Source organism: Triturus cristatus, chromosome 8 (genome assembly GCF_964204655.1).
Source record: "Triturus cristatus chromosome 8, aTriCri1.1, whole genome shotgun sequence".
NCBI lineage: Eukaryota > Metazoa > Chordata > Amphibia > Caudata > Salamandridae > Triturus > Triturus cristatus.
This window is the reverse complement of record NC_140591.1, coordinates 947,662,356-947,806,534: the sequence shown is the minus strand read 5'-3', so window position 1 is coordinate 947,806,534 and position 144,179 is coordinate 947,662,356. Positions and strand designations below refer to the sequence as shown.

Below are 144,179 nucleotides of genomic sequence, written 5' to 3'. Positions count from 1 at the left end.
AGTAGGTTGTTGCCATAACAAAGGCAGACGGTAGGGGGCTATCAGGCCTCTTTTTGTTGTAGTATGCTGGCTGGGAGCTAGGGGGTGTTCAGGAGACGCACACCTAAAAGCAGTCCCTGTATATAAGAGATAGGCATGCACTGTAGGAATGTTAGATGCATTGGTCTGTCCCAGTATTTACACACATAATGTAAATACCTCTATGTTGTTTTATTTCTTTTATAGTGGTAGAGCGCTACTCATCCCAATGCAGGGTGTCAGAGTGCTTTACATCACACGTACACATTATACATTGACAATAAATCATGTGTATGTAAATCAATGTGTAGGATGTGTTACATAAGACAGTGAGGGTTACAAGGTGCAGTAGCCACATGTCCTTCACAGTTCACTGTGCTATATTTGAAGTATTACAATTTAGGAACTGCAAGTAACAAAAGGATCTTTCTGTTAAAAACAGTAACCAATTTACCCATCTACACAAATCTATCTAAACCTATAACAACCAAGTGCGCATTGTCTATATAAATAAATGTGAAAAAATACTAACGTCAACATTTGGGGTGTCGGAAGTCAGGCGTCCACAGGAAGTCAGGTAGACCAGAGAACAGCGGAGCGGGAGGGCTGGCCGGACGTGCTGTGCACGGACCGAAGCGTGTCAGAGCCCGAGTTCAAGCCCGCGACCGGGACCAAGCCGAGACCGAGCCCGAGACCGGAATCAGCAGGGCGCGTCATCCTGGGAGCTGTGCCGTGGACACGAGGAGCAGGCGAAACGGGCGGAGAGGTGAGCTAAACCGAGTCACAGCCGTTAGCAACGGTCGGAACTCCTCTCCCACCCTTCCAAACCAGACCGACTCTGATTCGACCCGCCCCCTATAGCAGCGCCTACCCAGCATTGCCAAATACCGCCAAAAACCACCAAACAACAAAACTAGTGAAAACAAACGGAGCGTAGGGAGCGCAACCACCGTTAGGGGGTGGTCGCAGAGTGTGAGCCAGAGTAGCCCGAGGAGGCGGCCCGACTAGGTGGGTGCAGCTTGTGGGCCTTGCCCTCTAAAGTGTTTAAGAGAAGAGAAACTCAACAGATGTGTGTCCGGGGAGGGCTGGAGGGCAGCGCACGGTTGACAAATAAAGAACTCTTAGGTTGTCTGCCCCCTACAGGGAGTGTCACTCTGTTACTCTGCTACACTTTAACTTCGGACCTGTCCTGACCTGGCCTGACCTCGATTTTGACTCGATTTTGGACTCGACTTTGACAACTTTGACAAAGAAATCGGTCCCTGACCTCACCCTACGACAATATTCCCTGGATACAGAGGCCAGAGGCACCTTCACTGGTGTCCCTAACGTTCTTGACAGCTGTTCACTCCAGCTCGAGGGTTGAATTAAAACCGCCATTTACCGCCATTCACCCTTCAATTTAAGCCAAACTGAGGTAACCGACCAGCTAAGGCCTAACTTACCAAGACATCAAAAAGTCTCCTACCAAAAAAGGTAAATCTCTAAAATAGCTCGATCTAGCTGCAACATCATAAAAATACAGATATATTTACAGCTAGACAGAAATGAGGTCGGGGAAAGAAAGGCGGAGCATTACCAGTGTTATTAATATTCGAAAAAAGAAAAATAAGAACCTCAAAGTACCTACCAACGTACCCACCAGAGGTCAGGAAAATACGGCAACAACTGATTAGATGGCCAACATGGAGCACGTGATGTTGGTGGAATTGAATAGCGAAATAGAAGGAGCAGCGTCACCACTTGTGAAAGCACCAAAAATGTGCTACCAACCCTAAATCTACTCTAAATTTTCTTTTGTTAAAGACGCAGGGGCAGTGCTAAACTTTGCCAACAAAACACATAGGGTACTCCCCTCCCCATTACACCCAGAAAAAACTACTCCAAAAGGAACAGGGGGAAAAATCACAACAGGTCTATCACCCAAGCTCACACATAGAAACAGTAATGGAATTGCAGCAGTGTATGGAATAAAAAATTGACGGTTGCGGTGGAGGAAAACCCAGCCACGATCAAGATCGAAAACAAGTAAACGATAACAAATATTGTAAGGCTTGCAAGGAGGACTCTACCATCAAGAGGTTTGCAAAAGGGAACAAGGAAGCCAGGCAAACCTCAGGAAACTTACTCATCACCAATTTCCTGGAGACACCGAGTTTCCCGTTGGAACCAACCATTACAATCCGGACTGCTCATCATGTAAAGAAAGAAGCAGAGGAGACAAACCCTGATGTAATAGCATTAGCTTCCACCTTTGACACACTTTTAGAATGTAAAGAGGACACTGCCACAATAGCTGAATTATTGACAAAAACCGAGAGCCAAGATGAACCACCTCCCGTCCACATTAGACCGGATACGAGAACACTGTATTGCCAGGATCAGGAAAAAGACTTAACAAACACTTTTCCCATCGTCCGGGACACGGACGGACACCAGTCAATTTCCATGGTTAAGACTTCCGACAGCAGAACAGAGAAGATCGCTGTCAAACAAGAAGAGATTCCAAGGTCTCCAAGGAAGTAATATATAATTTATCACAATGGAAGAATGGGAAAAACTGGTCACCACATACTCCTTGGGAAAAGGCGAGACGACAGGGAATGTCACAAAGGAAGAGACTGAGGATTTACCAACAGAAGAGAGCAAGTTATGGGAGTCCCTATTAAACACCATGCAACTCTCAACAAAAGCTATGGAATATCACTCTGGCAAGATGGATATCCAGTTAACTCTTCTCAATTGCTTAGCCATGCACGTCACAAGTATTGACAACAAACTCTCGGAACTGAATAATCTGATAGAGAGAGCTCAATCCGAAACGGCAATAAGCCCTCCAAGCTGTGCTTGTTATTCAATTATCGACAAACTTGCCACATTACCGGTAGTAATGGAAGATCTCCTAAATGATATAAAGAAAGCAAATAACACCAAAAATAAAGGAACGCAAAAAGCAGATGACAACAGAGAAGGAGATGGAGAAGGTAGCACACCAGAAAGAGAACCTCACAACAATCTAACAGAAGAGGCATCGAAGCACTTTAAATGAAATAAGGAAAGGAAAAATGCGAATGCATCGCCCTTCGAGGAATGAAAAGATTTGAAAATTGGCCAAGGAATCATTCATGGATCAGTACAACGAGAAAACCCTCAGGATCAAGGCAGCTTTAAGGGGTGTAAGCCCATGGGGCCTGACCAAATAGGGCTCCCTGACAAATCTCAACAAGAAGAGCAGCACCTGGACAGCCCTGCTAAGCAGTTAAGTAACCCAGATGAAGGGGTCACACTGTTCTACAAAAGGCAATCATCGATACAACAATGCAAAATGAGGAGAAAAGGGAGGAAAAAAACCACCTCCTTAAAGTCTTTCTTCCAATTAGAGAGCAAGAGCCCAATGGGTACTCTAACAGAACAAAGAGAAATCAACAATACCAACTCTGCAAGAGAAGCTGACGATTATTAACGAACCTTGCCCAAAGGGACCCGAAGATGGAGGAAAGACATCTTTGTGTGAAAGTAAGGCACCTCTGCGAGAAAGTGAGTCCGCACAGGCCAAGCATCCGATAGTATCTACCTCAAGCAAAGAGGACAAGGAAAAAATGAGGAAAACCAATTTCAACGAAGATGCAGGAAAGAAATCCTTGACAGAAAACAAAACCTTAATAATTAAAAGTCCAACAACCCAAGCTGCAGATTGCACAGAAAAGTCAAAAACCAGGAAAAATGACACCCAGGACCCCGCTGCTGTAAAAGTATTAAAAATGCCGGCAGAGGTAGCCGACATCAACCTTAAAGCGGAAATAGTAAATCAGGCGGGTAATAATCCCCAGCCTCCCTGAAATTTGCAGAGGAGGGAAACAGAGTTAAGAATAGAAACATCTCAGAACACCTCTCGACGGAAGGACTCAAAAACAATTCTATTTATCCCAGAGTTCAAATCAAAAGGTCGGGGAGATATTTTAAACAGAAGCAACATTCTCCGATTGCAAACCTCCATCAGTAACCTAGCCGGCATTGTTACTCAGGACCTGGAATCCGTAGAATTTGAATGATTTAAATACCTGTAGGAACAAGAAATAACAAAACTACTTGGACTAGAGGGGAAATAGTGGAGAAAATATTAAAGGAGGATCACCAACTAGAAGCATGGTCATCCGTATAAAACTCCATCACAATGTTGGCTATCCAGAGCCATTACTTCGATATCACCAAGAGCACAATGAAAATTTCCCAAGAAGAATAAGGTCCAGTGGGTCTACAAAATCTGTGCTAAAAGATGCCCGAAGCATCTCTGTAGAAGCCATGGTCTGTGAAACCCCAAGTGTTTGGGACAAATGTGAGAAGGATACATCAAAAGACTCGTCCTGGGTAGCAAAAGCTATTAACAATAGACCCTTAGGCTCATGACAGATAATGGAAAAAGAAAAGAAGGTTCCACAGCTAAAACTTTGCTCCTGGAACATAAACGGCCTAGGATCGAAAACCATGACTAAAGACTTACTGATGTACTTCCAGCAGTTTGACTTAATCCTACTTCAAGAAAACTGGTTGGAAAAACCGTTCCACCTACAAGGCTACAAGTCGTATCATTTTCCAGCCAGCAGAAGCTCGAAGTTTGGTCACCTGAAAGGATGCCTAACCACTTATGCCTCAATAAAAACCGTAAACTCATATGGAGGCCGCGAGGCGGCCGCATAGCGGCCGCACGCAGCGGCGCGGCGCGCCTAAGTCAAGCCCGTCTGCGCCCGTCCGCGCCTGGACCGCACCCAGCGCCAGAAACCCTGGACCCCGCACCCCACGCAACGCCAGACTGCACTACGACGCAAGCACCCTCCACGCACTCAACACCAGACGAGATCACCCCTGCTACCAGGCCACCCCGAAACGCACCCAGGGGCCTTTCACCTGCCGGAACTGCAGATTCACCAGCATCCAACCCTCCACACCACCAGCCAGAGAACCCAACCACCTCCGCTGCATCCTCCTCAACACCCGCTCCGCTCGCAAGCACGCCATCGAACTCTGGGACCTCCTAGACTCCACCGCCCCCCAACGTCGTCTTCCTGACGGAGACCTGGCTGAACGCCACCTCAGCACAAGATATCGCCATAGCCATCCCACAGGGCTACAAGATCTCCCGCAGAGACCACACCAACGGAGTGGGAGGAGGAATCACCATCATCCACAAAGACTCCATCAAAATCTCAACGAACATCGATGACACCCTCACCACCGCCGAGCACATGCACTTCCAGATCCACACCGATTCCAACACCACCCTCAGAGGAACTCTCATCTACAGACCTCCCGGACCGCACCCACAGTTCAGTGACACCATCGCCGACCTCATCAGCACCCACGCCCTCGCTTCCACGGACTACATCCTCCTCGGGGACCTGAACTTCCACCTCGAGAACAACAACGACGCCAACTCCACCGCCCTGATCGACAACCTCGCCAACCTCGGACTCAAACAGCTCGTAACAACACCTACTCACGCCGCTGGACACACGCTCGACCCCATCTTCTCCGCAAGCCCCCACGTCTCCTTCAACTACACCACCGAACCACACTGGACCGACCACAGATGCGTCCACTTCACCTTCAGAAAACCCACCACACACCACCGCACCCAACAGCTACCACGCCGCTGCTGGGGCAAGGTCACCGAGGACCAACTGACTACCGCCCTCGCCCTGAGACCACCCACTGACCCCACTGACCCAGACACCGCCGATACCAACCTCACACAGTGGATCACAGCTGCGCCAACACCCTCGCCCCTCTCAAGACCTCTACAACCAACCACACCAACAAGAAAGCCGCCTGGTTCACCGAGGACCTCCGGATCTCCCACCGCGTTCCACAGAAGGACTGGGGGGCCGGGTTGTGGGGGCGATTCCTGAGCGAAGGACGAGACACCCTCCTCGACCTAACGGCCTCTATGCAAACATCCTACAGCCACATGAAGGAGGCCCTCCTCACGAAATACGGCCTCACCCCCGAAATGTATCGGCAGCGGTTCCGGGACTGCCGAAAGATCCCAGGCACCACCTAGGTGGAATACGTAAACTTTTACAGCCGAGCGCTGGAAGGGTGGATCAAGGGCAGCAAGGTAACCACCTTCGAAGAATTGACCGACCTCATTGCCTGGGAACACTTGTCCACAAACTGTTTTGTAGAACTACGCCAGCACCTGCTCGACAGCAAGCTCGCAGACCCGAGGAAGCTGGCCGTCGAAGCAGATCGCTGGGTAAACACCCGGGTCCCCCAGAACCCCGTAGGAGACTACCCCAGCAGCCATCAAGGACCTCCCCGTCAGAGAGGGGGGGAAATCAAGGGAAACAGAGGGAGTTCCCGTCCGGGCCCCCGCGTAGCCCCCCGAGGAACCCACCCCCGGGGTTTCCAGCTCCTCCGCCAGGCAGTACCTCCACCCCAGGCAGACCAGGACCCCGGGTGAATATCACATGTTTCCGCTGTCAACGGCTAGGGCATTACGCCAGCGACCCTCAGTGCCCCATGGCCCAGAAACCCCCCACGACAGCTCCCCCAGCCCGACACATGGCCACCGTAACCCTAGGGGAGGAGTTTGAGGACCCCGAGGGATGGGAACCTGCAGCCATGGCCCTAGTCTCTCTAGGAGATAGAGATATGATTCCCGGGGCACCCCTACCCGCAAACACCAAGAAGTACCGCCAGCTCGTAAAGATTAACGGCCACCCGGTGGAGGACCTTCGTGACACCGGGGCGAGCATCACTGGTGTCCTCAGCCACTTAGTTCAGGCGGACCAGATCATCCCAAATGTCTTTTGCCCTGTGATAGCTTCTGACAACACTGAGAGTTTGTGTAAGGTGGCCTTGGTACCATTCAAATGGGGGGGGAGTAACCGGAACATTGCGGGTAGCTGTCCGAACCGCACAACCTGTAGACTGCCTCCTGGGAAACGACCTGGAAAGTTCCCCCTGGAGACAGGTCGAGCGCAAGACCCACCTCGGGATGATGGGTCTACCAGAATGGGTGTGCGCAACCACCCGATCCATGGTGGCCCGACTACCCCCCCGCGAGGGAGTCGAGGACGAAACCCCCAGCACCCCCTCCGTTGACCCAACCGGAGACGACCCTGTTGAACCTCACGCCCTATCCCCAGGAGAAGAGCCCCCCACCGATGACGGGCTCGACCAGCCCAACCACGCGCAGATCACAGAGTTAGGTGATCTGCCCGAGTTGGCCCAGTGGTGCCACGAAGGGGGCCCCTCCCGAGAGGAGTTCTGCAGAGAACAAGCGGCCTGTCCTTCCCTGGTCAGACCCCGGAAGCAGGCCACCGCCCAAGCCGCGGGCGACCAAACGGGAACCCACTTATTGTATTGGGAGAATGACCTCCTGTATAGCGAACAGCGGGCTGCCGAGCTAGGGTCAGCCCGGGTGCTGGTGGTACCCCTACGCTTTCGAGACTTCCTCCTGGGTTTGGCCCATGATGTACCCCTGGCCGGCCACTTGGGCCAGGACAAGACCTACCACCGCCTAGTAGAGGCCCACTGCAAGTCCTGCCCCACGTGCCAGGCCAGTGGTAAAAGTGGAGGGAAGTGCAAGGCTCCCCTCCAACCCTTCCCAGTCGTCAGAACCCCTTCGAGCGGGTCGGAATTGACATCGTGGGGCCCCTGGATCCCAAGACCGCCCAGGGTCACCGCTTTATCCTCGTCCTAGTGGACCATGCCACACGATACCCGGAGGCCATCCCCCTCCGCACCGTCACGCCCCCGTGGTGGGCCGGGCTTTAATGGGGATCTTCTCCCGGGTAGGGTTCCCCCGAGAGGTCGTGAGCGACCGAGGTACCAATTTTATCTCCAGATATATGAGATCCCTGTGGCAACAATGTGGAGTATCTTATAAATTCACGACCCCTTACCATCCCCAAGGCAATGGCCTAGTGGAGCGGTTTAACCGGACTCTGAAGGGAATGATCATGGGCCCCTGCGGCGTAAGTGGGACTTCCTTCTCCCCTGCCTCCTGTTCGCCTACAGGGAAGTCCCCCAGAAGTCCTTGGGGTTCAGCCCGTTTGAATTACTGTATGGGCACCCAGTCAGAGGTCCCCTGAGCCTGGTCAAAGAGGGATGGGAGACGGCACCCCGGAACCCCCCGCAGGACGTGTTCCGGTACCTGTTGACTCTCAGGAACCAGATTCGGAAGTTCCGAGAGCTGGCCGAGGCCAACCTCGAGGCGAGCCAAGAAGAAATGAAGCGCTGGTACGACCAGAACGCCACGCTGGTCGAGTTTCAGCCCGGCCAGCAGGTCTGGGTGATGGCCCCAGTGAAGCCGTGCGCCCTCCAAGACAAATGGACCGGGCCCTTCAAAGTGGTCGAACGAAAAAGTCAGGTGACATACGTGGTGGCAGTCCAGTCCCCTCGGAACGCCCTTCGGGTCCTCCACGTGAACCGCCTCAAGCCTCACTTCGTGCGGACGGAGTTGAGCTTGCTCCTGGCCACAGACGACGGGGCGGAAGAGGAAACGGAGCCTCTTCCTGACATCCTGCGGGCCAAAGAAGAGGACGGCTCCGTGGAGGGGGTGATCCTCTCCCCCTCCCTCACACCCCAACAACACGAGGACTGCCGCCGGCTCTTGGGTCAGTTCTGCGACCTGTTCTCCCTCGTCCCCAAGGTCACCGACTGGTGCGTCCACGATGTGGACACCGGAGACAGCCCACCAGTACGGCACCGAGCCTACCGCGTCCCCGACCGAGTCCGGGCCTGCATCCAGGCGGAGGTATCGAAGATGTTATCTCTAGGGGTGATCGAGCCCACAGACAGTCCTTGGGCCAGCCCAGTGGTACTAGTCCCGAAAGCAGCTGCCCCTGGTGTTGCCCCCGAACTACGGTTCTGCGTGGACTACCGGGGTCTCAATGCGGTCACCCGGGCCGACGCTCACCCTCTCCCCCGCGCAGATGAGCTCATTGACCGCCTTGGGTCTGCTCAGTTTCTCAGCACCTTCGATTTGACCTGCGGATACTGGCAAATTGCACTCACGGAGGGCGCCAAGGAGCGGTCCGCCTTCTCCACCCCGGATGGGCACTATCGCTTCAGAGTGATGCCATTCGGGATGAAAAATGCCCCGGCCACCTTTCAGAGACTGGTGAATAGAGTTCTGGCCGGGCTGGATGAGTTTAGCGCCGCCTATCTGGACGATATTGCGGTATTCAGTTCCGAATGGGGTGAGCACCTCCAGCACCTCCGGAGGGTCTTGAGGGCCCTGCACCAAGCCAGCCTCACAGTGAAAGCCAGCAAATGCCAGATTGGGCAAGGATCGGTGGTCTACCTGGGGCACCAGGTCGGCAGCGGGCAGGTCGCCCCCCTCCAACCTAAGATTGACGCCATCCTGGCCTGGGAACCACCAACCACCCAAACCGAAGTCCGCGCCTTTCTGGGCCTCACTGGTTACTACCGGAGGTTCATCCAAGGTTACGGCAGCCTCGTAGGACCCCTCACGGAGCTCACGTCCAAAAGACAACCTAAAAAGGTGCAGTGGACCCCTGCCTGCCAGAAGGCGTTTGACGCCCTGAACCTCGCCATGTGTACAGCCCCTGTGCTCCAAGCCCCCGATTACTCCAAAGAGTTTGTGGTACAAATGGATGCTTCCGAGCATGGCATTGGAGCCGTCCTATCCAGCTCAATGAGAAGGGCTTAGACCAGCCCGTGGCCTTCATTAGCCGAAGGTTACTGCCCTGAGAGCAACGATGGAGCACCATTGAACGCGAGGCGTTCGCCGTAGTCTGGGCACTAAAGAAACTGCGACCCTACCTCTTCGGAACCCACTTCCGAGTCCAGACGGATCATCGACCTTTACGGTGGCTCATGCAGATGAGGGGAGAAAACCCCAAATTGCTACGATGGTCCATCTCCCTCCAGGGGATGGACTTCACAGTAGAGCATCGCCCTGGCAACGACCACGCCAACGCTGACGGCCTCTCCAGATTCTTCCGCCTCAGCGAAGAGAACCCCCAAGAGGATGGGTAGTTCTCTCCGGCCTTCAGCTGGGGGGGACGCATGTTGGACCCGGCCTCATGGCGTGGCCCATCCCGACGCGTAGCGACACCAGACTAACCTCTACACCCCACATGACACTGACTAACGTAGCCTACCCGACCCAGAACCCGGGGTTACCCACGTCCTCCCCTCCATCTTCCCGACACCGGGCATCCTTCCCCTTCCATCGGCCTCGCGGCCTCCAGTGACCCGGCCCAGCACCCCAGATGGCCGCCCTCGACCCAAGCGCGACCCCGGCCTAGTCGCGCCATGCCGGCTGGGGGGAGAGAGAGCTCCTGGTGAGCAGGAGAGGGAGGAGGGGTTTCATTCACACCTGGCCTCCTCCCAAGAGATGGTTTCGATCGGCCCTCCGGCCACCCTGGGGGCTGGCTCCACGCCTGCTGCGTGTCTGGGATCCCTCCCGAACCCGCTTTGAAAGGATCAAAGGGCCGCGTGGCAGGAACCCCCAACAAATGACCCCCAGGCGCTAAGACCCCTGCCCGTGAGGGCTCCGGACATCAAAGAGGAGTCACCCTATAACAAGGGGAGCTCTGGGACCCTCGGCAGTTGAATCCTGGAACGAAACGAGCCATGCTGACGTGGTCGCGGCTGAAGAACATCCTCCCGAAATCCGACGGAACTCTTGGAACCTCGGTGAGCCCTGCAGACAGCGTCGCGGCTCCACCTGGCAGAGACGGACTTCTGCCTAAAACATCCGAGCCCTGCTGACGTGGTCGCGGCTCACCTTGCACCCTAGAGAACTCGGAGCCCTGCTGAGCGACTCGCGGCTCCTGGAAGATTGTCCGACCTCCGACACCCGGACTCGAGTCCTGCAGATTTGGACACCCTCAAGAGACATTCCGGTCCGGCTGGGCCCCAAAGATCATCTCGTATCCCCCGGCTCGAGGATTGAGAGCCGTGCGCCGGATACGCTCCTGCATTGACCCCGATCCTAAGACTGTCCCGCTACCCCTACCCCAACCGAGACTTTGTGAGCCCTTGCTCTACTTGTACATACGCCTCTGCGGATCATAAAGATCCTGATATTTCGAGATAAAGCATACGTACTCCAGAATCTACGGTGTGGTGTCTCTGTGTTGCCTGGTGCTAAATCAGCGTGTACGATCCTAGGTACGAGACCCAGCCCTGAGGGGGTCTCCGGCCAGTGCTCGGCTATTTCTCCCGGAAGGGTGGGGCGCAGGGTGGTCAGGTACATATTCTGTCCTTCCCTGAGGCAAGGCCTTCTAACAATATCTACATGGCCCCCCTCGCCCACGTCGCACGACAACACAACCTCAACATCATCTCCTACGCCGACGGCACCCAGCTGATCATATCCCTCACCGAAGATCCCCACACCGCCAAAGCTAACCTCCACAGAGGAATGAAGGCCGTAGCCGACTGGATGAAGGACAGTAGACTGAAGCTGAACTCAGACAAGACAGAGGTCCTCATTCTCGGACCCACCCCATCAGCCTGGGACGACTCTTGGTGGCCCACATCACTAGGCACAGCCCCGGAACCCACAGACCACGCACGCAACCTGGGGGTCATCCTCGACTCCACTCTCTCCATGACCAGGCAAGTCAACGCCGTCTCCGCGTCTTGCTTCAACACCCTCCGTATGCTCCGCAGGATCTTCAAATGGATCCCCCTCGACCCGAGAAAAACCGTTACCCAGGCCCTCATCACCAACAGACTCGACTACGGGAACGCCCTCTACTCAGGAACTACAAACAAGCTCCTGAGACGACGCCAACGCATCCAGAACGCCTCGGCCAGACTCATCCTCGACGTCCCCCGCCGCAGCCACATCACACTCCACCTGAGAGGCCTGCACTGGCTCCCCGTCAACAAAAGGATCACCTTCAAGCTCCTGATCCACGCACACAAAGCACTGCACAACACCGGACCCACCTACCTCAACAACCGACTCAGCTTCCACACCCCCACCCGAAGCCTCCGCTCAGCCAATCTCGCCCTCGCCACAGTCCCTCGCATCCAAAAAACCACCGCCGGCGGCAGATCCTTCTCCTACCTCGCTGCCAAGACCTGGAACACTCTCCCCACCATCCTACGACAGACCCAGGACCTGCTGGCCTTCAAAAGACTCCTCAAGACCTGGCTCTTCGACCAGTAGCACCCCCCCCCCTCCCCAGCGCCTTGAGACCCTCTCGGGTATGTAGCGCGCTTTACAAATGCAGTGATTGATTGATTGATTGATTTTATCAATTATGCGTCCGCCTTCAACAGCATAGACAGTGGGAAACTCTGGACCAAATTATCAGGCTGGGAAATAGATCCGAAGCTTTTGAATCAGTTAATTTCACTTCACTCTGAGACATGGATTCAAATAAAACTAGGATCAGGCAATTGTCTATCAAGGAAAATACTGACCACCAAGAAGCTGAAGCAGGGATGCGTCCTCGCCCCGACCTTGTTCAATCTCTTTTTGTCTGATCTCTCAGCAGAGCTTGACAACTGCAACCATCATGCCCCCAATTTGGGGGGCCTAACACTGTCGAATTTATTGTTTGCAGATGATTTAATGCTGATTATCCTAACCCCAGTCGTCTTGCAACATCTTATAAGCGCCACAATTAGCTTCTCAGACAAGAATGGGCTATCAATAAACTTAGAAACATCAAAAGTGATGATACCCAACCAAAAGGATAAAAAACACAAACCTCGATGGGAACTGCAGGGTCTGGAGGTGGTCAAAGAATATAAATACCTGGGCCTAATTTTTGACAGGAAGGGATCGATTGGACAACAAAAAGCAATGATCAGAACAAGAGGGATTACACTGGCCGTAGCACTAAAAAACATCAAGCAAAAAATAACGGGTCCAAATCTAACGTCTCAGCTAGAAGTGCTCCGAGCAAAACTGCTACCAACTATCACTTATGGTAGTGAATGCATGAGAGGGAGAGATGAGACAATCTTGGACAAAGTAGTGTCCAAAATAATACGAATAATATTTAACCTCCCACAGTACACCTCGCCAGCACAATTAAGGCTAGAGTTTGGCCTTCAAAAACAGCAAGTAGCACACAAGGGCGCCTACACCAAATGCTGGCACAAAATAAATGGAGCAGAGACAGGTTCCCTGAATTCATATCTATGGAAAGAGCTGGAAAGGAACAAAGACAGTCCTGCAATGGTCTACCTCCAAACGGCATTAAGCTCTCTTGCCTTACAAGACCTTTGGGAAATGAATGGTTCTCACAAAATTTTTAAACAGCTTGTAAACAAAACAGTAAAGATACTATCTTTGGAAGAAGACAAATCTACATTGACCAAGAGGGCTCATGGGTGGTTCATTATCCAGAGTTATACAAGGTCTTTGCCACAAGCTTCCTTGGGAACAGGGTTCTCAAGGACTGTGAAGGAATCTTACCTGAAATTGAGGATGGGAGTCTTACCAGTAAAACAGCACCTCCCACCATGGAAACATCTAGAAACAACAACGAACTGCAGAATCTGCAGGAATCCTATAGAGGACGTCCTGCATTTACTGTACAGTTGCAGGGGTCTAGATAAAGAGCGTAGACTATTATTAAAACCACTCTGGAATCAAAGACGGATCCAAACACGTAGACAAGCAGTAAAAGGCTCTCTTGAAGGAAGAGACATTCAGCTAGCATGCAGGCTGGTACGATTCATGAATATAGCAAAAATCATGTTAAATCTAACTGCTAATTGACGAGTCGATTACAGAAGGCCATATTCAAAATGTAGTACCAGCTGCACAACCTTTAACTGTTAAGTATTGTTCCAATTTTAAATTATACCACGATAATCTTTGCCTCCGCTGTTATAGCTGTCATGAATTTTAGGGTATAGAGCGCAGGAAATAGACTTAGTCTAACAACTGGTACTTAGAAGTTTTTAGGTCTTTTTATTGTCAAGCATGGGCGAAAGAGAAATCCGCAATTCCATTAAACCAGACGGGATTTGCAAAATCCGTTAGGACATCCACAAATATAATAACCATGGCAATGCTTCTGGATAAGGCAGAATCCACAAGAATTCCCCTTCATCTTTGTTTTATTGACTACAAGGCAGCCTTTGACTGCGTCAACCAAAATAGACTATGGTTCAATCTGCACAGTTGGGGGCTGCCACAGTCCCTATTAAATTTGCTGATAAACCTGCATACTGACACATGGATTCAGATAACGTTGGGCGATGGATCATTCTTGTCGAGACGCATACCAACGGATAAAGGGCTCAAACAAGGATGTGTTTTAGCACCTACACTCTTTAACTTGTTTATAGCTGACCTTGTTCCACAACTAAATGCTTGTAATTCACACACCCCAAAAATAGGAGACATTTTACTGCCATGTCTCCTATATGCGGATGACATAATTTTGATCAGCCAAACGAAAGTAGGCTTACAACATCTTCTAAATTCCACACAGGACACAGCCTAACGATAAACCTGGACAAAACAAGAACCATGACGGTCAGTAAAAAAAAGGGAAAAAACAGCAGCATGGTTCTGGGGGGAGACCCAAATTGAGGGCGCATTAGAATACAAGTATCTCAGTGTGAAGTTAGACAAAGGCAGTCGTTTCCTGGCACAGAGAAACAGCATTAGGCAGAAAGGCCTTGCCCTGGCAACTTCTTTGAAAGCATTAAACTCTAAACTAAATGGGCCATCAATCGTGCCTATGGTACAGGTGGTCCGTGCAAAGCTACTGCCAACAATAACCTACGGCAGTGAGGCGCAGAAGGGAAGAGATGCTAAAATAATTGACACCACAGTAACAACTACTTATAGGGTCATATTTGGGCTTCCTAAATACACTTCGACTTGTATTTAACCACAGGAGTATAACCCATAAACCACGTTGAGATTAGGGTAGGTACATGAAGACAAAATAACAATATCTCAACTGGTATCACTCTGAAGGACAATTAGACATGTATATATAAAACATTACGTGAAAAGAAAACGAGAGACTCTGGAATGATTTTAAAATGTGCACATGGCATCATATAACTGTGGACGAAAATTCAAAAATTAGAAAGATACAGTTGTATCAGCACTGTAAGCAAATAAATGCGTAAAACAACCCGAATTGGACTTGGTGCTCGAAATGTGTACGTGACACAGAAGGTGGTGACGCGATAAAGGCGCATGGTGCAGATGTGAATAATTATATACAGTGAAAGTTAAGGTTCTAAGCAATAATTTACAATTTTGAATATGAATGATTGAGAGTAATTTCAGTAGAGCCACAGAAGGAAATGCGCCTTCACTTGCGCTGAGGGGTCGACGACGTTTCGATCCTATCAATCAGGATTATCTTCAGGACTGGGTTGGGAATAATTGCGGTGCTGTACAGGGAGGCAAAGGAAATGGGTAAGGGAAGGAAGGGGAGAGAGGCGCGTGTGGACAAGGAGGGCGTGGGAGGAACCAGTATAGTGGTGGGGCGTGAGAGTGAAAGAGGATCCGAGGAAGTTGTGCATGCTGTGTTCATTAATGTGGCGCTGTTAATAAGTACAATGGCACGGGGGTGGAAGGCATCGGTAATGTATCGTAAATGGTTGGTGCAGCGTCGAAGCAGTGGCTAGGTAGACCCTCGAGGAGCTCGTAGGGAGAAATGGTAATATACAACCACAGGTATGGCAAATGGGGGAGTGACGCGTGAGAGAAGGAAAACGATCAGCGGGCATTGGGAAGTGCAGTACGGGTGATTAATAGAAGTACCTGGAAGTAAAGTTATCTGGAGGGGCACGAGTCCACAAAGGCATGTGATCGGAAGGGGCGTCAACGGTCTCAAAAGATAACTGGAGATCCTGCGGCGATAAGGGTAAAACTGAGCTAGCGGTCCTCAGCTACCGGACGCAACAAAAGAAGCGTGTGCAATCTCCAGGATTACCTGTTTGTAGAAAACTTCAGGAAATGGATAAATCCGTATGCCGTGTAAGGGAAGGCATCGGCGGGGAAACAAGTTGCGGCTCCTTGATGTCCCGTGTGAAGGGCACGGTGGCAGGAAGACCTGCGGGAGAAAGTGCGGGAGTGAAGTGTCGAAAGCTGATCGAGGACAGGAAAAGAGAACACGGGGCTTGGGCTTACCTCGAGTGGTGGACTGAATCCAGCGGTGGGGCAGTCAATCACGGACTCGCCACATTCGTGTGCAGAGTTCTTAAGGTGGGCAATGAAGTGGTGAACTTAACGTAATGCACCCGCTTCCGGGTGTACACGTCACACGGACATGTGTACGTGCTGGGAGGGAGTGTCTGTAGTGACGCGGTGTAGGGGGGGCGGGGGTAAGAAGACAGGGGAGGAAATATGCAAATACTCGTATGCCAGTAAACAGAGTATCATGGAGAAAAAATTAAGTACGTATATATAAATATGCCAATGTTCGTATGCCAGTAAACAGAGTATGTAATCCAAAAAGGGGGGACCAGGGGTTTTGTTTAAGGAGGTCCAATGTACATACCCCAAGAGACTATCACCGAAAAGAGTACAAAGTTCCTCGTGTACAGGAGGGAAGAGATAAGGAAGGCGGTGGAAGTTGGGACTCAACCAACCGCTGGTTACCAAGAGGTAACCAAGGGAAGACCAGGGAAATTCCCTTGGTGGAACTAGAGCTCTCACACACCCAGCAAGCTAGGTGTCATGCTTCATCATATGAGCACTGCCCCTCGTCAAGTCGGCGCTGCAATCCTTGACGGGCTCCCGAAACCGGGGCTCTTTATCGGGGATCTTTTGTTCCTGCCGATAGGTGTATGGGGGTGAGGGGCCTAGTGTAAGTAGAAGTAGCAGGGAGTGAAGTAAAAAGGGTCAGTTAGTCCTAATTAATGCTTTATTCAGAAGGTAAACTACCCTATTAAAATGGTGTAGAGTGGCTAGGTACTAGAAGTAAAGTGTCTAGACGTGTAGCTCTACTCTAGGAGATCAACATGTTTCATGCCGTGTATGTCTGGAGGATCTTGGCAATTCATCAGGGTCAAAAAGCACTGTCTACATTACGTGGTGAGGTGAACTCTACATAACACGTCCTTAGGTCTGTGACCTGTTGAAATAAGGCAAAATAATAAAGAATATAAACAATATAAAAACAATCTCTTTATAATGTACATAATGTGTAAAACAATGGTGTAGTCAAAATCACCGTGCTTGGAGTAGTTCAAAACGAATTAATTATAGTGGGGTACCTCAGAGGGCCGTGTGAAAGTGGAGAGATGGGATTAGGTGATGAGGGAGAGGATTATATTTAAAAACGCTAGTTAGCTGGTAATAATCTATGGAGAACACAAGGACAGACTCACCTAGTAAGGTTACTAGAATTGCTAGCAACGGTGCTGGCGGCTATTAAAAGGACACCGATTGGGTCCTGTAAAACATGGAGAGGTTCCAGAAATACAATGAATTAAATTAGTTTTAGGTCACGCTAACTGATTGAATGTAGAAGTAAGCGTATCATCAGAATACTGGGAAGAAGGTCCAGCCATCGCAAAACATAGCCCAGTCTAACATGAGAGCATACCGGCTCCGGAGCCCAGGCAAGAGGTGTGTCTGCCAAGGCGCGCGGTAGCCGATATGATCAGTCAGGGGGAGAAATGCATGGCGGGCATCAATCGCCAGCAGACAGGTGCTGCTTAACGGGCTGGGACCAGTCAGTGAATCGTGTACTCACCAGCGTGAATTCACGCTATGTCGGGAGACCTACCCAAACCGCCAGGAACCGGGGTGGTGAGCAGTGGAGGCCGGTGTGGCAAGATATACTCTGTGTGAGACTACGTGTAACGGAACACCGTGACGTCTATGGTTGCTAGGTAATGTCACGTGGTGTGTCTTTACGTTACGTTGTGACGTCTCAAGTTGCTAGACAACGAAAAGAAACAGATGCGTAGGTGTTGCTACGAGACCGTGTTGGAAGGGAATATTCATTGGGTACGTTGAGTCAGTCGTGAGTAGCGTAAAGTGACGCTGTGACGTCTTATGTTAAGACACATGATCTATCGTATCATTGAGTCTGAGTCTGGATGCAGTATGAAGGTATTGATCACTATTAATATAGTGTCGATCTCGGATTAACATGAGTAATAAAACCACATGGTGGCATAACCTGCTCGCTATCTCGGTGCGATGGGAGAGGTTATGTAGGGGTGTGTGGTATCACTATCTCAGTTTATGTCACGTGATATATAAAGGTTGGAACAGTTATCTGGATACAAATTAAAGGTATTACTCACTTATACTACAATAGTGATCACAAAGTGACAAGAAAAATAAAAATAATAAAGCCACATGTGTAGCGGAATGGGCGGGTAATCCTCTTCAATAATATCAAAAACAGAATCTAGCACTGGTGTATGGGTACTGGTGTATGCCAAAAGTCTTGCTACAGTGATGCTCTCTGAAGCAACCATTCAAGCACCGCTAGGACCAGTCTACAGAACGAGTAACCAGGAAGGGTTCAGGGGTACAAATGTAATTGTCCAGGGTGGTCATACTCAAGATCCAAGTTAAGGTAAGGTACTCCATGGGATGTCATCATTGAGACCTTCAGTGTGGCATGATAGTCTATGTACCCATCTCTGTTCAAGCCTGAATAGAGAAGATTTGGAAATCTGAACATGGGCTTCTAATATGACCCAATGTAGTGAATCCGTGAAATGTCTGTATAGTCTAGTAGTGGTGCGTTGGCACCGTATGTTGCTCCTGTGTTCAATTATGCGGATTTTAACTGGACGCATGGTCATGCCTATGTATTGTAAATCACATGGGCAGGTGATCATGTAGATACACTGTTTGGTGTTGCAGTTTGTATGTTTCTGGATATTCCATTTAGAACTGGGACGCAACGTGACTTCCTTAGTGGCTTTGGTGAATTTACAGACAGTACACATGCCGCAGGGGAAATGTCCTTTGACAGGCGGTAAACCCCAGAGAGTAGTTTGTGATGGGTTAACATGTTTTTTACGTCTGGTGTGAATCAGAATATCTCTCAGGTTACATGACTGATCATATCGGCTACCGCGCGCCTTGGCAGACACACCTCTTGCCTGGGCTCCGGAGCCGGTATGCTCTCATGTTAGACTGGGCTATGTTTTGCGATGGCTGGACCTTCTTCCCAATATTCTGATGATACGCTTACTTCTACATTCAATCAGTTAGCGTGACCTAAAACTAATTTAATTCATTGTATTTCTGGAACCTCTCCATGTTTTACAGGACCCAATCGGTGTCCTTTTAATAGCCGCCAGCACCGTTGCTAGCAATTCTAGTAACCTTACTAGGTGAGTCTGTCCTTGTGTTCTCCATAGATTATTACCAGCTAACTAGCGTTTTTAAATATAATCCTCTCCCTCACCACCTAATCCCTTCCCTCCACTTTCACACGGCCCTCTGAGGTACCCCACTATAATTAATTCGTTTTGAACTACTCCAAGCACGGTGATTTTGACTACACCATTGTTTTACACATTATGTACAGTATGAAGAGATTGTTTTTATATTGTTTATATTCTTTATTATTTTGCCTTATTTTAACAGGTCACAGACCTAAGGACGTGGTATGTAGAGTTCACCTCACCACGTAATGTAGACAGTGCTTTTTGATCCTGATGAATTGCCAAGATCCTCCAGACATACACGGCATGAAACATGTTGATCTCCTAGAGTAGAGCTACACGTCTAGACACTTTACTTCTAGTACATCGCCACTCTACACCATTTTAATAGGGTAGTTTACCTTCTGAATAAAGCATTAATTAGGACTAACTGACCCTTTTTACTTCACTCCCTGCTACTTCTACTTACACTAGGCCCCTCACCCCCATACACCTATCGGCAGGAACAAAAGATCCCCGATAAAGAGCCCCGGTTTCGGGAGCCCGTCAAGGATTGCAGCGCCGACTTGACGAGGGGCAGTGCTCATATGATGAAGCATGACACCTAGCTTGCTGGGTGTGTGAGAGCTCTAGTTCCACCAAGAGAATTTCCCTGGTCTTCCCTTGGTTACCTCTTGGTAACCAGCGGTTGGTTGAGTCCCAACTTCCACCGCCTTCCTTATCTCTTCCCTCCTGTACACGAGGAACTTTGTACCCTTTTGGGTGATAGTAAACAGAGTATATCATGGAGGAGAAATTACGTATATATATAGGCTGCAATTTGCATTAGAAACCGGCAATTAAGAGATAAACACAAGTGGAGACATGGCAAATAACCAATGCAATTTGACACAAAGTAATTAATAAAAACAGTTAATGACAAACGTACATGAGTTGAAGAGCACTAGGGGCTAATCAGAAAGAAATGACCAGCCACGTTAGGGAGTTGCCTCAAAGCAGGTACACCTGTCTGAGTGCACTTCATGGAATAAATAAGGCTAGTCGACATGGCCGGCCAAGAGATGGCAAAGTGTATGAATCAGTGAAAGGAAGAGCAGTGAGGCAGGAGTAAGGAAACTGAAAGGGTACAGTTGTAGGGAAATGGGGCATCTGAGAGAACACTGTAGTAGGAGAGGTAGGGGAGGAGTAATGAGAGGGTCAGATTGAAATGGTGCTGTTCCATTCATCAATAGTGTTCAGGCCGTTGTTGACCGAGTTACAAGTGGTAATCCATTTGCACTCACATCTGTTCAAGAGGGCTTGGATATTTCCACCTCTGGAGGGTAGGGTCGGTTGGTCTACCACCTGCCAGGTGATGTCAGACACGTCGTGATTTTTTTCAATGTAGTGTGCAACCAATGGTGCAGTGAGAACTGTGCAGTGGATTCTGCTTCTGTGTTGGATTATCCTCTGTTTCACCATTTGGGTGGTTTGGCCGATGTAGAGGAGGTTGCAGGGACAACGGATGGCGTAGATGACGTTTTGTAATCTACAGTTGGTGAGCGTCTTCAGTTTGTGGGATTTGTTGTTGATTTGGAAATCCTTGGTATTTACTGTGAGATCGCATGCGACGCAGTTTTGGCATTTGTAGTGTCCAATGACAGGGGGTAAACCCCATGCGGCGGTAATGGTGCTCTTGTCTGCAGTGTTAGTAGGCCATGTAATGGCATGCACCAGATGTGTGGCTAGATTGTTGCCACGTTGGTACGAGAAGAGAGGTGGTTCTCTGAAAGTTTCGAAAGAACGTAGTAGTGGCCAGTTGCGTTTGATGATTTTAGAAACTTTGTTGCTGCATGGGCTAAATTTAGAAACAAATGGTATCCTTATCATGGTCTTTTTGGGTTGGGGTGTAAGAAGATGTTCACGGTGGCAGTACCGAGCCCTTTTGCATGCTCTGGTAAGGAGGTGTTTGGGGTATCCTCTGTTGCTGAGTTTGTTGATGAGGATGTCGAATTCACAGAAGTAATCTTTTCGCCATTTGCAATTCCTTCGGATGCGTAAGAATTGGCCGAAGGGTAGGCCATCGCGGAGGCCTCGTGGGTGGTAACTTGAGTATTGAAGGAGTGTATTTCTTTCGGTCGGCTTACGGTAGAGGCAGGTCCCAATTTTGTCATCCTTGGCATGTATCATGACATCTAGGAATTGTAAGTCGTTTGGTTTTGAATCTGTATATAATTATGCACATCTGCACCATGCGCCTTTTTCGCTGACTTTACTATTTTCACTTGCGTCGCCACCTTCTGTGTCACGTACACATTTCGAGCACCAAGTCCACTTCGGGTTGTTTTACGCATTTATTTACTTACAGTGCTGATACAACTGTATCTTTCTAATTTTTGAATTTCCGTCCACAATTATATGATGCCATGTGCACATTTTAAAATCATTCCAGAGTCTCCCGTTTACTTTTCACGTAATGATTAATACATACATGTCTAATTGTCCTTCAGAGTGATACCAGTTGAGATATTGTTATTTTGTCTTTAAATACACTTCGCCTTCACAAATCAGACTCGAGTTTGGAATACAGAAACAATCTCTTGCAAGACAAGGGGCATAGATCATCACCTGGGATAAAGTGCGGGAAGCACCCTTGGGATCTTTAAATGAACAGCTATGGAAGGAGCTAAAACAACATCCCGCTTCACCGGCAGCGAATTATCTTAAAAGCGGCTTACTCAATATGAGACTTAATCAGCTTTGGGAAACTCCAACAACCACCATCATGTTTAAAAAACTGGTTTGGAAGACAGTGAAACATCTTTCATGGGTGGAGGACAAGGCATCCCTGTCGGAAAGGGCTCACGGATGGATGACTATGAATAATTACACAGAGCCAGCCGCACTAAATTACTTTAACTTGAGTTATGCCAAAAATATAAAAATTAGTTTCTTGAAGTACAGACTTGATCTACTACCCTGCATACAGCATCTCCCTCCCTGGCTAAAGGAGAAAGCAGGTTTCACATGTCGTCTATGCAGCTCAGCACCTGAAGATCTGCTGCACCTTCTATGCTCCTGCAAGGAACTTTTACAAGAACGGAAACAACTATTAAAACGTAAACTCAACCAGCGAGGGGTTCGGACTAGGAAGCAAGCAGTTCTGGCATGCTTTACACCTAACAACCCACAATTGAACTGCTCCTTTTTAAAGTTTCTGAGGCTTTGTGAAAAGAAAATGCCGGAAATGCAGCCACTAACCGACTTAACCATACAAACAACCTAGCTGTATGGTACATACGCAGGATTAAGAGGTGGCTTTCTGTCAAATACTAATGAACTTTTACATAAGCTATAAGCACTTCACTTGCACGTATGGAATTTTTGCTACAACCAACAAAGAAAAGCATGGATTTGAATTAAGCACTCTGACCTACACATGATACGCGCAAAGTCAGAAGCAATGTTGCTAAGAAATTGTTCCATTTATTTTTATTTTTTTCCGTTTTTAATTATAGTACAGTTTTTAGAAGTTTTACCTTAAGATATATGAAATACGGAGTTTATAATGTATATTTTAAAATGAAGTATTTTTGTATTGCAATGGTTTTAACAAACTATGCAAATAAAAATAAACTTGAAACTTGGTCTTTTTATTGTACTTTAAACCTCACACAGTATATGAGATCTTACTTATCTTACAACTATAAATCCTTTCAAATTTTAAATGATTTTAAATCAATTTCACTGTAATGAATTAAGCGGCTTTATGCGTATTTGCAAAGGTGTTTCTGAATGTAGCTTTCTATGGCAAAGATTTTAATTAATCATGCAATAAAGATAATTGAATTGAACTAGCTGCAGCGTCTTTTTTGCTTGCTATAAAAATAAATGGATACATACAGATAAAATGACCAAAGGCGTAAATATGTATAGACGGGAATGTTAAAAAAAAAAAAAAACATAAGAACAGGGAGCCCTGCTGGAGCCGGTTATGCAAAATTTTGTATACCCACCCCATTTTGCATGTAATTTTATTAATTAATTTAATTAATTAATTATAATCGTACTAATGGTTTGGAGTGATATGAAAATAACTAACCAACCTTATTAATGACCGAAATACAGGTGAGATTTGCATCTGCATGGCCTAATTAATGACATGAACTAAATTCCGTACGCATATTAATGATAGATTAATAGAATGTTGCATGATATATGTTGCTTTAGTGATGTAAATTGTGATTTGTGCTTTATAATGTGAGTATAACCTCCAAAGAGTGTTGCTTTTGCTAGATAAATACATACACATATGGGTATTAGCGAGGGAATAACATTTTAATAGTCATTTCTATGTATTAATTACGTTTTTGTGTTTCTTTGCTTAAGTTGTCCATTTTGGCCTGCCAAAAGATGTTTGACTTTGGTGCCTAACCTGACTGCCAACGCTGAACAAGGCTTGGGTGAAGTGCGCCTGCGCTGACAAGAAACACAGTGGCCTTCCTGTGACCCTAACTCGACTGTGCCCCTCAAGGACGCTCTGGGCTGCAAGCCAGATGACCTAAAAGAAACAATAAAAGATACTTTGGACCGGGAAAATTATGAACTACATCTAAAGAGACATTTAGCGCATGGGAACCCTGTTGAACAAATTTGACTGACCAATCAGAGACATTCTAAAATAATATTCGATACTTTTGGAATGTGATTTTACTATAAATTATGGTAGAATAGAGAGGTGATTAGAGTCGTCGGATCGCGCTTTTCGATTTCCTGATGATATGCTGACGGAGAGGACGGTGACAATGCAGGACAGCTGTTAGCCTAAATCTCTGACGGACTGAATTAATGCCCAAATTCCTGATGAACTTAACCTGCTAAGTTGATGGGCATAGAATTGCGAGACTACCAGATTTGACATAGAGGACGACTTTAGCCAGAATAGGTAAATATGAATGGCAACTTGATCAAATGAATGATTTAATCTGCAATATTAATATAAATATGGATTTGAACATCTACAGAAATGAGTCGGGTTGTTTATTCATTTAAATGTGTTAATGTAAAGGTTAATTAGAGAATTAGGATTTCACTAAAACTACAACTAACAGATCCGTCCCAGTTAGGAGGATAATACCAAATGTGGAATATAGGGCCTAATGAGTATTAGAAGGGTTTGTAGGTGTGTTGCTCATTAGGGTAAAGTGGTATCTTCCTCCCTCATTATTCAGCGCTTAGAAGGATAAATCGCCTCTCGCACAGACTAATGGTAAGTGAGCGTTGGTGTTATGGGCCCCACCAGCGAATGTATAGATAGTGTGTGTGTGTGAGATCTTGTAGTCCATGGCAGTAGGGAGGGATTTTGCACTCTGCGCTGGATCAGTTTTTCTGGTAGCAGTATGATGGTTTAATATTGTTTGGTTTAGTGGTTATTGCTTGTACATTGCTTATTGATTTTGGTTATTGATTGGTATTGATTTGTGTATTAACACTCTATGTTGAGTTACGTTGAGTTTAATGTTGTTTGCACGGCTTCTGGGATGTAGGAAGTCGGAAGTTTGTAACGGTTCCGTAGTAGAGCAGAGGTAAGCGCTGCTCTCGGGAAAGACGGAATTGTTGTTGCCCTGTAGGTACACAGGGGAAACGTGTGACAATTGAAGTTGCACGGCGCATTGTCTGGGTTCGATTCGGTAGCATCGTCGTGTGTTACCATTAGGGACATTTATAGTGTGAGAGAAGTGTGTATGATAGCGAAGGTTACCTGTGAAATTCTGGTCTTAGGTACCAGGGATCCAACTGGCATTCCGATAACGCTTATCACTGGAAAGGTAATAGGTACTCTCTGAGCTTGTTAGAAGGACAAAGGAGAGGTAAGCGCTGCTTTGTTAACGTATGTCATAATTCTGTAGTAGGACAGACTGTTCTCTGTTCTCGGGAAAGACAGGATTCTGTGTGAATGTACTACATTTTCTGGTGTGAACGTGTGTGAATGCAAAGGCATTTGGGTTGATTGCGAAACTCTGGGTTTATTTCTCAGGAGCATTGGGTCTCCAACTATGTGTCTTAAATACTAGAGAAACAATTAGCTAATGCTTGTTAAAATGGTGAAGTAGAGGGATGTGCTACTTTATCAACGGAAGTAATGATTCCGTAGTAGGGCAGAGGTAAGCGCTGCTCTCGGGAACGACGGAATTCTCGTGAGAAAGGTCTTTTTGCTGTTCTTTGGTTAGCGAAGCGGACAATGGAGATGTTCCTATGTTGTTACTAACAGAAGTGTAGAAAATTGAAACAAAAACGTACTGAGCAGATTTGTAAAGTAGGGGTAGACAGAAGCAGGAGCAGGAGCTGCCGCAGCGGCTGCTGACGTCAGAACGACCGGGCTGGGATTGGACAGTCGGTCAGAATGGTGAAACGCCCCGGATTGGTGCGTTAGTGTACGCCGCGCTAGGATTGGAGAAGAAACAGGGTGACGCAGACGCTCCTTATTGGTGCGTTAGTGTGAGTCGCACTAGGATTCGAGGGCAGTGACAGTGACGTGGACGCTCTGAATAGGTGCGTTAGTGTGAAGTCGCGCTGCAATTGGATAGATTAGCGGTACAGTTATAAAGAGGGACTAGCGTTGTGTGAAAGACAAGAAAATGTATTACGACCCTCCAGAGAAGGAAACGAAGACCTGGTTAGGGAGAATTAAGAAGTGGTTTAAGAAAGACAAACCAGTTAAGACTAGGGAAGGACAGTTACTTCCTCTACCGAAAACCCCTGCATCCTTTATGATTGCAAAATATGGGTATCATACTTGTATTTGGTTGGATAACTGGGTGAGATACACCAAGGATGACGGAGTATTAGCTTTTCCAGAGCATGGTTCATTTAATTTGGCTGTTTTAAGAAACTTGAGGGAAAGGATGAAGAATTTGGAACCAAGACCTAGACCGACACAGTTTGAGGCTTTGACAGAATGGGAAGATGAAATGCATGAACGAGAAAGACAAAGAAGTGGTAGAGGATATAGGAACTGGTTTGGAAGGCCAAACGCATAGTGACCGAATGAAAAGATGGCGAGATGCGAGCATGACTGAGGGTGTGTTCCCTGCAAGAACTGTAGGAGAGAATGAAGGTCGAAAGTGTGCGGAAAAGAGGCATAATTTGGAGTCGAGAGGGTATGGAGCGAATGAGTCTGAGGATGATGTTCTTGATGATATGTTCTATAAAAATCCACCACCGTATAGATCAGAACCAGAAATGTTAACTCCAAGTGCCCCAATGAGAGAAACAGTGCAAATTATAAAATCGGAACCAGAATCCCTAAGCTTGAGTAAAAACAGTGGTACCGGGGAAGTAGAAAAGAGATCAGAAGGAGGAACAGATGGAGAAAATTCTGTAGACAAAGCAAAAACAACCCTGGAATTAACTGAGAAAATAAGAGAATTGACCAAGAATCTAGAAGCAGTAACTGTTCCAGTAACAATAGGTCCAGTAATGCCCATTTTTGAAAAACAGAAGGACAGTGAGCATTGTTTGACAGTCCCTTACAGAAATAGTAACCCTTTAGAACAACCAAGAGTGAGATAGAATGAGAATCCATGGAGACAGACTATGAGTGTAATGGAACTGAATTTTACAAATAATCCATTTGTAGATCAGAATTGTGCAGAGAGACGTATGACAATGATAAAGACAGTGTCGGAAACACAAAATGATTTTGGACACGTAAGTGTAGAAAAACCAGTAGGACCATCAACAGACGAGTTAAGTGAATGGTTGAGAAGCTTGCAGAAGAAAGACAAAGAATCCCAATCAATTGATGTGGCCAAGTTACGAATGGTATTGGAAGAGTTAATCGTAGGGACTATCCCGACAGAAAAACTGAAAACCTATCAGGATGAAGAATTATTATTTTTGTGCAAAAGTGCAACCTGGAGAGCGTAAAACTTGCATGAAAGGTTAGAAGAAGTAGCTAATGAAATGGGTATTGATATGGAAAAGGTAAAAGCTTTACAGAAACCTTATCGAGTAGAATTCACTGAAAAGGACATTGAGAACATGAACACCACAGGACGAATAGGTCAAATTAAGGACATAATCATTTTGCTGAGAAAATGGGGAGACGTGGATAAATGGAGAAGCAGGTGGTATAGAAAACGCGATGATGCCTCAGATAAGACATTTTCAGCCTTTCCTGTGAGAGAAAAGGAGAAGGTAGTGACAGAGTGCCCTATGAGAGAGATTCCAGGAGGAGGATATGTACATGTTCCATGGACAAGACAGGATATTTTGTCATTTACGAATGTCTTCCCTCGACTACGCGAAAAGCCCGTCGAGTGGTACAGACAGGTAGACAGATTTGTAAAATTTTCTAAAGTACTATGGATTGATTTGAATAGTCTGTTTGACATAATAGTACCAGCAGACCTATGGTCAGAGTGCAAGTTAATGATAAACTGGCCAACCAAGGAATATCCAAGGGATCCTAAAACAGGAGCACCAGACCCCGAGGTAATGAAGAAATATGAGCAGGTTATGGTATTTTTGAAAAATAAAGTGCCCCCAAAAGAAACAGACTGGGTAAAAATTGATCGAACACACCAGGAAAGTAAAGAGTCAGTACATGCATACTATGAGAGGCTAATACAAGCTTTTAAGCAGTTTAGCGGGGACGAGAATCTGAGTGAAAAGGATTTGAGCCATTTTGTATACAGATTTGTATATGGGTTACGACCAGAAATTGGTGATATGATTAAACAGCATACTGTAGATTGGCAAAACAAGAAAATAGATGAAGTATTGAGACATGCTAAATACTTCAGTGATGAAATTGAAGCAAAACAGCGAAAGTTAAAGGAGAAGGCAATGTGGGCACAGGTACAGGTAGCGGAGAGACAGGAAGCACAATTGGCGGAACAAGCAGGGACCAAGCCAAAATTTAATAATGGGAAGCACAAAGGGAACATTGAAGAAGCTAAGAAGAAATTTCCGTGTCATAATTGCGGCAGGATAGGGCATTGGAAATCCGAGTGTAAGTTTCCTCCGAGTACTAACAATGAAAATCCATCATTGAACCCACAGGTGCAGCATGAGGTGAGTGGTCAACTGCAGCAACAGCAGCAAGTTGTTTCCCCACAGAATCAGGTGCCAAAGCCGCCTTTCCACAGAGCAGAAACACACAGAAGTATAGTAGTGAATCGGGATTCTACAATGAAGAACAGGTAAATAAACTGCCGCGCGCTACCGCTGTTTCGCAGTATTGGCTGCAACGTGATGAGAGTGACGCAGAAGAGAGCTATTGACGGTGCCAAAGGGAGGAAGAAGAGTGCGTACTTGGCGCAACTCTAGAAGTAGACCAGACAGGACCTTTTGTGGATGGGAGGGTTAATGATGAAAACATTACTTTCCTAGTGGATACTGGTGCTACTCGATCAACTGTTAGATCAGCTGATGTTAAGAATCTTCCTCTCTCGGATGAAACGATCCAAGTAGTTGGTGTGCCCAACAGGCAAATTAAGACCTATCTTACAGAACCAGTGAAAGTCAGTATAGGGAAATTTTCAGAAATGCACCGCTTTGTGGTGTGAGACACCAGTCCTGTGAATTTATTAGGTAGGGACCTGTTGTGCAAAATGAATTGCACTATATTTTGTACTCCGGATGGAATAGCTTTTGAAACACCAGATGATGATGTATTGTATAAGATGACCCTAGCTAACAGGGAAAGTGAAGTTACTGAAACATATGCTGTATTCAACACTGATGAATTACCAAAAGAACTGAGAAACTCTGTAAAAGCAGAGGTTTGGGATTTCACTGGAGAAGATGTAGGATTGATGAGAAATGTAGATCCAGTTAAAATAACTGTAAAAGAAGGAGTAACGTATCCAAATGTTCCACAGTACAGATTGACACCTGAAATAATTGAAGGTGTAACTCCTATAATAGAGAAAATGATCAGACAAGGAATCTTGAGAGAAATAATGAGTAGTCCATGTAATTCACCGATAATGGGACTGAAAAAGCCTAATGGGAAATTCAGGATAGTGCAAGATTTGAGAAAGGTGAATAAAATCGTGGTATCATGTTGTCCCATTGTACCAAATCCATCAGTGATTTTATATCAGATTCCCCATGATGCAGAATGGTACACAGTAATTGATCTGTGTCATGCTTTCTTTTCCATCCCATTGCACCATGACAGTCAGCAAATTTTTGCATTTCGTTTTGGTGAGCGTATTTTGGCATGGTGCCGAATCCCACAGGAGTATACAGAGAGCCCCTCAATATTCAATCAGTTGTTAAAGAGATCTTTGGAGAGTCTAGAAATGCCAGAAAATTCTGTACTGGTACAATATATTGACGACCTTTTGGTGGCGTCAAAAACACGTGAAGCCTGTGAGGTAGATACAATAGCCTTACTGAATCATTTGGCAGATGGAGGACTCAAAGTGTCACCTGCAAAACTACAGTTTTGTAAAAAGGAAGTGCAGTATCTGGGACACAACATTGAGAAAGGACTAAGGAAAATAACAATAGACAGAATCAGAATAATAAAAGGAATGAGAGCTCCCATGACTCACAGAGAAGTAAGAATGTTTTTGGGAATGGTAAGGTACTGCCGTCAGTGGATAGGGAACTTCTCCTTGATTGCAAAGCCTTTGGTGCGATTGACGAGAAGTGATATAAAAGATCCCCTTGAATTAAGCAGAGAAGAATTGGCCGCATTTAGACAATTGAGAGATGGTTTGTGTGAAGCACCTGCATTAGGCATGCCTGACTATGAAAAGGAATTTGAGTTGTACTGCAGTGAGAGAAATGGATGTGCACTTTCTGTGTTGACCCAGAAACATGGAAAATTGAGAAGACCAATTGCATATTTTTCATCAATGCTAGATCCAGTAGCTGTAGGTTTACCTGGATGTCTGAAAGCAGTGGCTGCAACATGTCGGAGTTTGGAGCAGAGTGAAGGAATTGTGACGGGTTATCCATTGAAAGTGTTTGTGCCCCATGATGTAGAAATTCTGTTGACAAGGAGTCGTACTCAGTATATGACACACAGTCGGCTGACTAAGTATGGAAAGGACATATTAGGAGCAACTAATGTGAGTCTTACAAGATGTGTGAATGTGAATCCCGCAACATTGTTGCCTGATAATGAGATTGTGGAGGTAAGAGATGAAGTTGATCATGATTGTTTGGATGTACTTGATTTTTGTACCAAACCACGACCAGACATAAAAGATGTACCTTTGCCAGAAAGTGATTTTGTGATGTTCGTTGATGGGTCATGTTTGAGAACAGATGAAGGAGTGCTGAGTGCAGCGTATGCAGTATGCACAGTTGCAGCAGTAATTGAAGCCTCATATTTGAAAGGGGTGAAATCAGCCCAGGTAGCTGAACTTGTGGCTTTGACTAGAGCATGCAAGATTGGGAAGAGTGTGAGAGTGACTGTGATAACTGACAGCCAGTATGGCTTCGGAGTCGTCCACGACTTCGGCCAACTATGGCTGCAAAGAGGTTTCCTGACCTCGAGTGGAACTCCCATTAAGAATGCAGAAGTGGTTGGAAAGTTGCTTGAGGCGATACAGCTGCCTAAACAATTGGCTGTTGTAAAATGTGCTGCACATAGTCAAGGTGGTGATTATATTGCCACTGGGAACAGGTACGCCAATGACATGGCGCAGTATTGTGCACGAAATCAGAATTCGGTCAATCGGGCTATAGAAAGAGAAATGTCTTCTTGCTCATTGATGTTCACTAACATTGTGGGAACTTGGGAAGAGGTAAAACAATTGCAGGATGAGGCAGGAGATGAGGAAATGAGACAGTGGGTAAAAGCAGGATGTGCCCCAAGGGAAAAGGATCATGTGTGGGTCTATAGAGATGGAAGACCAGTTATGCCTGATAGCATGATGTCTACCATGGCACGGATGTATCATGGCCAGGGACATATTGGACGGGATGCTATGATCAGGTCATTTAAACAGACCTGGTACAATGCAAAATTCAGACTTGTGGCAGAAAGTCTTTGTCAGAGATGCTTAATATGTCAGCAGTACAATCCTGGCAGGAAGACAGTAGTGAGTCTGGGAACAATAGGTCGAGAAGGAGGGCCTTTCACCAGAATGCAAGTAGATTTCATTGAGATGCCTCCCTGTAACAGATTGAGGTATGTTTGGTAGTGGTCTGCCTATTCTCCAGATTGGTGGAAGCATTCCCAACAAGAAGAAATGATGGGTTGACAGTAGCCAAGCAACTGCTGACAGAATTCATCTCCAGGTTCGGGTTCCCAGTGACAATTGAGTCAGACCGAGGAGGCCATTTCCATAATGAGATTGTAGGATTAATTTGTGAAGCATTGAATGTACAACAAAAACTACATTGTGCCTACCGACCAGAGGCTTCTGGTGTGGTTGAACAGATGAATGCTACTATCAAAAATAGAATAAGGAAAATGTGTTTGGCCACAGGTATGAAATGGCCTGATGTCTTGCCTCTTGTACTCATGACAATTAGGGCCATTCCAAACAGAACCACAGGATTAAGTCCTCATGAAATAATCATGGGACGTGCAATGAGACATGTGTTTATATCAGTCAACAAGCTGATGACAATTTCTGATGACATGGTGTTGGAATACTGTAAAGGCCTGGCTGACACAGTTCATTCTGCGTTTCATCAGGTTGGACCAGATGCCAACACACTTGAAAAGAAGCAAGCCCATGATCTGAGCCCAGGTGATTGGGTAAGGATAAAAGTCCACAGAAGTAGAAATTGTCTGGTTCCAAGGTGGGGAAAACCACGACAAGTAATTTTGACCACGACAACAGCTGTGAAGTGTGCTGGACTGAAAAACTGGATCCATGCCAGTCATACATTGAGAATTCCAAATCCAGTGGACAGCACAGGAAAAGAATACTTTGATGAATCAGAATCAAGCACTGAATCAGATGACGAAGGATCAAAGACACAAGAAAACTCTGAAAGGGGGGAAACAGAACAAAGATCAGCTTTGGTCCCCAGAAATGTCGCTCTGAGAAGAAGATTGCAGATTTCCGAATCTAGTGATTCTGGAAACGAGCAAGAAGCGCAGGGTTCCAAGAAGGAACACAGGAAGAAAAGAGGAAAGAGTACTGAAGACGCGACAAAAGAAATTCGTGAAAAAGAAGTACCAAATGAGAGACTGAGAGAAATTCCACCTGAAGTAACAAATCTAAGTGAACAAGGGACAGGTACAGAGAGAGAGGGACAGATTTCTGCGGAAGACCCCCGAGGAGGTGTAGGGAACTGCAACATCGAGTTAGGTGAAGGGATTAGTAGCCAGCAGGAAGATTGTGTGCCGGAGACCCGAGGAGGGACAGAAGTAGGGAAAACAAAACAAGTGGTGGAAGAAGAAGTTGCTGAAAAGACAAAGCAAGTTGAGACAGAGTCTGAAGAGAGTCAAAATGAAATACCTGAAGGTTGAGTTCTAAGAAAGAGAGCTTGGAGGAATGAAAAGAATGACAAAGGAAGTAAAGTAAAAAGAGTGGCAAGAGATGATGTTTGGCCCAATAAAATAAGGAAACTGAGATATCGATTGACAAGAGTGAATTCACCGAGAGCTGAACAGGTGAATGAAGTGACAAGTCAAGAAAAATCAAAAGAAGACGAATTAACTGAAGACAAAGAGAGTAGAAGAACAAGGAAACCTAACCAGAAGTATAAGTCACCAGAATGGACGTACGTGGCTCTGCCTGAACAGGGAGAAGAGGCAGATAGTCAAGGAAATCCAGAGGAGGCTGTACTGAAAGTGGTTGAGGATGAAATAGAATCGGAAATCCTGAGAGTTCTCTTGTCCGACATTGGAGAAGAAGAAACGGAAGTTCAGGAAATTCCATATTTGGAAGACGAGAGGAGAGTGAAGAACGATGAGATGCCAAACTGAATAAGTTAAGAAACTATTGATGAAAGAAAACAAGATATTAAATTAAAATAGTGACTGGCAGAACCAAATAGGTGTTAGAACCTTAGGTTAGAAAAACTAGTTGTGAAGTAAAAGAGGCTAAGTCAAAAGACACGGTCAATTTTAACAAGATGGCTAACATAGAAAGTAGTAAAGGTAGATGTACATTCATGAAAAGATGGTGTAAAATGTGTTGTTGTTGTACAGGATTATTAATGCTTTTATGGAGCATCCTTGCTCTTGTTATTTCCTTTAAGGCTACTATAGACACCTTAGAAGGACATAGTGAGAATAAAACTAATATAGGGAAGATTTCAAAAGTAGTTCCAACTAGAATAGATAAAAATTATTTGCATAAGAAAGGTCAATAACAGATTTTTCTAATAATGTGTTTCCAAAATTATTGTATGAATATGTAAAGACAATGGACGTACGGGACTGCTAAGTATGTATGCAGTTACCTGCATCTGTTTCTAAAGGAGTGACATATCATCACCTTCCAGCAACGTATGGAATAACATGTAGTGTAATAGCTAGTTTGTTTTATGAGACAGGGAAATTAGAATATTATTTTTCAGATGTAGATAAAATTTTTGCGCAAGTGCCTTCTTATAATAAATTAAACAAAGTAAAACCTGCTAAGGTATTAGGTGAATTTTTCTTAGAAACTAAGGAACTAACATTAGAGTATATTTTTAGAAACAATCTGACATGCAGTTTGAAGAAGGAGGAAAAGACATTCCTAGACATGGTTGAGAAAAGGAGATTGAAAATGCAAAAGAAAGCAGCAGAAGGGAAAGTGGAGAAAACAATCTGGGATATAGAGAAAGAAAAACATTTGAAAGGAGAAGCTAGTCCAACTATAGCTTTAGACTGGCCTCAGAAAGGGAAATTTTGCATTCGAAGGAATCAAACGGCGTATGATAATTATTTTCTAGGTAATAGTGAGTGCCATGATACATATCGAATCATGGGTTGATGGGGATTCAAAGGTGGAAGAGATCCAGTCTTTCCTGGATTATATTTTATTTGTGGGAATAGGGCATATTATCATTTGCCAGACCATTGGTATGGCACATGTTACGTAGGCCTGGTCTTTCCAAAAAATTTTCATATGGATAGAGGAGAAGATGGTGTACATAGCTTAAGTAATAATTTAGCCAGAACCAAGAGAGAATCTTGGGAAGAAATTGTAGGTGATATTTTTCAGGCATTGATACCAGCAGTGGGAATAACTCTGAATAAAAAACAAAATTAGAAAGTTGTCAACTGTAGTGGATCGCTTGTCAACAAGCACCGCTGGAGGATTTTTATTGGTTAATACTGAAATGGATGCCATGCGTGCTATGGTAATGCAAAATCGACTTGCCCTTGATATTTTATTGGCAAAAGAGGGTGGAGTCTGTGGAATGCTGAAAGTTCAACATTGTTGTACTTACATTCCTGACGAAAGCAAAGATCTGAAAACTTATATTAAGAATATTATTGAATTGCCTGATGAACTTGCACCACTGGAGGTTGAAAGTGTTTGGGATAGAATTGGAAAGAAAATAGCTGCTATTAAGAATTTCTTAGTAAAAATAGGTAGTACACTTATAGGTAAAATATTGTTTCCATTAACATGTGTAATCTGCATAGTTTTAATGATAAGATTATTTTGTATGTGCTGTAGAAACAAGAAAAATAAGAAAAGAATAAAAAGAGAAAATTCAAAAAGAAAAGATAAGAAACAAGATAGAGATTTGGAAGAGATAACATTAGAAGAATGGAAGGAGAGTATTTATAAAACTGCAAAAAGAGAAGAAATGGGTGAAACTGAATTATGATTATGAGCAAGAAAACATTTTAAAAGATTCCGTAAAGACAGAACAAAATTTTGGGTGGTGTGGTGATAAAATCACCAAAGGGGGGATTGCTGGAGCGGGTTATGCAAAATTTTGTATACCCACCCCATTTTGCATGTCATTTTATTAATTAGATTAATTAATAAATTATAAACGTACTAATGGTTTGGAGTGATATGAAAATAACTAACCAACCTTATTAATGACCGAAATACACGTGGGATTTGCATCTGCATGGCCTAATTAATGACGTGAACTAAATTCCGTACGCATATTAATGATAGATTAATAGAATGTTGCATGATATATGTTGCTTTAGTGATGTAAATTGTGATTCGTGCTTTATAATGTGAGTATAACCTGCAATGAGTGTTGCTTTTGCTAGATAAATACATACACATATGGGTATTAGCGAGGGAATAACATTTTAATAGTCATTTCTATGTATTAATTACGTTTTTGTGTTTCTTTGCTTAAGTTGTCCATTTTGGCCTGCCAAAAGATGGCTGACTTTGGTGCCTAACCCGACTGCCAACGCTGAACAAGGCTTGGGTGAAGTGCGCCTGCGCTGACAAGATACACAGTGGCCTTCCTGTGACCCTAACTCGACTGTGCCCCTCAAAGACGCTCTGGGCTGCAAGCCAGATGCCCTGAAAGAAACAATAAAAGATACTTTGGACCGGGAAAATTATGAACTACATCTAAAGAGACATTTAGCGCATGGGAACCCTGTTGAACAAATTTGACTGACCAATCAGAGACATTCTAAAATAATATTCGATACTTTTGGAATGTGATTTTACTATAAATTATGGTAGAATAGAGAGGTGATTAGAGTCGTTGGATCGCGCTTTTCGATTTCCTGATGATATGCTGACGGAGAGGACGGTGACACTGCAGGACAGCTGTTAGCCTAAATCTCTGACGGACTGAATTAATGCCCAAATTCCTGATGAACTTAATCTGCTAAATTGATGGGCATACTACCAGATTTGACATAGAGGACGATATTAGCCAGAATAGGTAAATATGAATGGCAACTTGATCAAATGAATGATTTAATCTGCAATATTAATATAAATATGGATTTGAACATCTACAGAAATTAGTCGGGTTGTTTATTCATTGAAATGTGTTAATGTAAAGGTTAATTAGAGAATTAGGATTTCACTAAAACTACAACTAACAGATCCGTCCCAGTTAGGAGGATAATACCAAATGTGGAATATAGGGCCTAATGAGTATTAGAAGGGTTTGTAGGTGTGTTGCTCATTAGGGTAAAGTGGTATCTTCCTCCCTCATTATTCAGCGCTTAGAAAGATAAATCGCCTCTCGCACGGACTAATGGTAAGTGTGCGTTGGTGTTATGGGCCCCACCAGCGAATGTATAGATAGTGTGTGTGTGTGAGATCTTGTAGTCCGTGGCAGTAGAAAGGGATTTTGCACTCTGCGCTGGATCAGCCCCATTTGTGATGCAGCTTTGATGTTGACTGACTCTACACTAGCTGCTCCTACCTACCATGTTTTCCTTGTTATGTTTATTATTTCTCAGCTTATTACATATTTGATCGGTTTGTTTTGAAAAACACAATACAAATATATTTTTAAAAACCTATCAAAGGGCGTATGCAACCTCACATCCTGTGAAATAATGTATTGGGGTAATAGGAGGTCTGATGTGAATTTTACTATCCCGGGTATTTTGGCCAATCGATGTCTGTAGCCACCAGACTGACCATATGGGACTACAGAATAGACGAATGATTAGTTGAACAATTTACTTTAAAATGATGTGGGTTTTAAACGCCCCTCTTGAAGGCCTCCTATATTTTAGTGCGTTGGTATACGTTTATTCAAAATCGGCGCTAACGCTCTCTTCTCCCCGCAGGCGGGTCTGTAAGGCAGCACGATAAGGCTGCGTCAGCCACCCTGTCACGGACCGCCTGCTTCACCCCGCCCCGGTCCCAGAAGCTCGCGGATCTCCTCCCACCTCTCCGGCGACGCTGAAAGACCGCGAGAGGCGGGACAGCAGCCAGCACTGCATTATGGAGGCGCGCAGACGTTACCCGGTGGCTTGTTCTGCCATCACCCTCTGCCTACTGCTGTTGGTCTACGGTGTCGTTGCTGAAGAGGAGAAACCGCCGCAAAGCAGGACGAACCGGGTGGACGAGGAGTGCCACTTCTATGCCGGGGGTCAGGTGTACCCAGGAGAGGCCACCCGAGTTCCAGTTTCAGATCATTCCCTGCACCTCAGCAAGGCAAAGAGTAAGTGGAACCCCCTCAGCCTCCTGTGCGTGAGGCATCTCAGGCGGTGTCCATAATGCAGTAGGGCCGATAGCAGGAAAGTCACGGGAGGAGCTCACTAAAGACTTAGGGGCGTATTTACAAGCCCCTTACGCCGCCAGTACGCTACTATTTCCCATGTTAAAAGTGACGCACCGACGGCGCATTGGGCTTGTAAATAAGCTCTTTAATGAGAAGCTCCGCTCTGACCGCTTTGGTTGGAGCTGCCGGAACTGCGTCCAGGGCTGTCCCGGCAACCCGCGACGCCTGTCATCCCTCATATAAGAGCTCGTTCTATAACGTGCTAAACGTTCTTCGGTGTTTATTGTCCAGAAGTCTTGTCCTTCACATCATAGTTTCCTCGCCTTAAATACCATAAGTTCAGTCTTCCCTAGGGTCTCACACAACGCGAGCATGAAATCCCTCTGGGCTGCCTATGTTTATGCTGGTTATTTAAATCACTGCCTCGCACTGGTTTTGAAATAACTCCTTTGTTCCCACGGCACTGTCTCCCGGGAAATGTGTATATTTGAATTGAAAAGCATATTTTTCTCTGGTTAAATGTGTTACTTGCGGTGCTTCGTTTACTGCTGGAGGGGAGAACGTTACATGACCACTTTATTAGCGTTGAGAATCCTTGTCTAGCATACACGCTCCACGCTTAAACAATTGTTTACTTTACTGAAATTAAAGTAAACAAAAGGATAGTTCAAATATAACCTCGTGTGGGTGTAGTTTTTTTTAACAGAATAATACCATAAATCTACCAAACGATGTTGCTGACCGACATGGAGCCTTCTAAAGAGGTTGCATTTGGGGGATATCCGCAGTACACTTAGTTTTTCTACTGTTGAGTCCGCTATTAGATATAGTGCAGTGAACAACCGGAGCGTTTTTTGAAAATATGATCACCAGCTCTTGAAAAGGACACGTCAGGCAAAGCTCATTGGTCTGAGGCGGGTTGTGTTTATCGCTGTAAGAGCAGCCAAACTGTTCCAGTTAGCTAATGGCTATTAAGATAATGGTACACGTGTAACAAACCCCACTCCGAATTTAAATTCTCAGCTGCAAGCGCTTTGGAGTTTCTCACCACGTGCACTGTTTTTGTTGGTAGCTGGTAGTTGTGTGTGTGTGTGTGTGGTGTTTTTTTTTTTTTTTTTTTTTTTTTTTTTTAGCAATTCTTTGTGTAGGTTTATTTGTCTTAACTTAAACGTGCATTGACAGTCTATTTAGTAAGTGACATTGCTTCCGCATTAATTGTTAAACATTTCCAAATGTGTGAATACTTGGATGAATGAGTGATTTAAATCTAGTGCTCCCTCAGTGCCCGACTGTTTCGACTGAGCCCTAGTAACAGCAAATGCACTGGCAGAGATTGCCATCATCTCTGCATGTGTCCTGAACTCCTCTTCAGACCATGCTGAAGTTTCTAAATCATTGGCCAAAAGACAGTCCACATGTAGGTCTAAGTAAACCACAGCTCTTTTAGGGACAGTTGCCCCTCCCCAGATGAGATTAACAACTGCCAAGGAATGATCAGTCCTGACATTTCTTCCATTGGTCACTTGGTAAAATTGACCAAGTATGATTTGATCAGGAGACACAAGTTTCTGTGTCACCATTGTTGTGACACTGGCCCCTGTGTATGAATGAATGTATCTTTTTATTGCATAATTACTTAAAATCGTTGCAAGTAGCGTCACAGTATAAAAATGTGGCAATTAAAATTGGACTCGCCTCTTGTAAGCAAGAATTTAACCCTAAAATATGTGGCCTAAAATTTGGCAGCACCCCTTTAATAATCAATGACTGAGCAAATAGTCTACTTGATACATCACAATGTGTCCTAGGCCCTGGTACTCAAACTTTGGGGGGGGGGGGGGGAAATCTCGCTGTTCATACCCCTCTATGCCCGCCTGCAGTTGCCAGATTATGTTCTGCGGCCTCCAGACCTCTTACTGACCCGGCTTTACCAGGCTCGACCCACGTGTCAAGTTCGGAATCTCAACAGTTTTGGCCACAAGTTTGCATCTGACTTATTTTCATTTAAGTCCCTTCGAGCCATACTCATGAATTTGGCATGATCTAAAACCTGTTCTGTCCATGGGGTCCTCCTACTGCTTTGGCACCCAGGCTTCCTCGTGTAGATTTCTGCCGTATGTGTTAGCCAGGCTTCCGCAGTAACTAAGTTTCGCCTGTCCGTATTTTCGTTTTCCATCTTAGCTATATATTCCCAGAATTGCTTCCGTTTTATGTATTTGCACAAATCCAATATCTTGATCCATTCCTTCTCAATCGTCAGGACTTTTTTTTTTTCTCCATTTTATGTGTTTATGCTTCCTATGGGCTGATTTATAGGCACTCTGCCCCCGGGGTGCCAGTTTTTTGATATGCCTGTTTCGCCTGTCTGAGAGTGCGGGTACTGTCCTAAAGTCCTTTGTTTCATTTCTGGATTTGTTCGGAGTTCCCCCGCAATCTTGTGGACTGTCTTCCTTGCCCCAGTTAACAGGACCGCATGCAGCTCTTCAATCCAGGTTGCCCAATTCTGGATAGATTAAATGGGAGACATGCTGTGTCCCGTCCGTATTGATCCCTGATTCCAAGACTCCCAATTTTTATCAGTAAATTGGTTCCATCTAATCCTCTTCAATAATTTGTACTCCTCCAACCCTCCTGTGTAGCTTATGGTTTCCAGTTCTTCTCAACGTTCACATTGAAGATTAAATTCTGTTATGAGCTCTGCGTGGTCGCTTGTATCATGTTGGTATGTCCAAAAGCCTAGGATCCCGTGTCTCATGCTTTTCCTGATGAAGGTATAAATCGATTGTTGTTTGATTGTTAAAGGGGAAAAAGTTTGACTCCCTAGGATTATGTTGCTAAGTCCAGGTCTGAGCTGAATTTAATTAGAAATAGCTGAGGAAGTTCTTAAATGCTCTTACAGCAGGTTAGTCTTATTTGTTGTCCGGACTCAGGTGGTGGATGTTGAAATCCCAGTGATAATCAAGTCCACGTGGGCGTATTCACAAAGCACTTTCTCTAAAATGGCAATGGTCTGTTTAGTAATTGCTGGTTTCGGGATGCCATTGAGATATACATTGATGATTTAAATAACATTTTTGGATTTGCCATTGAGTAGGCCTTGCACTGTACCGCATCCAGCGGTTTACTGATCTATTTATTGGAGACTTCTATTGCTGGTTGCAGGAAGGTAGGATCCGTCTGCATGTTTCCCTACTTTTTGCCTGGTACTAAGCTGTTTTTTAGCTAATCTGACTGGGATCCTACTAATCGGGACACCAGTCAGTCTGCTTTCTCCCTAAACTGTTATGTTATGTACTTGGGTACGCTCCAGATTGGATACTGGGGTACCCTTGTCAGTCCTTAGTATATGGTACCCAGGGCGTAGGTACCCCAGAGGCCTCCCTTGGGCTGAAGCATGTATTGTGCCACCCGTGAGAGGCCATGCAAAAAATGAACCTACAGGCCTGCCATTGCAGCCTGCATAAGTTGGTGCATGCACCACTTACTTAAGATATAGGTTTACTATATCTAAGGGTCACTGCACATAAAACCTATAAGTCACCCCTCTAGCAGGCCTTTACAATACTGAGGGCAGGGTACTTGGTTTTCAGTGAGAGGGTGCCACTGTATGAGCAGAACACCCCTGCAGCCTTAGGAGTCCATTCTCCTGGGTTGTCAGTGAGGTAGCCATTTGCGACATAAAGAGTGGCATTAAGCGACTGTGTGATGACCAACTCTAAAACGGCTGAAACAAACCCTATTGTGTTTGGTGTCAAACATGTTGGAATCATACCCCTACACCGGTAACCAGTGTGGGAGGTATGATTCCACCCTCAGAAGCGAGCTTCGAGGGGTCCCTGGTGATCCCGGTACCAGCCTTCTAGTCCTGGACAGCACAAAATGGTTGCTGCCGACCAGAGACACATTTCTGCCCTCCTGCTGCTGAGCCAAGCTTGAGCAGGGGAAGGCAGAACAATAGGCATCCTGTCGCCGGGAGGTGTGATCACCTCCCAGACAGGATTTAGTGCATTAGGGCTGGGTGGGTGCGCTTGCAAGCGACAAAGTCTGCGTGAGTGGCACATTTGGTGTGCCTGTGCATAGTCCAGCTCAAACCAGTCCTGGGAGCCGTTGGCTCCCTCTCTGGCGCAAAACTGGACAAAGGAAATGGGAGTAACTTCCCCACTGTCCAGACTCTCCCCTGGGAGGGTCCCCTAAATCTTGCCAACCCACTTCCGTGGGTACATAAGGGCTTACCTGGCTGTAGGACCTTCGATTCGACCTGGACACGATTCTGAACCAGAAACCACTGAACTTTGACCGTCTGGACTTCTTTTGGCCCCGACTTCGCCTCCCTCTCAGTCTGAAGCATCGTCTCTGCCCGTCCACCGTACAGGATCCGTGCAGGACCTGTGGAGCATCAAGGACAACCAAAGATATCTCCCTTGGAGTGAAGGAGTCACTCCCCTGCATTCACAGGCACTGCAACTCTGCTGTCCGGTCTGCTGACCCTGAGCTCCTATGGACTCCGAAGGCTTCAGCAACACAGGAGGTGGGTTTCTATGTCCCTCGAGTTCCAAGCTGCCCTCTCACCAAGTTTGAGGTCCGAATCCCTCGTGGGCACTGCGTTCATTTGCAAGTGCATTTCCTGAACAAGTTCATTGGGTTGCAAGTGCATTTTCTGAACAAGTTCCTTGGGCTCTGAGTAGCCCCAACCTCTGGCACCATTTCCTACCAAGAATTTCCACCTCCTTGCATCGAGTGCTATGTCCAGGACACATTGTTTGGGGTCAAGGGCAACAAGTCTTCATGATTATCTTGTCTTTGGGACAAGTAGGCCCAACCCCTTGCATCACAAACCCTTTGGCTGCCAGTTTACAGTACTGGTGTTCAAACTTGTATTTGTGGTTCATTAATGCAAAGCCTTTATTTTAAGGGTGAGCGCTCTAAGTAAATGTTGTAAGCTCTGACTGCACTACTGACAGTGGTTCCTGTATAAAAATGTGTACGCACTCTTTCAAAGTTTGGCAATATGAGGCTATGTATAATGCTCCCAGAATCCTCTCTGATTTAATGCAAATATTTGCAGAATCTTGAAAGCAAGATTCATGATTCTTTGTTTTCAAAATAAAATTTTCATAAAAAAAACTAAAGCATGAAAAAACATTTTAGCTAAACTACTGTAAAATGTCTGCTACAATTTCTTTGTAGTATCGTTAGTAACCTGTGTTGATGCATTCTAGTATTTCCCAAAAATATTCATTATGGAAAATCAGTGTAACCAGTTTCAATAAGATTATGGGAAACAAAAATAAACAAGCATTGGAAAAGCCAGTAGGTCTGAAATTGGTGGTCAGCTTTTTAGTTTTGTCAATGTGTGACTTGTTTTGGCATGTTTTTTTTACAACCTCATTGGTGTGGGAGTTGCCGGGCCTTCACTATTATAACAAACATTGGCAAAAGCAAAAATTGTTTTTGGGCTCAAAGCGCACACTGCCACAAAAGTTACTGGCACGGAACAAAACTACTTTGTGTGCCGATATGCTCCTTGTGAAAGAGCAGAATGGTGCCACTCACAGTGAAGCTAGCTGATACAGAGAGAGAGAGAGACACAGAATTTTAATAAACGCAAAAGTTCATGGTCCACGCCAGACCAAATTAGGGGCCCAATTATTAAAGAGAGTCTCAAAAGTGCACCCATGGTATATGTCCTTGCATAAAGGGAAGCTATACAGCTTTCAATAATTCCCAAGAATTTATAGAAGTAGAACTAGTATAGTACTTCTAGAAAATATTTGAACTGCATTTTAGCAGGAGCAATTATGCACGTGTAGATTAGCTCATGCGAAAATCTGTGTGTTTGCAAGATCACTTTTCCCTCATCAACTTTTTTTCCCCAACCCTGGAAGAAGGTTAACGTCTTCCATTGTCAGGAGTAAATTTCTCAGTATGGGAAAATATATTAGAGAAGAGTTGTTGAAACCTTTAAAACAATTAAGTTAGTAGGTTTGCACAGATTCAAAAGGGCATTCTAACCCTGTAACTATTGCTTACCACTTCCTTCAGCACCAGTATGTAGATCTGCGAAAACGTGCCAACATAAGGGGAGTGCAAGTATTCAAGCACTACTATGGTATGAGCCCTGGCATAATCGGAGAGGCTATATCGGAGCTCTTATATAATGAGATTGCTGCCATAATTTGTCCCCACACTACATGGCACCAAAGGGAAAAATGTATTTTGTTACAGGACAAATAGTTTTACGAAGCAACTTGCCCCATGGACAAGTAGATATTTTATTAAATTCCACACCCCTGCCTGACTTCCCTTGCTGTGGTGAGTCTCCTGGACCTTGCTGGTCCTAACCGTATCCATCCATGACCTTCTGCGTGGGTTGCTGTTGCCAAGGCTTGTTGGTGCTCTTGCCGGACACCCACCCCTCAGCACCCTTCGTGGGACAGTTCATATCTGGCTCCTGGTCGTCCTCGATGTCTCCTGGTCTCCGCAGCTACAGAGTCAAGGACTCCATCAACGCACCTGAAGCACCCGTAATCGGTGGGCATTAGTCTACTTAGCCCCTAGTCACTCCTGAGTGACCCAGACTCTGTTCCCTCTACTTTCAGGTACTCTTCGACAAGAATTCACCTTTGGATTACAACAGACACTTTTCTTTTTTCCAGCAGCGGCTCTTCTTCGAAGTCCTCCATTGGGTTCGACGGCGGTTTCCGATGCCACTTCAAACCTATGCACCTTGCTTCCCTGGAATACGTAACTTGGGTGGCTCTCCAACCTCCTATCTTCCACGGGTTTCTATGAAGTCTACTGGGAAGGTTCCTTAAACTCTAAAACTTCAACTGCTACTTCCTCATTGAATTGTACGGAGCACGCGGTCGTGTTCCCACACTGCACCCGTCCTCTGTGGGGTCCCTATCTACTTGCCTTGGGTGGTTCCTTGGAGTCCCAGCAATTCTATGACCTCTCGACACTGTCTTAACTCGAATCGTGGTTCTTATACCCCTTTCTTAGTATATGGTTTGGTTTCCCCTCCCCCGCCTCCCCTGGGGCCCTCTGTGTATTAGTGCGATTTTACTTTCATTTCTGTGCTTAAGTATTGAGTGCTTTGTGATTATCTCCGTGTCGGAGATACTGTCATACTAGAGTGTTATATCAATAAATACATCTTTTTATAATTACTGTGTGGTTCTCCTTTCATTTAAACAATACTATAAGATTTTATTCTGGTAAAACAAGCTGCTTAACATTCCTTCAAGACTAAGCCTGAAGGCTGCTCTCCACAGCTACTACTTGGATAGTTTTCTAAGTTTATCTTTGACCTCTTAAATCACCATAAAGGTTGTTTGGACTGGTGCAAGGTGCCCACTTTAATTAGTGGACAGCATATACAAGGCCAACTACTCACACGCGTCTATACCCAGGGCTCTCATTTGTCTTGAGCTCCTGCCAGTCACCACTTGAGTGGGCCTGTGGACATATTTTGGGCTCCTCCTGGCCACCACTTAGGCTGGCCTAGACTCTGTTCTGTCTGGATTTTGGACGGAGGTTTGAACCACACCCCATCTTCCTCGGAGAACGTTAATTCGTGGACTTGTGTATCCCTCGTGTGGGCCTTTTTTCTGTATTTTAAAAATTAGAAAGAGCTTTATACTGGTAAAATCTTCATTCTTGGCAATTTTCTTTTCTGTCGTGAGGTGTTGCTCCTGGCTCCTTTGTGCTTGAGTTTGCCTCGTCATTTTTTGTCTTTTCTTTAGTCGTTTCTTCTCACGTTTTGACAGAGGTTTGTTGTCCTTGCTTGTGTTGTTAGTGCTCCCAGTCCTGTGGTTCTCTTCAGTCGTACCCATCTGTCGGTGCCGGTTGGTAATATTACTGGTGTTGGTAGTGTTGGGGCTACTGATTCTATTTGCCCTGTCCATTTTTGTCTTGCATGCACTCTGTTGAATAATATCTGTTGCTTGGTCCTCAACTAAGCTTGCTTCTTTCCTTCAGCTCGTTGGTCTTGATTGCATCTCGTGTGCCTTGTTACTTACAGACGTTACCTCTATTTCAATGTTAATTTCTGGATTTGTTTTGAGTCCATTGTTTGAATTCAGATTTTTCAGATCTATACTCAATGCTGTCAAGACTTGCAGCAGAGTTGAAAACTTCTCCACGATGGCTCTACAGTGGCAGTCCATTTACGTTGGCTCATTTTTCCAGCTTGGTGCTTATGTTTGCAATGGCCAAAGCTATGGTTTGCATTGGGTCCATTTGGACCTCTGATTTATGTGGCTGCCAGTTAAGGGCATTCGTGGCTGCTGCAAGTGTGTCGTTGATCGAGAACAACAGGTTGCCTTGGTCTTTAAGCCGGTCCTGGCTTGTTTCTATACTCTCCTCCTAATGAGTTTCGGGTAACCTGTCTGTTGTATCCCTCCTGCTGGACGACCTCGGTCCTTAATGTTGATCTTAATGGTATGCCCATACCTTGAGACTGCCTCTATATGAGTCCTCCATCCCCTTAAGTGCTGGTTTGGGTAGATTCCAATACGATGTGGTCACCAGCTACATCTACTGCTTTGGCTCGTGTTTGTCGCAGGTGCCCTGTTGCCTGTCAGTTGGAAGGATCTGGAAAACGACATCTTTAAGATTGACTCGCTGAATAACACACTCCATGCAAGGCGTGGCTGTCAAACCTGAGGAAAGTTCTATCACACTGTTGTCTTCTGCGTTTATCAGTGGGCGTGGGCAAATAATAAAAACAGGACTTTTGTTGTTGTTGTCCGTATTGTGTGTATCCAGCACCGGAGCTTCAGCTCTACCTTTGTCTGCTCCCTGGCTGGCCTCTAAGACACCTATGGACATTAGGGGTGTGTCCCACCTAGCCTAGGGGTTTGTTGATGACCACCTCCCATTGGTGGACGTCAATTTCGCTGCAATTGTTCCCAAGCAAAACGTTGACCATTGCATCCACTCTCCTTTAACCCCTTCGCCGCGGCAGGAATTCCGCCGCGGCGCTGGGGGGGGGGGGGTATTTGGGGGCACGGCGGTGCCGTGCTCATGACGGAACCACTCCGTCATGAGTCACGGGCGAGCTGTGCTCATGACGGAGTGGTTCCGTCATGACTCCGCCCAAGGCGCTAATCGCCCGCACAGGCGGGGAATTAGCGCCGCGTGGGCGGAGCGGCCGCCAACGGCCGCAGCATGACGGAACCACTCCGTCATGAGCACACGGTGCCCGTGGCTCATGACGGAGTGGTTCCGTCATGAGCACGGAACGGGTTAATAATAATCATCCAAGGTTTTTGGCTGCTCTGGGGTATCCCCCCACCCCCTCCTTCCCCTGTGCTACCTTCTATTTCCCTTCTTGCCGCTCTTCTCTGCAGGAAGACTCTGTGGGCAATTTTCCAGCCTGCTGTTAAGATGCCCGTTGCTTTGGTTTCGCCGGCGATTGTCCCATTTCCTGGAACACGGAGTATAGTGCAATATATCCTTTATTTTCTATAAATTGGGATAACTGTGTATTAACCTGCTGCTCCAGCATTTTTTTCAGCTCGTCTCTGACCTCTTTGGGGATTGGCGCTTTGTTGTGGAAATGATGGTTCAGAGGCTTGGCTGTTATTAAATGGGACGCCAATAAGGCAACAATCACCCAGACACCCAGCAAGCTACCATGCCCCTGTGTGCCACAGCTTCCTGACCATTAAACAGTGGCTGCTTGTACTTGACCAAGTTAGTGGGACCTGCAAGTAAATTGGCAAAATCCATGCCACTGTAGCAGACCAGGACAGCCTGAGTGGGAGTTCTGACTAGGCCAGAAACCACTTCAGAACCCAAGGTTAACCCTACTAATCCCTTGGGGGCACTACTAGTACTTGTACTGGTGCTAGGGGCACTAGTTGCTTTAGGGGCAGAAGTAGTTGGTTCTTTGGTGTTAGTCTTGGAACAATTGGCATCCCTTGCTCTGGGTTTTCTCCTTACATAGGTAACACCAAGGTTTCCTGCCAGAGGAAGAGGAGTTTTTGGGTCCTTGTGGAGGCTCCTTTTTGTCTTTACCCTTGTCCCCGCCCTTTGCTTGCATCTTTGAAGAATCTTGCTTCTTGTGGTCATTCCACCACCATGGTTTTTCTGCTTCACCCTGGTGCAGACCCATTTGTCTGCCTTCTTCCCCAATTCTTGCGGAGAGGTCAGATCAGAGTCCACCAGATACTGGTGCAGCTTCTGATTTGGGCAGTTACGGCTGTGCTCCCTCATCAATAAATTGTACAATCCTTCTAAATCATGCACATTATTTCCACGAAGCCAGCTTTCCAGAGCCTTAATAGCACTGTCTACAAAGTCAACCCAGTCTTGGGTGTGTGCCTTCTTTGCGTCCCTAAATTTGACACTGTACTGCTCAGTGACCAAACTCATCTATGAGGTCACTCAAAGACTGTAGTTGTCAGCATCTTTCTCCTTGACAGTGAGGACTTTCTCTTTCTGCCTTTGCTACCAAAAGAGCCACAGGATAGCTACCCACTGCTTCTGGGGTACCTTCTGTACTTTTGAGGCCCTCTCTAAGGCAGCGATCCATTTATGAGTATCATTAACCTAAGCTGTGGAGAGCAGCCTTCAGGCTTAGTCCGGAAGTAGTGTTGAGTAGTTTTACCAGATCTAATTGTGTAGTGTAGGCTAAATGAAAAAGAATCATACAGTGTAGTTATAAAAAATGTATAATTATTACACTACTCACTAACACATTGGTATATCTCCTACCTGGAGATATCAAACCAAATACACTATTTCAATTGTAAACAGGTAAGTAAGCACAATACACAGTGGTCTCCTGGGGGAGACCAAACCTTATACTTCAAGTGGAATCTGAACTGCGACCAAAGTCAGGACTTGGACCAAGAGACTCAGAGCTTGGGACACAAGGTACCACCCAAGGTAAGTACCCAGGAACCCCACAGAGGTTGTGTGCAGAGTGAAAACACAGCTGCGTTCTCTATAGAAGTCAATTGGAAAGTCGTGGTTGCAGTTTTGGAGAAGAAACCCTCCGTAGACCAAAATGGAGGACTTCAGTAAAGATGCCGCTGAGAGTCTGGTGGAACCAAGGATGGATTCCTGAAGAGAAAAACCTGCAAGCAGAGGGGGCAGTCTATGCCACTCGGAGGTGACCTGGGGGCACGGAAGAGCAATGACCACCGAAGATGCAGGAGTGAAGATGGTGACCTTGTTGCTACAGGTGACTCTGAGAAAGACCAGAAACCTTGCACGAGCTGTCGGAAGTAGAGAACCAGCGTGTCAGTGGGAGCACCAACAAGCCTTGACGGCAGTAACTGATGTGGAAAACGATAAAGGAGCTACATTGGGACCAGCAAGATCAAAGGGACTCACCAAGTGCAAGAGTCCGAGCAACCACAGGAGCAAACTAAAGCAAGGGAAGACCCACAATGCCAAAGGCACAGGAGTTGCAAGAGGACCTTGAGTAGCTCACCATAGATGAAGGCCCACGGTGCAGAGGGTGTGGTGAGGACTAAGCTCTTGATAGGAAGAGATGCTGGAGCTTCATGTAGCCTAAGATCTCTGGATAGCAGAGCTAACAAGCCATGCAGTTTGACGCGGTGCACAGGGGTTTGGTCCCAGCAGTTCCGACGATGGATACTGGCCTCAAAATTGCAGAGAGGACAGGGCGGGCATTGAGTTGCAGAACTACCAGCCGTATTGCAGAGCCTTTAGAAGTCTGTGGGATGTCTGGAGTAGCAGACCGGTCAGCTTCGTTGCGGTGTGTGCAGATGCAGGGGAGTGGCTCCTTCCCTCAAAGTAAGACTGTGGAACAGTGATGTGGTTTCAGGCTTGAGTCTTGTCTCACGACGAATCTGAGGACCCGCACACAAGTAAGCTCTTTTATACCAAAATAAAGGAGTTAGGGCGACTCGGGTTCCCTCCCAGCGGAGGAGCTGGACAGAGGGGAGGATACTACCATGTCCTTTGTCCAGTTTCGTCCCAGAGCAGGAGCCAAGGGCTCCCAGAACTGGTTCTAACTAGAGTATGCAAGGAGGGCACCAAACATGCCCTTCAAATCTGGTAGCAAGCCCCCACCCCAATACACTAAGAGCCAGATGTACGACCCTTCCAATTTGTGAGTCGCAAATTGGAATTTACAACAGTGCTTCAGACACTGTATGCGATTCCTAATGGGGTTGCAAATTGCCTGCCTCATTATTATTCATGAGGCAGGCGCGCCACCCGTCCCCCCCCCCCCCCCCCCCCATGAGGAATGGCTAGCACTCCCAAGGATGGTGGCCTGCTCGGGTCAGCAGACCACCATGTCTGTGACTTATTTTTAAATAAAGATTAAATTTTTTTTTAATATATATTAATGCAGCCTGTTTTTCTTAAAGGAAAACGTGAGGCGTTTAAAAAAGAAAAATTAAACGTTAGTTTCATTTTTTTAAAGAGTAAGAAGTTGGACCACTGCCTTCTCTTAAAAATAAATAAATAATTTTGAGTGCCAGTCGCAAAGCGGAGTGGATTATCACCCATTTGAAATGGGTGGTAAACTGTGAGTGTTTAAAACAATCTTGCGTTGAACTGCGAGTCACTATTTGAAAGGGATGCCCATGGCATGCCCCTTCCTCGTAGCGAGTTGCAAAACTGGGCAGACCTGTTTTGCGGTCTCAAACAAGCAGATTTCCAGTTTGTGACCGCAAAAACAGGTCGACCATCTGGCTCCAATGTCCTGTCTGGGAGGTGGTAACACCTCCTTGTGACAGGAAACTATTCTACCTTCCCTTCTGGAGCTCAGCTCAGCAGCCAGAGGGAAGAATAGTGTCTTTATTCGGCCGCAGACTGTGATAGGCTGTTACCGGGAGTACTGGAGGCTTCCTGTAGGAGCCCCCCCCCCCCCCGTAGCAGTGTTGGGGTATGATTCCAACCTGTTTGATACCAAACATGCCCAGATGCGGCACAGCCACTATATGGTTAGCCTTCACGTAATGATGCTTGGCTACTATATGTATCAAAATGGCTGACTGCACTTAAAAAGCCTGGAGAATCGATTCTGGGGTTTGTAGGTACTGTCCTGCTCATGCAGGGGCACCCTCACGCTTATAACCCTACCTTCAGGATTGAAAGGCCTGCTTACGGGTGACTTATAGGTTTTAAGTGTAGTGACCTCCGATATAAGGAAACTTATCCGTCATAATTGGTGCTAGCACCAGCTTACACGGGCTGCAATGGCCCAGTTTGAGTGGTCTCTCAGGGGTGGCATAATACATGCTACAGTCCATGGAAGACCCCCGATGTTCCCATTCCTGGGTACCTTAGTACCATATACTAGGGACTTGCAAGGGTACACCAGTAGCCAATTGTGGGGGTACCAAAGTATTTACCATGTCAAATTTAGGGAGGAAACGGTTATTGGGGTCCTGTTTAGCAGGATCCCAGCCAGACTAGTCAAAAAGACACACTGACACCAGCAAAAAGTGGGGGTAACCATGAAAGCAGATCCTACTTTCCTGCCTTTTGTTGAAAGGTTTTCAGATTCTACTGCCCACATACTGAGAGGCTCACCTTATCTACCAAAGCCTAGATCGAGGACCAAGGGTGGTAAAGGGCCTCCGATTCCCGGGTGCAGGTCTGTGGTGGAGATTTGAGGGCATTTAACCCATTTGGGACACTCTAGATGACTCTGCCTGGGTTCCTCCTCTTACACGTCAGTCCTTCATTCTGACCTCCTCATCCAGGGCCTGTTCGGTCAGCCTCCTTGTAACAGGGTTGTTAGCATAGAAGACAGTGTCTCGGAAACATGTCCCAAAGGTATTCAAGTGAATGGAATATTTTCCATTCCTCTTCACTTTATCCTTAGGTGGTGCAGTAGCACTCTTCACCACTGCACTGTGCTACTCTGCTCTGCATCACTGTACCATATGCCACTTCAGTCTAGTCCATTCTATTCCGCTCTATGCCACTCCAATCTAAATCACTCTACGACACTTCTCTGGTCTATAACTCTACGCTACTCCCTCTTCGCCACTCCACGACAATCTGCTCCACTCTACATCTCTCTGCTCTGCACTCCTTTACTCCACTAGCGTTTAGCCATGCTGAATAGCAGCCACGCTGATGTACAACATGGGTAAAACATATTGACAAAGCCAATAGCTCTTGCATCTGCTGACCTATTGGTTTTGCCAGTGCTTGCTTGCGTTTTTTTTTTTTTCTCCTGTTTTCTGACGTTAATACATATAACCCACTGGAGATTCAGCTACATGGGGTAGTTTGAAAGACATACCTGCGCCTGAATGCTTGGGCACAAAGTAGTTGAAGGTCTAATGAAAAAGCCCTCTCGTCTGGTTCTGTTCCAATGTAGCACGGAAAAGCAGGGGTCAGAATCACCCCTAAACACTACGTGTTGTAATGTAAACGAAAAGCGCTTCTGTACTGAAAATGAAAAGAGGAATTCTTGGACTCAAAGAGAAATTGAGCTGTGCTTTGGGTTTGGTAGATCCTATGTTTTGACGTAATCAGCTGTTTGAGACATTTGGTTTTGGAGATGCACTGTCTTGTAATTTGCCCTAACTTTTAAAAGGCTGCTGAGTACTAATAAGAGACATGTATAATCCTTTCCTCTGGTTATGACATACAATTCCTCCAATACTCCATGAAATCTGTAGCTGTTACAGACTCCCTGGCGCACTAGCATGTGCACCAGTTTAAAACGTTTTTGTTTCTCCAAAGGGAAACTACATTGCAATTCCAGCATGGAATATCAACAAACCTGCTCATATTAGATTGTCTCACAAACTCCACCTTGGTAGCAGAATTTTTCATGTAACCAATTATAATGGCAAAATCCCACCATTGTACCTAAAAATCTGAAATTTGTGTCTTGATGCGCATATATATTTAAAAGTTCTCATCCCCACCCCCCCAAATCAAATTTAACCTTGCTTCTAAAAAAATGTAAGAAGGTCTCACTTCAAGATCTTTTGTGGTGGCTATTTTGCATGTCCTGTTGGACATTCTCTATGGACATTCTCTAGTATCGCTGATGTAATTTGTTGCTAATGAAATGTTACACTCTGACCACCCTAAATAATATTTTTGTTTTCAGTTTCCAAACCAGCTCCTTATTTTGAAGGAACGGCTGTGATCAGTGGAGAATTTAAGGAACTGAAACTTTCGGATTATCGAGGAAAATATTTAGTGTTCTTCTTTTACCCCCTCGACTTGTGAGTACATCCGTGATGAATGTATTTATGGATTTTGAATGCAAACTATGTATAAGGATGATAAATAAAGTGACTTTGTTTTGCTATAGATGTTAGTTTGTTAATTTTAGGTCTGCTTTTGCCAGTACGTGCTGTCTTTGGAACACTTCCTGCTTTCTTTTTTTGTGCCACGATTCTTCTCTATACCTTAAGACCCCACCTGCTCCCCAATACAGTATTACGGATTAAAAGTTTGCAGAAACTGGAAACCAAGTGAGGCAGTTTATACTACTGATAGGTGAAAGTACCTCCCACCTCCTAATATTTTTGTATCCTGGTTTCAGTTTTCTTTTCCCTTTTGCATGTCAGCCGGATTATTTAGCAATGCCAGCTAGTTACACTTGCAAGGGCACCCAGATATATCTCGGACATGAAGCGGGGCTGCAGGGCACATCTCTCAATTGGATCCTCTCTTACTGGAGAGACCACTATCAGTCGATCTGACTAATCCCCTTCAGTTCATCCAAGGTTCAGTTAAACTGTCCTGGTCATTTCTAGGATCAACTGCACCAACTCTATCTAGGTCTCCCCAAGGGCCTCAGTCGCAGACTCTAACTTGCCCAGACTGAGGCAGCCATATTAACCTTCCATCAACCCAGACACTGCCACATCACCCCCCTGATGAGAAAATTACACTGGCTTCCTGTAGAACAAAGTACCATCTTCAAGACACTATCATTTTCAAACCCCTTCATGGAAGTAACCCGGCCTTCCCAGCTTCCTGTATTCAAAAATACGACCCCAAATGAACTTCCTCACCATCCACAAATTTAACAAGAAGAAAATGAGTGCCTCCAGATTCTCCGTGTCAGCCCCCCGTGTATGACACTTGTGATAAAAACTACACCCAGGTACATGAGCTTGAGGCAACCGCTAAAAACATGGCTTTTAAAACCAGTATATGACTAAGCCCTGATTAGCAGCATACAGTACTTCTGTTACGTAAGCACCAAGAAACTGTTGTGGTGTATGTGGGTTCTAAAAATGCTAGTAACATAAGAAGCATATGGTCACCGTATGTTTCAGTGTTCGTTGCAAGTGGACCTACTTCAACCAGTTACCGTGAGTGGAGATGATCTTAGAACGCTATCTCGTGGTATCTGGCGCTTGCTCCAATGATGTGCAACCAGTTTCCAGGATGCCTTGGGGATGGCATTGACACATCCCAAAATTCCCACCGGGTAAAGGAGAGCGAGAATCCGAGTGATCTCCCTTATGTCACAATCTGCAGTTCAATAATCATGAATTGTACGACAAGACCACATCCTATGCAGTCAGTCAGCGTTGGGTGCATTAAATCTCTAGCGGTTTGAGTCGTCTGAGGCCTTAGAGTTGCAGGCTGCATGGGGTGTAATATGCTCTGTGTAGGAGTTTTAACTCAGTCTAAATTTGTCATTGGGGGTAGATCTGTTTGCAGCAAAACTCACTTTGTGGATTAGGGATGGTATAGGTTGACCCATAGCCTTTTACCATTTGGTCTTCATGGTGAGGTCACCATGGTTCAAAGTGTGGCACAGTTATAAATTCTGAACACCAGGTGGGTTTATCGGGGTTAGTGATGAGCATAGCAGCGCCCACTCGGGGCTCCCTCCGAAATTTGTGAAAATTTTCTTTCATTGAACCCTGTAGTAAATAATAGACACGGGAGTCCATCATGGTATGGTACTAAGGTTTCTGTTAAAGAATACCACATATGTTAAGAGCTGACCCGTAGGGCGCAGGTGTTTGTGTGGTTTTAAATTTTTTTTTTTTTTTTTTTAACTTTAATAAATTGCTCTTCATGGGATATTTGCATAGCCCATGCTGCGATGTGACTTGGGAGATGGAAAATCAAAGGTTTATGTAGTGAGTAGATTGCCGGGTGTTTGTCAGTGTTGCTAGCCCATTCCAGGCCCATCTTGTGCACCCACAGTGTATATCGCCCTGGTGGGATGTTGTTTCTGCACTAACTGAGTGATGCAAAAGGGATTTGGGGTGACCAGGCCTGCCTCGAGATGGAGGTGAGCACTCTGACTAGAAACCATTGGCGCGCATTTTTAGCCTGAGCTTTCAGTTTAGTAAAGTTCGATATTGGACATTGAAAAGCCACCCTTCTCATAAAGCATTTGTAATTTGAGCCATGCACTCTGGGATTGCCTGCCAGCACCGATCAACCTCCCTATCAGTGAGTCCAAGTGGCTGAAGAAGGCATTTTTGAGTACAAGTGGACATTTTGGAACCAGTAGGAGTTTGGAAGAACAATCAATAAGTGCTTAATTCAGCTCTCTACTGAGCTGGAGGGAGAGAGACTGTCTTCTTTAGTTTTCTTTGAGTGGTCGGTCATGGTGGTAGTCTATACATATGCTTTAGTTAGCAAAACCAGAACTGTTTCTATCCAGTTAATATTGAGGCAAAACCATGCACCCAAAGCAGCTATTTCTTCATCCTTCTATTGGTCAGGAACCCTACACTCAGTCTTGACCCAGTGATTATCAGCGTACATTGAGAGGTTAAGTCGGCATGTGCCAAATTCTGTTCCCCTGTGGTGATGCTACTCCTGCAAAAAGCAAGTCAGAGGCACCACTACCAATGTGAAGAGGTTAAGGGACAGTGGGCAACTCTATTTTGTGCTCCTTTGTATCCGCACCGGAGGCAAAAGCATGTTATTTGCCTCAATTCTAGCAGTTGTGTCTGTGTATAGTAAAGCCACCATTTTAGTAACCCCATGCCCATTTGTTCAATGACTGTTAGCAGGAATGTCTGTTCAATGAAGTTGAAGGCCTTGGTCGTGATTAGAAACGGTTGCTTCCATGGAGGTATCTATTTGATTTGTTACAGGGAAGAAAGTGTGGAGATTGACATCGGACAATCTATCGGATATGAATCCTAATTGATCTGAATGGGCCAGAGCAGAGAGAAGCGACCATATTCCGTCAGTAGTCATTTTAGCCAAAATCTTGTTATCTATGTTGATTGGTGAAAGAGGATGATATTATTCATAAGTGGAGGCCGGCTTGCCCTGTTTAATGCATCATGAAGGGGGGCTGCTGGTCTCAAATGCCTCATTATATACTTATTCGAAGAAGGGGGCTCATTTCAGACTTTTCTTTGTCGAACTCTGAAGGGAGTCAATCGCTACTCGTGGCAGAGGTGTTCTTTAGAGACTTGATCACACCCCTACTCTCCGGTAGCCTAATGGGGCCACAGAGGGGCTCCTGTTGATGCGTCTCTAACCAGGCAAGGATCACTTTGAGGTAACTGTGAATGTCTACCTTTAGAGGCATTTATTTTAGATGGATCAAAATCGGCACAATACTCTACAATTGCGTGCAGGCTAACTTTGTATTTATGGAATGCTCCAGGAGGTGGGGTGGGGGGGGGGGGGGGGGGTTCGATCTGAATCACATTGACCAAAGCCTAGGGTGGTCTAATTAGGCCAGCAACGGTGTGGTCCGATCTTTCTCCCTCTCTGTATAGTCTAGCTGTGGCCTCCTGTCCATGGCCTCGCAGAACTCTAGCCTTGTTAAATTCAGAGTATTTAACAAAGTCTGGTCTTGGCTGATCGCACCTTCTCTTTCAAGTTTTCTAATGTCTGGCTCCAAGCCTCTTGGGCCACCCTGTTGGTCCTTAAGAAGCCTGTGACACTTGGAGATACTCACCCCTGATCATCACCTTGAAGGCATCCCAGAAGGTAGCGTATGTTGCTACTGAGTAATTATTTTTTTAATGAAGTAAGATGCAAGCTGTACATATTGAGTAAAACACCTGATCCATTAGTGTTTTAGGGCTCGGTCTCTTTGCTTGTATATTAGCCTGAATGTTGAGTGCAAGCAATACTGTTAAATGGTCAGGTGGTATACGTGGTAAATATTTAACGTGGTCCAGCCATCCCACTGTGTCTTGTGTTCCTATCCAGAAATCTAGCCCAGATTAGGAAGTGTGTATAGTTGAGTAATGCAAGTAGTCTTTGGTTATAGAATACACTTTTCTGAAATATATCAACCATACCATTGCAACCATACCAGTGTTTTGTATAGTTCTTTTGAGTTCAGTTTGTGCCAGGGTATGTCGGTGAGCTCCAAAAGTGGGGCTACCTAGTGCAGGGAGGAGTGTGGTGTTAGTCGCCTGTCCATAGTATGGTACACTGGTTGGATGTAGCAAACTCCACCAAAACATTGATAAAGAAGGCAGGGTCATTGAAGTTAGGGCAATGCAACTTTACTTTAGTGATGTGCTCAGAGCCAAGCTTTCTCTGGACCAGGAGATGTCGTCCGTTATCATGAGCTATATGCACTGGACTAGATGGCACCCCTCTTCTGATCACTATTGGTATACCCCTGGAATAAATTTAAAGTGAAGAAAAGTAGTGGTGATTGGACAAGAAACTTGTGAATGTAGTATCTGCAGCAAGATATGTTTCTTGTATCGGCGCCATTTCTACGAAATGCCACTTAAAGTCGGCAAGTACCTTTTGAGCCTTCAAATGATCGTTTATTCCCCTTACATTCCAGGTGAGAAGATATTTTAAGCATAGGTATCACTTTTTGATGAGCCTATTCATTGTGTGTGGATTATAGCTATCCTGGCAGGCCATGTGTGTGTGGTATAGCCAGTGTGACAAAGCGCTCCAATCATATTAACCCTTTCCCCACCCACATCAAGCCCCAATACCTCTAAGAATAGTCCCATCGAACTTTGCATACTGACATTTTCATGCTGTGTTGGCGCTTTGTCTCTGGCACGTTGAAGTATAGTGTCCTTGCCCCTGTAGTTAAGTAATTTGGCTATAATTCGCCTTAATGGGGCACCAGGAACAGGTTTTAGAGCCAGTTATCCATGAGCTCATTCTATCACAAAGACTAGGGATAAGTTGTCTCTAACTAAAATGTTCCCCATCGTGGACTCTAGATAGTCCTCTATCTTTCCTGTACCCACTAACTTTGGTATTCCAGTTGTTGAGTTGTATTTGCAGAAGCAGGCCTCCGTGTCCTTGTCCTTAGCCCAGATTGTTTTCCATTTCAATTAGTAACTCCTTCTATATCTTCGAATGCTGTTTGCAGTCCTCCTCAATATCTGAGATATGCTTCTTTGTTAGATCTATCCTTGTGTGTTTGTCCATTCTCTCCTTCATTCTTCACTTTATCTATCCTTGTTTGTCCAGGCTTTCCTTCTTGCATCCAGCCTGCTTGTCGGGGTCCCTTTTTTTCTGTCCATAGTAGCTAGGCTGCCTGATCTCCTGTCTGAGTTGTGCTGGGCCAAAGGTGATTTCTTTGCTCCATCACTGCCTCCCCAGGGACTGCAGCTTCAGCCTGAATGTGGTCAACGAGGCGAGTGTCTTTCCAGGGGTTCTCAAAAGTGAACTTGGGTTGTTTATTATCTGCTTTACATATGATGATCAAGGGGTGGCTGGTAAGCGGAGCAAAGTTGGTACTAAGGAGTGCGGGATCTGGTGGTGATATGAGTTGAGAAGTCTGAATGCATCAGCTGGACTCTGCATAACATGCCCGCCTCCTGTTACCTTGCTGCCTCAGGCGGGGTGAACCGATGTGCAAGGGATATGCCATGACCCCCTCCGTGGTTCCTTACTCTGGTTAATCTCAGGACGGACTATTCAGGGTAGTTTGCACTCATGCGCGTAAGGGTAGGTAGGAAGCTCAACCTGCGTTGGAGGAGTGCCCTGGCCTGGTGAAATAGCCTGTGCTGTTTCAAGTGCAAAGTCCGTAAGGATAGGTGCAGCAGGTACGTGCAGAGGATTAGGGGGGTGGTGTTGAGGCTGGGTAACAGATCAGCATCTAGGCCAGTGGCTGCCTATCACAACTGCCAGTGACCCGCGTGCACAACGATCACCACCAAAGTGTGGTTAGTCCCTGGGCTTGTCTCCTCCTCTCAGGGCCTTCACCTTTGCACTCGGGGCTCCCATCCCGGGATACCAGTCAGAGCGCTGTGGTTGGCAGTTGCTGGGCTATTACAGCAGCGACTGTGATTCTGCGGGGGGGGGGGTGATGAAGGATGATGTGGCACCTGGCTGTCTTTAACGTAATCTCCATCACGACCATGCCTGCCCTTGCCTCTCTTCCTCCGGTCTTGCTCACGAGCAGCACCTCACACCAGCAGGTTCCTCTGCAAGAGCGGTTGTGCACTGAGTTTTCTTGCACCGGTTTCAGGTCTCCAATCCAGCTGATAGGCTGTTGAAAAGCATGATGTTGGCGATTTATTGAACCCACCCGTTGGAGCAGTGCACTCGGGTGTCTATCTTGATTAGCTTCTCCCCCCTCAGTCCCCCAGATTTCAGCTTTTACCAACATGGAATTACTGGTCTTGCATAATTTGCAGAACTTCGGTGATAGTTTGGCAGATTACACGCATAATAAAAAATGTAGACCATTGGGAATGAAAATATTTGGACATAATGAATACATGATACTTGCACTGAAAGAACTAAATTGGGTGTCTGCATTTATTTATATTGGACATTTTTTAAAGAACACCACATCACAAAAGCCTCAAACTGACTAATAATCATTACTCTGTCATATGCACCTAATAGTTATCATAGTAAATTTCATCTCATCGGTCCTTGTTGGAAGGGTGTCCTCAGGGAGGCTACGGAACACGTTCCTGACCACCCCGTGACCCACCTTTCCCCCGAGTTAGGCCGAGCACTGGCAGGGAGGCCCTTCCTGGAAGGGTCTCGTTCCTAGGATCGTACGCGCTGAGCTTGCACTACTCGACAAAGGGACACCACACAGTAGATTTTAGTAAGTCAGTGTACTTTTATCTAGTGATTCGGGGGGGATCTTTATGATCCGTGATACAGTTGTTAGTTCAATACCACAAGCGTCGGTGGTTTCGTGAGGGGGTATTGGGTAGCGGGACAATCAATCATAGGCATTGGTATAGCGCACTGCTCAACCGGAGGGTCTCAAGGCGCTGGGTGGGGGGGGGACGCTACTGCTCGAACAGCCAGGTCTAGAGTTGCTTCCTGAAGGCGAGATGGTCTTGCGTTGTCTGGAGGTGGATGGGGAGGGAGTTCCATGTCTTGGCTGCCAGGTAGGAGAAGGATCTTCCTCCGGCGGTGGCTCTGCGGATGTGGGGGACGGTGGCAAGAGCGAGGCTGGCGGAGCGGAGCTGGCGGGTGGGCTTGTGGAAGGTCAGGCAGCTGTTGAGGTACTTGGGGCCCAGGTCGTGGAGGGCCTTGTGTGCGTGGGTGAGGAGTCGGAACGTGATTCTTTTGTTGACGGGGAGCCAGTGCAGGTCTCTCAGGTGTCCGGAGATGTGGCTGTGTCGGGGGATGTCCAGGATGAGTCGTGCTGAGGCGTTCTGGATCCGTTGGAGTTTCTTCTGGAGTTTGGCGGCGGTGCCGGCGTAGAGGGCGTTCCCGTAGTCCAGCCGACTGGTGACGAGGGCCTGGGTGACCGTCTTCCTGGTCTCGGTGGGGATCCACCGGAAGATCTTTCGAAGCATGCGCAGGGTGTTGAAGCATGAAGACAAGACGGCGTTGACTTGTCTGGTCATCGAGAGGGAGGAGTCCAGGATGAAGCCTAGGTTGCGTGCGTGGTCCGTTGGCTTGGGGGGTGGCTCCCAGGGCGGGGGGCCACCAGGAGTCGTCCCAGGCGGAGGGTGATGATCCCAGTATGAGGACCTCCGTCTTGTCTGAGTTCAGTTTCAGGCTGCTGTTCTTCATCCATTCGGCGACGTCTTTCATCCCTTCGTGTAGGCTGGCTCTGGCGGCGTCCGGGTCGCTGGTGAGGGAGAGGATCAGCTGGGTGACGTCGGCGTAGGTGATGATCTTGAGGTTGTGTTGACGTGCGATGGTTGCGAGGGGGCTCATGTAGACGTTTTTAGAGGGTGGGGCTGAGCGATGACCCTTGTGGAACGCCGCAGATGACTTCGGTGGCCGCTGACCGGAACGGGGGGAGGTGGACTCTCTGAGTTCTTCCGGCGAGGAATGAAGTGATCCACTCCAGGGCCTTCTCCTGGATGCCGGTGTTGTTCAGGCGCTTTTGCAATGCAATAGGTCTCGCATTATGGAATGTTTGAGCTATTGGCATGGCTAATAATAATGCACCGCCAATAGATCAAACTTCTAGTAATGCAACACCTATTGCATTTGCGATCGCTTACGCGATAGCAAGGCAAGACCTAAAAACGTGAGCTGGCAAAGAAATTAAGGAAGAAATTGAGCAACAGGAAAGGAGAAGGCAAGAGTGGTGCAAAGAGAAAGAAGTAAGAGTAAAAGTTAAAGGTAGGGAGAATGGGAGTAGTCTGTGAAAGGGACAGAAGAAAACATAAAAATAATTGTGGGTAAAGAGAGAAATGCTATGAGTGGCAGGTGTGGCAGAGATTAACAGGATGGACAAAACAAGGGATACGGACCGAAAAGGGGGGGGGGGGGGGGGGGGGGAATACAAGGAATGAGTTGTGTAGCACATCGAAAGTTGGGTCGGAAAGTAACAAATTGGCAAAAAAATATGCAGTGGGTGGTAGGAAAGGATCTCAAGTCGGGTATGAACCATAGTGGGTGTGTAGTGTACAATGAAAGGGAATACAAAACAAACACGACATTCGATACCATAAAACCATTCACTTGGGAAAAGAAAACAAAAATATTAAACAAAAGCATTATACTGTAAAAACTATATGATTTCTGTGCATAATTTAAAGACAATTATAGAAGATCTTCAACTTAATATCAAGCGGAACTTTTTGGTCTCTGTAGCCCAAAACAGATTTTAGTAAGTGTCGTATTAATACACTTGCTGCAGTTTCTAATAAGGTAAAGATAAGGAATAAGCAGCTCTGCCGCTTTTTTCAAGTCTATTCGTATTTAACTGCTACAGTACATTTTTGTCATTGCATTCTGGGAATTGTAGTCTTGTTTATCTTACTATAGCGCTAAGACACCAAGCCCCAGAAAGTAAAGAAAACCCCTGTACTGGAGCTGCTAGTCACTCATGCCCCAGGGAGAGTACGCAGCTATTAAAGCATTTTGTCAAGAAAAAGATCATAACAGCAGCCCCTAGATTAAAGATGAAAGTAGCCACGGATTGGGTTGGAGAATATGTTGCTGGAAGGGAAGAGCATGAAAATGAAGGTGATGCATAAAGGAAGCAGGCATCAAGCTCCATTAGAACCTAAAGGCGATGGTAGGGGCTGCTCACATGGCTCCTGTCGAGAGTAACTGAAATGGAAAAACTCATTACATGGCAGAAAGGTCAATTTGAACAAAAAAGGGATTTGTTTGTGACCTTTCACGCATGACAGTAGTCGGAGGTGTCTCAAACCCATCTGTTCGTGTTAAGCGTGCAGGAAAACATTACCCACCCATGCCCAATTTTATTTCTAATACAGAATGGACTCTGAACTCTTTGTGTTTTTTTTAAAAAAATGAACCTCTGTTTTGAATACACCTATTTTGGTTTTAGTATCGCTGCCTGCAAGTACAACAGAAGAGGAGCCAATTTGCTGCCAAAGCAAATAAAAAGGGAATATGTTCATTTTGATGTTGTCACTGACGACCTTGTAAATCATCCCGATGTCACGTGCTCGCTTGCAACCAGCTTCAAACGTGAGGTATGGGAAGAGCTAATCAGGGGGGCTCATTAGCAGAGCACAGCTGCTGTAAATGTGGTGAATGAAGTGTTGACGAGGAGTATCAGGCCATAACTAATACACTAAAGTTAGTTTATCACCGCGTACCACATCAAAACACAGTTTTCATCATCACAGTCCCCGGAAGGTTTATTTTTCGTTATTTGTTGGAAACCTTTAGCATTCCATTCGACTGATTCTGCAAGTGAAAGACAATGGGGGTGGGGGAAACACTCCACGGAGGATAAAAAAAACGAGAGCTGAGAATGTAAAGAATGAGGCAAGGGAAGAGGACAAGGTGAGCTGATGAGGATGCAAAGGTGAAGCGATGTTCAGTACTGCATGGACTGGAGTGAAAAGAGAAACAAGCTTTGGCAACGCGGCTGCGAAAGTGACGCGGCCGCGAAAGTGAAAGTGATCGCAATCGCGATTACGATCGCGTGCAACGGAGGGCGTGTGTTCACGTGCACTGTAGCTTTAGGCCACGGCGGCACTTTGAAAAAGCCTGTTTACAAAATGTCTCGGCCAGATCAGCGCAAGCGCTGGATCAGGCGAGACCTAACAAGCAGTGCTGCAGGTCTCTCATTAGTGAACGTTTGAGCCATTGGTGTTGCAAATGATGCTTGCTAGGTTTTTATTTGTGGTCAAGAAATATCCCAGCAATAGCAGAAGTAATAAAAGAAATTTCACGAAGCAAGGAAAGGCGTGCAGTACCACAGGCTGTTAGGTGTCCCTGTGGAGTTTTAAAAGGACCTCTATTAGACGCATAAGGTACTGTACCTTTAATTAGATGGATGGCACACTACACAGTACTCGAATGTACTGCAACCGATTTATTTGTAAATTGTTGGTGTCGGTGCTTTACCGTTTGAAACACAGTATAAACGACGATACAGCCAGCACTGTATATAATTTATCATACAGCCAAACACGTGGGAAGAAAAAAAATGACGCACAACACTGGTGTCCGCACGGATGTAAATCTCTAAAGATGCAGCCATCGTTCACTCTAAACTAACAACCAAAACCAAGCAGAAACCCAAACTGCCCCTCTGCCTGTGTACAGGAAGTGTGCATTTTAGTTTTAGAACTGGAACCTTTGCTGTTGTGTTCACCTACAGGCGCACTTTCTTCATAATAACCATGCAAGAGAATCGTGTATGGGGAGCCCAACACCACTATTCTAAGTGCCTAAGTATGTGTTGGTTCCCAAACTGTGTGTTTGGTGTGCAGCGCCCCTGGCTATTTTCATGGCGCACCGGGATGCTGCGACGCACATATTGTGAACCACAGCAGCATTAATTTTAATTAAACAAAAAAAAAAGAAGCGATCTTGTAGTAAAGGTGCGGGCGGGCAAGCAGTGTTGTGGGAGAGATGAAGGGAGTCTGCACGCTTAAAGCAAAAGTGACTAATAAAAAAAGTCAGACTATGGATGACGTGAGGCGGCTGGCCGTGGAGCAGGGAGGGGAGGAGTGTCTTTAAAAGATGGATCGCGGTGTCCATGATTGGGTGCTGCGCGGAGGCAGGTAAACGCGTGTAACCAGGAACGTGTCATGCCTGCAACAGCAGCTAGGACAAAGTCATTAAAAAAATAGTGCTCACAAACTGTAAATAAAACCTACTCGGTAACAACACATGTAATGGGGCAGTCCTCATGGGAACGTACAAGAGCAAAGGAGGGACTACTAAACAGATTAACCTATGAAACGAAACAATTTCCAAAAGACAGTCAAAGGAGCCAGTAAAATACATGGGCGGGGCTTGTAGCTCATTTTCAGAATACACCATGTCTTGAAGAGACAGCCCAAACACTGCCAGGCGAGACCTAAAAAATACTTATCTCAATGTTTGCTGGAATGTAAGGGCTCAGGATTAGAGTGGCAGGTTGGTTTTGCATTACCATATTTCTTCGAGGTGGGTGAACCAAAATATTTACAGGTATTACAGAGGGAAGGATCTTGCTTGGATCTTAGATCCTGTACACGAACCGAACCCTGAAAATGTTTGCTATCGCACATGTCTCACGTAAAATAGGATGGTCGCCACAAAGCTAAAAAAAAAAGTTAATTTCATGGACAAAGCGAATTAAAAAAATATATATATTACGCCTTCAATTTAGAGAACTGAACTTTTTTTTTTTTTTAAATATGTGAAATGAGGAAAAGGGCACTCCTGCTTAATATCCCACATGTATATTCAATAATCTGGCCCCTAAAGGACTTGTTTTGTAATTGTTGTAATACTCTGCTGCAGTCATTCATTGGCTAAGTGGTGACTGTAGTCCTTGCGCTTCGGCCATTTTCTAATCTTTACTGTTTTTGTCTTGCAGCTTATGCAATATGTTTCTTTTTTATTTTTTGCTGAGAACATTGGTTGTTTTGACGTTCTGAACTGAGCCAAGTTGACCATCTGCCAATCTGTATGAAATGATATATAATATATACCTAAGAAAATGTTGATAACCTTTTGTAGAAATGTTTCTTCTGAAAATAAGTTTAACTTTTTCTAGGGGATCCATTTAAGGTCCAGAATCCCGATGGATGGTGGAGCTTTAAAATAGTTGTAAACGTGTTTTTGTTTAAGATTGTCTTCAGTTTTTGTCTAACATGTTCTCAACATAACTTGCAGTACACGCATGGGTAGTACCATGGCTTCGACATTAAATCTACCACTTGCAGCATCAAGTCAGTTTTGCAATTATAGCTATAGCAATTGCTGGCTGTAGAATGTGTATGTATGTGCTTATATTTAATCCATCCACTGCCCAATAACTGCCCGACCTGTTACACAGCAGGTTGTAGGACAGATCAAGGGACCTGCCCTGCGTTCCATGAAGCAGAGCTGTCTGCTGGATTAATTTTGACTGACAGTGTTCAGTACTATTGGGGAAATAACAGTGGAATGCCACTTTACACTCTGTAGAAATTAATATACTTGCCCTGATTACATGTACAATTGGAAATCACCCTAATTTGAAAAACCTTTAATGTTTGAGCACTTGAAAATGTATTATTTGATTGACAATTCTGCATTTGTATACAGTCAGAGGTAAACTGTACTAGTCTGTGATTTCATAACTGAATGTTCAAATTGTTACAAAGTGGTACATTTGTGATTGATAACTTGTAACAGTTTTTCATATATTTCAGCACCTTTGTAACTGTTTTTCATATATTTCAGCACCTTTGTTTGTCCGACAGAAATAATAGCCTTTAGTGATAGAATTGAAGAATTTCGATCTATAAACACTGAAGTGGTAGCATGTTCTGTGGATTCACAGTTTACACACTTAGCATGGTAAGTACATTGGCTTTCATAAATTTTCCATGAAATTGAATGTCCTTTTTGAAGTGAATAATTGTATTACTCCAATTTAGATACGTTGGAGTGTTTAGAATTCTAAAAGTGAGTAGTGCATCTATACAAAGTTTTTTTGGGTTTAAATTTGTTTGAAAAGAAATGTGTTGAGGGACTTGTTCTGAACATTGAAGTCCTTTTACACATTTCATATTATAACTGTTCAAGGATCTTGAACTATAGGTGGTGATTATGTGTAAGACCAGATGTTGTCCATAATTCCCTCTCTTAAAAGAAAGGTCACTAATAATTGCTGATTCAAACACTTAATTTATGTTTATAGTCTGATCGGCTGTGATTTCCCCTAATGTTATAGTATGGCAACAGTTTGTCGTATATAAGCATAACACATTTACCGCTCTTTTGGCTAATCTTCACTGCCCTCCAGGCCCGAAGCTAAATTCTGCCATGTAAACCGAGCTTAAACTGCGTGTACGTTATTACAAAACAATAGGCAGAAAGCATATTGCAACTTAACTGGTAATTTCAGTGTCCAATGCACTGGAATTAGCATCGCAAATCCGTACTGCTGTCCATACTGTTTGATAATTGCTATAAGTTCTTTATCAACCTTGTAGGATGCTTTAATGTTGGCAGATCTCCTGATTGTAATACTGAAGGAGTTGTAATACTAGGTACAGTTCGTAGGAAGTAGTCTAGAGTAGATATTGCGTTTCCTGCTGCTGTAAATTTTTATCTCTGCAGAGCACCCTGCTTAGTTGACTAAAATGAATAGACATACCTTGAAAGTACTGCATTCATAGAGGGGGAACTGAGGGCTTTTAAGAGGTCCAGCATACGTGCCCTAATGAGAATACAAAACAAATAGGTATGCAGTTCCTAGGGGGGAGAGAAAGAGGAGGAGTAGAGATCCTAAGGCGAAGCACACGGATAATTCACAAAAGGAGGGCAGGGAAGTCCTTCCTTTCGGAACGGTAGCCCTCACACACTGGATGTCATGCTTCATCATCGGGCATGCTCCTTGTCGGATTGGAGCTGCAATACCCGACGGGCACCCTATGCAGGGTCTCTTTGATGAAGATCTTTTATTCCTTGCCATTTGGTGCAGTGAGTGTAAGGGGCCTCGGAAGTGTAGAAGTGTAAATGTGTTGGTCGTGTAGACCATGTGAGTTAAAACTGGGATGAGGAAGAGTCTGGCATTGCGGGGTACGTCTTCCGTCACCTGGGTGCGACTCTGATGCCACTTGTTACCTTAACATGTCCATGACATGCCATGAGATGATAGGGCCAGTCGCTATTAATTCGTAGATTGGCTGCCGCATTGATGGGTACTACACCTCTTGGTGCCACTTATGGTATTAGGTTAGAACACCTCATTACCTTTTGGTTTTATTGTAGCTTCACCAGATTTATCACAAGGTCCTGAAGAATTGCCGCTAGATCCCTCTGACTAATGGGCAAGAAACATGTCGACCGCATGAGATTGAGCACAACACACTGCATCACTGCAGAGAGTCGCCACTCCACTTTAACCAGGGTGGAAGGCAGGATCTTTAACATTATTTTGCCAGACTCTTCCTCCTCCCTGTTTTAACTCGCATGGTCTACACGACCACCACATTTACACTTCTACACTTCCTAGGCCCCTTACACCCACTGCACCAAAGGCAAGGAATAAAAAATCTCTGCCAAATAGCCCCTGCATAGGGTGCCCGTCGGGTATATCAGCGCCAACCCGACAAGGAGCATGCCCGATGATGAAGCATGACACCCACAAGGCTAGGTGTGTTAGGGCCACCATTCTGAAAGGAAGGACTTCCCCCTTCCCTCCTTTCGTGAATTACCTGTGTGCTTCCGCTGTAGGATCTCACCTCCTCATCTTCCCCTCCCCAAGGAACTGCATACCACTTTGTTTTGTACCTTGAAAGTAGCCACACAGTTGTGTCCTCCAGATTGCATTTTTTAGTATTGGGGGAGAGGTTTCTGCTGTCATGTCTAGTTGATTGCTATTGATCAATGCTATTCTAGTTAAAATAAACATGCATAGGGTTCCTAGCTATGTTAATAAGTGTGAAGTCAAAAAACACCTCACGTGATTGAGAGAACATGGCGGCCGCAGGCTGGGCGGTGTGCGCGGGGGCTCGCGTCCTCTTACGGAGGATCATCGGCTGGGGCAGAACAAGCACTGCAGCCGGTCAACGCCCGGCGTTCCACAGCTCGTTTTTCGCCCCTACTGAGAGGACGAGGTCGTCGGAGGACGGTGGCGCCAAGACGGAGGCGGCAATCAACAAAAAACTCTGTGGATGGTGTGAGTAGGGTGGGGCGGTACAGTCAAAGAAACGGTGAGTGCCCCCTTGACTCTTGGCAAACATCAAATAAAGAAACAGGCTGTCAGGAAGGCAGCAAAGGGTAAAACGAGGGGGAAGGGCTCTAGAGGCTCAAGTAATTAACAAGGTCTGGGGGGGCTCTCCGGTCAAGAACAATGTCCTAATTTAGCGGCAGACGAAGACTTGGTGGTTGAGGCGGGCAGGCACAGTCTCTGTCGTAGGCAAGATCTTAGGAACGCGGAGGTAGATTCAAGCTTAAATCTGTGTCGGGGACCTCCGAGAAGGGGGCCACAGAGAGGAGCAAAAAAGGACCATACTGTAGTTCGCATTACCCCCTCACTGCGCTCCTTCTTTAATGTTCTTCCTCGGGTATTAGATATACACCCTCTCTCTTCTGCAGTTCCTCCTTGCTCCCAAGCTACTACTATGGCCGAATCTTCTCCAGTCCTTTTAGCTTCGCCGGCTTTGGCCCCATCGCTCCCCCCTGTGGAGGGTGTCATTACAGGGGGGGGGTGGGAGTGTATGCACGGTGAGGGTCTCCCCGGTCCCCCTCTCAGAGCGGGTGACTCAATGAGACCAGAGGACGATATATTGAGGGCTGTGAATCCCACGGTCCCCAGTTCTCCCTTACCAGCTACTCAGAGTCAGATTGCTGTAGCGGGGGTAGAGAATGGGGGTGAAACGTCATTAGAAGATATTCTTACTTCTATGAGGGAAGAGATCAGGAACGGGTTTCAGGTCTCTAATGGAAATCAGAACGAGATCAGGGCTGCTTGTGAAATATTGGAGAGGAAAGTAGATGGTCTCTATGCAAGAACTGAATCTCTAGAGGGTTCGGTGGGTGATCTTAAAACTACCTTGGCGTCTGCAGAGGTAAAGATTCAAAGTCTACATAAGGAAGGAGAAGCTCTGCGGGAAAGAGTCGAATCATTGGAAAATTACTCCCGTCGTAACAATCTTCGTCTCTTGAAGGTTCCGGAGGGTAAGGAAGGGAGTGATTTAAAATCTTTTGTGGTTTCTTTGTTAAAAGACTCTTTAAAACTAGACAAGACATCCGATGTTCTGATGAAAGATATCCAGCGGATACACAGAGACCCTTTTCGACTAAACCCTGGCGGAAGTAAACCCAGGAAAATCTTGATTTAACTTCAACACGTATACCCTGAAAGAAACTATCTTAAATTTAGCATTGAAAGCCAAATCATTACAGGGCCCAGATCTTTCTTTTGAAGTTCGGTCCGACCTCTCCAAATCCACCCTGGAGCGGCAGTGGGAACTTGGCCAAAGGATGGACAAATTTAGATCATTAGGCGCAACGGTGCAAATGAGGTTCCCGGCGTTTTTGCGGATTATGTTTAACAACAACAATGTACAATATTAGATCTCCCTTAGACGCAGATCAATTGCTGGACTCTATCAAGGGCTCCGCGGGTGGACCTATTTAGTTTGCTGCATAATCTGGGGTAAGACCGGTATAGGGTCAGGTTTTCGGATGCAATTCAGACGCTGAAATACCCAACTGCTCCTATATCTGGCCTCAGTTCTAAGATAATATAAAAAAAAAACATATAGAGAGAGTATTAGTAATTAAGAAAAAAAAGGGGGGGGGGTCACTTTAAAAAAAAAAATATATATATATATATATATCTCTACTGGTAGTCGCCAGTAGATAGTTAGGACCGTGTTTCCATAGGAAATCCGCAACATTCTATTTGGAATAACTTTGGCGCCAATTGACGAATCCTCGCGAAATTTTCAAAATAGGTGGGGCGCTGCGCTCCGTTCGTACCCTGAAAGTCTCGGGGGGGATTCGTCAAGCGGGGGCTGAGAAAAAAGGGGGGGGTCCCAAAACGCGTTTTTCCCATGCAATTTTCCACAGGGACCTTTAGTCCAAGCTACAGCCCAAACGGCTGAACCGAATTACTTTAAATTTGGCAAAGAGGTAGTCCTCAGGTCAGGGATGTGCCTTTTGCATATCTGGAGTCAATCTGTTCAGTATTTCCTGAGAAAATTGCAGTTAAAAGTATATACATATCTATAGGCGCGCACGGTGCGCGCACCCTAACATGCGCGAGCGTAATTCTGATTGGCTGTTACATGTCAGTCAACGTTCGAATCGGCCGCCATTTTGTTTTACAGTGCGAGAGTGGAAAAGGAAGGTGGCGAACGTGAAAAGGGGGCAGGGTTTACAGTTCCTGACCCCCTAGCCTTGGTCAGGGGGTCACAGGAGGACCCCGAAAGGCCCAAAAAAAGTTTTGAATTTTTTTTCAAAATCGCGGAGTGCGCGCACGGCACAAACTGCGTAACGTGGGCGCGCAATGCGCGCACGCGGAGAAAAACCTTAAAATTTTTTTTAATGAATACATAACTTAGCATTTTAAAAAAACGTACAAATTCACTGAAAAAAACATAGGTTTCACACACGTTATAGTTAGGAATTAGCATTTAAAAACCCTTGCAAATTCACTTAAAAAACCATAGGTTTCACACATGTTATAGTTAGCTGGACATTTCACTTGAAAAAAAAACAATGAAATTCCCCCGTTATAGTTAGTTCAGGCAACTATAACTCACGCGACCGCAATCCACTGCTGATGACGTCAGATATTACATCACTGATGACGTGTCTTTCTGTAAAATACCTTTAGCTATACATATATTACAAATATTTATTTTACAGAAAGACACATGTCATCAGTGATGTAATATCTGACGTTTTCAGCAGTGGATTGCGGTCGCGTGAGTTATAGTTGCCTGAACTAACTATAACGGGGGAATTTCATTGGGTTTTTTTCTAGTGAAATGTCCAGCTAACTATAACATGTGTGAAACCTATGGTTTTATAAGTAAATATATATATATATATATATATATATATATATATATATATATATATTTGAGAGGTGGGGGACATATAAGTACAGTGGGGTGGAGGAAAAAGGGAATAAAGAAAAGGGAAAAGAAAAATAAAAAAATATACTTAAATAAAAAGGGAGAAAAGAAAGGAGAAAGAGGGGAAAAAAACGTGGAAAATATGAACAGAAAATATCTACACTGTATGCGGGAGTTTAAAAAAAAAACCACACAATATATGCACTATAGTAATGTTAAAAGTAACTTTTTTCACTCTTCCCAACACCTTACTCTTTACTCTTCATTTCTCCGATAAAGCATTTTTAGTAGTGTCAGGTGTGTAAGGGGGGGGGAGGACGGATAGAGGACGTCAAACTGGCCATACATCTAGCCAGTCCTAAGATGGGAGGGGTTCTCTAGGGGAGGGGAGGGAGGGGGTAGAGGAACGGGGCCACCGGATGTATTGGGGGGGAAAGGTGGAAAAAAAAAAATCATCCTCAAAAGCCAACCTTCTTTGGCTGTTTTTTATGGGCAGGCAAGGGTGATGTGTCACCACTTTACTTTCAGACCATCTTTTTTTTGGAGGCAGTGATGTTTTGATGTAGGGTTGGCCAGCGGGTTGGTGGGTTTGCGGAGGGGGGGAGACTTGATATGAGTTCCCTGCATTACCTATCCTGGAACGTTAATGGCCTGCACGGCAAGGTTAGAAGAGACCGTATTTTTCAATATTTAAGGGATTCTCCCGCACAGGTCATTGCCCTACAGGAGAAGCATCTTCTCAAAACGGAGATCACGGATATATTAAAAAAACAGAAGTGGATTGATAATTTCGTTGCTACAGATCAATCGGCGAATATAAGAGGGATAGTCCTTATTTTTAAAAAGCATGCTAATGCTCAAATATTAGAGCAAAAGGAGGACCAGAGTGGGAGATGGATTCTGTTAAGAGTCTCGCTAGGTGAGAGCATATACTCACTGGTCGCCTACTACAGCCCAAATCAAGATGATCCCTCGTATTTAGATATCATTCGGAATCACTTGTTAAGTGTTAATGACCCTATTATCTGGTGTGGAGATATCAACGTCGTGCTGAACCCAAAACTCTAAGTCTCCAAATTCGCGGGCCAGCTTGGCCTCTAAATCACGGCAAATCCTAGTATCAATAATGGCACAATTGGGTCTAGCCGACATATGGAGGGAGAGGGCAGGCGATAAACTGGGAGTCTCATTTCGGAATCTTAAATTGAAGCACAGATCAAGAATTGACTACGCTTTGTTCAGTTTTTGCCTTAAAGACTCATTAGTGGAGATATCATATCTCCCCTCTCATCTCTCCGATCACTCAGCAATTTGTTTTATTTTGAATTCCGGCCAGCAGTCAGGACATGTTTCTTGGTCATTTGATCAGTCCATCCTTCATGATGAGGAAGAAAATCGTTTTTTACTAGCTGAGTCTAAGTTTTTTTAGAAGTAAATCTAGATTCCACTCTAATCGCTACAGTATGGGATGCTTTGAGGGCATTTTGGAGAGGAAACATTACCTATAAATATAGAAGCGGAAATGAAATCTATTGAACAACTTAGTACTTCTATAGGCTCAATTAGACAGCAAGAAAAATTAGCCCACTTAAAAACACAATTGGAGAGTATTTTACAAGAAAGGGTTGCTAGGACATGGGAGGCAAGTAAAAATTCCCATTTCGAGTTCGGGGAAGCAGCAGGGAGGCTGTTGGCATGGAAAATAAAAGCAGATCAAACCAAAAAATACATAAGAGAGAAAGTTGGAAGGCGAACAATCCCCTCGATCTTCAAACTCCGATATCGGGAGAGCTTTTCAGGAATTTTTTCAGGCCATTTACAAAGAGGATCTCATTGACGACCATTTAGCAAGAGATTCTTGGTTGGATAAAATATCCCTGCCAAGTCTCACTCAGGTTCAAAGTAGCTGCCTGGATTCGGAAATTACAGAAGCGGAGGTCAGAGAAGTTATTGGGCAACTTAAGCAAGGGAAGGCGGCTGGTACAGACGGCTTACCAGCAGAACTATATCGTGCGTTGAGCGAGGCTATTATGCCAACTCTGACGACCCTTTTCAACAGTATTCTTTTAAAAGGTGATGACCCTCCTAAATCATGGAGTGACGCCATCATAGTTTTGATACTTAAACCGGGGAAAGACCCGACTGAGTGTGAATCATACCGCCCGATATCACTCCTTAATAATGACTAAATTTTTTGCGGCCATTATGTCAGCTAGGTTGGGGAAGGTCATGGCCTCGATTTTATAAATCAAGATCAGAAAGGATTTATAAAGGGCCGTCAGTTGGCTGACTTTACGCATGATTTAGTCGGGCCATTGATATTGCTTCTAACTTCTCTCTTCCGTTAGCTACTCTCACCCCAGACGCAACTAAGGCTTTTGATAGGGTGAGTTGGCCCTACTTGGCTGCGGTATTGAAAAGATTTAGGTCCGGAGACAATTTTTGTCGGGTGATCTCTCTTCTGTATAAGGCCCCATCTGCTAGACTCTTAGTAAACAATACTTTGTCAGAACCTGTTAAAATTACAAGGGGGAGAAGACAGGGCTGCCCCCTTTCTCTCCTTCTTTTCAATCTGTACATTGAGCCTTTTGCTCAAGAATTACGAGAGGAGGTTAATATCCCCCCCCCCTTTTAAATACGAGGGGTGGGAAAGGAGGGTAGCCCTGTATGCCGATGACATCCTTATTTTCACAGTAGACCCGGTCTTAGCATTTCCAACCGTCATTAAGCGCGCAGAAGAATTTGGGCGGATCTCCGGATATGAGATAAATGCAAGCCAAACCGAAATAATGGTGTGGAATATAAATAATACACATCTTGAGGTGACGTCCTCTATGAGATCTCGGTATCCGCGTCACCCAAGAAGTTGGGAATATAGCGCAAATCAACTTGGAACGGGTCTTCAAAGACTGTCAAAAAAAATTAAAAGCGTGGACCTACCTCCCACTATCTATATTGGGGAGAATCAATTTAGTGAAGATGGCTATCCTTCCTAAGTTCACTTTCATCTGTAACACCATTCCCCTTGCTTTTGACCCCAAACAAATAGATACATTTCAGCGGGAAATTAATTCTTTTATTTGGAAGTATAAAGCCACTAGATTGGCATGGAAGAAATTGCGAAGGAGGAGGGAAAAGGGTGGGTTGGCATCACCCGACTTGCAGTATTACGCTTGGGCCTTCCAATTATCCTACTCTAGAATGCTTCTGAAATCGCCATCCAACTCCTCGATAGGATTCATGTTTCGAGCCATGTTAGCTGGGGCTTTGGAGACCAAAAGTTTTTTAAGAAAGTCAAACTAAAGACTCTTCAATCTATGGCTAGAATCTGGGTCCAGATTAAAAAGAAAATAGGGTTGTCTTATTTTTCAAACTATGCCCCGGTGTGGGACTCCCCGGGTTTTCCAATGTGCTTGAAGGATGGGTTGGCGTCCCCTTTGAAACATGCTGGAATTGTAAGGTGGGGAGACATGTTGGTAAACAACTCATTGGTGACATGGGATGAACTACGGGTCAAGGTTGGCCCCGGGTTGTCGAGGTTTAAATATATGCAGCTTGATAGTTGGGCCCGGGCTCTTGGTAGTAAAGCTGTCCCGCTGGGAAAATTTAGCAACCTGGAACAGCTTGTGGTAAGGCAGGCGGGCGGTAAAGAGGTGACTTTTTGGTATTGGAGTATTTTGGAGGAGGTGGATGGAGACTTTAACCTCCCTGACCAACTATGGGGGGAGGAGATGGGGCGACAGTGTGAGTAATTATGGCTTATTTCATTTACTCTCTTACATAAATTAGTTAAACCTGCTTGGCTAAGGCGCAACCACCTTTTCACCATTCACCGTGCATACCTCTCTCCTTTACGACTATCAAAATTTTTGCCAGGAAAGAGGTGTAACAAATGCAACCTCCTCGATGCTTCAGGTATACACGTTTAAGGATTGCCCTTCTATCTGCACTTTCTGGGAGAAAATAAAGGAGACGTTGGACTCTATACTTAATTTTCCCGTGCCCATTACCCTGTCATTAGTTATTTTTGGCATTGACGAAAACATTCTGGGCCAGGCAAGATCCTTTCTTTTTTATGCTATTCTCCTGGCAAGGCGTCAAATATGCAGGTTTTGGGTAGATGCCACTGCCCCATCACATGGCGATTGGTTGACATCCTTATACAATACATCTAAGTTGGACCTGGCTAGATGCGTTAACAAAAAAAATTTGGCTTTTTGGGACTTTTTGTTAAACTGGAAATAGGAGCGCCGGGGTTTGTGTGGTAACCCCCCCCCCCTCTCCCGGGTCCTATGATTATGCCTATTTTACTCTATGGATCTTGAACGCCGGTCTCACTGTTCAATGATTCGCCCCACCAGGCTGAAAGATACCTTGCTAACTAGCTTCCCTCATCGTGGAGTTATCTTTCGCCATTCTGTGAATTGTGTCCTGGAATGCGAGCTAACCCTATGAGCAGGAGTTGTCCTCTCAGCTCGCGACACTAGGTGGTTGTTGATTTCCTATAAGAGGGTAATTGGCAAATGAGGACAAAAAAAAAAATAAGTGTGAAGTGTTTAAAAAACAGTAGATATCATTGAGCACACGAAGTCCAGAGCACTTGAAGATGAATAAAGATATCTATTAGATGGGAAGTGTGAAGTTTTGTGTGCATGATGTGATTTTGAGAGAAACCCATACTATGATTTGACATTTTTACATGTTGGTGGATAAAACATGGGTTTATGAAAGCACTAGGATGCTTGAAAATAATGAACTCTAGAAAAGAGAAATAATACAAACTGGCAGATATTGTGAATTGGAGTAATTAGATTTGGAATTAAGTAGAAACAGCCGTTAGAGAACATATGTTGTGGGAAAAATATGATTTGTTGGTTTATCACATTCAGCCTCTCAGTTCCAACATAAAGTGACCATTTACCTGGACTACCTTCTACTGCAGTGGTGTGGTCCTTAACCAGTGGTCTGAGGACCCAATGTACGCAAGCCCTACTCGGCGAGGCTGCTATTGTTTTACAAAATTAAATATTCACATTCATAAATTAAAATCAAACTAAATAAAATCAATATTAAAAATTGAAAATTTGAAAACTTTTTCTATATATGATTGTGAATTAAACAAAATATTCCATTATTTGAGCATTTGTTTGATAAATACTTGTTTCTATATGTTCATCTATTGTTTTGCGGTTCCAAACCTAGAAATTGCTGAGGCTGGGGACACCCCTAGCTTCCAAGAATTACTGTGTGGCTCCCTGGATTCCAGTAATGATGATTCCGGGTTCACCAAAGTCAAAAGTTGAACTGCCGCTCTATTGTATATAGTTGTTACCTATCCAATGTTTTCTTATGCCAGGCGGCTGTTCTTGTAAGCTTGTGTAAGCGCTGGGGCCTAGCTAGCTTTTAATTGTTTTAGGGAGCACAGTAGGAGTTAGGCTTTTTTGTTGGTTAACCTTTTTTTTCCAACTGTTCTCTTAAATGGTGCGGTTCGGAGAATCTGGAAAGGGAGTTTTTTTGGGGTTTTTTTTTTTTTTTTTTTTTTGCGTACCAGAAATGTGTAGAAATTATCTGGTACTTATCTCCGTTTGGCCATGTTTTTCCCAAGTGCAATACTGTTTGTTGGTATAGTTCAAATTTGACTTACTGAGTTATTAGGGTGCTACAACATATACGTTCAAACCGAGTTTTTAGACTGGATGTCAACCGTGCATGATGTATTGTGAGCTGGTTAGTTTGGTTTGTGGAGCCTCAAAAAGGTGGTCTTCTGCATTATGCATTCACTAATTGAGCGATTTTAATAAAATATTTTTACCAAGATTGTGGGTTAAAATGGTACGTTGGTTTGCACCAGGTCTATCATAAATATATGTGCAATTCATGTAGTTTTGTAGACCCTAATAAAGCCGGTCTCTGGTCTTTTATTCAATAAGTTGGTTTTGAATAGCCTCCGCATGAGGCAAGAATGTTTGCCTGTCCCCATGCTTATATTGGCAGACCATTCTGTTTTCTTCCATCATGTGCCACGGAGGTAGACTGGGTACAGTAGGCACCTCCGTTCTCCATTAGGTTGATTCAGTGATGCTAGGTGTCTTTCAGACCTCTCACCATCTGGTACTGTAATGGGGTTTTTAATGGATAGCCGTCACTGGACGTTCATTCAGGTGTTCCTTTGAAAGACCTGACTAGGAGGAACAATAATATCTTCAGTGCTTCGGGTCAGAAAGCTCCTTATCCCCTGGGTCATCTGGTACCCTGATTGCACATAGTTTGTGTCAGCTGAGCTTCCTTTTTCTGGGGTGCCACTGCAACTTTTTGTGTCGAGCCTGGGTAGCGCATGCGCTGCTCTGTGAGGCATGCTGTATTCAGGTATGGACTCGAGGGTCCGCCCATATTTTTTATTGGTGTCTGTCATTGTCCTATGGAAACAGTACAGTGTCTCCTTTTGTAACATCCATGGCGACACACCCTGTTACATGTGTTGTTACTCGGTAGGCTTTAATTTCAGCCTCGTAGCACTATTTCGTTAAATGACGGAACATGCTCAATGCTTTATATATTTTTTTTCTTACAGCACGTGGCAGCCGTGCCTTTGGTTTATTTGTGCTGCTGAATGAGGCCGCATGTTCTTGTTTTTGTGTTTTTTTTTTTTTACCATTGATTTATTTAAACTACCCCATATCGCGGTTTCCCTTTAATGGTGCCCACGCTTCTTTCCTTAGACGTGCCGATTCCAAGGAAAGGGGCGCGGCCACCATAAAAGCTAATCCAAGGCATGGAGAGCTTTTACAAAAATCCACGTGTTTGTCAACTTGCATAAATTGTATCATATTTTGTAATACTGAGGGCATGTAAATCTGGTAAGCACAGGACTTTCCAATGTTGTTTCCGCAGATTATTTTCCCTCCACTCTGCCTCCATAAGGCTAGAAACTTTTTGATGGGGATCTGGCACTGAATTGAAAGGCCCTAGTTTTGTACACTATTGACAATATTTTAAAAAGGGGGTGGCGACTACAGGGACTGCAAAACTGCTCTTGATCATCTACACCACCGGAACTCAAACAATAGTGCTGGGGAGGAGGGGGGTAGGGGGCGAGGAGAGCAACATTTTTCCTCTTTCACGCAAAGTGACCTTCCAAGTTTCTCCAGACAAGACTGATCGACCAGTAGGCAAAGTGTTGTTTGACTCCTTTGCACTCTGAAAGGGAAGCAGAGCTACTTGTGTCATCTGCTATTGTGCGACCTCTTTCTTTGGAAAGATGCTTACCACTGAACAGGAGGACATAGTGGGGTGATGGGTGGCAGGAGGAGAATGTCTTTGATACATCTTAGCTCTCCACCTTGCTCCTCTCGCCCCCACCCTCAGATGAACCCTTCATGATTACTCTGGCTCTAATTTGCCTATCAATTTGTGCCTCTGATAAAGACTTGATGGATGCATGGATCGCTTTTGTCCCACCTGGCAATCGCACAGGATGTACCTCGGTTTACGGCTGCAGGGTGAAGTCGTTGGAGCAGAATAGGAGGTGTTGTTGGCTGTTGGTTATCAGTGCAGGGTGTCTTCGTGCAGCCTGAGCTTAGCGCAGCAAGTCTTTGTCAAAGTCCTAGCAGTGTGTGCAGATTTCCTGGGATATATTATTTATACTTGCTGGACGAGTAGTGAGTGAAGGGTTCTTGCTCCAGAATCATTTTTGTGCCTTGCAACAAGTATCCTTATTCCATAACACATGTACTGCTTTGTGAATGAAGGCTTATCAGTCTGTCTAGTTAATGGATTTAATTAGGGCAATGATACACAGCAGTGGGTTGAACTGTCCTCCTAGTAAAGAGAGTGGGAGTCCTTCGGGCCCTTGCCTCGTAATGTTTCTTTGCTTTGTTCGCCATACTCTTCTTTTAGAAGAGTGAGGAGAAATTATTTCTTGTTTCTTTGCGGTCGCCAAGCAGATTCCATATTCTGAAGCTTTCAAGAGATTTTTTTTTTTTTTTGTACTTCTACCTGTAGTACTCCTCAACTGACAGGAATCCATTTAGAATAATGAAGAATGCGGATCCTACCTGGCCGTTAGTTGGGAGGTGTGGGATTTCTTTTTTTTTTTTTTCTTTTTTTTATATGTATTGAAACATACTTTGCTACCTAGGAGCAATCTCCACATTCTGGGGTAGCAGCCGCTGATATTGGTACTAAATAATAATTTAAAAACAATTTTCGTGACACTTTAACTACAGAGTGCAGATGGTCTGTAATTTGGACTGTCATGTTTTTTTGAGAATTTCAGTATGTGTGGGAAGTCTGGCTTAATGAATGTCAACATAATACATACATTTGTTTCACCTCTGAAAATGGTATTCTATGAAAAACATGACTTTTGTGACGCCAACAACCAGCGTTTAGTTTAATAAACCTTTTACCATCTAAATTGAATTGATGTATAGTCTAGGGAAATCTAGTACCTTATTACTAGTAAAAAGAAAGTTAAGTATGTGTATTGTACCACTTGTATTCCTTCTGTAGAAGTCGGAGTGGGAAAGCCCGAAGGGTTTTTAATACTGCCTTCACCCCCTAGGTAGTGGCTTGCTTAATCAAAGGGCAGCTGACACACCCTGCTGCAGACCAACATACAGGGTAGAGCGCAAAATGTTTTGGGGATTATGCTAGGGATCCACTTTTGAGAAAAAACGCTATCTAGGTGGGTATCCTCAATTTTTTATTCTAGGGCCCTTCCTGACAGATAAAACAATCTGTCACCCCCCCCCCTTGTCACCCCCCCCCCCCCCCCCCCCCCCCCCCCCTCTGTCACCCCCTCTGCTTTTATCGACCCGTTTCAGCCACTTGTGTGCCCACTGGGGGGGGGGGGTGGGGGGGGGTTTCGTTCGTTCGTTCAATGGCCTTCTCTGGATATCGATCCCTTCAACCAACCTCCCAAAATACTTTGTGCGTGGAGGATTACTATATGTGCCAGTTGTGGTAACTGTCAGAAAATTCCTATAATGACAATGATTTTGGTGTTAATCCACGCAAATAAAAACATTCTCATTAATCATGTATATTGTTAACATTCTTACCCAAGGGATTTGCTTCTCTCCATGTCTCTACTTAATTCTCACTGCATATAGTTTATATATATATATATATATATATATATATATATATATACACACCCCCCCCCCCCCCCCCCCACGTTTATTTGTAGTCTCTTACCTGAGTTTCATATTTTTTGCTGTTAACTCTGGGTGAGAGTGGGACGTCATCCTATTGTCGCTATCTGCCAAACCTGGGGGATCTGGCTTCCCTATCCACTCGCCCTTTGTCAAAAATACTGTCATCCTTCTACACAAAGCAGAACTCTGGTTCCTTTCCCTCCGAGAACATTCACATTGTCCAACAGCGTCACAGCATTCTTGCAGAAACGGGCTTATTTTACATTGCTAGGTACATTTTGTTGTTTCCTGTAGAATGCATTTATGGTAGACTATGGTATGTCTATCCATTTTACGTGAATCTATCAGTCAGAGGCAGTCTAGTCTTTCCTTCGTTTAAAAAAAAAAAAAAAAGTTTGGAACTTTCATGTTACAATTTCAAAGCAGTCTCCACAGCGGCAATATAAATTAAATGATCATATCAGTTATCACATAACTTTTTCCCACCCTCTTCCTTTGATCAGCTTAAATCGATTATACCGTCCTCGATCAGGTAGCAATTGAAGAAAAATATTTTGGAGCTCCTACTTCCCTATTGCGCCTTGGTGTCCTCGCACATTATAACCTAAATCTCCTGGTCATCTCCTACTTTTTAATCTGCCCTAACTCCTTTCATTCTAACTTTTTCCATAGTCTCCAACTCCAAAAAGTCAATCTCCCAGAAGGCCAGCATGGGACCTCTGGCTTTACGCCAGTGCGCAGCTATTTAACTTTTTGCCAACACAATCCCAAAAAGCAAACCGGATTCTAATTTTTTTTTGGCCTGGGGACACTGTTTACTAGGCAGTTCTTAATTGCATCTGTTTGTGTCTTTCATTTTTCTTTTTTTTTAAATTGCTTTTTCCTTGGTCGTCCCTGTCCACCAGTATTCAGTAAGCAACTCCATGTCCTACAGAGAATTTATCTTGCTTTCCGTCTCTCTCGCTCCCCCACCACCACGGACCTGTTGGGGATATATGGGGATGGAGTCTGTGTAATTTTAAAAGGGTCATGGTGGTGCGATGTAAAATATTAACATGTGTCAACTCGAACCTGAAATGGCTAGATCTCTTCTGAAAAGACGAGTTTCTACTCTCCATCAGTTAAGTGTTTTTTCAATCTTTATCACGTCTGTTGCACTGCTAGTTGGATTCTCAGTCTGTTTTTTTTTTTTTTTCTTTTTTTTTTTTTAATGCTTCGTAAAGGTGTAATATGATGTAGGGTCTATGTCCCATCTCAAGTACTGCTTTTGATTTCATGGAAGTCTGGGGTGTTTTTAGGCAACCCAAACCCCAGCCTTTCTGGTTGGCTTTTCATACTGTAGAATTTGTCCTCCTGCTTCCTTGTATGCATTCTCTCAGATGCTTGTATTCAAATATTGCTTAAGTAAACCATGCCTCCACGCAATTCGAAGTCCTTCAAGTAATAACTTTTTTAAATGGCTCAATGCTTGGTGACTGTCAGCCCTGCCCACAAGATGATACCTTTGCAACATTTTAACTTCTGAGTTGCACCTTATGAATGAGTACCACTGGGTTCTGAAAACCTACAATTTGATACTTTCATCCTATTCCTCACTTTCTTCAGTTTTCATGTGCCTAGATGCAGTTAAGTTTTGTAGAAATCAGTTGCTGCCAAGTGGCACCTTGTGAGGTGTAACACTTAAAGCCAAACGCAACTTTTTAACGACACCATATAGTATTTTATGACTTGCACCTTTACTTTAACCATTGTACGTATGGGGTGCAGCAATCCCAGCATGCAACCTGAACTGGCCAAAATGTTGCATACAATGTTGAGCCATCTGGCAGCTATCAATGTTCACTGTTTTTGAATGTGTAGTGTGATGATGCTTTAACCTTTGTCATGAACAAGATGCCAACACACTATCCGAGGTGCCTGTTGCAAATGCCAAGATGTAGTGGATGATTTAGGAATACAGTATACTAATATGTGATTCTTATGGAAGAGCTGCTTTGCTAAAATAAGGAGAGCACTGCTGAAATAATGGATGGTTTTTAATTCCCCCAGTTTCTACAGTGTAAACAAATATCAAATGTAAAATTATTCTTGTAAGCCCTGCATCTCTACGCTAAAGGCACATGAGAGAATCTAATTATACTGTGCATCAATCCAGATTTCTACATTAGTTGTTTGAGGTACGCCCTGAAGGCATCCGTAAGTCTCAGAAGTGTCTCTGCAAAGTTCTTTTTATGGTGCACTTAATTTGCAGTGGTTTACAAGAATTAATTAATGTAATCATAGTGCCACGACCACCAAACTCCCGTCTGCAGTTAGACCATGCAGAAGGTAAAAAGTTATGAAGTTTAGATTGATGCTGATTATTTTATTTTGGTGTATCCCATATTGTGAAGCACGCTTCCACTCAGTGCCTTTTGGTGTAGTTTTCCCTTGCTTTGAAATTAAAATTTGAAAAAGCACAATTCCAGCATTTTTTTAAAGCTCAGTAATCCTCTCTTAAGGTAAGGACATGGTTCCCCACAGCTGAATGAACAGAGTACAAGGCAGGCAGCACAAGTTAAACATTACGGTTTCAAAACGAGATTCATTGCTTATACTTTAAAATGCAGTAGAAAAGAGAACTACATATTCTTTGGTCTTCCAGTGGTTGATAATTTCTTTACCTTTTCAGTGGGTAAGTACTGAAGCCCACATTTATAGCCCATTGGTAGGTCTCTGTCGCACCAGAGTTTGTTTATTCACTGTTTAAGATTAAACTTTTATGTACATTTTTTTTTAAGGATAAATACTCCAAGGAAGCAAGGTGGTCTTGGGCCAATGAAGATACCGCTTCTTTCAGATTTAACACATCAGATTTCAAAAGACTATGGGGTTTACCTAGAGGACCAAGGTCATACCCTCAGGTATAGTACTCAATAGTTGCATGCTGGCTTGTTTTATTGATTTATGTTGTGCTAAATGAACAACCCATTGAGACCAATGAGAATCCATATTGTATGTAATACCATGTTATTATTGAACTTTCGAAAGCTGTGATGTAGCGCTTTGGTTTTTTTGTGTTTTGTTTTATAATTAGGTAAGTAAATACACATAGTCTCCTGCACTTCAGCATCTGCAGATTCCTCATGGGTAGGTGCAAGAAGAACACAGGCTGAAGACTTCAAATGCATATAGCAACCCCAACAAATAAATGTCCCATCAGATATTCGCTTTTAAGAAAAAAGTATGTACGAACACAAAGTTAAATACAACATACACAAACAATATACGCAGTCCTCTTCAAACGGGCACTCTAACATTCTCTGGGTACAACCCAGAGTTTCACTTCCCCCGTCTCCTGGCAATGGCTATTCTCCGTTTGTGATGGGCAACATTTAGGTTAGACCCTACTAGGAGTTTGAGTCTTAGAAGTTCCAAATTTTTTCCAGTGCTATAGTGCTGTGAGGTAGAGCACATTCCCTGTGGGCTTTCCATTCCGACAACCGGTCTCGCCACCTCCAAGCCTGGTGTTGCCATATGGAATACCCAGGAGCGAATGGCTTCGGGTGTTGAAGGTAGTCTCCTCGCTGCAGGCCAGACGGCTGGCAGTCTGTGGTGCTTCTTTGGATGATCCAGTAAGTTCCTCTGATTCTGCTGTCAGGTCAGGAGTAACTCTTCATGGGTCAGAACTCCTTGCTGCTTTGTGGTCACATGATGCACGTGGTGACAGCCCCCCTTCTTGGCCTATGGTGCCCCATGGTGACTGTCTTTGTGCTAAATGGCATCCCGCACTGGCGTACAGTGTCCCAGACTTTAGTCCACACATGGGCATCGGCCCGATGGGTGCAACAGCTGCTTTCTCACCTCTCGCTACGGAGATCCACTGGACCTTTGTCCCTCAAGCGCTCTCTTCCTTGTAGGGTCCTGTAGTCTTGGAAGGTAGGCACAGGTGCTATTGATTTCCCTGCCAGATGTCACCTCACCCAGCTGGGACACTGACAAACCTTAATCTCCATTCTTGGTCACACAAGGCAGAAGCCTGAGCTTTCTCCATGTCTAAGTACATATAAGGGTGGTTACTTGACGTTGAATATTTGGGGGCTTCCAGCTCCCCTTTTTATAATCCATTTTCAGACAAATGTGATTTGGGTCTCCTGCTTCAGAAGACGCAGCCCCTGCAATGTGAACTTCGAAGTGCCCTCTCCTCTGTCCTGTCCTTGTGCAGGAAGCAGCATGAACAAATCCAACCCAGATAGCCCCTCAACACAAGCCGTGGGAGTTGCATGTGTATCACACCTAAATGCAGCATAACTGATTTATGCTTGGCAAAGATTACAAAGGCCCACAGCCCTACGTAAGCTGTGCCCAAGCACCCACAAACCAGTGACCTTTTTTGTAATTAAAGAGTCCTGTTCAAGTGCACAGGACAGCATGGTTCTCCTTTCTCCAGTGTGTCCTACCTCAGGAATGTAGCCATGCACACACTTGTCTTTTTTGGGGGTTGAGGGGGGGGGGGGGCCTTTTCCACCACATGCCTTCCTTTATGCTTCCTATGTGGAACCCAAAGGCCTTTATTTATTGTACTATTCACAGGCACACATACAATTGCAGCATTTGCATACACGTGCTGCACATTGCTACATGCTAACACCATGTATGCTAGTGGGGAGTTCAGCACAAAGTAGTAGAACGTTGTGTGTGTGGGCTGGTAAGCCCCACTGCAGTGACGCAGGTAAAAAGGCCTGTTCAAACTACTGGTCATCATTACTAAAACACTGTATGCTGCCACCAACAGGCTTGTGCCACTTATCTCTTTGGTAAGGCCAGTAACCCATTACCATTTGAGAGTAGCGCTTTGGGCGCCTTTCCAGGTCCGAACAAGACTGCATTCTGTGAGAGGCCTAGGTTATGGCGTGCATGCACAATCGTGTTTGCCCATGACCAAAAATAAGTACCAGAGACCAGATATCTTTGCAGTTGTGGCACTCTGTGCAGGGTGCATGTCTGTCACCATACAAGGGACATTTCTGTCTGTACAGTAAGTAAACCAGTGGGCAGTTGCTCTGAATCTTCACCTTTAAAAATCACGAGTGGCAATAGAAACTAGAAGTTGTGAATAGATAAATGATGCAAGCATTCAAAACTCAAACACTGCACCTCTAGCGATCTGGAAGAATAGTCTCTGCCACATGACCCTTTGCTAGACCTCTGCAAAATATTTAGATGCTTTTGCCACCTCTACCACTGCTTTACAAATTAATATAAATTGAAAGTAATCATTAATAAATACCCGGCTGTGGGCCAAAAATTAATGTTCTTTGACAGAAATTGTCTTTCACATCTACTTAACAGTTTTTATACAAGTGGGGCCAGCTTGAAACTAGGTGGAACCTTGTTTACCACAGTCACTTCTCAGGAAGTAGTCCCTTGGCCCCCACTTTAAATACAGAAACAATAATTGATTTACTACAATAATATATGCAGCTGCTTAAAGAGACAGGGAAACAATCTATAAAGGATTTTTCTTACATTGGGGCTGTAGAGTCTTCTCCATCTTGCTAAAGAAGGTATTTTTGTGCTCCAGTTAATGCCAATGGTTGCCTTGCAAGCCCTATTGGCAAAAGCTCTCTAGGTGCTTCTTTCCTCAGTTCTGAGTTGCAATACTTAAAGGGACCATCCCTTAAATGTTGTCACAATAGATCTAATAACCCAGTCTGTCTTTCAGCAAAGCAATATCCTGTTTGTGACGGTTAGAAATGTAGGACAGGGTAAAGAGAATTATTGGTTCTCTCTACCTGGATGGCCCTTTAACGTGTTCTCCATACCCAAGGGTCCACCATATGATTTAATGGCATAATTGGAGTTATTGTATCTAGCAGGAGGGTTACCTATGTCACTTGACAAGGTTTATTATGGCTGTGATAATGCATCTTGATTCTGATCTTCACTTTAACCAATCAGTTTCTCAGACTTAGGATAAATAGGATTTTAAGTAGCACAGCACTGAGATTAATTCTTGCTGTCGAGTGAGAACCTGCAACAGTAAGTTGATGTATATAAATCATCTGGCTCATGAAATTGTGTGCAGTTTCCTTAGGAATAATGTTAGATTACTGTTGACGCATGAAGTGTTATTGGTTTTAGCAACTTGCTCTGGGTGTACTTTTGGAACTTGATAAACAGCCCAAATGCATTGGGTTTTTTAAAAGTATTTTATTACATTTTGCAGACCGAGGTAAACAGTGGTAGACAAAATAAATGCACAGTAGGAAAAGTAGGAGACATCAGAGGGAGGGGGTATAAGCTGCGCATAAGATGATGCAGTGGACATTTTGTGGTAATGATTGGATAGTACAATACGTATAGGGTACTACATAGACGCGTAGTTCTGAGTATCTTGTAGGATGTATAGCATGATATATAGATTATATTCCATATGACGTGGGCTATAATACAATGCATACAAAATAAAATATAAAGGATATTTCTATAAAAAATACAGTACAATGCAAACATGTTATATGGCAAACTTATAATCGTGTAGAATAGAAAAAAGTAGGTTAAGAATAGGCAGTATTATACACTTGGGTAACTATGACCGCACAGAATACACAGCAGTGAATAAAATGATTTGTCTCATGAGCATGTGGGAAGACTGTGTTGGTGGAGGTTGTATGACCTAGTGTAGAGAAGCACGAAAGTACACTGGGGAGTCGTATACACCATGAAAAGAGGGGGTGCGGGATACAATTGCATATGATTTAGGTCATGGTGGTTCGTAAGTAAAGGAACTTGTGTCTAGTGCATTCCGGATTGAGTTCCGTGAAGATTTCCACAGAAATATTTGGAGGGAGATGTTAGTACCCCCAGCCACTCCTGCCACTTAAAAAAAGAGACCGCTTTGAAGTTTTTCCAGTTGCATAGGATTCGTTTACAGGCTAGAGTAAGCATTAAATCCAGGAGGAACCGATTATTGTCGTCCCTTATTTGGAGATCCAGAGGACCCAATAAAATGAACTCTCTTGTGGGAATAATTTTAAAGATATATGTGATGTAATCAAATACCTTAGTCCAAAAGTCCTTCAGGAGGGGGCACCAGCAGGTGGGAGCTTTTGCGAGGCCGACCTTGAAGAGTTTTGCAGGAGTCCAGTAAGTCCTGTTTATTAACATAAATTTAGTTTGTAGGTGAGATCTTATGTGAAAGGGGGATTTGTTAATGTAGGGCCAGTTTAAAGTAATGTTTAACTTGGAAGGTACGTATTCTCATTTCTTTTGATTACAAGATAAAAATTTGTTTTGGTTCGGCAAGAGAATTTTATATATGTATGAAACTAGATGTCCTACCTTGGCTAGGTGATTCAAGAGGGTAGAGATAGTAGGGCAGACACCCGATAGGTTTAATTTTGCAAGCCCTACTTTAAGTTGAAGGAATCTGTAGAAATCCAGGTTAGTAAGATTTAATCGTTTTTGCAAGATTGAGAATGGTAGCGAAGACGTGTAATAAAAAATGTCTTGTACTAGGTTAATGCCCTTGTATGACCAGTCTGACCAGAAAAATGGGGAACCGTCAATTTTGAATGTTTGGTTGTACCATAGAGAGGATAGATGGGTGTGCTTTATTTTGACCTCTAGGCGAGAGTCTAGAAGTAGGATGGCTCTTTTGGTGTTTTGTACGATGTTAAGAGAGTGCGGCAGATGTGATGTGTCCATCATAGCTAGAGCGGCGAGGGGGATATTCTGTATGAGGGATTTTTCTATCACCACCCAGGGCAGTATGTATGAAGGGTTATCAATAAACCAGTATGAACCCGGTTTTCAAAGAAAGGCCATTTAATAGTTTCTAAAAATGGGTAGGGAAATGCCCCCTTTATCCTTGGCCAACTCGAGCTTTTTCATAGTTTCTTGGCTTTTTACCCTGCCATAGACATTTGCTGAACGTTTATCCGTGTTTTTCAAGAATACTTCTAATAAGACCATGGGTAGCATGCTAATCAGATAATTGACGAGAGGGCTTAGCATCATCTTTATGGTTTCTGCTCTTCCCCACCAAGATAGGAATTTGGGGGACCAGGTGTCTAGGAGGGAGTCTATTTTCTTGGTTAATGTTTTTTGTTGGTACGTAGGGTTGTCATTAGATCGTTTGTAAACTCGAGACCAAGGTATTTGACAGCCTTCTGTTGCCAGGATAGCCCTGACGAGCTAATACTTTTATCACCGTGACGGCTGAGAAGTTTTACCTCTGATTTGTCTTTATTGAGGGAATAACCTGATATTTCTGAGAAGTGGTCTATGGTGTTCATCAGTGCTAGAATTGCAGTTGAGGCTTCTTCAGTGACAATATATAGTCAGCGTAAGCGGCAAGTTTTACGTTATAGTCTTCAAAGGGTATGCCCGTAATGTCCTTATTTTCCCTAATGTGTTGGGGGAAAGGCTCTAAAGCCAGGAGAAAAGGTGGGGGGGGGGGTGAGAGGACAACGCTGCCGTGTCCCTTGTTTTAGGTTGAAAGTAGAGGAGAGTATACCACCAGCTCTAACTCTAGCAATGCGTTTGTGGTAGAGGGCCATAATCATTTTGATCAGATTGTCACCCAGATTAAATTTCTCTAGAACGGCCTTTAGATATCTCCAATCCACCTTATCAAAGGCTTTTTCCTCGTCCAATGTGATGGCCACCATGCGTTGTTTTGATCGTAGTGATTGGCACACATCTGGCAATCCGAATTCAGGAGGAAGTTTAAAAGGTGTACAGGTATTTTTAATGACACAAAAGGGAGCAGTGGATATTTGGGATGAGCTTTAGAAAATTACTGGCATTCAGACCTCCAGCATACCCAAAGTATCATCCCTCAGCCCAACATTGTTCAACGTCTATATGGCACCGCTCATCCACGTCGCCCAACTGCACGACCTCCACATAATCTCCTATGCCGACGACACCCAGCTGATCCTCTCCCTCACCAAGGACCCACTCCCCGCCAAAACTAACCTCCGCAAAGGCATGAAAGCCGTCGCCGAGTGGATGAAGAACAGCCGTCTGAAGCTGAACTCGGACAAGACAGAGGTTCTCATCTTCAGATCCACCCCATCAGCCTAGGACGACTCCTGGTGGCTGACCGCACTGGGAGCAGCACCGACTCCCACCGACCACGCACGCAACCTGGGGTTCATCCTAGACTCAACACTCCATGACCAAGCAAGTCAATGCTGTCTCGTCTTCCTGCTTCAACACCCTCCGCATGCTCCGCAAGATCTACAGGTGGATCCCCACCAAAACGAGAACTGTCACCTAGGCCCTCGTCGGCAGCAGGCTGGACTACGGAAACGCCCTCTACGCAGGAGCCTCGGCCAAACTCCTGAAACGACTACAACGCATACAGAACGCCTCTGCACGCCTGATCCTCGACATCCCGCGACACAACCACATCATACCACGCCACACCTGAGACCTGCACTGGCTCCCAGTCAACAAGAGGATCACCTTCAAGCTCCTCACCCACGCACACAAGGCGCTCCACAACACCGGACCAGCATACCTCAACAGAAGACTCCCCTTCTATACTCCGAACCGACCGCTCCGCCGACCTCGCCCTTGCCACCGCATCCGAAGAGCAACCACCAGCGGCAGATCATTCTCCCACCTCGCCGCCAGGACCTGGAACACCCTCCCCATCCTCCTACGGCAGACCCAGGACCTACTACCCTTCAGGAGGTCCCCCCCCCCCCCCCCCCCCCCCTCAGCGCCTTGAGACCCTCCTGGGTGAGTATTGCGCTTTACAAATGTACTGATTGATTGTAGGTACGCCCTTGGTTCATCATGCCTGATGAGCCACGTTCAGTTACCTTCGCAGTTGATGTTCATATTTCTTGAATTCGGACATCTAGCTTTTGTTAGTACTCTCAGCATAATTTAAATTAAACTGTTTTAGTGTGGTCTTCAGTCTATAGAAGAAAAGACTTGTGCTCTGTCCAGCTCCCGAGAAAAATCATCAACTTGCCATCTCTGAAATGCTGTCTTTGTGGAATAGTTCATGTAAATCTGATTTTGTAGTTGGGATCTCCTTGAAGGATGCTTTTACCATCCTTCCTAAGCCAAGTGTGACTGTGAGGAAAAAGAAATGGCCAGAAATGACTAAATGTCTTTGCTTGAGCGTCCCTTGAGCAATAGTGATGAGCTACAGATTAGAGGAATGCCAGAGCTCTTTGTAGCAACGAATAGCGATAGATGGCAGCCCTTTGCTTGCCCATTGTATGTGGGTCTCATCTTTAAGGCTTTTTCTTTTTTCTGTAAGGCTTTTTAATTTTACTGCCAGATTAAATGCATTTTTTATGATTGTATAATGGTGAATGGTCTGTCTAGGCTCCTATTGACATGGCAAGGGTAGGGAAGAGCTAAGTGAAGTGCGTGATTGCTCGAAGAGCTAGGTACTTTTGGCTTGGGAGAGCTTTGCTTGCCCCTCACTTCTAATGGTCCATGAGCTTTCATCAGTCCCAGAGGTTGTCATTATTTATTTGCTTCTGCTGAATGAGAGAAAGCTGCCACTCTGAGCAGACTGCGCCTTGGAGCCAGTTCACGACCTGAATTTTCTACACTACGAGGTGGATTCTTGATCACGGATAATCCATGGCACAAATTGGTGTCTCAAGGAAAGATTTATTGCAGGACAGATGATACCTGTGGTTCTTTCTTGGTTTTAGTCGTTTTCACCACACACTGAAAACTGAGTATTTTGAATGAATCTGCTATTTAGTCTCAGACTTCATGACTTTAGGCAACATAAAGAAGGCTATTACTGCAGGTATGGTATGTGCTCATTAGCAAACAGTGATTTTACCTAAAACTGTATGTTTTATACTCCTGTTTACTTAACTTACCATGAAGCAAGGGACAAAAAAGAATTGATCTAGAGGTCAGAAACAAACACTTTTATGTCCTGAACCCACCCCTGCACTCTCCCCACACCCTCACTCTCCCAACCCCCTCACTCTCCCCACCCCCTCTTTAGCATTGGGTATTTCATGGACTCAATGGTGAATTCATTATCTGGCATCTAGCTGAGAGTCTTGCCAAAGCCTTAAACAACAGGATGACCGTAAAACATTCCATAAACGTTTGAAGTTGTGCCTCTAAAGTACCACTCCTCTCATAGCAAAGACCCAAACTCTAGGAAGTATGGCGAGAGCACTGAACTCCACCGCCTCCCTCACTCCCTCCTGCTCCCCTCCTATCTCCACCCAGGACAAAATACCTCAGATTTTCTAGTATATACCTTGTAGAGGGAGTCAAAAGACACCTAATCGCTTTGTCCTTCGTAAATCAACGCTGGAATTGACTATTTGTTTTGTGGTTATTCCTTTGGTATTGGTTTGGTTTCATGGCTGCAATTGCAGTTCCAACTGTGGAGGAAGCTCTCAGTGAATGTTACGGATGTTTAACTGCTGTGATCTACTCAAATAAAATTGTGCTTCAGTAGCAGATGGGGCTTAAACATGCAATGTTTATTTTTGCCATGTCAGTGAAAATGCATGTGACCCAATAACGTGTTATTTTGAACTGATCCGTTACTGCAATGGTTTTGAACCTGTGGTTCTGAGACTCGTGGTGCGTCCTGAAAGCCTTCTCAAGGTCGACGGCTGTTATAAATAAATAAATAGCATTAATAGATTGAGTATTAGATCAATAAAGAGTCATGTGTAAAATGTTAGTTCTGTGAATTTGAATAAATTTGAAATTGGAGGATAAAGATCAAGTTGGCCCTCTGATTTCTAGGAGTAGTGCAAATTCATCAAAAATATAGTATTTATGATGAGTGGCCTCAATTGAATTCAGAAACGCTGCATCCTTCCCATAAAAATGTAGTTTGGTTTTGAAACCTTCTTTCCAAATGTGGCAAGCTCATATGCCCTAAAGAAGCAAAATAATTTGCTTCACCTTGAAATGCAAGTACTAAAGCTGTGGTGTTTCAGCTTACTGTTATCCTACCTAATCAAGAAATGACTTTTACATATATTTTAATTAGTGAGTCAGCCATTTATTTATCTATTTTTTTAACAGAGGCCTCTTCATTATCGATGATAAAAGTGTTCTTCGTCAGATCACAATGAATGACCTTCCTGTTGGCCGATCGGTTGATGAAACCTTGCGATTAGTTCAAGCATTCCAGTACACTGACAAACATGGAGAAGGTAAGCCTTTTTATGTTGAGTATGAGTGGTTTTATATGCAAAGAAACCTGAGGTGGAATAATGGGTTTCCAGTGTCCAAAATAACAAAACATGAAGCACTGTGCCATCTCCACCATTGTTATTGTATATAGAATTATGCATTTTTAACTTGCCTCTTATAGTACCTGTGCTCAGGTTATAAGCTGTCTTGCATGTTGGACCCATTTGTTCACTGTTAATTCCCCTTGCCCTCCCAAAGTGTACCCCCCACCCCTTCATCGTGCACCCAGTCCCCCGGTGTACATGTGATGCCTGTTATGAAGGTTTTGGGGCAGTGGATGCTGTTTGCATCCTCTGTTCCAGGACCACCAATACTACTGCACTCCAATTTGGTTAGCCAAGGTGCTTCATTTGGGTGCTGCACCCTCCAGAGGTAGCGAAGCAGAGCAGTCAAGTTATCTGCAGATTGTGGTAGAAATTGGAGACTTTCTTACATCATCCTCACCCAAACTCTCAAACTAAATACCTAGTAGTAGGAGGTAGAACATCAAAGAAGATTAGAACTTTAACAGGGAAGAAATAGAGGACAGATAACATTATGAAGCATGATTCAATTTTTTTTTATTTTTAAATACTATTTTGGGCCACGATAAAACCGCAACAGATTTGTGGCATCTAGGTACTACTATACATAAATGCAAAGCAAATGCAAGCAGATGATGGACGGAGCACTGAAACTTTTCAGACACTCACCCCCAGTCCTGGGTTGAATCCATCATCATTCTTTAGCTCACTTTGCCACCCCAGTTCAAACCCAGCTATATGCAAATCAGTCTTGACCCGGTGCATCCTGGGAACAGTCCAGCCCGAACTGCCAAGCCAGGTCTTCACTGGACCGGAAACGAGCATCCTGGGACCGGTTTCAGGATTACACCCATCATCAGCCAGACTAGCTTGAATCCAGTGGCAAAGTGAGCAAGAGACCAACGACTGGGCATACTCTGCCAAATTAGGTCGAACAACTTAGGACCATCATCTCCTTATGTTTGCTTCACTATAAATAAATGGGCTGATGTGATCCTATGCCAGAACTATTAAACCAGTTTATTAGAATTATTCAATGGTTTAATCCTTTTCTGAGAGATGGGGGAAGTGTCTGCCTGGTCTGAGAAAACGTATTACACTCTAAATGCTGTGGTAGAGGTGCTAGACAAGCAGGTAAAAAAAAAAGTCTAATTCCACATAGCCTGTATGCCCTCTTGCATTGTCTCGTTATCAGTGTGAAGCTGGGAAATTAAGCAAGCTTGATGTGAGTTTCCAGCATGAACCGTTTCAAAATTACTGTAGCCTAAAAAACGACTGCACAAACAATAAGCCGTCCCCACCCAAATCTGATCTGGAGATCAGGTTCAGTCCTGTTACAATAGTCTGTGCACAATTTGGAGCACGTAACAGATATCTGAAAGATGTCTAGTAGGACATCAAATAGTGTTTGAGGAGCCAATTGATCCCAAAGCCTTTTTTTCTCTTTAAGAAGCAACTTAATTTGGAGTCCTCTTTCAAAAAGACATCCTACAGAGATTCCAAAGTTTAAGATCCATTATCTCCAAAGTGGCCAGCCACCACCCAGTAGACCAGAGGCACCCACTGTCATCTGAGATTTAGGGTGAAGGTCCAGCAGCGCACTCGGGCGTCAAGGTGGTGAGTGGTGCTTTGACCTAGAGTGTCTGAACAGCATACCTTGCTGCGACGAACGTGTGGTGATTGTACCCGTTTGTAACATCCTTAACCTGGTATGGTTGTATGAGAGTGACACTATTAGAGCTGGAGTCCCTTAATGACACCATGTCCCCATACAATCAGATCTTCGTCTGGCCTTCAAGGTCCTCCTGAAAGTTTTCTGGCAATGTTTGTACTTCTAATGAATATAGTCTTCCGCAACAGACGACGCAGAGGTCTTGTGGTTCCTACCATGCCTACTTACCTCAAAAAGGTCATTTGGCCAAACAGATGATTTTGAGGGGGTGGGGGGAGCATTCGAAAGGTGAATAAAAAATGCTTATTGTCCTAAAGACTTTCAGTGAATCCATTTTTACTGTTGGAGGTTTTGCATTGAGAAGTCAAAAAGCACAGTGCTCCAGAACTTTTCCAGGAGCTGGGAAAGATTTCCACCTTGCGAGACTTCACTAGTATCCGATCACTCCCTGATATGGGGCATGATGGGAAACTGGTGGAGTGTGTGGCCTTAAAGGAGCGGTTTGTAGCCCATGTGCCAACATTGCTCTGCATTCCATTCTGCTTTATTTATTTATTTATTTATTTTATTACTAGTCTTACTTAGTGGGGGTTCTCTGCTTTATAATTGGCTTCTTGTGTTTTTTAAATAAAGCCTAGTAATGGGTTGCCAAAATGTTTCAGATTAAAGTTTGCTTTTCTGTAAAAGTGTTGTGCATGTATCTATGCACATATATAGTTCCAGCATGTGGGTGGGACTTGGCAGTGTTTGACTTTAATGAAGATGCATCTGGGAGAGAACCAGGGTTGCGGGTATGTGTTCCTTCCACCCTTCACTTCCATGTCACTCCTGATAGATGTTTCATGAGATTTTGCATTCTAATAAAATCTAACAATATACTGTGTTTTTCCTTTCAGTAATGTAATAGCGAGTTCTCTTGCATGCCACCAACATCATCTTTAATTTACTCAAGAAGGTTGATGGGGAAAGGACAGTTGGTGGGGGGGGGGGGCATGATCCAGTTTTCTGAAGAGAAGCCCAACCACCAACTCCTAGTGACAATTCAAAGTAGTTTCCCTTCCCGGCAATAAAACTCAGATTACCGATCAGCAGGCACATAAGGGAGCTAGATGTATGGGTATTAACAGCTAGCTTTTTGTCTGCCTCATGTAATTGTTGATCTACACACTGTTCTACTTGAAATCAAAGAAATTGAATAAGGCAGAGCTATACTCCCATATTCCCAAAAACGTAATCAAAGGGAAAGTCCTCTTGGTTGGTCATTGACAACTTTCTCTTCATTCCAGTTTGTCTGTTCCCTAGAGGGATTGCACAGCCGAAACAGTATAAAGTTGATCCTCATTATTTTAAAACTAGGCTCAACCATGGTAATATCAATTTTCCTCCAGGTTGCCATCCACCCTCACATGAGGCTTCTGTGTGCTGATCCTTCTTTCAAGGTATTTAGGCAAGACCTACAGTGCAGCCTAATTCTGCTTAAGTTGGTTTCTTGACCCCACAATATTTGTAGTAGTGCTGCCACTTGGTTCAGATAGATGCATGGTTACTGTGATGTTAACTAAACATCTTCTTTCACACTTTCTATTATTCACCCATGTGGAAATGGGTTTTGCATCATGTGTCTGGAGAAGCAGGCGGAACTTTTGAAGAATACTCCACAATAATTACCTTCTGTAATTGGTGGTTTACGGGTCTTCTCTTGTTAAACTGCATTTGGCTTCCAATACTGCTTTCTGCAACTATTCCTCACGGACTTCTTTAATCACAGGGACTATGAAAATAGATTTCCGAAAAACCTAGTCTACCTAGTATTGGATATGGGGCTGTCCAATCTGCTATGACTTCAGATAGCCCCGAAATATGTTAATGTCTAAAAATTGGAGTTGCATGTGAACGGATTCCTGGGATAAAACTCTCTTCAGGTCCACGTAGGCTCAGTAAGTGCAAAAATATCAGGAATATTTACCGTGAATGCAATTCTAATTCTTGTTCATAATCTCTTAACCTGCACCTATAGTTAAAGAATTGATGGTTGTGCCAAGACAGCCTGAGTTTTTATGTGAAGCAGTAAGACCAGCATGCAAATAATTGATATCACTGATTTACGCATTGGCTCCCGTAGGTTTTGCTGGGCAGTCATGATGTATGAATCCATGGTGTGGTGCAGGTTCTTGTTTTTAGCCAGGTCTAAGACTTCTGCAGACTTACTGAGCATCAAACCGTGCTTTTTTTGGTACTGATTTGAAAGCTGCGTATGGGCGATTACTTTCCCAAATAGAACGTGTCTCCAATTCCTTTACAGAATTTGTTAGATAAGTGGCCTATTAGTTTGCAGCGAGGCGATCGCATATCAAGAGGTCTAACTGCCACTTTTAGTGTTCCTGTCTTTGCATTCCTTTTTTTTTTTTTTAAATTCTTTTTATTAACTTTGCTCAGACCATCAAACAATACAGGACATTTAGCACAATACATGCAGTTACTTACCCATACTCTGAACAATGACCGACCTTCAAGGACACAAATGAGACAAATAACAATAGCTGTTAGGTTCCTAGTCCTCCCCCCGTCTGCCTGTATTTCCGCTATGGCCCCCATACCTTACGCCATTTTTTGGTGCAACCTCTGCTTTTGTAGATAGACTGGTGCCAAAGGGCCGAAGAAACTATGTCCCGTACCCATTGGTCCCATTGGGGCGGGGTTCGCGAGCCCCAGTCCCTCGCGATATTACTCTTCGCCATCCCCGCCGCCAGAGCCAGCCAAATCTCCTTGTGTCTAGTCCAGTCCGAGTCACTCCTAATCATTAATAGCAGCCATCGGGGCTCCAGCGGGACCACTGAGCCCACCACTGCCGTCATTACGTCAACTACCTTGGTCCAAAACGGGACTATCTGCGGGCACTCCCATAGGGTGTGATAGAAGGTGCTCTCCTCCCCACATCCCCGTACACAAAGGGCCGATCGGCTCCTCCCCCAGGCGTACAGATGGGTGCGGGGTAATATACTCGGTGCAGAATCTTAAGCTGTACTAACCGTAACCTACAACGGATTGCAATCTCCCTTGGGCTCTGTAGGGCGTCTGCCAGTCTTCATCATCCAGTTCACCTATGTCCCCCACCCTTCTCTCCCGCAATGTCACCAGGGGGTCCGTCCTGTTATTGATGAGTTTGCGGTATATTGTGGGGGTGGGTTTTCCTGCTATCGGGTCCAGGAACAGCCTATCCTCCAGAGGGGAGTACTCTGGGATGGTCGTGCCGCACCTTATGTGAGTCCGCAGGCCGTGGGTGAGGCGTAGGTAGTGGTAATGTTGGGAGTCATGTAGCTCATACACTTTTTTTTTTTTTTTTTTTTTTTTTAAGGTAGGAAAAGACCGCGGAGCGTCTCCCTTCCAGACGTCCCCCAGGTATTCGATTCCTATGAGTTTCCAGCCCCGAAACCCTGTCAAACGAGTCACATTTAACAGCTGGTCCCCGTGCCATAGAGGGGTTCTTCCCGTCAGGGTGTCTGACCACCCCAAATATTTATTGGCCTCCCTCCAACATTGAATCACCACTCTGGTGTGTGACGGCCAATCCCTACCCTGTTTACGGGCATACATCAGGGGCTTGCAATTACCGTTCGGCATTACCCATCGGTCCACACTGTAGGCTGGTTCTGACCGACCCGCGTAGACCCAGTCGTTTACCACCTGTAACTGGGAGGCCCAGTAATGGAGCCTGACGCCCGGAAGGGCCAACCCCCCATCAAAGACCCCCCCCCTCGTCAGCTTGGGCAACGATATCCTGGGACTGCCACCTTCCCAGAGCAGGACCCGTAGATCCTGCGCTATCTTCTTAAACACCCCCGCTGGTATCGGGTATGGCGTGTTTTGCAGGATATGTAGGGCAAGCACAGCAATGCGAGCATTTTAAACCTGGCCGCCCGACCCATCAGGGAGAGAGGCAGCGACCTCCAGTGATGCACGTCAGTTTTAAGACGCGATAGTTGATGTTCCAGGTTCCTGGCAAAGAACTCCGCCCTGTCCCTTGTAATGTAGAGTCCCAGATATTTGAATCCGTCCACGGCGATGGAAGCGGAACACCGGGTCGGGACTCTCGGTGGAGGGCCTGAGAGCGGGAAAATCACTGACTTTCCCCAATTGATCGTGTAGCCCGAATAGCTACCGAAAAATTCAAAGAGGTGTAGTGCCTGTGCGATCGAGTGGTAGGGCCTGGCCATGTATAACACAATGTCATCTGCGTATAGAGAAATACGCTCCTACCACTCAATGCCAGGCCCCAGAACGACCTATCCCTCCTAATCCAGTGTGCCAGCGGTTCCAGGGCTAATGCGAAAAGGAGGGGGGATAGAGGACACCCCTGCCTGGTGCCCCTTCATAGCGGAAAGGCTCTAGACACCGCCCCGTTCACTCTCACCCTCGCCATAGGTTGTTCGTACAAGAGCCGAACCCAACTACGGAATACGGGACCGAATCCCAGTCTGCGGAGCACCATAAACAGATAGGGCCATTCAATGCTATCAAAAGCCATTGAGGCGTCCAGCGCCATCAGTGCTGTCTGGGTGGCCCCCACCTCCTCTGTCATATATAGCACTCCAAAGAGGCGACGTAAGTTATGTCGGGTGCTCCTACGGGGCATGAACCCAGACTGGTCCACGTGCACCAAATCCGGCAGAACCAATAGCAGCCTATCTGCCAGGGCCTTAGCCAATACCTTAGGTTCTACATTTGAGTGAGATCGGGCGGTAGGACGAGCAAAGATCGGCTGATTTGCCCGCTTTGTGGATCACGACAATCGTGGCCTCTCTTTGGTCAGGGGGAAGCCTGCCCACCTCTCGCGCATCTCGGTACATCCGGAGGAGCGGGTCCATGATAATATTGGACTGTCACTTGAAAAGCTCCACCGGGAGGCCATTGGGTCCCTGTGCCTTCCCAGACTGGAGGGAATTGAGGGCCTTTCCTATTTCTTCCACCGTGAAGTCTGCCTCCAGTCGGTCTATTTGTTCAGTCGACAAAGTGGGGAGCACAAAGTCCTGCAAGAATTCCGCGCACTCCTGTTCACTGCGGGGGCAAACCGGGGTGTATACCCCTTCGTAATAGGATGCAAAGACCTCCGCTATCTCTGCACTCTTGGAGACCAGTGAGCCCGCAGGGTTGCGCACCTCGGCTACCCATGAGCGCTCCCTATTCCTTCACTCGAGCCACGCCAACAGCTTGAGAGCCTTATACCCCACATCGTAGATTCTATGCTGGGTTGCGATAGAGTATGCTCGCGCCTCACACTCCGCTAGGGCTCGGAGCTCCTTCAGTTTGAGAGCCAACTTGTGACTGGCATCTAGAGCAGGCGATGCACCGACCTCCCCCTCAATCTCCCCCTCCAGCCGGGTGGCCTGCAGGGACACTTCTTTCTTTTTTGCCCCTATCAGACCCTGGGCCTGTCCCCTTAGAACGGTTTTGAAGGCCTCCCAGAGCGTGATGCAAGACTCCACCGACCCCTTATTTTCCTCAAAATACAGCTGGGAGCCCTCGCGAAGCCGAGCACTGATGGTATCATCTCAGATGCGCCACGGGTCCACCCTCGGAAAGGAAGCCTTGTTAATCAGTGGCCCTTTAATCGTCACCCCCACCGGTGAATGGTCGGAAATTCCCCGGGCTAGGATGCGGGGCTCCGCAAAGTCACCCAGCTGGGCGGTATTCGTGAAAAAGTGGTCCAACCGGGAGAAGGACCCATGTCCAGCCGAAAAGAATGTGTATTGTCGTTGTGTGGGGTGATGCGTACGCCATATGTCACTGAGAGATGAAGTCCCTCAACCCATACTCTCCCCGGGACCCCGCTCGGTCCAAGTTAGCGTCCATTACAGCGTTGGTGTCCCCACCCAGCGGGAGGGTACCCCATGGGAGGCCAGTCAGGAAAGAACCCAGTCGTGTGTATGTTGAGGAGTGAAGTCCAGGCGGGACGTAGCCGGATCCCAGTACTATGGTTCGTTCCTCCCACCTGCCTGCCACTGCGACCAAACACCCCAAGTCTGTCTTTGCATTCTTAACCAGGAAGCAATTTTCCAGAATATTTGCCTTGCATGCAAGGTCTAGGTGGACTTGACCAAATTCCAGTAGAATTTGTGACCTCTAACAGCTCCAGAGTAGATGAAACAACTTTGATAATGTGTTGCACTGTATAAGTTTTATAGCTGATGCGAAGCAGCCTGGGAAGCATTGACTGTAGAACAGTGATGGAATTATTTTTCAATGGTTACGCTTCGAGGTTGCTGAGAGACTATGCGAAGTATCTGAGGGTTGTATGCCCTTGAGTGCCATACCTTTTCAGATTACCCCACCAGCCCCCCCCCCCTCCCCCCCTAAAATCATACTTGATTTTGTTGGGCTCAAATCTAGTTTATTTTCAGTTGTCATTGTGTAGTTCCCAACGCATTTATGGTCGAAGATAATTTGGTCTGCATACTATAGCATTTGTAAATAATCATTGTTGTTCTTTGGAGGGAATTATCTGACTTTTCCTTGAAGCTCAGATGTCTGCATTGTAAAGGCTGAGAAGGAGTCCCTGCTTCAAGCACCTATTAGTATAGGTTGTGTTTGAGTCATTCCTTAAGACTTTCACTCAAACCCAGCTGTCTTGAGTACAGTGAGATGATAGATTGGAGTAAGTTGGGCAGAATGCCCTATGCTGCCAACTTTCTCCACCGTGTTTGCCGCTCCACCTTATTAAAGGCTGCTGTGTTATCATTGAAACAAGCGAATAGAGGAAGTCATTTTAAGATTGGCTGCACAATGAGACAAAAAGATACTGTCACAATGTTATCCATGGTGCTGCAATTGGGTCTGAAATGTCTTTGAAATAAGGGGGTTTGATAGTGTCATTTGACCAAATGTCAAGGTTCTGAAGTAGAAATTTCACGTATGCCTTGCACGCGACATCTAGCCGCGTGATTTGACGGTAACTGGAAGGATTAGTTCTTCTTCCCTTGTTTCTGTAGAGGGGGCATAAGATAAACCACACCAGGAATCGACAACTGTGCTTGGTAGAAATCAGGCCCTGAACAGAGGGGTTAATCAGGGCTCCAAGGAGACGGGGTAAAATTTGAGCTAGAGTTTTTTTGCGTTGTTTGACTTCATTCTGTGCAGATTGATAGCGGGGTCCCTGGGACCAACGCCCCAGATATCTTCTCCATTAGTGATGTGGTGTCACTTGATATTTTCCATTTGGAGAATTTCTCCTTGCTTTTTGTGGTCAATTTTATTCTCTCTAATTTGCAATCTGCTGAGCCATAGCTAAGGTGAACTGGAAGATTAGCTCTCGGCGGAGTGAGATTCAAGGTTAAGGTGGGAGAAGGGTCACTTTCATGGCCTAAGACCCAAAAGTTGGAAGTGACTAAAAAGCAATTGACATCCACAGGTGTAATCTAGAATGGAGTCTCTGCTATTTAAGTGGTGTTTGAGTTTGCTGGCAGCGGAGAATTCACTGCATAGTGTCAAAGAGCAGCAAAAAAATAGTAAAGCGGTTGTCCATTTCTTTTCCTAGTGGGTCTTGTATGTAACTGGCTAGTTCTTTGATGGCTGATTGATCGTGTAGATCCTGAATGTGTTATTGGGCTGCATTCATTCTGCAGAATAGAATTTAAATCTCCGGTTATGATCACTTCTAAGACTGTATGATGGTCTTTACCTATTTTAGATATTCAGAGGGCCTTCTTTAAGTTGGTGACAACCAAGAGCATATACCAGAGATGATGCCTTAAAAACTGGAGCATGTTTTACTGATTTAGACTTCCTCCAAAGAGTCGTAGGTGAATCGTCCTGTACATTATCACCAAAGAGAATACCAGCCAAATACCTTTAGAGAGCCCCTATCTAGAGAGCAATCCTTGCCTTTAGCAAGCAGAAGTGCTTAGAGTTGGATTTCGGAATAAGTACCTTAGTTCCCTAGATCTCACTGCGAAACCGCATTGCTTTGTGTCCTCTGATCTATCACCTCTTCGGTGCTGTCCTTGTACCACCCTCCCTCTGTCTATATGGCCCTCCCTTTCCATATCACCCTGCTTCTGTGTCCCTCTTCATCTATCATCTCTGTGCTGTTCACCTTCCTGGCTACACCACCACCCCTCCGGCTTCACTCCCTTTACTTGGCCAGCTTCCTGTAGCACCCTCCTGATGGTCGATACCACCTCCGTGCCCATTTCAGTCTGCTCGCGCTGCCACCCTCACTCCAGTCTGTGCCATTTATATTCTCTTTATTATGAACCCACAAGGAACCTCCAATCCGTTTCCCTCAAGCTGCACTGCCACACTCTGAAGTTTGAATCAAATTAATCAATTTCATTATTTTACTCATTTTCTTCATATTTTAACGGTCCATTTTACTCTTTCTCTCATGTCGTGCTCAATTAATTTTACTCAATATTGTTCAAGACGTGCATTTATTCACAGAAGCTTAGGAGTTCAAATTGGGTTCCACGTGCCATGGTTTTATTTTAGCAGCCCAATGCATTTCGAGAAATGAAGTTCCCTTCATCAGGGACATCTACAAACACAGGATACAAAAAAAAGTTTTTAGCTAACATGTTTCAATGAGTAAAGTCCTCAATTTCATTTAAGAACAAGGTTAACCAATTATGCGACAAACGTATTTACAAGCCTTTTGGAAAATAATTTAACCCACGTGTAGAGACATTTACATTTCCTACTTGGTCTTACCCCTTAACTTCAATACTATGTTTCCCTATACTTTCACTCCTCTTTGTAATAAATAATACTACGATTTTGTATCCTTGACATGCTTCTAAATATCAATTACTCTACCCTTGCGAGTCCCCGTATTTATTTAAAATAAAAGCCTCCTTCCTTCCTTTCTTTCCGACGTGTAACCACATGCTGGTGCAAGTAAAAATTTGTCGTAGCGTCCTCTTTTATGTTTCCGCCCATATTCAATGTCAGCTGGTTATTCATTACACGTCTTTAAGACAGATCTACGCTACCATTAACCACGAACTAACGCTGTTCTTATTCATCAATGATTTACGTTACGTGACACTACAATTCCCAGAATACCATGCGGTTCCTTCTCCGCTCGCTTTGTATATACGGTATTCTCGTTGGTATACTTGTGTTCGATGCTTTCAATAAATTCGTTCAAAATTTCTTCAAAACAGTCTTTGTTTTTCTGAAAAACATGTAAATTTTGTTTGCAGTAAAAGATTCACTTTTTCCCATAAACATGGTAGCGAACCCAGGTCCTTTGCTTTTTCGCCATTCTTAACTATACGTTTCAATTCCATTTTAGTCTTGTGTTTCTTATGTTTTCTTGTATTCGTAATTCAATCATGGGTGCAATCTCGAAGTGAGACGAAGAGTTCATGCTAATGATTAAAGAGGAGAGATGCATCCCTTTTGTAGTCCTGCAGTTAAACATATTCATTACTTTGTAGTTTTTGGATGGCGTGCAATACCTGCTTTGCGCTTCATCTCGTGGCGCTGTGACAATACTATGAACCCACAAGGAACCTCCAATCCGGTTCCCTCAAGCTGCACTGCCACACTCTGAAGTTTGGATCAAATTAATCAATTTTATTATTTTACTCATTTTCTTCATATTTTAACGGTCCATTTTACTCTTTCTCTCATGTCGTGTATCTCTTCTCTTTAATCATTAGCATGACCATGCTTTTCTGTAAGAAAAGACCAGTGCTGCAAACGTATCCGAATATTACTCTTAAAATGTATGTTATATCTAAATTGACAATTTGGTTTGCTTTGGCCTTTTTTCCATATGCTTCTCATGGGGACTCTTCTCATCCAGGTTAACGCACTGCCTTTAGTTGTATTGGGCTTTATTCAGTCAGAGCTTCTGCATTGACAGGAACATGGAGTAACAGTCTGATATTTCTGTAAACACACAAATATTTCACCCAGCCACTTAGTCTTTCTTGGGACAAACTCAGAGTTAATTCCCCTCCCCACCCCCTAACTGCCATCCTCGTCTCTGACCCTAGAGAAGAACAAAAGAATGCATTATTGGCTATTTTGAACAGACTTTTTGGAGATGTGGTAGATCAAAAACCGGCCTAAACATGGACTGCTGAAAGCAAGTGTCAGGATGTAACAGTGGAAAACAAGCTTTGTGTCTCAGTGCAGGCATATAATGTGGTGAATAACAGCATTTTAAAAAGACTGGTGGATGGGGCATGGAATTGTAGGTAATGTAAAAGTATAGGTAGGTAACTGAATAATTGGGATGTTTTTCACAGGGGCTCTGTCAAATAGACAAGAAGAGCAAATCGATCACAGTCTGAATATCCTTCGCAACCCCCTGCTCCCCATTGAAAAAAGCCTGGCCTCTTGCGACCCACCCTGTGCTTTTTAGGTCTCGCTTTCTCTTCGAGACCTGCTGTATTCAAGATATGGGCATGAAGCTCTGCCCACTTTCCACCATCTTTTTAATTGTTTCCTGTCACTGTCCTTTGTAAATGGTGGATTTTCATTGGTCAATAGGTTTAGTAGTCGCTTCTTAGTACTACCTTTTTCTCTTCTTATAACCTCCCATGATGACAACCCTTGTTATGTGTTACTTGGTACGTTTTAATTACAGCCTCTGAGCTCTATTCTTAAATGAATTTTTCCTGCCCGACATTGCAGGCAGGACATGCTCTCCTTAAGCTTTTTTTTTTTTTTTTTTTTTTAAACCAGTGCTGCACGCTTTGCGGTTGCCCTCCTTTATGCCGGTTGACCGTATTTACTGTAACGGAGTATTTTTTAGTCGCGGCTCGCCTTATTCCCCTAAACAAACCAAATGATTTTCTGTAAAAGCACCTCATGCTGCGCTTTCTTTAATGGCGGCCATGAGGTGGTTTTTAAAAATGTTTTAGTGCCCCGTATCGCGCCTTCACTCAAACAATTGTAGTTGTTCCTCTAAGTTTGTCTGTTTTGGGCTGTGGCAGCTTGCAGTGTGGTTTCATTTCTGTAGGCATTGCTTAAAGGTGCAAGTACGGCACATTGTTTAAATATGTCGCTAGCGAGTAGTACACTAAACAAGAGTTGGATAACCAGTGAAAGCATCCAGTAAAGCGCTGTGCGGAGTGCAGATGTTCACCTGAAATGTTGATCTTTTGCACAATCGTCACTGTCATTGGGGGAGTTTGACATTCCCCAATTGCTGAGCTTTGTTTCCAAGCATTTCATCTGGGTTACAGATCCGCTTCAAAACGAAAACAAGGCAGATTTGTTAAACCTCCTTAAGAGACCTCTCTTAGACTGACAAAGATATGGACATCAGATCATTCTACATTTCAGGGTTTCTGCTTTAATTGTTTTGAAGGTAAAAATAGGGTTTCACACAGACTCCTACTGCGTTTTCACCGTTTCCAATTCTGCCTTGGCTCTGTGACGTCACCTGATACAAGACAGCAGGGGGCATTGTTGCATGCATTTTACTATGAAGAATGCTGCTTCTGTCATTCCTTACAGGCAATGATCTTCACATTATTCGGGCACGTCGTATAATAAATGCATTTTCGAGAAACGCTGACTCGCCCCACGTTACTGACTCTACCCCAGTCCTACTGACCTTTTGGGCACATTCAGCCCGGCCTGTGATTGACGCGAGCTTGAAATGCACTGCATTACAGTTCTTTTATAGGCATAAGAAGCATTTGCAATGCAGTAGGTCACACATTACTGAAAGCTTGAGTTATTGGCGTTGCATTATTATTAGCAACGCCAATAGCTCAAACATTCAGTAATGCGTTACTTATTTCATTGCAAATGCTAAATCTTTTAGGTCAAAGCCTACTTGACAGCACAGCTGTCAGGTTTGCTAAAGACCTCTTGATGACATTCACAAAGCTTATCTGGGAATGCATACCGCCCATTGACTAGCATTGGCTTTGGAACTCACATTTACTTGGTTTCCATTTGCTGCGTTTTTGTTTTAGGCTGTCTAGCTTGTGTTTTATCACTCGTGTGGAGCATTGCCTATTTACTGTATCCTCCAGAGTGCTCCTTTCTGTAAAAAGACCTTTAAATCATGTTCCTATCACATTTGCTGTGTATTCAAAGACATGGGTGAGATGTCGGGCTCTCTTCCGAAGGAGCTTGATATTAACTTTTTTTTTCTCTGACTTCAAAGTGAGAGGCTTTATCTGACCATCTTCCTGTGAAAGTTTTTTTCTTTTCCAGTGCACCACAAAGCTTAAATGCCTGGAAATGAACTTTGCAGATATTTTAGAGTATATTACAATTAGGAAAGCTCAAATGAAGCTTATTTTTTGAAATTATGAAGTGTGATGTAAACTAATATTTTAATACTTTCAAAACTAATCTGCAGCGACCTGTGCTGGCAGGCCAATGTGGTGGCTCAAATGTGCTGCGCCATCATGTTCTGCTGCCGCTTTCTGGTCTGCGGAGACCTGGGAGAGGTGGAAGAAGGGCAGTGAGACAGTCAACTGCAATTCTGCTTTCTCGCTCAGGTGTCCTCAGACTCGGGCAAGGCAGGAAACACTGGAATGGAGTATCTTCCCTGGTGACCTAACAGCGGGAATCCAATTTGATTCCTCCCATTGTTGCATCTAAGCAGTGGCTAACTGAATTTTGTTCTGGTTATTTACTCTAAATAGAACAAGTAATTATGGCTTTTTTTTCCAATGCCTATGATTACTAAGTTGGCTTGGTTGTACTAAAACCAAACTATTAAAGGTTGCACTGTTGAGGAAAATGTATAGCCTATGTGGGTCAGAAAAGATTAGTTCGGTGGCATGGATTTCCTACGAGGCAGCATAGTAATTGGGTCTTTTTCAGAAACTTGGAAAAAATTGAAGAGTTGAAGAAGCATTGTTTGTGTTATCAATTTGAATTGTCACCGTGAAATTGAATCCCTTAATTCAAAAAGTGAATGTACTTGGAGTGCAATCCTCTCATACCAAGCAACTCCTTTTAGTTCGTGTACCCTGTGTTTGATCTTATAAAATCCGAACTTTAGGGCTTGCATGAATATTGAATATAATAACTATAATGTACCTTTTACCACCTGAGTCAGAACAGAGGACATCTGGATGGTGTTTTAACGTGCATATCCATTAAAGCTAATGGGGTTTTGTTTCTGCTTTGCCTTTCTTAGTTTGTCCAGCTGGCTGGAAGCCTGGCAGTGAAACCGTAAGTGACAATTCTTGATTATTAAATTTAAAAAGGCACGTACCACGGTTTATCAGAACTGTTTTTCTAGGTTGTATCTCTGAATATTTGAGTTGGTGTGTGTATTAACACTTTTGTAGAATAGGGAATTGAATGTCTCTGTATTCATTTTTTTGTTTTGAATGTAGCCTTTCCCAACTAATTTTTGCAAGTAACGCTTGCATTTATTTTCGGCAGACTGGTAAACTAAAATTTATTTCGAAAGCTGTTTTTAAGGTAAATTGAGCACACTAGTTGGTGGCGTCCAGGAGTCCTTCGTCAGTCGTATTAAGAACTGCCTAACTTATCTGCTCCAGGATTCCTGTAGAAGTATTCAGCACTGCAAACTGAACTCTAAGATAAAACTGATAGTGCTGCCTGCAGTTTGTTAGCAATTATCAGTGTTCCTGTTAAGTCTGTACAACCTATCCATAATTCCTGTGAGCAGCAACAGATGTAAATGGCTAGCTGACAGCCTGCTTATTATGTTGACAAAAGCATAACAGTGTAGAGGAATTCATGCTTCTCTTCCAGGGGATCCTCATCAAAGTCATAAGCACTGAATATTCCCGCCCATGTGCGGGGACCCCGGAAATAATAAAATTATATATGTAAAAAGCATACATATATACAGCTCTGTATATGTATAAACATATATCATTTTTTCCAAGCAAATGCAGCTCCCATAAAAGGCTAGGCAATGTAAATATACACATCCAATAACACATATATATATATATATATATATATATATATATATATAACAATACACCTAAATCTTTTTTTTTTTTTTTTTTTTTTTTTTTTTTTAATGAGGTAAACACTCATGAGAAAGCAAAAAATAAAGAGAACAAACTGTGGAAAAACACAGATGTACAACACATTGCCAGCCTGCAGGCTGCATTGCAATATAATACCATAGAGACTAAAAAGCCCTGTACAGGTAAAAACTGGCACCGTGCCTTTAAGGCAGCCCTGACTTCCATATCCCATCATGCCTCAGGGGTGACAGTTAGGTCAGTTGTTCTTTCCGGCTCCTTCAGTCAGGACCCTGGAATTCAGCTCTCTTCTATTTTGACTCTTTTGTCAAGAATATTACAACTTAAAGGATTTTTGGACTTCTTCTTATAACATCTGAGAGGAAGTTGGTATCCTGTGTTTTTTCTGACTGATTGTGTTGCTGTTTTGTCAGAAAAATGCCTTCTTTATTTGTTCCATGTCCATCTTGTGGAAAAAAGAAGGCTGCTTCAGACACACATGAGGTGTGTATTATCTGTCTGCCGGACTCACTCTCCAGCAACATGCCAGCATTGTGAAGACCTTTCCAAAAGGACTTTAAAGGAGAGAGAGAGGATTAGACTGTACGGCTTAGCAGAACGGTCGACGTCGAAGCAGTTGGTCCCTGTTTGCTCCCCATCGACGTCGGGCTCGGCGTCGAAGACTCCAGCGGCGGGATCGTCGCTGAGAGGTGAGGAGTCAAGGGGAAGTCATGCTGCAAAGAGAAAATCGTCGTCGACTTTAGATTCAGCGTCGAAGCGGATGCGTTCGACGTCGACGGCGTCTAAAAGCTCGGCGTCGAGGACTCGGCGCCACAGTTCAACGTCGATAAAGCATCTGTTGACGTCAAGAGAAGATCGATCGACATCTGCACAGAGATATCGTTCATCGTCGAAGGAAAGACATCGTTCGAGGTCGGCGAGACATCAGTCGACGTCGCAAGAAGTACGTAGGCGATCTACACCACAGTCAACGTCGAGACCAAGATCGCCGTCAAGATCAAGATCGCCGTCGAGGAAACATCGTTCGTCGGCGAAGAGGCTTTCGACGTCGTCGGAGCATTCGACGTCGAGGCAGACTCCTCCGTCAAGAACGACGTCGAGGCAGACTCCTCCGTCAAGGCCGACGTCGAGGCAGGAGCCTCCGTCGGAGTCGACGTCGAGGCAGGTGCCTCCGTCTGAGTCGACGTCGAGGCAGGTGCCTCCGTCCTCGCAGGTCTCTAAAGCTTTGGAGAGGTACATGAAGCCTCCGTCGAAGATAATCTCGACGTCGAGACAAGAAGCTCGGAGCCTCGAGGATTCGAATCAAAGATCTCCGGTGATAGGCCTATCACCGTCGAGGCAGCCCTCTGCTGAGGGTACGCAGGAGGTGTCACATGTTCGCCTCACGATTCGACCAGTCTCAAGGCGAAAATCTCCTCATAGACTGATATATACAACTCCTGAGTCACCGCGTCTCATATCTATCTCGCCTTCAGGATCAGAGGGCTCAGGTTCAAGATCCGAATCACCAGAGCTTGTGCATCAATCTCCAGTACCTGCAAGAGAAAGTTCGCAGGAGGAGGACAATGCGGTACCTCAAAGTCCCGTAAGGGAGATGCCTCAGGACCCTGCTATGCCCGACGCAATAAAGGCATCGCTAACAAGATTAAGGGGCATGGAATTCCCAGCGACACCGATCAGACCAAGATCTCGGGGAAGAGAATCCCGAGGTCACTCTCGAGCAACAAGAAGGCGATCCAGGTCTTCCTCCCGCAGAAGAGTCGACCAGATCAGAGAAAAGGCGCCGTAGAACCCCTTCTACCTCCCCTTCTTCCAGATCATCCAAAAGGGATTAGTCACCGACACTCTCGGAGACGCCACCCTCTCGGGTATCTCCGGTAGATGATATTTCTACGTTTCAGGAAGTGTTGTGTATAGGAGCTACAAAATTAAATATCCCTATGCCGGTTCAGGAGACCACTTCATCCATAATCTTTGAAACTCTTCATGAACGCACAGTGTCACGCCCGTTATTGCCATTAGTCCCTGGTTTGTTGCAACCAGTAATGGATATTTTTCTCACACCAGCAACCACCAAAACGGCGCCGGCGAGAATTCTAAAAAAGTACCGTCCAGCTCCGGAGGATCCTCTATTCCTAAAATCAGATCCTCCACCGGACTCTGTCATCACCGCCGCTGCCAGGAAGACACATGCAGTAGCTGGGTCTTCAACGGTGCCACCAGATAAGGACAGTAAGACACAAGACTCCTGGGGGAGAAAAGTTTGCGGCTCAGCATCCTCAAGCTTAAAGGTGGCCAGTGCCTCAGCGCTTCTGGGGCGCTATGATAGATCATTATGGGACTCTCTTCAGAGGTTCATTGACAAAGTTCCATCAGAGGACAGACGGGACTTTGAAGAAATTTTGCATGAGGGAAGTCTGGTTTCTAACCAGATCATAAGTGCAGCGGCGGACGGGGCAACACTGGCAGCGCATGAATATGCACACGGAGTCACAGCCAGAAGATCATCCTGGCTTAGATTGACGGCCTTGAAACCGGAAGCGCAGGCAAGAATATTAAATCTGCCTTTCTCCGGTAGTTCTCTTTTTGGGTCCCATGCAGACGAAGAAATGGCCCGTATGAAGGCAGAGCTGGAGACCATGAAAGCTGCCGGGCTTGAAAAGAGAAAAGAGTTTCGACGCCGCAAGGGAAATGACAGGCGCAATTACCAACAGAGCGTTCAAACCCCTCATTGGCAAAAGAACCAGGACCAGCAAGGTCAAAAGAAACAGCAATACCAGTCCCGCAAGCCATCCAGGGGACGGGGTAACAACAGGCAGTCTAATGCTGGAAACAAAGCTCCGGGGAAGCAATGAGAAGCCGCTTCCTCCGATGCTGTCCACCGCTCCGGTGGGAGGAAGTGTTGCACATCATCTTCCAGAGTGGCAGTCCATCACAAAGGACAAGTGGGTCCTGAATATACTGCGTCATGGGTACTCGCTTCGTTTCAGAAGTCACCCCCCATCGATTCCTCCTGTCAATTCATCCCAGCATCTAAAGCAGCTCAGAGAAGAGGTAGCGACGCTTCTACTCAAATCTGCAATAGAGAAAGTACCCATAAACCAAAGAGGAAAGGGAGTTTACTCCAGATACTTTCTCATTCAAAAGAGGAGTGTGAAGGTAGAGTTCAGACCCATTTTAGACCTACGGATACTGAACAGACACATAAGGAAGGAAAAGTTTCGCATGCTGGCGCTCCACCAAATATATCCTCTTCTCCGGAAGGGCGATTGGATGTGTTCACTGGACCTTCAGGATGCATATTTCCATATTCCCATCCTAAGGAATCATCGAAAATTTCTCAGGTTTGTGGTAGGCAACTCTCACTATCAGTTCAAAGTCCTCCCATTTGGCCTAAAGTCAGCTCCTCGAGTATTCACAAAATGCGTGGCAGTAGTAGCGGCTGCTCTGAGGCGCGCAGGAGTCTTCGTCTATCCCTACCTAGACGACTGGCTAATAAAGGGCTCATCGCCTCAGAATGTGCGGTCACAGCTGTCGCTATGCCTGAACTTATGTTGCAAGTTGGGTCTCAGAGTGAATGCCAAAAAGTCAAATTTTTCACCAACACAGAGGATCCACTACCTGGGTGCAACTATAGACTCCGTAGTGGGAAAAGTGTTTCCTTCGGAGGAAAGACAGTCATCCATTATTCTAAAAGGCAGGCAGATTATAACCAGCAATCTGTCGTCGGCAAGGCAAATCTCATCTCTGCTAGGGGCCATGGCATCCTGCATCTTCCTAGTGCCCAATGCCAGGCTAAGGATGCGTCCTCTCCAGCAAGATCTCGAGGACAAATGGGATCAAAGGAACTCCCTGTGGGAAGAAAAGGTTTGCCTCTCCTCTGCAGCCAAACAGTCAGTCAAGTGGTGGCTGAAGCCAAGGAATCTACAAGTGGGGATCCCCTTTCATCAGGAGCCCCCAACTCAGACCTTAATCACCGACGCATCCCTTCAGGGATGGGGAGCGCATTTTGGGTCCCTGCAAACTCCGGGACAGTGGTCCAGCAGCGAGCAGTTGTACCACATCAACATGCTGGAGCTCAGGGCAGTCCACCTAGCCCTCAAAGCGTTCCTGCCTGCGATCACGACGAGTACCATTCTAGTGCAGACTGACAATACCACCACAATGTACTACCTGAACAAGCAGGGGGGTACTCGATCCAGAACGCTCTCGCTGGAAGCTCAGTCCCTGTGGCACTGGATCCTAGCAAGGAACATCTCATTGAAAGCGGTGCACCTACCAGGAGAACTCAACGTGCAAGCGGACTTACTCAGTCGGCATTTTCAAGAGCCAGAGGACTGGGTAATCAACGACGAGGTGTTAGACATCTTTGGGGAATGGGGGCGTCCGCAAGTGGACCTCTTCGCGGACGAGCAAAACACAAAATGCCGAGGCTTCGCCTCAAGATACCATCGACCAGGATCCCTAGGGAATGCCCTTTTGATCAATTGGTCAATGACATTTGTGTACGCTTTTCCGCCTCTCCCACTAATCCCCAAGGTGGTGACCAAGTTGCAGAATTCATCTGCCAAGATGATCCTCATAGCACCGGACTGGCCGAGGCAGTGGTGGTACACGGATCTCCTACACATGTCGATCCGCCCCCACAAGCGGCTGCCGTGCAGGCCGGACTTGTTGTCCAAGATGCGGGGGAAGATTTACCATCCCAGCCTTCCCTCGCTGAGCTTAACAGCATGGCTCCTGAAGTCCTCCAGTATGGCCATCTGAACCTTCCCCAGGAGTGTATGTCCATACTGAAGGAAGCCAGGAGGCCTTAGACAAGACACTCCTACTTCTGTAAGTGGAAAAGGTTTTATATATGGTGTGCTCAGCATCATTATGATCCCACTAAATGCCAGGAGGATGTAATTTTGCCCTATCTTCTACATTTAGCGAGGGCAGGGTTGAAATTTTCATCCATAAAGGTTCACCTAGCAGCCATAACAGCATACAGGCGTTCGCCTTCACAGCAGTCATTTTTTAAAGTGCAGGTAGTGAAGGATTTCTTGCAAGGACTCAAAGTCTATCCCCCGGTTAGACCTCCCTCTCCTTCCTGGGAGCTAAACTTGGTTCTGTCAAAGCTCATGGGTTCTCCTTTTGAGCCTATTCATAAGGCTACCCTACAGCACCTCACATGGAAGACAGCATTTTAAATAGCCATCACTTCAGCACGGAGGGTCAGTGAGATACAGGCCCTCTGTTCTAAAGAGCCCTACACTATTTTTCATCTGAATAGGGTGGTGATGAGAACTCATCCTTCGTTCCTACCTAAGGTGGTATCGGAGTTTCATGTAAACCAAGCCATCTCCTTACCAACCTTTTTTCCCAACCCCTCCTCTCCGGCAGAGAGGGCGTTGCATTCTCTAGATGTCAAAAGGGTCCTAAAATTCTACCTAGATAGGACTAAGAATGTCAGGAAATCTGATCAATTGTTTGTGAACTATGGGGTTGTCCGTATGGGCTTTGCGGCTTCCAAACATTCCATTGCTAGGTGGATTGTTTCAAGTATTACATTGGCCTACCAACTGGCTCTTACACCATTGGGGGCGCGCCCTAGAGCGCATTCGACAAGAGGAAAAGCGGCTACCGCGGCTTTTCTTAATAATGTCCCACTCTCCGAGATCTGCAAGGCAGCCACTTGGAGATCTGTCCACACTTTTACCAGGCACTATTGTCTGGATTCGGACACCAGAGCAGACACTCAAGTAGGACAAGCCTCCTTGAGGAATCTGTTCCATGCATAATCATTTTCATGATTCTCTTTCTCCATGGGTGGTACAATCTTTTTTTCATTTGCCTGCAGGTGGAAGGGGAGCTTGCTACTCTATTCAGTGCTTATGACTATTGATGAGGATCCCCTGGAAGAGAAGGGTAAGTTACTTACCTGTAATCCTAGTTCTCTTCCAGGGGTATCCTCATCAAAGTCATAAGCAACCCACCCACCTCCCCAGGCAAATGAGAAGAAGTGTATTATTCATTATGGAAAGGATATATCTTTGTGTTTAGGACTACGGTCCCGCAAAGAACAACTGACCTAACTGTCACCCCTGAGGCATGATGGGATATGGAAGTCAGGGCTGCCTTAAAGGCACGGTGCCAGTTTTTACCTGTACAGGGCTTTTTAGTCTCTATGGTATTATATTGCAATGCAGCCTGCAGGCTGGCAATGTGTTGTACATCTGTGTTTTTCCACAGTTTGTTCTCTTTATTTTTTGCTTTCTCATGAGTGTTTACCTCATTAAAAAAAAAAAAAAAAAAGATTTAGGTGTATTGTTATACCTTTATTTATTTATATATATATATATATATATGTCGCTCCAAGTACACCAAAAATACGAGTCACTCGTTGCGGGCGGGTGCCGAGTGCGGTGGTGTACCGCACACAATATAGGCTCCAAAGATTCCTCCGTTTTCTGGAAGGAAAAGACGGCACTCACGGGGCTTCGTTTCAGCAGATTTTAATAATTTAAACCGAATGCAAACAGACGCGTTTCAGAATAGATCCTTCTTCAGTGTTTGCCTAACGCGCTGTGAGGCGCCATTAAAAAGAGTTACATCGATCAGCCTAAACACAGACAGGGGACTGGCGCATTTCCATTACAGGCGCCATCTTGGAATGGTCAATTGTGCAAGCTCCTTTTTTTAAATAAAGTTGAATACAACATTTTAAGCATTTTACGACCCAATTCATAATCATGCTCGATTCTATTATCATAATCTTGCCATGACCCATCAATTCATTGCATTTTTACCGTAGATCAGTTAATTGCATCAAACAAATTATGTTACATGTTTCCCTCGTTTGTCATTATTTAGCCGTGAATCGGCAAAGGCTATCGATGTTCCAGGTTTTCACCAGTCAACATTTCCACGATCAAAGATCACTTTGAATTACACAACAATTAGTTGCCCAGATGAACTGTCAATTCTTCCCCACCATTTAACCCATTTGGGGACTTGGATTGGAGATCTATAATATATCGTGATTCGAGTCTCCGCAACTTCAGAACTCTGTCTCCTCCCCTTACATCAAATGGAATGCAGTCTATGCTAAAGTACTGTAACAGATCCCTGTTACTATTGTGTTTAAGGGCAAAATGGCGTGCCACAGGATAATTAAAATCTTTTTTGGCTATTGCACGCATGTGCTCTAAGATCCTAAGTTTCACACAATGTATCGTACTCCCTACGTATCTTAGCCCGCAGGGGCATTTCAAGCAATAGACCGCATGGGTGGTATTACAGGTCATGAACTTCTTGATTTTTTTAGGTGCTTTCAGGCCTTTAATCTCATACGTAAGTACCCTTTTACTATACGCACAGGCCTTACATCTCCCACAGGGGAAAAAACCCTTCATTTCACTAATGGTTCCCTGTTTAGATGGTATAGTGTCTAGATGGCTGTGGACCAGGCTATCTTTGAGGGATCGGGCCTTTCTGAAGGTGATTAATGGTCCTGCTGGAATATCTGTGCCAATGATGGCATCAGTTTTTAATATGTGCCAGTTTTTTCTCATTATTCGTTTTAGACTGTCGGCATCTTCCGAGAAGGTGGTTATCATGCGGAATTTGCCGGTTTGATCATCACGGACCTTTTGCTGGAATAGGTCCTGTCTAGGTATTCTTTCTACCTTCTTGAGTGTGTTCTCTAAGAGGCCTGAAGTATAGCCCCTTTCAATGAATCTATTTATACTTGCTCTGGCTGCCAATTTAAAATCTTTTTCTTCAGAGCAATTCCTTTTCAGTCTAAGAAATTCCCCATATGGGATGCTGTTCTTCAGTTTCTGGGGATGGCTACTAGCAGCATGTAGTGTGCTATTTCCAGCAGTAGGCTTTCTATATAAGGCTGTTGTAATCTTCCCTTCCTGTATCTCGACTCTCAGGTCAAGATAGTTCACTGCCACCAAACTTATCTCGCCTGAGAATCGTAGGTTGATCTCGTTCCTATTTAGGTGTTCAATATATCTTTCTGCCTGATCCACCGTGCCGTTCCATACCAGGAAAAGGTCGTCTATGTACCTGTACCACGATATGACTTTATTAGTCCAGTCTATGTTTTCTTCAGACCATGCCACCTGCTCCTCCCACCAGCCCACGAACAAGTTCGCGTAGCTGGGGGCGAAGCAGGTGCCCATCGCGGTACCCGAGATTTGCCTAAAGAGGTCCCCCTGGAAGATGAAGATGTTATTGTTCAGACAGAATCCGATAAATTCCAACAACATCTCATTGTGTATGCCAAATTTCAAGGATCTTTTCTGGAGAAAATATCTCACTGCATTTATGCCTTGTGTGTGATTGATACAAGTGTATAAACTCGTGATGTCTAAGACAATTAGGCAATAAGATGGTTGCCAAGTGAGTTTCTCAATCTGTTTTATGAAGTCGGTAGAATCTCTAATATAGGATTTTAGTCCTAAAACGGCTTCAAAAAGAAAATGATCCAAGAATCTGGAGAGATTCTCTGTCAGGCTTCCTATGGAGGAAACTATCGGTCTACCCGGTGGTTGAGTTCTATTTTTGTGCACCTTGGGTAGGTGATAAAACGTGGGTAAGACAGGATTATTAGTTCTTAAAAACAAGTATTCATCAAAGTCCAACATTGAATGCTCATACCACTTTTTTATTAAAGTGTGTAATTGTTCTATACTTGTCTGGTATTTTGCCATTGTAGTTAACTCGTAGCAATTTTTATCTCCTAGCTGTCGTATAGCTTCTGCTACATACAGTTCTCCTGGAATCAGTACGATATTTCCTCCTTTATCAGAAGGTTTATAGATGATTGTCTTGTCCTCTTCCAAATCCTTGATGGCAGTTTTTTGTGCTTCAGTTAGATTGTCTTTTTTTCGAGTTTTTCCGTTGTTATTCCCTCTGAATTTGATTAGCTCTTTAACCACAGCTTCGGAGAAAGTATCAATGGCATCAAAAGGCATCTGTGGTAGAAACTTAGAGGGTAATTTCATGCCGCTTTTAGGTGATTCTTGTTCTATGCCGACTCGTGTGAGTCTTTGACTCGTAGTGGTTGTAGATTCTGGGTCTTCCAATGTCCCTTCTTGTCGTAAATCCTCAAGAATTTCCAGGGCGATTAGATCGTCACCCACCAGAAGATCGGTGGTATTAAACATTTTCAGCATTTTCGTTTCTTTTGCTGTTGGTTTTAGTTTGAAATGTTTGTGTAACTTTAGTTTTCGAACAAATTTAAATAAGTCAATCCTTGTTTGGGTAAACTCCATTCGATTTTGTGGGCAAAACGTTAAACCCAATTTGAGTACTGATTCCTCCACTGGGGTCAGTACCTTGGATGTTAGGTTGACTATGGTCAGGTGGTCGCTTTCTACCATCTGCTCCCTCTTTTGCTCCTGGAACCTCTGGTGGATTGATTCGCTCTTGTTCTTCCTCTTCCAGCCCCCCCTTCTGGTTTTTCGTTTTCCGGGGGTTTGCTTTTGCCTCCCCGCAGCCATGACTGTCTGATGACATTGAACTCCTTTTGAAAAGGGGTTTTCGTTAGATCTTCCGTCATGCCAGCTGCGTCGTCTTCCGACTGTTCGTTCTCTGTTACATCGGATTCTGAGGTGTCCACCCTGGGAGGTTTTTCAGTGGTTCTTGTTTTGTTACCATTTCTCACTTCTCTTCTGGGTTGCTCGAATTTTTTCGCGAAGGTGAGGACTCTCCCCATTGTATAGTCCCTTTCATCCCGATCAAATTTTTCTTGTTTGCGGGTTTTTATCTTCACTTCATATTTTACGAGTCGTTGTTTCATGGCATCTCTTAGTTTCTCTTGTTGGTCTTTGTTTGAATCCTTGGTCAGTTCTTCTTCCAGCGTTTCTATTTCTTTTAAGGTTTTGTCTCTGTCACTCCAAGCGAAGCGTACGAGAATCTCCAACATCCCTTTGCATGAAAGGGCTGTGTGTGTTGCCCAGGCTTCCAAGAGCATGGGGTCGGGGTTTTCATACGCTGGAACCGTGTATATCCGCAAGCCTCTGGGGACCCTCTCTACTTCGATGTAGTTTTGAAGTGAGGTAGCCTCCCACCACTTGCGGTCCGTGATGATCAAACCGGCAAATTCCGCATGATAACCACCTTCTCGGAAGATGCCGACAGTCTAAAACGAATAATGAGAAAAAACTGGCACATATTAAAAACTGATGCCATCATTGGCACAGATATTCCAGCAGGACCATTAATCACCTTCAGAAAGGCCCGATCCCTCAAAGATAGCCTGGTCCACAGCCATCTAGACACTATACCATCTAAACAGGGAACCATTAGTGAAATGAAGGGTTTTTTCCCCTGTGGGAGATGTAAGGCCTGTGCGTATAGTAAAAGGGTACTTACGTATGAGATTAAAGGCCTGAAAGCACCTAAAAAAATCAAGAAGTTCATGACCTGTAATACCACCCATGCGGTCTATTGCTTGAAATGCCCCTGCGGGCTAAGATACGTAGGGAGTACGATACATTGTGTGAAACTTAGGATCTTAGAGCACATGCGTGCAATAGCCAAAAAAGATTTTAATTATCCTGTGGCACGCCATTTTGCCCTTAAACACAATAGTAACAGGGATCTGTTACAGTACTTTAGCATAGACTGCATTCCATTTGATGTAAGGGGAGGAGACAGAGTTCTGAAGTTGCGGAGACTCGAATCACGATATATTATAGATCTCCAATCCAAGTCCCCAAATGGGTTAAATGGTGGGGAAGAATTGACAGTTCATCTGGGCAACTAATTGTTGTGTAATTCAAAGTGATCTTTGATCGTGGAAATGTTGACTGGTGAAAACCTGGAACATCGATAGCCTTTGCCGATTCACGGCTAAATAATGACAAACGAGGGAAACATGTAACATAATTTGTTTGATGCAATTAACTGATCTACGGTAAAAATGCAATGAATTGATGGGTCATGGCAAGATTATGATAATAGAATCGAGCATGATTATGAATTGGGTCGTAAAATGCTTAAAATGTTGTATTCAACTTTATTTAAAAAAAGGAGCTTGCACAATTGACCATTCCAAGATGGCGCCTGTAATGGAAATGCGCCAGTCCCCTGTCTGTGTTTAGGCTGATCGATGTAACTCTTTTTAATGGCGCCTCACAGCGCGTTAGGCAAACACTGAAGAAGGATCTATTCTGAAACGCGTCTGTTTGCATTCGGTTTAAATTATTAAAATCTGCTGAAACGAAGCCCCGTGAGTGCCGTCTTTTCCTTCCAGAAAACGGAGGAATCTTTGGAGCATGTATATATATATATATATATATATATATATATATATATATATGTTATTGGATGTGTATATGTGTATATTTACATTGCCTAGCCTTTTATGGGAGCTGCATTTGCTTGGAAAAAATGATATATGTTTATACATATACAGAGCTGTATATATGTATGCTTTTTACATATATAATTTTATTATTTCCGGGGTCCCCGCACATGGGCGGGAATATTCAGTGCTTATGACTTTGATGAGGGTACCCCTGGAAGAGAACTAGGATTACAGGTAAGTAACTTACCCATGTGCACCTCCACCTCTGACCTAACCAGTCCATCTGGTGGCAGAATTGTTCTTTTAAAAGTGATTTCAATTTAATTTTGTATTTATTTTTGAGTAAAACTAGATTTCGAGAGCTTTCTAGAGGTAGGTAATCCCTTGGAAGGACAAGAAATTGTAATCCATGCCTGTGGCTTCTAAGGATAATTCCCAACTTCCTTTACAGAGATACTTGACTATAGCTAGGTCTTTTATTATCTGAAAACATGGGTCTGTAAAAGTTACTTTATAAGCCAGTGAACCCGGCTGCGGTCCAATGATCGTTTTGGTCTTAGATTATTTGAGCTACAGCTAGTTGCCGCATTGTGCCTACAGACCGTTCTGGCAAGGCTACCAAAACTCTGTTCTCTGTCCTTCATAGCAGACTGACCTCTAGACCATGTGACCCTTGCATAGCTCCATGAGAGAAATTAAAGTGTAGATATTGAAGAGCTGTGCAACACTACACATGTAGAAAGGGGAAATTAAACAAAGTGATTCCTTTATATTTAAGACCCAGACAAAGATTGCCCCTCTGAGCTGTAGTGTGAGAAGGAAATACTTTCAGGATCACAATGTGCAAGGCTACTTATGTACTAGTGAAATGTGTTTAGGTATTTAACCGCAAATGGCCCATGACGATTTTTTTTTATGTTTATCCATGGCTAACAGTTCTCTCAAATCAGCTCATATGCCAAAATGTTTGCTGTGCATGTTTCTGCACACTGGGATTGGTGCTCATACACTTTCTTGCCCCAAGCCTCTCAGTACTGTATTCTCTCGTTCCTTCAGAATCTAAGAATGTAATTATATGCCAATCTGCCATGCGCGTCGTCCATGTGGAATGGTATAAATTGTGCACTGCTTCAGACACCATGCATTTATCACCCTCTTGCCATACACCCTCCACGGGCTGCTCATCTGAAACAGAATACTCTTCAGATTGGAGTGCAGTATGCTCAATAACACCAACCGGGCATTCTGCTTCTGATCGATCCGTTTTTCCATATTAACCTCCAAAGTCCCTTTGCGAGCACATAAAATGCTTCAGACTTAAATCATTCGGTTAAATACTAAACACCCACCTCTTCCTACATGCCTTCAGTCACATCCCATTCTTTTCGAATTACCACCTACTGTATCTCCACCCTATTGCCTCCACAAATTGTGTACTACCTGGTATGCACCTTTTGCTTGCACCTTCTGCATCCACTACCTAAGTGTAATGTAATGCAGTGTAATTAATGTCACATACTCTGATGCACTTCCCCTTCTGTAAAACCTTATACCACCTAACAACCGCATGGCTACAGCCCTATATTAAAATAAAATTCAGTACGTGAATACTTGGGATGTTGGCAGTGTCAATTTTTGCAGAGAAGTGTAACAAAGTAAGGGTAAGTGTCTAATCTAAAGAAGCGATCTGAAAAGTCACTACTTTGTCGGTCTCCCGTAAGGGAGGGTGACAGTGCGATATTGCGCGATCCCGGCTTTCATTAGAATCGCTCCTCCCCACTCAAACATTCGTAGCTTGGAAATAAACATTTAAGCAGCAAAAAGCAAATGTGCAGTTCTCATCTTCATCTGAATTGTGTAATTCTATCTCTGGAACTAATTTGGACAGGTTGTTGACAGAGCTTCCTACATCACACATGGCTGAATTTGTGCTGCATTATTGTACTGTCTCTCGTTGCCTACCCTATTAATCTATTGCCTTATCAAAGCAAGTTGACTGTCTTTAACCCATGGTGGAGGGTATGCTTCCTACCTCTTAGATACCGAAAAGGAATTCAGCATGACCAGTTGAGTTTTTGTCTCTCTCTGGAGCAGACTAATTTTGGAAACAATATGCAATGGATAAATCTGCTTTATACCCCATCATCTTCAGTTGAATACCTCCAAATCCTTATAGTGAAAAGTAGATTTTTATTTCTCACGTGCGTTGCAGAGCTGAGCCCTGCTCTGCCTCGGCGAGAGATTTTGTAGGAGAGGTCTTTCAGAAAAGGGCTTTAAGCCCCACCCCTCCTTTCCATTGGCTGGCGTCACCATTTTTGGTGAATGTTGGCCTGCCATTGGAAATGAGGGTTTTCTGTTCATGCCCTTTGTCTCCGAGCCGGACTGGCTCGCCTGCTTTGCATCTGTCGTGAAGACATTTCCTATCAGCTTGTTTATTTAACAAGCTGATAAATGTCTTCACGAGAGCCGTGAAGGAGTACCTGTGCTCCTTGGACAGAGAAGGTTGTGGGTGTAAGTGCTGTGGTGGTATTACTTTTAACCACGCTTGTGGTGGTGACGTGGGAGGACTTAGGAGAGCGTGTAGGTAAATCACAGCACTCCTTCGCTTGCACCTGGTTCCTATATGAGGATGACATCAGTGGTGACCTCTAGCTCACGAGGTCGAATCTTTTACAGGGCCAACTTATCCGCTTATGCTTCAGAGGTCGACAAACTGAATAGCTTTAAATCTGAGTCATAGTATATTGGCCAGCGCAGAGCACTTTCAAATGGGTAAATGTGATATTAAGAAGCTACATAAACTAATTATTGCGTACGGTGACCTTTATCAACCTCGGAGGATGTGCTTATCTAGAACGCTGACACCTCCCTCTGCTAGTGCCCACCCACCTCAGCGGTGCTCCTGGGGCACAGAAGGGCGTGGTTGCAAGTGCTGTGGTAATAGTACTTTTAAACAAACTTGTGTTGGGGACGTGGGAGGATGTAGGTAAAACGCATCACGCCTTCATTGCATGGTATGATGACATCAGCGTTGGCCTTCACACTTCTCGGGCTTTACCACTTCTACTGGAGCACAAGTTTATTTTTATTCAGTTTTCTATAGCACGGACACTATAGCAAGGACACCCACGCATCAATCATTTTTTTTCGAAACATCGAACATATTTGAGCCCAACTATTGTATAATTTCAGCCCTGTGTTACTCAACTAAAAATGTTTTCGCTAAAGTCTCATTTAAGGCGTGAGTTAATCTATCTGTCTTTGCCTTTCACTGCTTACCGTATCAACAAACACTGCTGCCTGGTTCACAAGCATTTTATATGCTCCACAAATTACTTTTGGGCTCCGTCATTGCCATGTTCTATCTTCTCAGCGAATCATACCAGTTATTTTACAAAATACAGAATATCTTGCTGAAAGGAATGACCATTGCTTACTTCAGGTTTTTTTTTTAATAGCTCAAATCAGCTTAGATTTGCTTCTGGGAGCTAAACAATGTTAAAAGAAAAAAAAAATCACAGGCGTAAAATTGGCATTATGGTATCTCTCCCATGAGCTGAGACAGAATAGTCCATGTTAACAAAGACATAAGTTGTCATCAATTCCAAAATATGGTACAGCTGTGTAGGTGTCGGGAAGCTAATGTGGTATCAGGCGTCAAATGAAATTGACATTAATATGTGGAGTTGGGGTCACTTAAGAAACATGGATTAAAAGATGGTTGGATGGTTATAGAGAGCTCCTTCTACAACCTGTTGCGTTATGGCATCTTATAAGAGCTGTTTTATGGGAGACATTAAATGCAACCTGATTAGCATGCTTTTGTTGCCGGTGAGTTACCATCATTGACTCAAGATTAGATCCCCAATCTTCACCTCCAACCTCGGTTATCATGCAGCAACCGCACATTAAAAAATAATAGACAGCGTCCCTTTTACTTGGAGATAAAGTGTACAGACAATGCCCTATAGTAACAGACCCAAAGGAGGCGATCTGCATAACCATGCTCAGTATGGGGAACTTAAGTTGCATAACTAACTGCGGAATGGACACATGCTGCTAGGTAAGAAGAGGGCTGATTTGTCATACATACACCAATGATTGGGAATGATAGAATGAAAAGAACATAGACATGATGCATTTAAAAATCTATTTTATGATAATGCATCAGATCATGCTGCAATCAGTGAAAATTAATTCACTTTCACTATCAGGGCTCAGTACAATCAAACTTTTCTCATTTTTCAGTCGACAGTCGTTCATTTCCCTATCACTTAGCCTCTTACAACAGAGTCTAACGAGCATTAAAAATGCAATAGGTCTCGCCTTTTTATTAAGTTAAAGCCATTTGCTTTGCTATACAATACTATTAGCAAAGCAAATAGCTTTAACTTAAAGGCGAGACCTATTGCATTTTCAATGCTTATTTCTTTTTAGCATTCCAGTACCTCTACCCTGAAAGTCCTTCACTGGACTCAATATGACTGTCTCAGAGTTGATGTGTAAGGGGCAGAAGGAATGGTCCCTTGCCTAACCAGCACTGCCTTTAATGGAGCTCTGTGTTAGGGTGCCAGATTTCAAGTGCTATTATTTGGCAGTGCAATTCCAATGGTTGGGAGATTGATGGTGGAGGTAAAAGATGCAGAATTCACTGAAAGTGCTAGGACAGACCCGGACAGTCATAGCAATATTGGGGGAGGATCCCTAATGGTCTGGTGACACCAGAACTCATGGATCTAGTGCAGTGTTGCTGGCTTTGTAATGCCCAGCGAAGAATTATTGAAGCTACATATGCTACCTGGGTTTGACATTAATGGGTGGGTAGCAGCCAAGGATAGTCGATTGGAGTGGGTACCACCGGAATAAGTGACCTGTTTGAGGGAGGGAGACTGGCAACACTGATGTAATCAGACATGCAGTATATCTGTTCAATGTTATCACCCATGGCACAGTAGTGTACACAATAAGGTAGAAGTGTCCCTGAGATGGATGAACCTCCTACTGAAAAGGTGCTATGACTAATGCTTATTCTGAGCATAGGACTCGCAGCTGTAATCGAATGCCTCTTTACCAAGCAGCCATAATGGAAGTTTAGCCAAACAGAGTCCTTTCTCAAGTTTCGGAGAAGAACGAGGTTGCAGTCATAAAAGGTACTCCTGTCTCTTGAAATTCCTGTGTTAAGTTAGCGGAGACCTCTCCTGCACAATAAGAGCTTCAGAGCACCTCAGACCAGTGCTTTAGTGGGAAGGAGGGAAGACGTATCTCATTTGTAGTTAAACCAAAACCTATTCCAAATTATGCAAACCTGGCAGTTGTCATGGCATTTAGCATATAAGCAGATGTCTCCATATAAAGGTACCCATTCTTCCATACCTTCCTTTTTGATAAAAACCTTCCACTAAGGTCTGTTACTCCAACTAGCAACTGGTTCCACTGGAAGAGTTAACATCTATGTTGACAAACTACTCCCTAAAGCCTAATTTGTCATCCAGAATTGACAGTCTTTGCATCACAAATACCTTCTACCATCAACTTGAAAATGATAAAATGAGGTACTTTGACTGGAAAATTAGAGCAGTAGACATTCTGTTTCTGATGGATACATCTGCCTGTGGACTCTTCACCTCTTGAATTACCCCTGGGCCAGCATTCCATGGAAATTCTTTTCTTAGCTCTCCCACGTCGACTAGGACGTCGCAATAGCACGGCTCCGCTCGTGACTCTGTATGATGTCATTGGAGCCATAAGAAGACCTCGTCGGCGTGCTGACGTCCGTTCCCTTTTTTCCACGCCGTTGACACGTAGCATTTTTTTCTGGGACTCTCCATTTTACATGTGATAACATTGTTTCTACCTTCTTCTTCGTGTTGTAATGAGAATGGCTACTTTGAAGAAGTCTGGTTCCAATCCCTGCAGGGAGGGTGGGGGCCAAATGTCCATCACTGATCCCCACGAGGACTGTCTCTGGTGTCTTTCTTCAGTCCACAATGCTGTCGGAAGATGAACCTGAAGGAACGTGAGGCAAAGCTCTTCATGGCGCAAGTGAAAAAGAGAAGAGTCTCAAGAGATCGAAGTAGTCGACCTCACATACTTCGAAGTCGAAGAAGCATAAGAAAAAGATAAGACTTGGGTCTCGACATCTATCTTCGAAGGGTAGGGTGACGAGGTCGGCCTCCCCCGTACAGCGGCATTGTGACGAGGATGCAATCTTGCTTTCACCTACTCCTTCTCCGCAGGCCACTCCAGCCCATTCTCCAGCGTCGAGGGATTCTCTGGCACCCAGGGAGTCTAGTCCTGCTCCTTTGCCTGTACTGCCTCAGATGTCTCCGGCGCCTAAGCCCCTGTAAGGCCTCAGATGGATCCAGACCAGGGGGCTTTGGATCCTAATCTTTTTCCAGCACCAGGAGCGGATCTGTCACATTTCCTAAATGCGATGTTTGACATGTTTGCCAAGGCATCTTACTCTTCCGGTCCTCCGTTTGGCCCCATCGGTCCACTTGCCTTTAATTTGGGCATCCCCCAGCAGTATGCCCAGACACCTTTCATGCCGACTGCTCCGTCATGGCTGTTTCCGGTGCTGAGGTTTTCGAACCTGATACTTCAGTCTCCTGCGCCATCTGGTGTTTTGCCGACGTCTTTCCAGATTCGAGCGGCGCGGTTGCTCACTTCAGAAGGTCGTCCTTTGATGAGGCTGGCGACGCCGATCCCGAAGCGACGTTCCAGGCGGGAAGTGCAAAGACTGCTGGAAGAGGAGTAGCAGTAAGAACATGAGGAAATGCCGACTAGATCTTCCTATGGCTCTGACGTCCTACGGAGTCACCAGCGAAGCCGTGCTATTGTGATGTCCTCGACGTGGGAGAGCTAAGAAAAGAATTTCTGTGGAATGCTGGCACAGGGGTACTTAAAAAAAGTGAGGAATCCACAGGCAGATAATATATTAACCAGAAAAAGCGTTACCAAAGGTAAGTGACTTGTTTTTTTGGAAGAGAAAAGCCTAGGAAACTAGCTTAAGCCATCTGGAGACCAGGTGATATGAATGACCAAAGATCGAGACAAACGTTCGATTTGCGATTAAATTTGCTGCTTTGAAGAGTCTGTATTAGTTTCTCGTACAAAATGTTGCTAGGAGCTAGCAATGTATATTATCTGAATTATGCCTGCTAAATATTTGGTTCAATTAGATCAATCCAGATGATGCCATGAAAGCCTGGTGGCCAAGGAAAGAGCTGTAAGTACATAGTGGTACATTGTTACACCTCAGATACATTTTACTTTCATTGGGGTTTATTCCTGGGGCACACAAGTGGTGCTTGCATATAGTCCTATAACATTTATTTGTTTTTATCAAATACTCTTTGATGACCTCTCGAAGTAAGACATTTGACTGACAGTTGTCTAAACAAAGTTTTTCTTTATTTACAGATAATCCCAGATCCAGCAGGAAAACTTAAATATTTTGATAAGCAAAATTGAATTCTACGTCTTTGAACAGAGCTGGCGCTACATATCATCGCTCACTTGTATAAATGAATCTGGTGTCACCAATTAAAATTCTAGTACTTTTCTGTATACATTTGTTAGTTTTCTGTTTTGTTTGTATTCAAAATTGTCCATTGCATGTAAAATCTGATATCTGATGTAGCTGCTTTGCTTACCTTCGAGAAGGTTAGTCCGTGTCAGGTCAGCAAATTGTAATCTACTTCGACCATCCTCATGAAACGGAGAAGCTTAAACAGCAATATACTCTGCAATATGATCAAAACGTACGAATTAGTCCAAAAAAACCAAACCATTCTCTTGACAGACTTTGAGTCAATTAACCATACTCATTTACTAGCAAAACAACCATTGGTCTTTACAGCTTGGTAAAAACCATAAAACTCTACCCTTAGTGTTCAGAAGCGCCAACAGAACATTGCTTGATGTACATCTATTCACTGCAAAGTCCACTTTTGGGTCTGTTTTGTGGGACCAGGTGATTAAAACCGAATACTGCTTACAGATATTAGCAGCAGTTTCAGAAATCCATATACATAGCAAATTTGATAAAAACATAAGCAATTGAATAGACCCTACACTAGGCTTGCTGTTGAAAGAAAGTTCCTTCTTCCCAAGGAACCATACTGGGCCTATAAGTGTGTGTCGAATGCTCACACGCATGAGATTCTTCCCTACAGGGTGTACTTGTGTGTGTTCCGCCTGAGAGTTCGTTATAGCCAACTGGTACTTGTCTACAATCCAAAGTTAAATCATCTTTTGGTAGCCAACATTTTCCTTATTGTAAACGGCCTGTGCATCTAGATGTGGTTCTCCCATTAGGAAACCAGAGTGGATCACAGTACAATGGGTATGGCTGGGATCCAGCAGCATGCTAAGTCTGCTTCCCGCTTAAGCTAAATAAGTTCTATTGTAGGGGATTTCCATGTATAGTCATAAGCACTTTAATAGTCTCGCCCATGTGCGGGGACCACAGAGCACTTCTTTAGATATATCTTCCTAAGTGGGTATTTTTTCGTCTTTCTTCAGGAAGCCCTGCAAAAACACTTACGAGATAGAAAGACAATAATGCAGCCTAAATACATAGGCTACACTGGCCGTATTTTCATAAGGAATTGAAAAAAGATAGCCAGTATACTAAATTTGTGTAGTTTTAGTATTAAACACAGAATAATCTCCTTCACAAAATCCCTTTTTTCATTATAGAGTTGAAAGGAAAGGGCCAAGTAGCCCCCAATGGCTGCCATTATGTCTTTAGAAATAGAAGCTGTGCCTTTAAGATCCCAGAGACCACCAGTATCCCATAATGCACAGCCAGTGGCAGTTACTTCAGTTCTTTTTTTCCGGCTGCTGCTGTCAGGACCCTGGAGCATTGAACTCTACCAATTTGGAGTTTCTCTTCAAAATTCACTTCTGAATTTAGCATTTTTCTGCTTCACTCGACGTCTTTGGTCTTCCTCTTTGTGTTTCTCTTTTTTTCTGACAAACTTCGCAGTTTTTCAGTCAAAAATGCCCTCTTTTTGATAAGTGTCCAAACTGTGGTAGGAAGAAGGCCAAGACTGATCCTCAGAGTGTACATAATTGGTCTTCCTGCATCTCCTGTTCTTGATGCATGTTCCATCTGCAAAACCTTCTCAAAGTACTCTGCATGACAGAGAAAATCCTGCTTCCGGGGAACTGAAGAGAAAAGAAAACGGGCCAAGTCTTCAGGTGGGACTCCAGGACGAGGAGAGGGTCATTCCTCTACCAGCGCTCTGTCTTCAGCTTTTGGGGGGCTCCCCAGTAGAAGGGCTCAAAAATGGCGCTGGTCGAACAATGACGTTGAGAGGAGGTACAGCGCTGACCTGTTCGCTGCCGGCCCAGGGCTCTGGGTCCAAACAACATTGTCATTCAACGTTGAGAAAAAGATCGACTTCTGTTTCAAAGCCGATGACGATTCCACCTCGGTCGGCGTCGGGAAGTCCGCTGCCGACAGTGACACCTCGTAGGTTGCTGTCGAACCTTAACTCTCAGGCAAAGTCTCTAGATGCCGAGATGGCCCCGGCGATCAACGTCGAGACTGCTCAGGCGGTTGACGTCGAGTCATCAGTCTGTCACTGACACACTCCCAGCTCCGGTCGACGCCGAGAGGGAGGCGCTCAACGTCGAAGCGAGTTCAGCCTTCGAGATGATGTCCAAGGTCGCCGTCAAATAGTAGATCGACATCGAGAGAGAGTCAAAGAACCTCCTCAGGAACTTTGTTGCCATCTTCAAAATTACAGAAGGCACGTAAGAGGAGACTTATTTACACGTCGGATTCGGAATATTCAAGAACCTATTCTCCGACTAGGCTCTCTTCTTCCCCTGCATCTCATCAGCAGTCTCCAAATGTGTAACCACAATCTCTGCCACCATCTTCACCATGAAGGCTGAGGTCTAGATCCCACACGAGACATGGCTCTCGTATCCCTAGATCCTCTACTCATTCACTTAGTCATGTTAGATGGAGGTCTTATTCTAGACATACTAGAGACACTTCCTCCTCAAGCACTAGCAGATATTCACCTCCGCTGACTAATTCACCTCCCCCAAGGATCGCACCAGTTGATGACCTTCACTTTCCAAGAGGTTTTAGTGAGGGGTGCTTCAAAGTTTAACATTCCAGTCTCCACTCCTATGCCTACTACTGCCGTTATAGTTGAGACTCCCTCTGGTGCCAGGACTGTTAGAACCAGCAATGAAGCTTTTCTTGATACCATCTATGATTGAGTCCGCTCCTTCCAGGCTACAGAAAAAATACCGGCCTCCGGAGCAGGATCCTGCTTTCTTTTCCAACTCCGGACTCTGTAATTGTAGTGGCTGCCAAGAAGCCACATGCCACAACTCCAACTTCGACAGCACCACCAGATAAAGTCGCAAAATTAATTCAGCTGGGAGGAAAGTTTGCTACACAGCAGCGACTGTCATGAAAGCAGCTTGCGCCACAGCTGTGTCAGGGAGATATGACAGGGCACTGTGGGAATCTCTACAACAGTTTGTTGACTACCTCCCTAGAGACGACAGAAGATTTTAATGAGATACTGGCAGACTGTTTGATGGTGTCTATTCAGATTATAAGTGCAGCAGCTGACCGTTCCCTCCTTGCTGCACATGAGTATTGCCTTGGCATTACCACCACATTCATGGTTACGCCTTACGTCACTCAAGCCTGAATCGCAACAATGCATTCTGAATCCCCCGTTTTCAGGTACAACTCTTTTTGGCACTCGTGCTGACTAGGAGATGGCCCGGATGAAAGCTGAAATGGAGACACTAAAAGCAGTAGGCATGTAGAGGCCTAAGGAGCAGTGCAAATCTTTGTCCTTTTCAACCACGGTATCCTACACAGAGGGTTCAAACCTCTCAATGGTATCTGGGCCGCCAGCCAGGTACGCAATCACAGTATCAACGTCCCAGTCAGCTGTCACAGAGAAAACAAACAAAGGAAGATCAGGCCAGCAGTCCTCTCAAGGAGGCAAGATGCCAGCTGGGCCAAAACCCTGAATCCGGTCTTTCCCTCTCTTCCATTACCTGCTCCGGTAGGGGGGGGGAGCATCAGACATTATCTGACCGTGGCAAAAAATAATGCAAGACTAGTGGATGTTGAATATTGTTCGCAATGGATACTCGCTTAGGTTTATAAGCCCTCGAGCATCAATACCTCAAACAATCCAGATTCCAGTTGCACCAATTACAACTGGAATCAAACATTCTCTTACAGAAACAGGTGGTGGAACCCGTTCCTCCCTTACGAGGCAGGGGGCTATACTCCAGATACTTTCTTGTTCAAAAAAAGACCAGAACGAGTTCAGACTCATTCTTGACCTAAGGACGGCCAACAAGTGGATTCGGAGAGAGCGGTGCAGAATGCTAGCATTACACCAAATATACCCTCTGTTACAACCAGGAGATTGGTTATCACAATCTACCTTCAAGACGCATACTTCCATATTCCCATCATAGAGACCCATCGCAAGTTCTTGAGGTTTACAGTGGGGAGCAACCAATACTGTGCTCCCATTTGGCCTGAGGTCCGCACACAGGACTTTCTCCAAATGCATGGCAGTGGTGGCCGCGCATCTTACTAAGCACAAAGTGTTCCTCTACCCCGATCTAGACGATTGGATATTTAAGGCATCCATGGCTCAGGAGCTCAGCTGCATTTCAATTGGACTTCTGATCTTCTCCTTCCGCTGGGTGTTTATATCAACCAGGCAAAGACCATTTAGGTTCCAGTACAATGCCTGCAATATCTGGGAGCTTCCATCGATACTCGCATGGCAAACGTGTTTCCTTCGGAGGAGAGACGCTTATCGATCCTTCGAAAGGCTCAGGTTCTCACGGCACTGTCTTGGCCGACTGTGAGAAAGGTATCCTTGCTCCTAGGGTCGGTGGCATCCTGTATATTCCTAACTCTGCATGAACATCCCCACATGACTCCCCCCCTGCAGGAATGCCTGGATGATCAATGGGATCAATGAACAGGAGACTGGGAGGACCAGATTCAACTGTCTCAACGCGTCTCAAATGGTGGTGCTATCCCACCAATCTCCTACGATAGATCCCATTTTACAAGCAGATGCCTTTTCAGATCATTGTCAGGGATGCCTCTCATGGGATGGGGAGCCCATACAGGGCAACTTCAAATCCAGGGCAAATGGTCACACAAGTAATCTACTCATCACATCAATCTCCTAGAGCTTCGAGCAGTTCACATGGCTTTGAAAGCCTTTCGTCCATCACTCACTTCCAACTCCATGCTTGTATAGACGGACAATACAACGACCATGTACTACCTCAACAAGCAGGGAGGCACGAGGTCCAGACCTGTGTCTTGGGAGCCACAGACTATCTGGAAGTGACTTCTGGCCAGAAACTTGAACATAACAGCAACTCACCTCCCAGGTGTTCAAAATGCTCAGGCCGATTCTCTCAGCAGACTCCTCCAGGAAAACCACGAACGACTGCGTGGTCCATTATCTTTGAAATATGGGGTACTCCGGAGGTCGACTTGTTCGCCACCGCAGAAAACAGCAAATTCCAAAACTTCGCGTCAAGGTACTACCAACCAGGAACGTTGGAGAATGCCCTATGGATCAACTGGTCAGGCAGATTTTCTACGCCTTTCCTCCAGTCCCCCTGATCCCGGCAGTCCTCATCAAGCTGGCACAGTCACGGACCACAATGATTCTCATAGCCCCAGAGTGGCCACGTCTGTGGTGGTTCACGGATCTCCTTCACTGGTTTATCCATCCACATCTCCGGCATCCTTGCCGATCAGATCTACTAATGAAGTTCAAAGGCCAGATGGTGCACCCCAACCTCTATTCTTTGAATTTCGCAACATGGCTCCTGAGAGAGTACAATATGGACACTTGAACTTACCCTAAAGCTGCATGGACATCCTCAAAGAAGCTAGGCGGCCATCCACGTGGTTACCTGTGCTTGCAAATGGAAGAGATTCTTTATTTGGTGCTCATCAAACAATGAGGATCGTACTCTTGCCAGGAAGATGGCATCTTCCCATATTTGCTTCTTCTGACACAATCTGGTATTAGGTTCTCTTGGTAGCCCTTACTGCCTACAGGAAATGCCCTTCACTAACTTCCTTTTTCACAATTCCTGTCATTAAAGATTTCCTGGAGGGTTCAAAGAAGGCTTTTCCTCCCATTAGGAATCCCTCTCCTCCCTGGGAGCTTAATGTGCTACTTTCTCGCCTTATGCAAGAACCTTTTGAGCCCATACATAAATCTTCTCTCCAGCATCTGTCTTGTAAGATTGCTTTCCTTGTGGCTATTACTTCCGCTCGCAGGGTTAGCGAACTCCAGGCACTTTGCTGTAAAGAGCCATATACAGTTTTCCATGCATCCAAAGTGGTTATGAGGACTCATCCGAAGTTCCTACCTAAGGTGGTTTCGGATTTTCATGTAACCAGCCCATCTCCTTGCCTACTTTCTTCAGCATCCTTCTACTCCTGTGGGGAGATCTCTTCATTCCCTGGTTTTAAAATTCTATTTAGATAAAAACTAAAACTACGGAGATCTGACCAGTTATTTGTAAACCATGGTTACCTCCAGACTGGTCTGGCGACTTCTAAACAATCCATTTCTAGATGGATTGTTTCCTGCATCCTTCTCAGTTCTCAAAAACCGAATAAATCCTTAGCTAATAAGCCTAAAGCTCACTCGATTAGAGGGGAAGCAGATACTGCAGCCTTGCTTCGTAATATTCCAATTGCAGAGATTTGCAAGGCTGCTACCTGGAAATCTGTTCAAACTTTCACTAAACACTACTGCCTGGATTCTGATGCCAAGGCAGATGCTCAAGTGGGACAGGCTTCCCTTCAGAACCTGTTTGCTTAAATATGCATATCTGCTGTCTCTTCCACCGCTTTCTACTGGGATGGGCTTGCTAATCAAGTGCTTATGACTATACATGGAAATCCCTTATGAGAGAAGGAACGGTTTCTTACCTGTAACTCCCGTTCTCTTAGGGGTATTTCCATGATGCGTCATAAGCAACCCACCCTCCTCCCTGGAGGAATAAACACAGGGATCCAGAGCATACTGCATACATTCTCTTCTCATCGCCCTCAAAAAGATCTGAAGTAACTGCCACTGGCTGTGCATGATGGGATACTAGTGGTCTCTGGGATCTTAAAGGCACAGCTTCTATTTTTAAAGACATATAATGGCAGCCTATGGGGGCTACTCTGTCCCTTCCTTTCAACTCTATCATGAAACAAGGGATTTTGTGAAGGAGATTATTCTGTGTGTTTAATACTACTAAAACTACACATTTCGTATACTGGCTTTCTTTTTTTCAATTTCTTATGAGAATGGGGCCAGTGTAGCCTATGTATTTAGGCTGCATTATTTAATTTCTATCTCTTAAGTGTCTTTGCAGGTCTTCCTGAAGAAAGGTGAAAAATATCCACTTAAGAAGATGTATCTAAAGAAGTTCTCCGGGGTCTCCGCACATGGGCGGGACTATTCAAGTGCTTATGACTTACCATGGAAATACCCCTACGAGAGAACAGGAGTTAAAGGTAAGAAACCATTCCTTCCTTTTTTCGTTTTGAGTAACATGGAATAGGAATTTTTCAAATAAGTACTTCTTTCCTTTAACAAATCACAATTATATGAAGAATGTTACACTGCAGCAGCTCTCATTTACAATTTTAAATTCAGGCAAAGACGTAATTGAGTCAACCTTTCCTATAGCACCTCTTGAACATAACATTACTGTTAACACCTTCATTGCCTCAGTGTTTGCACACCACTGTGCTAAAGTGTTTTTCCAAAAATCAGCATTTCAGACTTTCAAGCACATGTACCTCTTGGGTCTCTTTGGGCTAAAAAATTAATGGCCCATCACTATCCATTGATTTATAATAATGTAACACAAGTTAACAGCAGCCAGGCTCTATTTAGAGTGTTGAGTTGAACTTAAGTAATTTAATCATTTATGCATCTTTTACTAATCCATTCATTGAGCATTATCTACTGTAAAAACCTTTTCTTCCACTTGCATATCAAGTTTTAGCTAGCATGTACAGAAGAGAACCTCGCATACAACTTACACATTCGGAAAATATGGTTATTCCCTAGTCTCCCTTGTCCAGGAACCTATCTCTGCCAGGGCTTGACACAAAGCGTTGTTCCTCAGGATCTCCTGAGTATGGGTTTTCTATTCGTTCGGGATTCCCACAGCTGATAAACTGAAAGCGTGCATTTAGGAATTTAGAAAACAAAATCTCTATTTAGGCTACCTGTCTTTTTGTCTTTTTCATATATGCATATCAATCAATCAATCAATATGAACTTTATTCAGATAAAAACAACATATCCATAAAAGTACAGCATAAGATAATGTACAAAAGTTACTAAAAACATAAAAACTGTTACGCAGTTAAAAGGTCAATTAATCAGGGTGCATAGAGTTACGTATACGCATCACTGTTTTTAAAAATAATCCAACTCTAAAACCTAATTCATCATCAGCAATAGCTAGCACCTTCTCGTAAGCCACCTTATAGTCCGTAATATGACGAGATTTGAAATATGGGATCAAGAGTTTTTTAGTAGGGGCTGAGTAGTAACTGCAAAAGAACAAGAAATGTAACATTGATTGCTTTTGAATGTTATCACAGGGGCACAATACTGAATTAAAATTATGTATGAACCCGATGGGGAATGACAACAGATATTTCATGGTGTCTGTCCTTAGCCTGAAAAATAGACCTCTTTCCCAGCAATTAATGGGGTTAACAAGATATCTCGGCATCGCAGGGGACATTTCTATTTGCATATATCTGGCAACTGAGGTTTTGCGGCACTCAGTTAATGCTTGTGCTTCATTATAAAGACTATACAGAGTCTTTTCCAATTTTTTAATGTTAACAGAATCATGCTGCAATGGGTTTAAAAAGAGATGTTCCATATTCAGGCTATTTAAACTTTTCCGGACCCCTGCTAACCACGGTATATCCATCCCTTTGTCACATTTTAGGCAGTCACTGATTATTTCCCTTGTCAAATGTGCAGCTGGGTTTCTCCAGATTCTTAGCCAGAACAAGACGGGGCGAGCCTTAATAAAGTCCTCAACGTATGGTAAATGAAGTTCTCTATGAGTAGCAAACGTGGGGGAAAAGAAAGGTGCGCCTAAAATCTTGCGGCAGAATCTATTCTCTTCACGCTGTATAGGCGTGCTGATTGTATGCCCCCAGACCTCCGCCCCATATGTTACGGTTGGTGTGCATTGCAATCTATACATTTTAATGATGGAAGGCACAACCTCTATATTCTTTGGCTTCGGTAACCTAAGTATGGTATTAATAGAGTTGATACATTTTCGTTTACAATATGCAATGTGATCATTCCATAATCCGTTTGATGCAAAAAGCAAGCCAAGATACGGGAAGGTGCATGTGCTCAATAACTGGTTAGAGTTTATTGCTATTGTAAAGTTGGAGTATTTCTTAGACCCACATGACATTAAAAAAGATTTTTTTAAATTAGTGCACAGATCCAAACTTGCCATAAACTTTACAAAATCATGGACCAGGGTGCGTAAAGCTTTAGGACTACGCCCCATTAAAACTGCATCGTCAGCATATAACAATGCAGGGATCTTATGGCCACCAATCAATGGGACGTCTACGTTTGAGATCAGCAGAGATTTGGTTAGATCATTGATATATAAAATAAATAGGAGAGGGGCCAGTACACAACCTTTTCTGACCCCTCTACCTACTTCAATAGCTTTAGAGATCTCACCATTCATGCTGATGCGCACCCTAGCTTTTAGGTCTCTGTGCAAATAGGCCAGAAAAGAAACTAAGGAATCGTCCAGCCCAAGATCCAACAAAATTTGCCACAATCGTGATCTGTTTACAAAATCAAAGGCCGACGTAAGATCCATAAATGCCAGGTACATGGGGGCTTTTTTGGCTATGGTATATTTAGCAATAATTAGGTTAAGGTTGAGGCACTGTTCCACAGTGCCAACCTTACTCCTAAATCCCAACTGACAAGGATGTAATACTTTGGAATCCTCAGCCCAAGAACTGATCTTGTTGAACAGCACCCTTCCCAGAATTTTAAGGGTGTTGTCGATCAACGATATTGGCCTGTAGCAACTCGGGTTGGAACGATCGCCCTTCTTGAAGATTGGGACAATGGTGCTACAGGACCAGGTTTCAGGGATGGATGAATTAGTCAGATTATTAAAAACATTTGTGAGTAATGGTGCCCAAAATTCAGGGTGGCTTTTAATAAGATCGATCGGAAGGCCGTCTGGGCCGGGGGCTTTACCTCCCAGACTTTGGCTAATGGCTTCTTCGACTTCAGATAAATCAAATAAAATATTTGCATTATATGTAAACTCCCTAGGATCCCGAATATTGGGGGCAGCATAAATTTTACTGAAATGAGCCTCCCATGACTCGCTATATATGCATATCGTAAGGCTTCTATCGTTGAGTGGCAGACAACCTTTCCCCTGATTGACTGGCCAGCACAATAGGCTGAACAAAATGTGCCATGTTTCAATATTTGTACCTTTAAAACATGGTAGTTTTTTAAGTCTTCGTCGCACAAAAATATCCCTCCAAAGGTTTGACCCAAATCTTTGTTCTCCTGGCTCTTACTAGTGTGTTTGAGCAGGGATGCCCACATCGGCAAATGTTTTCGATGGTGGAGATTCCATAGGGGGTGTCTGCAGTGGCTAAAGTTTAATCTGCACCCAGAGGCACCTACCACCCCCAGAGGGTTTTGAAAACTAGAAACACTTGGGAGTCCACAGTGGTGTGTTTTATTACCAAGAATGCCCTGTAAATGTCAAGTATGGGTAAAAAAAAGTTTCTTTCTATGACTGAAAACTACAGGCAAATGACAAACATCCTATCATCCAGTGTTCCCGCACTACTCAATAAAACAGCTCTCCACATGTGTGGGTAGGCTTATTTCAGGAGACCGAAATAAACCAAATTTGTCCATTTGAAGACCACTTTTACACTATATTGATTTCACATTGTCCTGTATTTGGCCTAATTTGTTACAGTAGGCCCAACCACACCTAGCAGGTTCTGCTTTTAGAAGTGTTGGGAACAGACCGTGTTTGACCTATGCAGGGAATGATGGGTAAGAAAAGGTGGTGGCATCCTCAGAAGACAAATCACTTAAGATTCCTCTTGGCATCTAGTGCCAAAGTCTGAAATTAATAGGTCTTCCCAGGTGCCCAACAACCTCAGGCCAAAGTTGTTCCTCTGTTCAGCGAAGAGCAGAGAACTGTTTGGATTTTGTATGAGGCAAACAGTGTCCAGGATTCTCATTTGGGTGCAGACCGGTTTGGCTTGCTGGATCACCTCAGTTTTCACAATGGGATTATCTCCAGATCAACAAATGGGTTTTCCATAACCAATAGCACCTCCCCAAAAAAATTATCCTAATTAGGAAAATGTAGTTTTTAACCTGTCCATACAGCCAACCGGAAAGGATGTGGGACATTTGGCAGGAAGCACCACTGCAATATGCTAAGGAACTCGAGAAAAATAAAAGCAGAAAATGCCCATCAATGCAGAGCAGTAAAAACATGACCTGGCCCATGTTCCATTAGAGTAGCCAACAGGTAGCCGGGCAGACTGTTTCTTCCATATAGAGAAGATCTCACACGTTCTGCCTTTCTTTTAAGGTTATTCATGGCTAGAAAAGACAAGTATGAGGGGTATTGCTATCGGCCGACTTCCTTTTGTCTATTTTTATCTTGTTTTCACTTAAAAAAATAAATAAATAATTTCCTCTGGAAGCGAAGCCATATTTTTCTTGCTTTTCCCTCTCACCTTCATGTCCTTTTAGCAACCATGGAATCACTTTTTGACAAGTGTCTGCCTTGTGGTTGTAAAATATCCATGATACACTACCATAATGGGCACTTGGCTTGCCTCCCTGGCACTTGTTCCATCAAGAACTTTGACATTTGCATATAGATGTCATGACGGAGGCTGGGCAGTAGAGAAAGGTTGTCTTAGGGCTTACTGGTAATATTGACATCTTAGTTACTTATCTATTGTAACACTCTTTTTGATAGCTACTCTAATCTCCGATTACTCACCTTTTGAGTATTCCCGTACACTAGGCTGGATCCAGAGATTTTCCAGCAGTGCGCTTATAGGTGAAAGTGCCACCCATGTGTTTCAACATCTCTTTCTTACTCTTTCCCCTTCTGTTCTCGGATATGGAGTGCTACAAATTTCCAAAGGAAATATGCTGATCACCAACGCAAGGCCTTGTTAAGATGTCCACTCTACGGAACAGGAAGGAGGGAGAGCAGTGAGTAATGTGCGGAAATATTATCAATTGGAGCGCTACAGAAGGCAAGTAAATTGTGAATTTTATGGATACTTGCATAACCAAGTAGTACCTCCCGAAGATAGAGGGTATGTGAGGTGAACTCAAACCAGAATGTCCCATTGGACTGAGCTGGCAAAGTGGCTGGCCCACCAGTACTGTCAAGGCAGCAGTTCTTCATGATTATGTCCAGTGACACCTATGTTACATCCTTGCAGATGTCACCCCACGTGTCTGTGCCGTCTCAGCAGTCTTGGCTTTGGTGGATTTAGTCCACAGGCCTTCAGGGGGTTGCTCCTTTAACATTGCATATCAGATTGCAACATCTCCTCTGGCATTTAGGGAACTTGTGAGATGGGTAGTAACTAGAAAAATGTTCTACTGGTCCAGTCACCTCCAAGGACATAGGGCCTCTAGATGCTTGTTGCAGTACCGCACACCTTGTGTTGTCTGTGAGGATCCGCACCAGCCTACTCTTTATATGAAGACTTGCCAAGCCAGACAGATGCGTGAAGCTCCAGAGCATTTATGTGGAGCTTGCTTTTTTGAGGACCAGAAGCCTCTGCACCCCCTCCTCCCAGTAGTATTGCAAATGTCACAGTTGTGTATTCAGGGTGAGGGAGGGATATTGGCCTGCTGTAGAACAGGTTGGTGCTTGTCTGCCATCACTGTAGACCCATTCGTCTTCTGCCAGAGAGGTGGCCCTAAAGCGGGGCCTAGTGGGATCTGAGGTTCCACTGAAGGCCCCACCTATGCCATCTAGTGTTCAGGATGAGGAGTGAGTCATTCTCGCTGAGGCAGATTGAACCTGACACATCAGGATATGTCCTGGACTTGTGCCAGCGGACAGAATGGGACCATGGCTATGATGGCCCCACTGAAGGGAATTCTATAAATATCCTTAATGTCCCAGCAGGAAGGCTTTTAAATGCACCGTGTGTGGCATAGCCTCAATGAAGAGCATATTTTCTGTGGACTCCGTTGGACTTTGACTCATTGGTGGTTGAGCCCAAGGATGTCCGATGTTTCGCTGTTCTCTGGAAGTGGTCTATGACTGCCTGCTTCGATCCACCTTGCGCAGTTAGTCTTTGAGGTATCTGTGTGTGTATCCCTGACCACTAACATCGCTTTTGTGACCCCAAGGAGCCAATGTAAGGCCGAAGTACAGCACAGTGAATTGGAAGTGTTGATTCCAGCGTGAACCTTGGCTACATCTTGTGTGACTGCAGGATGGGTATATGAAAATATACAACCCCAAAGACTAGGGACCTTATCCAGTCTCCTTGGTCCAGAGCAAACGAATGAGACATTGAGCAATTTGAATTTCTCTTGCCTCGGAGAGGCTTTCAGTGACTGCAGGTGCAGTTTAGGCCTCAGGCTATGTCCTTTTCAGTACAAAGAAGTAGCACTCCTTTCCCCTATGAGTCAAGCACCTGCTCAGTGGTGCTGAATCGGTTTTCTTTCCAAACAAAACTGGACTCCTCAAAGGAATTATCCATTAGGGACACTTTCATGTCCACTGAAAACTGATTTGATCTCATCCAGTCATGCCTTATGGACAGGACACTGTTTTCAATAGCTCAACCTATGCAAGTTGCAGGGTCCCACCCGGAATGCAGTTCATACTTGGTGGCACCCTGACAGTCTTGTGTTAAGTAGGGCAGCTAGGTTCTGAGGTCTTCCGAGACAGCCAGAAATAGCTCACTGACCATGTCCCACAAAGCATGGGTGTACCTACCCAAAAGCCATACTGTATTGAAATTTCTGAATTGGGGGGCACACAGACTGGTTGGCCAAATTAAAGTTGGATTCAGGTGACACTGCAGGGGTAAGGTCTTTAGCTTGTTGCCTTGTCACTAGACTTACTGGGGTTATCCAGTATTAGGGTATCTTTCATAGATTCTCATGCCTGAATCATTCCCCGTCGTCGGTATGGGAGTCACCGGTAAATAACAAAGCAATGTCTCAGACATATATAGTAACAGGCCCCAAAATGCCTTAGCTTAGTAAGCTATCCATGTCCTTATGTAAAAAGGACCAAATTTTCGCCCGTAGCCAATCAGCTAGCACCACCCTCTAGAACCCTCCTGGAAGGAGCTCTAGTCCCTCAGATTTTCTACCGCACGTCGTGCTAAGGGAGTCTCCACTGAGCTCTGCTCATTTCTTCTGGATTTCCAGTGTTTCTTGCTACAAACTTCCTTGATTTCGTCATGGCTGATCACCCCAAAGAAGGGACTGTTCAGATCCTGTGCTTCATGTGGGAAGAAGAGGCTTCACGTGGACGACCAGCGTAACGACTGTCTCTATTGCCTCTATCCTAGCCACAATTCGAAAGACTGCAAGGTATGTCGTACCTTTTCATCTAAGACCCTGAAAGACCGAGAAGGGCGCCTTTTAATTTGGCTGCAAAGGCTAAAGGTCAAGGAAACTGTGTCCTCTGAGGAAAGTGAGGGTTCTTCTTCTATCTCTTCTCACTCCTCACGTAAAAGACCAAGGGTGTCATCTCCGGGCCCTTCGTCGCAGCCACCTCAAAAGAAGACGCAGAAAAAGTCTTCAGAGGTCCTGGCCTTGCCTCCGCCAGGGATTGCTTCTCCTAAGGCTGTACCACATACCTTTAAGAAACCAGTCTCCACCCAGTCGACGACCTCGTCGACGGTGGCTTCGACGAGAAGATCTCCGTCGACGGCAATCTGTTACCTCGTCGACGGCGACACTGTCTACTGTTACATCCCACTCTGTCTTCGACGACTACTCCATCGGCGACGGCAGGTAAAGCTATCTCGTCGACGTTAGACATTAAAAAAATCATCGTCGTCGATTAAACTGCCGATGGGAGCGTCGACAACGACGCTATCGACGAAAGCTTCCTCGTCGACATCATCGTCGTCGACGCCATCGTTGACTAAGAAGCCATCATCTTAATCGCTGACGACGACACCGACGACAACCTCGTCGACTACGTCTCAAATGCAACTGATAAGTGTTACACCGTCTACACCTCTACCGTCGATGGGCCCGTCGACGTATATGGATTCTGATATGCAAAGTACTTATGTGCACCTAAAAATAACTAAACGTGCACTGACTCCGGCCCTCACTTCACCCAGTAAGGTCCCAACCTTGCCTCAGACTCACCTTTTTGAAGAGGAAGACTCGGATGACGGCAGTCTCTTTCCTGCGGCGACAAGTCCATCGCAACTACACATAAAATATCAAGATGTCTCGGACTATAACGACATTGCCCAGGAATATCAGGAGGTTTCACCTCAGGAATACGTGCAGCCCCCACCTTCCATGGTTTGTCTGCCTGCGTCTCTGGTCACGGACCTCCAATTCCTGATTTCGGATTATAAACAACGGTTTACAACGCCGGCACCTTCCCCGATGCCAGCTGGGCCTCCAACACCACGGCCACGACCGCCTCCATTGGTTTTGCAGTCGGAGCCTGTCGCATCGCCACCTCGTCCCACCACGGACGACGAAGATGAGGAGCCTGAAAGAGAGCTTCAGGACATCCAGTCTCACCAGGATGAATGGGATGATTACATCCTTCCCTGCCCGGTTTCCCCTGCCCCTACCGCAGCCGACTCGCCGCCAGAAGACATCGGCGGATTTCATAATATCATAGAAAGAGCGGCCCAGCGCTTCCAGATTCCAATGCCCTCGCACCAACAAGACTGTTTCCTTTATGATTTTAAGGAACCTTTTAAGAAGTCTGTCCGGGCAATTCCTATAATAGATTACATTTGGGAACAAGGCATAAAGATTATGCAGAACCTTCATCGGTTCCTCCAGTACTACCACGGCTGGATAAAAAATATAAAGCTCCAGACACCGCTCCGGCTTGTCTCACAGGCCATCCAAAGCCGGACTCTGTCATTACTTAGGCTGCACAGAGGAGGTCAAACAACCCAGCTGCTCTGTTGACAGCTCCACCAGATAAGGAGGGTAGACGACTGGAAAACATAGGCAAACGTTTTTCCTCAATGTCGGCCTTAACAGTGAATGCCTCCAACGCCCTTGCACTGTTGGGACGTTACAATCGTCAGATGTGGGCGGACATTGCACCATACTTTGCAGACTTGCCAGAGGAGTCAAAAGAATAGGCAAAGAAGATTTTGCTAGAGGGGGAAAGATCTGCCTCTGAACTTATAGACTGCGCAATGGATATTGTTTCGGCCGGATTTAGACAACTGGCTGGCGCAGCAGTCCTTCGATGCCAGGGTTGGCTCCAGGCAACCTCCTTCAGGCCGAAGGTCCAAACCAAAGTGCTGGATATGCCATATGATGGCCAACTTCTCTTCGGAGCTCATATTGATGAGGCATTGCAGGGTATTAATTTCAACAACGTTCTTCCTTCTCTTCCTCCCAGCAATCCCGTCCGCAATACCAGCAGCGACAGCAATCCTCATACCACAAATCTTCCTTTCGTGGCAAAGGAGGAAGACAAAAGGGCGCCGCTCGGCGGCAATGACTTTCAACTGCAGCCGGCTTCAAACTTCTCTCCACCCTCCAAGATTGGCGGAAAAATCTCCCACTTTCTCCCAAATTGGCAAAAAATAACTACGGACCGTTGGGTCCTACAATTAGTACAATTCGGCCATTCTCTGGAATTCATACAGATCCCTCCTCAAACCCCTCCCCGCCAAATGCTTCACAAAAATCTACGTCCTTTACTTTTAGAAGTGAAGATTATGCTCCAAAAGGGAGCTATAGAGAGTTCCCCCAAGCCAACGGGGAAAAGGGTTTTACTCCCGCTTCTTCCTCATCCGAAAAAAGGAGACACAATGGAGACCTATATTGGACTTGAGGAATCTGAACAAGTTTCTGAAAAAGCAGTCGTTTCGTATGATCACCATTCAGGAGGTTTTACATCTACTCAATGCGAACGACTACATGGTGGTGTTAGATCTACAAGACGCCTACTTTCATATACCAATACACTGCAACCACAAAAAATTCCTGCGATTCATGGTGGCGGGCAAACATTACCAGTTTCGGGTTCTGCCATTTGGACTCAAAACGGTGCCACGCATTTTCACCAAATGTCTAGCTCCAGTGGCTGCATACCTATGCCATCACCATCACCAGGTCTTCTCATATCTAGACGACTGGCTTATCAAGTCTCCATCTCTAGAAGGTCTTCCAACGCTTGTCTGAGGCTTTTCGATTCACTGGGACTAACACTCAACCACGGCAAGTCTGTCCTGCAGCCGTCTCAGCGCATGCAATTTCTGGGAGCTACACTAGACACCATAAGGCGGAAAGCATTTCCATCACAGGAACGCAAGGACAAACTTCGGTCTTTGGCGCTTCGGATAATGTCCAGAAAGACGCTGTCAGTGCGTCTCTTCAAATCCCTACTCGGGATGATGTCTTCTTGCATCCTACTAGTCCCGCATTGCCGTCTTCGGATGCAACCCCTTCAGGAAGCACTGTCGGATCAGTGGGTCAAGTGTACAGGGTCCTTCGACATCATCCAGGTGACTCTGGTGATCAAACAGGCTCTACGATGGTGGGTTTGCCCCCAGAGCCTTTCTCAAGGCTTGCCTTTCTTGCTTCCTGCTGCTCCTCATATAATCACCACAGACGCCTCCTTAGAGGGCTGGGGGGCTTTCCTTCAAGAACTGCATATAAGCGGAAAGTGGTCCCCTTCAGAGAAGATGCTTCATATCAATCTTCTAGAACTACGCGCAGTCTATCTAGCTCTGGTGGCCTTCCTTCCAAGAATCAAAAAC

At 44.9% G+C, this 144,179-nt stretch overlaps 1 protein-coding gene across 2 annotated transcripts; it reads left to right on the top strand.

Moving 5' to 3' along the window:
- The first annotated feature begins 36,990 nt into the window (after positions 1 to 36,990).
- PRDX4 (peroxiredoxin 4) lies at positions 36,991 to 126,646 on the top strand. 2 transcript variants are annotated; one of them, XM_085622473.1, is made up of 8 exons: positions 36,991 to 37,374; positions 52,502 to 52,619; positions 65,410 to 65,526; positions 82,705 to 82,827; positions 91,955 to 92,085; positions 106,938 to 106,972; positions 126,259 to 126,305; positions 126,500 to 126,646. In XM_085622473.1, exons 1-8 carry the CDS (start codon positions 37,155 to 37,157, stop codon positions 126,501 to 126,503), a joined length of 795 nt encoding a protein of 264 aa, XP_085478599.1. In that variant the 5' UTR covers positions 36,991 to 37,154; the 3' UTR covers positions 126,504 to 126,646. The 2 variants fall into 2 exon arrangements, with proteins under 2 accessions (XP_085478599.1, XP_085478598.1); XM_085622472.1 differs by lacking the exon at positions 126,259 to 126,305.
- Positions 126,647 to 144,179: the final 17,533 nt, after the last annotated feature.

Coding starts and splice junctions, on each gene's coding strand:
- PRDX4 (XM_085622472.1), top strand. CDS start 37,155: ATGGAGGCGCGCAGACGTTACCCGGTGGCTTGTTCTGCCATCACCCTC. Junction 52,620..65,409: donor TTCTTTTACCCCCTCGACTT/GTGAGTACATCC, acceptor CATATATTTCAG/CACCTTTGTTTGTCCGACAG. Junction 65,527..82,704: donor CAGTTTACACACTTAGCATG/GTAAGTACATTG, acceptor TTTTTTTTTAAG/GATAAATACTCCAAGGAAGC.